A 144,179-nucleotide genomic window follows, 5' to 3' on the forward strand; every position below is an offset into this window, starting at 1 on the left:
TTAATTATCTACTTTTGAACACATGTAGTCAAAGAGGGGACAAATTCATTAGTACTACAAACAAGGTGAGATAAACTAGGAGTAGCAAAATATTTTCAAACTTTAGAGGCAATGGGCTTTATTTTTGGTCATTCTTTGTTTGTAAGTCATTGTTAAGTTCTAGTAATGATAGGTAAAGTTCTAGTTTGTAAGTCATGTTTTTTTGGTATTTCTCAATCAATTATAAGGCAACAGATAAGCTTCAATATGCCTCTAGACTAATAACTAATTTCCAACTTTGGCATTCAACTCCTAGTTCATGGGGATACCACCACCCACTTCCTTCGAAGCTTTGTGTACCACCAAAACATTGATTGACTCTTTTTCTGAGGAACTCCAAGCTATTCAAGACATAATTTTCACATCACCATGATTTGGGAAACATGTTCCAATATTTTATCTTGTGCCTCCAAATGGTCAGGGTAGATGATCATCATTGAATCAGCTCTGGCAACTATAGTCAAATCTTTAATAGAGACCTCCTTTTCTTGCTTCAATGTTTTTATCCTTGAAAAGAAATTTGATACCACTTCCTTTAAGATTTTCCCTTCTTGACTTATAGCCTCCATAATCTTGGCATCAATGCACCTGATGTCACTAACTAGGATTTTTTTTAAACATTCCATCTCTTTTTGCAACTATGTACACTCTTCTAGGCCTTTCTCAATTACAATGTTCCTCCCCTCTAGATTGGCTCTGCCTATAAATAGAAAATCCACATTAACACTCACTCCTGTTCTTTCAGCTACAATTTTATCCACTCCATATTCTTTGACTACAAAAATATCAATGATATACTCATCCCACATCACTTTCTCCAAATCCCATGCATTCATCTCTAATTCTAAAGTGATCATCATATTTTTTGCTCTTGCATTAGTGTTGGTAAAGTGAGAGAAACAACTGACTCCTTGGACATTCACTGCACCTAACCATTCCTCACAGGCTTAAGAAATTGACCTATCTCTCTTGACTTGTTCAATGAAGCTCTGATTGGGTGGAGAGGTAACATCTATAACACATATCACATTAAGTAATGCTCTAGTATCTAGACTCTATAGTACATGAATATACTTTGTCATCATACAAAAAGACTGTTTAAGTTCTTGTTTGTTCGTTTGGTCTTTCCAGATGCATCATAAAATCCTTATGTTACCAATAGTCCATGTTTTCATGTCTACCACTCTAGATGTTGGGTTGAGGACAATCTTCTCCACTATATAGTCTTGTGGCATCAGATCATCCAAATTCTTATCAATTGTTGGCCTCATAACATCAGCTACCCAATACCCTATTTCTTCATCAACATCCAACACAATTTCAATCTTGGGCCTCATACATATAGGAGTCTTTTCCAAGAACTTTCTTACCATGTCCTCCACTAGAAGGGTCTTAGGGACTATACTCCTCTTTCTTCTTACTGACGCGTCAAACTAGTTAGGAACAAGAGAATTACCCTTAAAGGGGAGGATTTTAAAAAATAAGTGATGTACTAATAGCCATTAAACTCAAAGTATTGAATCCTTCTACAACTTGCTTACTTTCCCAATCCATATCACCACTTGAACTCTAGACCACAAATTCTTCTCTTAAGTCTACCTCAATTGGTTATGTATGAGTTTTTTTTGTCAAGCTTTGTTGTCTTTTTCTTTTTCTGCTACGCAAGTGAGTCCATTTAATTGAGGGAGGGAATTGAACTAAACTTTGAACACTAGTTTTTGATTTTGTTCTCTACTTCTGAACATCTATAGTGGGAGAGGGGATAATTTCATTAGTACTACAAACAAGGTGAGGAAAAATGGAACTAGCAAAAGCTTTCTAAATTTTAGAGGCAAGGGGCTTTATTTTCGGTCATCCTTTGTTTGTAAGCCATTGTTCAGTTTTAGTAATAATAGGTAAATTTATGGTTTGCAAGTCATCTTCTTTTGGTATTTCTCAATCAATCATAGGCAACAAATAGGCTTCAATCTTCCCAACATATACCGAGTCAACCACTTCCTCATATTCTTCTTTGACAACTCCAAAAATATTTAGTTGGAGGTTAAAATCTTTGATCTATTTCAGTGTAAGCCTTAACCACAACCATTTCCTGACTTCACATTCATCTTCACAATCTGCCAAAAAAATCTCTAGTTGTGGAACATGGGAGAAGAACAAATGGATTTTGAAGTATTTCAAAGCAAAATCCTAGTTGTCAAAATTGGAACATGGAATGTAGAATGAGAGATTCATGGTTTTGATTTCAACATTTAGGTTAAGGGCATCTTGCACCAGTAATGTCCAACCTTAGAGGGAAAGGTATAACTAGATCCTTTCAGGCCTTACAAGTTTTCTCCACTTCTGCCAATTGTCTACATACTTCAATTAAGATATAGTGATCTAAACAATACTAGGACAGCCTCAAAGGTTTTCCTTCATACCCTCCTATTCTCAAATATGTGAACTTTGGAAACTAGATAAAGAAACTACCAAAGATGGTAACCAACTGGGTTACTTCATCAAACAACCTCCTATTTTATTTACCTTGGAGCTCAAAAACCAATTTGGCAAGGAAAGTATCTTGAACCCTTTTGAAACCTTCTGGGTTTCTACTCTTTTGCAACAGGGGGTAGTACTGATAGATGGACATGCTTTGATGCCATGCATGATGAGGCAAACCCTACCATTCTCTACCACAGTCCAAATTGTAAAATAGGTAGGATGACATATAAAAGTTAGAAGTTCTAGACACTTGGGAAACCTCCTCCTACAACCTCACTTCTATGATATCATCCCAATCAATGAATTTTTCCTTTCCCAACATGGCATTGATGAAAAAGTACATCCAATTTTCCTAATGAAAGAAATTTTGATTTCCTTTTACTCTTTTCAACAAGGTTATAATATCCTTGATCTCTAGAATCATGTGTTTCCTGATGAGAGGATGAGGAAGACAAGAACCACCCCTTTTTGATTTTAGCAACCAACTCTTAGAAATTGTATTATTGAACTCATTGGCATTTGTAGAAAATTGAATATAAAGTGCACTAATGTTCCAATCTTCATACACCTCACGTAGAGGAATCTTCAACATGCCCATTACAACAACCCTATTTACATACACTAGGACTTCTTTATTGTAGGTTCAGATATATTTCTCAGTGGCGTCATATTAATCTTGGCCTACTAGTACAAGTTTTGGGCAATGGATGACTTCAAGAAATCTAGAGGCTTGCAACAACCTACTTTCAGAGACCTTTTCAGAAATAGACCCAGGTTTTGAATTCAAAAATATGGCTATTAGTTTTTTAATGTCTTCATTTGCAAGAAATGTATCCTCAATATCAGACAAGAAATTAATTATGGCTGAAGATTTCTCTGTTTTGGGTAACTTGGGATGGAAAGCAACCATGGACAATTGGGGTTGTGATAGGCCACAAACAAAGTATGAAAGGAAAGAAAATACATATACAAGAACTTAACTATAAGGAAAACAAATTTAGGATTGGCCAAGATGGTTGCATGAAAAATCCCTAATGGTAAAGGTGTCTAACGCTATCTCCTTGTATCTCTAAACAAAAAAAAGTTCTTACCTTAAACAACAATGGTAGAAAGAAAGTGAAAAGGAAAATCCTTTTAAGGAATTCAACCTGGAGAGGGAGATACGTGCAGATAGGTGAGGGAATGAGCAAAGTGATAGGGTACTTTCCATCATTGAATTCTTCCTTCAGTTTCACAAATACCAAAATATGTCTTTCCATCATTACCATCAGTCATTACAAAATACATGTCTTTTCCATGGATTTTGAGAAAAAGAAATCATTTTTCATACTGCTACTTGCCTAGGAACATGTCTTCATTGAGGAAATATTTTAGAACCATGAACCATGAACCTTTAACTACTAATAAAAATTCAACATTCAAGTTCGTCAGTCATCACATATTGGAACTAATGTTCACAAGTTGACAAGACTTGAAGATTACAGATTGAACTAATGAAATTGAACATGAGTTTTCAATGTTCAAGTTCACTAATGAGTAGAGGGATCTAAAAAGAATAAAACCTCACCAAGCTTAAGTTGACCTTACACCATGAACTAGTAAACTCATAAAATTTGAACTTTAAATTGACTAGTTCAAAGTTCAAGTTTGGCCTACAATTCAAAATTTGAAAAAGGGTAAGTCTTAAAATGAAAGAACTTCTTGAGAGGAATGGTAAAGACATTGAACTCTTGAACTCCCAAACCATTCGGTTCAAGTTCAAGTCTTATTTCAAAAATGAAGGTTTTGTTAAGTATGTGAAAATGGATATTGATATGGACCATGTATGGGTAACATGAGTATTAGACCATGGTGGTGGTGGACGATATTGATGTCAAAAGGCAAATGAGGTGAGATAAGGACTAGTTAGTATGAGGTGGGGACTTTTTTGCTTTCATAAAGTGCACTATATGTCAATGAGCTTTATTTTGATATGGAAAATAGAATGCAATGCATCATGGCATAAAGGGCCAGAGCCTTTGCATAAACAAGCATGATGCAGACAAAGAACGACCTTATCCCTCATGAGGCATATGTAGACTCCCCAGAATCTCAAAGGTACATTAAATAGACAAAAAAGAAAAATATCACCATCAATAATCCTGACCACTCTCATAGATCAATTTATATCATCGAGTGACATAGGAACATAATCGAAGAAAAACAAAGAAACAATAAATCGCTCACTAAATAGCATGAGACAACAAGTATTCTCATCCATTATTATGTGCTTTTAGTGTCTTTTTGGTTTTTAGAGAGTGTTTGTAGATTGATTATGTGGTAAGTTTGATTGTTGATTTGGTTGATAGGATTATAGTGATAGGTTGAATTGATTGTTGGTTCACATTGTTCAGATGATGGTTCATGGTGTGATTGTCATTGAAGTGTAGTGCTTTGAGCTTTTGTTTGCAAATGTGCAAGTGTTTAAGCAAAGGGATGATTATCAAAATGATTACTTACAAGGTTTATTGCAAATTTTTGGTAGGTTTTGTGATTTTTTAGGGTTTTTGAGGATATTTTATATTTTTGTGTTGCTAACTTTTAAGGAATTTTTGGAGGACTTTTTAGGATTTTTATCGATTTGTTCAAGAAATTATATAATTTTTATTGATTTGTTCTGGACATTATATGATTTTTATGGATTTTTTAGGACATTATATGAATTTTATGGATTTTTCATGGCATTATATGATTTTTAGGTATTTTCTTAAGATCATATTTGAATTTTTAGGATTTTTTAAGGATCATAAAGGCTTCACAAATGTGACTTCAATCCAAAATGTGATAAGTCCAATGGATAACATGTACTAGGGACATGCCCCAGTTCAATTTTGAAATCTCGCACTATGTAGGTAATATACCCCTAGACAAGACACAAACTATGTACAAAGGTCAAAGACAAAGTATGTATAGACTGGTGACACTTAGGTAAGATAACAAGAGATATTAACCAATTCACATGCCATGATCAAGGACTATGGATGTCTTGTAGTAATTAGATCAGGGAATGACAAGGGAGGGAAAAAATCAAATGGAATCCAGATAGATGGAGGAGCAACGATTGATTATTTTATGACTTTTTGCCATTTTTTTGATATTTTTTAGGACCTTTTGTCATTTTTAAAATATATTTTTCATAAATTTTAGAAAAAAATCATGAATGTTGCTGACAAATGCTAAAAATGAATCTATTTTCAGTTTTGCTAGCTGATAACCTTTGGACCCACAAGTGACTATAACTACGTAGGATTTGTTCCAAGTTTGTAGCTAAACTCAAACCACTGGAATGGCCTTAGGATACACCATTGTATACCGAATGCAAGACATTGTCTACCTCTTTTGAATCAAGGCATTTGAGAATAGTTAGATCAAAGAGTCCTTCATTTAGGATATCATTGATTATGACGTGCTCAAAGGGTTGCTGGATAGAGGTTTAATTTTTGGTGTTGGATAATTCAGGTTGTAGGATTTGGGCATAAATAGTTGGAGACAAGGAAGAATTGGGAGGATTGAGACCAATAGCTTCCCACATGAAAGTTGATCATGAGATATTAAGTATAGAAAGAAAAATACTTTGTGATATGTTGAAAACTAGAACACTTATATTCATGGGATCAACTTGTTCATTTTGTATCCTTGGAACCTGCTTTGCATTTTCTTTTTCACAGTCTAATGGCACCTTTCGGTTTTCACCAAGAGACCTATTTTGTCATTTTTCCTATTTTTTCTTTGCTTTAGATTTTGCAACTATAAGTTGGAGTTAACTCCCCAAAATATGCCAATGTGTTCAATTTAGGAGAAATTTCTTCTTTATGGTCATTAACCATAATGCCTTCATAGAGTTCAAAGGATTTTACAAGAGCATCATCATTATTGAATTTATCAAAGATTAGTGGTCTACATTGGTCTCAATCCAAGATAACTTGAGGGGATGTCATCATCAATGTCGAATGGGTTCTCATCAAAGGTATATATATGTGGGTATCAGATTTAGTAGTATCATTTGGGTCATGTTTCGAAGTTGGAGGACTTGGATCCCAAAATGTTTTGATCCAAGGTGTAGAGTTGCTTTTGAGTGACAAGTGGAGTTATAGTAAGATGTTTATTCTTCACAAGTAGGCTATTAGGGTTGAAAAAGATATGGTCAAGTGCATAAGGACTATCAAGATCATCAATTTTAGGTTGGGTATCCTCAAATGCCTTTTCATCATTCAAAACATTTGCATTCTAATATGAGGGTAGATTAGTACTAGGAGGACCTACTCGCACTGGCCTAAATCTGAGCCCCAAACTAGGAGGTCATCTTTTAAAGTGATAGGTTCAATTACTCCTTATTTATTAGATCCAAGACCACTACATCCATCATAGCCTTGTTTTTGCATGATAGCAAACCTAGGTCCATACTTGTTAGGAGATATCGAGGTGGGTTCTTGTTCTTCTTTATCTTTTTCAATACAGACAAATGTATTCTCATAGACATATTCTTCATACAAGTTGCCTTCATTAATGAAATTGATAGAAGTGGAATTTTTTGTAGTGATCTCAAGGTTTTATGGTTGCTGTACTTGTAGTTTACCATAAGATTTGGGAGAAAGTGCTAACTTTCCAATGTGAAATGCTTGAGACATAGTGTATTCTCTATAACCTTTTTCTTTAATCCTCATCTTTTCCTTGGTCTTACTAAGGACTATATCAGGGTCCACATATTTAGTGGAAATTGTAGGTTGTGCTTCATCATTTGTTGGGACATGGTGTGCGGTAGCATCTCTTAGATTAGCACAAAAATAGAAAGGATTCAGATTACTATAGATGGTGATGAAAGGTCGCTATGATACCGCTTAATAAAGGGTGCTCCCCTTAATACCTTAAACAAATAACATGAACAAAGAAGTAACAATAATTTATGAGAAAAAAATATGGGCTTTTTATTATAGCCACAAATATAGAATTACAAAATTCAAAATTATAATATGCTAACCCACATGGGCACCTTCATTATAGTAATCTGCAAGACAAAGCTGTGAACTATCACCCAAAGTTGTCCTAGACAATGTTTGAGTATTTCTTAAATAGGCAATTTTATGCCATCTAAGAAGGTTCTAGACTCTCAAAATTAATAACTAGAGCTGAAAAACCCTAAAAATACATATATAGTCAGCCAAATACATTTTTGATATTTATTTTGGATGTTTTAGTCAACCCAACTTTAGAATGCCATAACTCTTGAACCATTGCTTTGATTGGCTATTATAACCACTTTTTAGAAACCTCATCTTCTAATCTATAGGCTTGGATTTGTGCAAGCACTTGTCCATCAAGTTTTTGGGCCTCATCTAGGAACGTTTAAACCTTCAACAGTGAGCCTAAAGTTTTTATACCAAAATTGCATGCCAAAAATCCACAATAAATCCACGAGTACTCATGATATAGCACTGAGCCTCAATTGGTAGGTTGATATATCCAAGATGAACATCCACCTCTGAAATTAGGACATTTTGAGCTCGTATGACTGAATTACTAAGTAGCAAGCCTCCATAGACAATAACTTTGCATTAAGACAATCCTTATTCAAATATTTTTAGTTGATGCAAGATTTCTCTTACACCTAGGATGCTCCTACATTAGATGGTAACCTATGAATTTTTATAGGAGAACTTTAGACACTAGTGGTATGTAGAAGACACTTCTTTCATGGCATGACGTCCTAGCTAGTATCATGGTGTAGTTCATTTTGATATCTAGGACTTGAAATAGTGTGTTCTCAATGACAAGACCTTCTCTGACAAGTAATACAATGACACCTTTGGAGAAATGTTCACCATCATTATAGGCATGTACTATGATTATATTGGAAGGATCCACATATTCTTTGAAGTAACCAAGACCATTGACAAATTTTAGGGTACAAATGTTCAATCCTACTCCATCATCTATCAAGACACATGTGACCTTAATGTTATGGATAAAGACCTGAAGATGAAGGGGATCATTATGATTAGGGTTATCTCTAGGAATTTCTTGAGGTGAAAAAATGACATTTTGTGATTTGGAAAAGTTCCCAACGATGGTGCGAAATTAGGAAACATTGATGTTATCAAGTACTACTAACTCTTTTACGTCTTGGTCAAGGATCTTTTGATGTTGGGGGATGAGCATAGAAAATATAGGATGGATATTTATGCAAGAGTCTTGCCAATCTAGTAAAAAAGGTTGTAATCAAAAGAGGTTGTATGTTTTGTGGGAGAAATAGGTCTACATGGGGTTGTAGGTCTAGTAAGGGCTCTAGGTAAGGTTTTCTTGGTGTGACACGTAGTGACAATGCAACGAGGGTCATCTTTCTTCAAGGTAAATGTAGATATGCATAAATTAGACTTAGTAAAGAAATTGATGGTGTAGTCATGCCCAAAGTGAGTGTAATTAGCTTGTAAGTTAAATTTGAACTGGAGGCTCTTCCTGTATCATGGTTTCCCAAAGGATCCTTGAAAATAGTATGATGAAAATTAGAGGACAATAGTGAAGGGTCTATGGTAATCACTCCTCCATCAATTGAATCATAGATTTTATGTTTAAGTTGGAAAAATGAAGTGGTCTTGTGTCCCTTAGTACGATGGTAGCCATAGAACTTGTTGTCATCCTACCTAGAGGGTTTTCTTGTTGATTCATGTTGATTGTTTGGAAATCAACAATTCCATCATTTGTGACATTCTTATTCTTGGAGAAGAACTTTTCCTCATCATTGGACAAGTTTTTATTAGTATTATCTTTGTTTTTCCTTAGGATGCCTTTGTATATGAGGGCATCTTCAATGCTAGCTCCCTTCTTCATTAATTTGGTGATAGTGCTCAGACTCTTGATCTTAAATTCATACTTTATATCAGGGACTATGTTCTCAATGCATAGGTTCACTTGTTTCACTTTGGGAATATTCAATGAGAATTGACTAACAAGATTTCTCCAATGTAAGAAGAATTTCAAGAATGGTTTTCATATCTTTTCCTTTATGGAGCACAAATCAGATAACGTCACCTTATTTGTTATGTTAAAGGCAAAATGGGATATAAATTTGTCTTCTAGCTCCAACCAAGATTTTTTATTGCTCGATAATTTAGAGTACCATTCAAGTGTTGGTCCATCAAGAGAATGAGGGAAAAATCTAATAAGATAGGTTGGTTCATCACTGAGCTCAGTACAAGAGGTACAAAATTCTCTGATATAGTCTAGTGCATTGCCTTTTCCTTGATATTTATCAAATCTTGGTGCCTCTAAATGTCTTGGAAATGGAGGCATATACACAGTCTTATCAAAGGGATTAGGATGTAAATCCATTTCTACGTATAAAACTTTCTTCTTCGGACTTCTAATGCCTCAACCTATTTAGCCAATTGTTTTAATTGGTGTAGCAAATTCTCATTAGGGTTTTGACCATTAGTTCTTTCTTTGAGTCTTTTGTGTCTTTGACTAGATCTTTTTCGATGGCGAGAAATATGTCTACTCAGTTCATACATATACGTATCTAAAGACTCGAGTGATGTATCACTAGGAGGTGGGCATATATTGGTACCTTGAAGGTGGAAAGGTCCTTGTTGTAGTTGTGTCATTGATTGTGATTGTTGTGCCATTGGTTGTGGTTTTTTTGAGGTACCTCTATTGTTTGAATGTATGGCCATGTATGAGACTATTTTTGTATTTGTTGAGCTTGTTGTGGCACATGATGTTGTTGCAAAAATTTATGTTGGTAGGCAATTTTTTGTTTATATTCCAACTATTGTCTTAACTTCTCTTGTTGCTTCATAAAGATTGCTTGTCATTTTTTGGAATTTTTGTTGATACATTGGATGTAGCTCAAGTGGATTTAGACTAGGTTGTATGTTAGGACTGTTGGGTCCTTGTACCACTTGATGTTTTGGACGTTAGTATGTTGTATGTACCTTAAGTGGATTTTGATTTGTGTGTTAGGAATGTTGGGTCCTTGTACCACTTCATATTGTTGTTGTTGTTGTTTTGGATGTTGACTATGTCCCTTAGAAGGGAGCATTGATTTAGGAACCTTGATTTGATATTCTTGATGGTTTGATGCTTCACCTTGGGACATCATGTTTATTTGGAAATGGGCCACATTACTTTGTGGGATTGGTGAGATGTCAAGGAGACTCTTTCTTTTTGGTTCGATAGGTGCACTTGCAACAATGGTTGATGTTTAGCATGGTGTACTCATATGGGGCTCTATAGTAGTTGATGTTGTAGTAGTTGGTAGAGTTAAGAGAAAGGGTGCATTTTTTTCAATTTTCTTCCAAAGGAGGTATGTTTGGCATACCTATGGTGCAAGTACCCTTAGGCATTTCTTATTGTTGCATCATTTGATTAAGATCAATCCTTAATGTCCTTATGGGGTACTTTAAAAGAGTCTTATTTCCATTATTTGACAGAGGTTAATCATATAGGGGGTTGATATTAATCTTAATGCTTGATTCTTGGTGAGGTCTCTTGGGTGTTACCTTTGTAGTTAAATATTCCAAAGGTTATTTCCCCTTATCAAAGTCTAAGTTGATCATAGGTTGTATGTTTTCAAATGTAGGGTTGTCTTTACTCTTAGATTTAGGTCCTTCCAAGTTAGAGTTAAACTTCACTATTTCTTGGGCTACCAAGAGTTTTAAGTTCTTTTGAAAGGTTTTATCTTGACATGCTCTAGTCATTGCTTAATCGTGGATATTGTAGTCTATGTCAAGATCATCACTTAAATACAAGGTACCTTGCTATATGTTTGAAGGATTAAAGTTACTTGTGTTTGGTTTGCTAAATTCAAATGAATGGGTATGTTCATATTTGGGTGTCATATGCACACGTTCCACATCCAAGTGGTATAGGTATGAATATAGGTTTGAAATCAGGACTCCATTGAAATATTACATGTGCAGGGGATGTGTTAAGAGGGAATTTCATGTTGGATATGTTGTTGAGGGTTTGTTGTCTTGTGTCTTGAGGGTCACTATTTGGAGGATACATGCTTGGAAAATCCATCGGTAATGGTTCTGAAACTTTAGTTTGATTTGTATCAAAAGATTCTTGAGTTTTCTTTGTTTTCTTTTATCTTGGATGAGGTTTCCATTATGCGTATACTTGAGAAAACAATGGTTGGTATAGGTCTTTTGGTCTTTTAGCTGATTGTTTCCTTGTGAGAGCTAGCATGATATCTAAGTATGTAGATACAATGAGGGATTTTGGGATGGACTTTTTGTCTCCCAAGTGTCAATACAAACTTCCTTTTAACTCACAACTCGATTAGAACTAGATATTCACTAGAACTCGATTTATAAAGAAATCTTTAGATAATGAAGTGTATTAATCTTTAGTAACATAGTTGCAGAAAGATAAAGCAATAAAAAAAAATATATAAACACATGAGACACCAAGATTTAATGTGGAAACCCAATTTGGGAAAACCATCAATGTAACTAGTTACAATTTTTCACTCTTTTGAAGTGAGCCCTATTATAAGCCAATCCTATTAAAGGTTACAAAATACACTATTAGATGTGACCTTGTTAAAGGATTTAAATCACCTTGTTAGGAGTGGCCTTGTTAGAGGTCTTGAGACACTTCAATCTAGAAATGCCACCTGGTTAGAGGATTTACAAAGTGATTGTTAAGTCAACTATGTTAAAAGATTTCTTCATTGCTATAATTGTTAGAAAGTAATAATGATTAACCTGATTGATGAAGAAATTGAGTTGTAGATTCAAATCACTATTATGGCTTATCCTTTGGATCCTCCCTTATCAGAATATTCTTTGCAACTCCTTGGATACTCTGCTCTAAATTATATATCCTTCTTTATTTGCATATTATCCTCTTCTCCACTTTCTCATTATTCAATCCACATCTTGACCTTCATATATATGAAACCCAATGTCAAGTTGGCTTGAATACCCTTTCAGAAAAACAAATAACATCCACTAAGTTAGCTTGTATGAACCAACTAATAGATAAAACTAATCTGTAGTAGGTTGGCTAAAACTGGCTCACTCAGTTACCACTGAGTTCCTTAGTAATTTACGTGACTCAGTTTACACTGAACTCCTATGGTAACTGGCCTGACTCAATTTACACTGAACTTTACTTATTCTAAACTTATGCTTGACTACTACTAGAGTCTTTTGAACTTGGTTCCAACTAGCAAAACTTGGTTAGAGTATAACATTTATGTAACATCAATGATAATATACAATTGAATAATTCTTATCAACACCTTCATCCATTAACATAAGGATATACTCTAAGAATCATACTTTGTTCTAATTTTTGACTAAGTTCAAAGGGGTTTTAGGTTCAAAATGAGGTCTATAAGGGCATCGAAATGAGGGATATGCAAGGTGGGTATACAAAATGCAAGGATCCTAAGGTACAAAATTAGGCTTAGGACATAATCACAATGAGAACCTATGCGAGCATGTAGGGGAAAGTTTAGGGTCTAAAAGTGCAATCTAGAGGTCAAAATGTAATGTTCTATCAACCAAGTACACTTAGAGAACACTCAGTGTTCCCTAACAGTGCAAACTATGCCTATGGTGCAATTAGGGCCCAAAAGGGCATAGTTGGTAGTTTAGGGGCACAATTGGTAAAGAGGGATGAAAAGTTGGGGTTCTAAGGCTTAATGGCTTTCAGACTGTTATGTTGGAAAGTAGGTTCACTAAGGATGATGTTATAACTAGAATAGTGATCCAAAATGAGGGATAGGACATGGGAAATGAAGAATAGTGTATGCAAAATAAGGATTAGGACTTGCAAGAATACAAGTTGGGGCATGCAAGATGAAGACTAAGGATAGAAGGGTGAAAACTAGGAGATGTAAGATAAGGACTAAGGGGTTCAATATGAAGCCTAAATAATTCTCTATGAGGATTAAGGAATGCAAAATTAGGGCTAAAAGATGCAAGTATGAGGATCAAAAGATGGAAAGTGAAAGGGTGTGCTATGAAAAGATGAACTCTATATCATACCAAAGACTCCTAATGTCACAATTTTCCATGTTTACAATGTTCTCAAGATTTTGACAAAAGGTTATCAATGTTTTAACAATGTGGATGTTTTAAAGTGTCAAAGTTTAAAATATGTTTGGTGTGAGTTTGTAAATTTTCAATTATCTTGATTCATTTTATACACACACAATACACAATACACAAGAATAGTTGTTGTTAAACTCAAAAGACACATCATAACCTAGGCTCTAAGATTGTACCCATTGAATGCCCACTTCAACTGAAGTTTGTTCACCCATGCTTATCTAGAGTAGATAACCTAGGATCTTGGCACCATAGGCTCCTCCTTACAATGCACTCACTTCTTGAGGCTTCCAAGACCTACTTCCCAAGGGTCATCACTTCCCAAGGGATTGTTGCCTCAATTAAGGACCGCAAGATTGTGGGATGTCTTCACAAGCATGGGTGACCCCTTGAGCCAGTGGATAGAAAGGATTTTGGCCAATAAGAAAAGGTGTTTAATTTGGACATTCTGTTCAAAAAGTGGATGACAAAATTTGTCAAAAGGTCTCCTAGCTCTAAAAATTGAGGTTTGATGCACCACAAGGGTACTAGAGGAGAGCTATCACCCAAAAAAGTCATTGATAGGGCATTAACCATATTGAGTCTATAGAGATTGGAGTGTAGACTTGGTGTTATCCCATTACCTCTTCAAGGTCAACCCATGGGACTCATCAAGTGGTAAGTCTTGGTTCCAAGGTGTTGGTTAAATTTTTTTCCCTCTTGCCAACTTGACTTTACCTTGACTCTAGATGCCCAAAATGTGAGGAAACAAAAGGATGTTACCAACAAATCGGTCAGTGTATGTGTTATATCACTACCCTTTGAATGGTAAGGTACAACTCCCTTACATGCAATATATGCAATGAATTTTGTTTTTAATAGATCATTTGGATATGGGGTATGCTCTTAACCTAAGAGCAAAAATGCATAAACCAAGATGTTCATAACTACAAACACTCCAGGCAAAAATAGGTTTGGGCAACTTATAACACCCAATGGAATGAATATCACAAGCCACCTTGAAGTTCTTCTAACATCTACTTCTACTTCTAAGTGTAGATTTACCATCTAAATGCAAAAGAGGAATGAAGAGATAAGCACATGAGGGCAAATGGAATTGCTTTCACTATCAGCCTTGAATCAAAAGGAATCCAACCAATAACTAATAGAATCATATACATTTATCTTTCATTTCCCAATGAAACTATCTAACATGATATGAAATGAACAAGAAAGGAAGCATAATCATATATGAGGAAAGTAAATGGAATCACTTTCACTACAAACATCAAAATGAAATGGAATCCACCTGATTCTCACAGATTCACATACAATTCTCCTTCAATTCTTTATGCAGAACTAATCTAAGAATGGGGAAAAAAAACCTGACCAGTAAACCAAAAGTAAATGGAACTACAGACTCATTCACCATCAAGTTTTTTGACCCTTGTACTATCAAGTGAGGTTACATTTATAGTCTATTTTTATCCTTTCTAAATTCTGGTAGAGAAACAATCATATAATAAAGAGTAAAATATGAAAATATCCAATTTATATCACGATATGAGCATGTGCTATCTCTTCTATTGATGATTCTAAATCAGAGATATTCTTGAAAACAATCCATGACTATTCGGCTTCTTGTAATCTTTAGAAAACCAAATGATAACACTATTTTCTTCATCTTTTGTTATTTTGCGCCAAATACATATATTTCATATTACAACGGTCACTACATTTTCAAATGCTGGTCGTCAATCTAAAATTAACATTCATGATTTAAATGTTATAACTTCCTTTATATTTTCTACCATGGGTCCACCAAGTACATGTGTCAAAAAATCACTTTCCCCCATTGTCTAAACCTCATAGATCTTGCAAAATTAGGAAAGCATCATTTGTAGATCTTGTAAGATTCGATGGCTCGCAGAAAAGACTATGTTATTTAGTTTATGATGTGGATCCACATTCCAATTGTATACCTCATGTATTTTGTTGAATAATAGGTGGCAATACTTTATTGAATAGAGAATTTGACATGGACCTATTTTCTTTGTGGCACTTTGTTGAATGTAATGGGCCCTCAGGACACATTGTTGAAGTGTCACTTTCCTACATTGTTTATTTCTTGAGTACTTCCAAAATGCGAGAAAACACTGTGTGATGATCTTTGAAGATTTGATGGCTTGGAACATGCACGACCTTATGTTAAAGAAAGGAGGCCCAAATTATGTGTAAGACTTTGACTTTGCAACTGACCAATGAAATACATTATTTTTCTCATTTGACTTGTCAATTCGGTGATGTGGATGATTAGACATGTTATGATTTGTCAAATTGATTCCCACGTAGGTCCTCACCAGTTTTTCATTTTTAAGTATTCATTTTGCATTGAATTCAATTGATCTTCTTGTAGTTCATTCTTACAATTTATATAGTCTTAAAGCTTAGTCTTCAATGCTCCTCCACTTGATCACAGAATTAGGGTTTCTCAGAGATTTGTAGGAATGCTTTTGTGAAGAAATTTTTTTCAACATGAAACTTTTCCTCAACATCATTAGCAACAATAAAATATGAATTAGTAGAATGTCTAGACCTTCTTCTCATTAAGGAAACACATAACAAACCCTCAAAAACCCTAATCACTTAGCTTTGGACTAATGCATTGCTCATATGATTCTCACACTAGTTAACTCAAAGGATTGATGAGAAGAAAGACCATCCTATAGGAAATCTTGACTCAAACTCATTACTTTGACACTTCACTTGACTCAAAACCTTAAGGAAAAAGATACGAACTAAAACTTGGGCAACAACTGGCTCTGTCTGGGGATTTAAGCATGTTAATGTTTGAAAGAATCCAAGCAATCTCTAGTTCCACATAAGGTTGAAAACTTGGAAAAAAAATAATGGGCTAAACTAAGAAAGCAGCAAGGAACCACCTAAGGAAAACAAGCAACTAAACTAAGCAAAATGCATGAAAAGGGAAACCTACCTAGCTATCTACTATACATGGGTTACCTGTTTTCAATTTTGCATTTGATACAACTTCAGATCATGCCCATTATAAGTGCATGGTAGGGTTTCCCTTGTGGGACATGCCAACTTGAAGGAATTATTTTGATTTGCTTGTGTAATTTGAAAAGGTCCTTTCCACAAAGATTGAAACTTGGAATGCATGCCTCTTGGCTCATGTCTCTTATCCCATAACAGCACCAAATCACCTTCCATAAAATTTCTAGGCCTTTCTCTTTTATCAAATGATTTTCTATCCTTCCTTGATGTTCAATAATCTTATCAACCATCTCTTCTCTCTCTTCTTGCAGTTTGGTAAAATACAAGATTCTTTTTTCTAACCCATCTTGGAAGACATAATCTTCAATTGCAGTTTTCAATTTACAAGCAACTAGTTCTAATGGTAGTGGAAAATTAGCTTCTACTCCATGCACCAATTCAAAAGGTGAGATCTTGATAGCCCTTTTAGGTATGGTCCTATTAGCCCATAAAGCATCATGAATTTTCTTATGCCAACATTTTGGATCGTCTGAGACCAATTTTTTCAAAATATTAATTAAATTTTTATTATTAGACTTAGTCTATCCATTTCCTTGAGGGAAATAATTAGAGGAATGTCCAAATTCAATACCATTATCATAACAAAACTCAATGATCTATGAAGAGGAAAAATAAGATACATTATCCATTACTAACTTCATAGGAACTCCAAACCTTACTAGAATATGTTCTTTGATAAACTCACATAGTACTTGTGAGGAAGTTTTCTTCATTGGCTTTGCCTCTACCCATTTGCTGAAATAATCTATGGTAGTGAGTATGAATTTCCTTCACTAGAGGGAGGATTAATTGGGCCTATAAAGTCTAAACCCTATTGATGGAAAGGAGCTTCAATTACTACTAGCCTAAGAGGCAAGGCAGCCAGCTAAGGTTTATCATTAAACATCTTGCATTTTTCACAATTAGCAACCCACTTATATGCATCTTGAAACATACTAGGCCAATAATAACACTGTCTCAAAATTTTTAATGCAGTGATAGTGCTAGAAAAATTTCCTCCACATGCCTCATCATGAAAATATCTTAACAACTTTACCTATTTTTCCTTATCCACACATCTTTAAAGTGTTCCATCAATTGCTCTGTTATACAAGACATCATCATGAATTACATATTTCAAGGCTTTAGTTTTTAGATTTCTCCTTTGCTTAGTAGTCAATTCATCAGGGCATTCACCATATGTTAGAAAATAAGCAATGTTTGACAACCAGGGATCTTGAAGACTTACCATAAGAGCTTTTGGCATATCTTCTTCTTTGAATTGTTGATCTTCTACTAAAGCTTTATAGAGTTCATTTCCTCTTACAAGTTTGGTTGGTTTTATTTCTATATTGTATTCTTAAACTTTGGCTATCATATTCCTCTATTATTATAACCAACACCTTCTTGTGTCAAAATACTTTTTACTGCAGGATCTAGCACATATATTACTGAATGAGAATGCAATACATAAAACCTAAAATTATTAAGGGCTCTCACCACTGCATATGCCTATTTTTCCATTTGAGAATATCTCAGTTCTTGATTTTTTACTGGTATACTCATGAAAGCTATTAGTGCTTGTATTTTCTCTATGTTCTCTTGCATCAATATAGCTGACATATTATGTTCTAAAGCATAATAGTAGATGATGAACTCTTTGTTGTAATTAGTATGAACAAGAACAGGGGTTTTGGCAATGGCATTCTTGATATCTTCAAAGGCTTTTTTCCCAAAATCACTCCATTTGAAAGTTTTATTTCCTTTCATTATATCAACTATATTTTAACTATCTTAGAAAAATCAGAAACAAATCTTCTCAAGAAATTTACCTGGCCAAAGAAGGATTTCACTCCAGTTTTACTCAATGGTAGACTTAATTGCTAAATAGCTTTAACCCTATTTGGATCAATCTTCACTCCTTCTTGAGATACAATATGACCAAGCAACTTGCCTCCTATAACAAAAAATATTGATTTCTTTGGGTTCAGAGAGATACCATGCTCTTTACATCTTTGTAACACCTTTTCTAGATCCTTGATGTGATCTTTTCTCTTCTTGGAAAATACTATCAAATCATCAAGATATATGAAAATAATTTTGTCTTTCAAACCTTCAAAAGCCAAATTCATGCCACATTGAAAAGTTGCTCATGCGTTGATTAAGTCAAAAGGCATTCTATTGTATGAAAACATACCCCATGGTGTAGTGAATATAGTCTTGAACTAATCTGCTTCATTTACCTAAATTTGATTGTATCCTAAAAATCCATCCAACATGAACATCATCTCTGATCCTGCAATAGTCTATAAAAGATGATCCATATTAGGGAGAGAAAAATTATCTTTGAGTGAGGCTTGATTTAGTTTTCTAAAATCTACACAAATTCTTATTTCTCCATTCTTTTTCCTTGTTGGTACAATATTAACCACCCAAGTTGAATGATGAATAAGGTATATAATCCTGGCCTACAACATTTTGTCGATTTCCTTGAAGATTGATCCATCAACTATAGGATTATAGTTCCTTTGTTTTTGTTTGAATGGTGTTGCTTCTAGTTTAAGAGGGATTTCATGTTTGAACTTCCCACCCATGAAATTATTTAGGTCTTCATAAAACCAAGCAAATACATCTTGAAATTCAATGAGCAATTTCTTGATTTCTACTCTTTCTTCTGGTGTGCAACACTTGCCTATGTTTATCATCTTGGGGTTTAATTTTATCCCTATGTTGATTCCATCATATTCACCACAAGTCTTTCCCTTCTTATTTCTTTCTTTATATATGCATCATGCCTATCAAAGAGTTTCTCTAAAGAGATTAAATGAGGTGGAATCTTATTACCTTTCAACTGAATCACATCAGATCCTATCTTCTTTTCATCTCTCGCCATTGAATCGTCACCTTTTGAACTAATGCTTCCTTCAAAATAAAAGCATTCAAAAGGATATTCCCCTTCAATGAATTTTAATATGTGCTTATCATCTTTAAACACCTACCATGAATCTTCATTATTAGGGACATTAGGCCAGAATAATACTTCTACTTGAAAGTTTGTTCTTTGAAATCAGGGTGTGGTAAGAGCAATGATGTAGAGACTGCTAAAAAGTCAGCTCTAGAATTAAATTCTCTAAGTACTGATGTAATTGAGAAAGCATCAAAACCCTCAATTTCATCCCATGCCTTATTACGATAGCTTCTCAATCTTGAATTCTTCACTGCATATTGATTTATGACTTGTCTTACTATCAACTATGTATCTCCTTGTGCTTTAAGCATCTTGACTCCCTTTTGTTTTGCTTCTATTATACCAACAGGTTGAGATTCATATTTTGTAGTATTACTAGTGTTTTAAAAATCTATCTTATAAGAAAAACAAGTCATTTCTCCATCAGGTGATATCAACACCACACCTGCACTTGAACCAACATTTGCACAGCTACCATCAAATTCTAGGGTCCAGAATTGATCACCTTTATTTGGTTTTGATTCTTCTAAAATCTCAAGGGTACTAGAGAAAAACATATAATTTCCAAACTACATTTCATGATACAAGATTTGAGATTTAGGATCATCTGATTTCAAAATAGTGAATTTTGATTTCTCTTCTAGTTCTAGCTTCACCTTTTTGTCTCCAACTTGTATAGTGGCACTAGACCAATCTAATTTTATTTCTCACCCCATGTCTTTGAAAAAACTTCTACTCAAGAGCATTCCATAGCTTGCAGGGATGTCTACTACTAGAATGGTAAGTGTCAATCTCTTAAAGGGGTAAGCAGTAAGGGCAACTTGAGCATCTTTAATTTGTCCTAGCAATGGCACTTGTTTAGCATCCATTGAGTAGTATCTACCAAAGGTTTTAGTCAATGGAAGACCTAAAGCTTTAGCTATAGAAGTAGGCATTACATTGTCAGAGGCTCCTAAATCTATGATGCAATTACTCAATCTATTTCTGTTGATGAACACATAAATATAAAAAGGATCTGGTTTCTAATTTGGGCAGGTAGCTAAAATAGTAGATTCCTCTTCTTGAAACAGTCTAGGAATTTCAAAATCTTCCTTATCAAAGGAGGTTCCATTAGTCATATCTTTATTATGATTTCCAACATTAACATTAATATTAGCATGATTTGCATCTTTACTATTGCAATGCTCAACTAGTCTTTTCAATTGATCAAGATTACATTTCAAATAATCTAAGGGAGATATCTGAATTCTTATTTCTTTAGAAATATTGCACTATGTCAAAGGAATTAGCAAACTTACTTTTATACTCCTTTTGTTAAGATGAAGTTACTATGCCACTATCTTTATGAACTTTATTTGATGGTGCATTATTCTTAATAGGAACTAAATTGTTGTTCTGATTTCTATTCTTCTGACCTTTGGTCATTACTCTTAACTAAGGTCCTTCTAGAGTAGAAAAAAATCTCCTTCTATTTCTGAATCTGACTCATACTCCAAGAAATAATTTTTAGAGTCACCACAAGGAGCATGACCATCCACACTTTCAAGATATTCAATTGTTTGTTCTTTGTTATCCACCATCTATCTATATTTGATCATATTAGTGCATGTACCTCCATCATGATCTGATCTTAGGTGAAAAACACACATATTTTGTCTTTTTGGAGCAGGTTCAATTGCTAATATCTATTGAATAGGTGTTATTTGAAAAGCTTTACCTCCATTTTTATTTTTGTAACCTTCCTGATGAGTTTGATAAGCAGGTCTATTGATTTGTTTCTTCAATGAAATGAGCTCGTTAGATAATTTTTGAAGCATGGCTTCTGTAGTAGTGGAAATACTAGTTTTATTGCTCATAGTTCCAGGTTGAAACTCTCTTTTCCACTTACTAGAGGCTATCATGTAATCCTCCATCTCCACAACTAGTGTTTGAGCAGCTTGAAAGTTGGCTACATTTTCTCTTCTAATCCGGTATCCTAGATTAGGTGGCATGGAGTTAATGTAGAGAGTTTTCTTATTATCATTAGTAGGTGCACTTACAGTAGGAATTCTTTTGAGAAGTTTATTGAATTTTGCATTGAAGTCTCTCATAGAAACTAAGGTTTCTTTATTTATTTGTGCCAATTGCAGTAACAAGCTTTATGCATCTTCTATGCTTTTGTATCTTTCCTCAAACCTTTGTTTCATGGTGTTCCAATTTATGATGCATCCTATAGGCAAGTCTTGGAACCAATCAGCAACATTCTCCACCAATGTATCCACAAACATCTTGACTACCACATTCTCATGTTGAGGATCTACTACACCACAAGCCTTATGGAAAGCACTCAAGTGCTATTCTGAAAAAGTAGAGCCATCTCCATTGAATCTGGGAAAATTTTTCCTTGATGCTCTTGGAAAATCATTATTAGCCCCAAGGGCAAGAGGACCAATAACATTTCCCCATGGTTGTTCCATAACTGTTAGTACAATATCATAATTTTCTTGAAAGGTAACAGAAAGCGAAAGTGTTGTAGCAATCAACAAGAAAGAATTAAAAGTAGGAGGAGTAGAAATTCTCACAACTGAAGGAGCATAAGATTAACTTTTCTATATTCTATTAGGAGGAACAACTACAGATAAGAGAGTATCTTGAAGTTGTTTGGTTACAGATTCCCTTGCACATGTTCTTCCTCTTTTGCAAAGGTCTTCTAGGATAGGAAAGTTAGCCTTCTTGAGGTCTTCATTTATTGGGTAAATCTTTCCTTTCTCCTTGGCATTCTAAATGTATTTGGGATCTAGAATGTATCAAATTTTTAGATAAATGGTGTTTTTCAAATTTATCTTACTAGTCTTCAACTTTGAATTTGCTCCACTTCTTCAGTAGGTTGAGGCTATAAACTGATATCAAGTCCTTATGGAAAACACCTGAGTACCACAAATTTTTTCTTGCAACTCAAATATATATTTTGAGTGTAACTGGTTATGAGGGGAAATTATTTAGAATTTTCATTTGAATTCTTCCCAGTAGAGTTGCCAAAAAGTATTGGTTAACAGTTTTTCTCTCTTGCCAACTTGGCTTTACCTTGACTCTAGATGCCCAAAATGTGAGGAAACAAAAGGATGTTACCAACAAATGGGTTAGTGTATGTGTTATATCACTACCCTCTGAATGGTAAGGTATAGCTCCCTTACATGCAATATATGAAATGAATTGCATTTTTAATAGATCATTAGGATATGGGGTATGCTCTTGACTTGAGAGCAGAAAAGGATAAACTAGGATGTTCATAACTACAAACATCATAGGAAAAAATACATTTGGGAAACTTATAACACCCAGTGGAATGAATATCACAAGTTACCTTCAAGTTCCTCTAACATCTACTTCTACTTCTAAGTGCAGATTTACCATCTAAATGCAAAAGAGGAATGAAGAGATAAGAACATGAGGGAAAATAGAATTGCTTTCGCTATTAGCCTTGAATGAAAAGGAATCCAACCAATAACTAATAGAATCATATACATGTATCTTTCATTTCCCAAAGAAACTATTTAACATGATATGAAATGAACAAGAGAGGAAGCAGAATCATATATGAGGAAAGTAAATGGAATCACTTTCATTACAAACATCAAAATGAAATTGAATCCACCTAATTATCACAGGTTCACATACAATTATGCTTCAATTCTTTATGTAGAATTAATCTAAGAACGGGCAACAAAACATGACCAGTAAACAGAAAGTAAATGGAATTATAGACTCATTCACCATCAAGTTTGTTGACCCTTGTACTATCAAATGAGGTTACATTTATAGTCTATTGTTATCCTTTCTAAATTCTAGAAGAGCAACAGTCATATAATAAATAATAAAATATGAAAATATCTAATTTATATCATGATATGACCACGTGCTATCTCTTCTATTGATGATTGTGAATCAGAGATATTCTTGAAAACACTCCATGATTGTTCAGCTTCTTGCAATCTTCAGAAAACCCTATGATAACACTATTTTCTTCATCTTTCATTGTTTCATGCCAAATACATATATTTTATATTATAATGGTCACTATGTTTTCAAATTATGGTCGTTGATCTCAAATTAATGATCGTGATTTAAACATTGTGGCTTCCTTTATATTTTCTACCATGGGTCCACCAAGTACATGCATCGAACAATCACTTTTCTATATTGTCTAAACCTTTTACATCTTGCAAAAGTGGGAAAGCATCATTCAATTATCTTGTAAGATCTAACAGCTTGTGGAAAAGACTATGTTATTTAGTTTGCAACGTGGATCCACATTCCAACTGTATACCTCGTGTACTTCATTGAATGATAGGTGGTAGTACTTTACTGACCAGAGAATCTGACATGGACCTTTTTACATTGTGGCACTTCATTGAATGTAATGGGTCCCTTAGGACACGTATTGAAGTGTCACTTCCCCACATTTTTAATTTCTTGAGCACTTCCAAAATGCGAGAAAGCACTATACATTGATCTTTGAAGATCTTATGGCTTGGAACATGCATGATCTTATGTTAAAGAAAGGAGGCCCAACTTATGTGTAAGACTATAACTTTTCAACTAACCAATGAAATACATTATTTTGCTCACTTGACTTGTCAATTTGGTGATGTGGATGATTAGACATGTTTTGATTCATCGAATTGATTTCCACTCAGGTCTTTGCCATTTCTGCATTTTTAAGTATTTATTCTGCATCAAATTCAACTGATCTTCTTGTAGTTCATTCACACAATCTTTATATTGTCTTCAAGCTTGGTCTTCGATGCTCCTCCACTTGATCACAAAATTACAGTTTCTTAGAGATTCGTAGGAATACTTTCATCAATAAATGATTTTCACATGAATCTTTGCCTCAACATCTTAGGAATTAGAAAATATGAATTAGCAAAATGTCCAAATCTTCTTCTCATTAAGGAAATGCATAACAAACCCTCAAAAACCCTAATCACCTAGCTTTGGACTAATGCATCACTCATATGATTCTTGCACTAGTTAACTCAAAGGAATGATGAGAAGCAAGATCATCCTATAGGAAATCTAGACTTAGACTCATTACTTTGACACTTGACTTGACTCAAACCTTAAGGCAAAAGATACAAACTTAAACTTGGGCAACACAAGGCAGGCCTCTCTAAAAGAAATTGCATAGATTTCTCTTACACCCAAGATCCACAAATGACGAGGGGAGTGGATACCTCCATGCAACTCTTTGGGTTCTAAACAATGTAAAGACACCAATCAAAAAATAAATGTCATTTTAAAGCACTAAACCAAGTGTTGTATAATCTAAATAAAACCACACACATAGTTTTGACAAATACATAGGTCTTTGTCAACATCCTTCACCAAACACATTAGTAGTTTTCAATTGATTAATCTTTGACCAATGAATGCCACACACTACAAATAATTCATCAATAACACCAAAACCTCTATTCTAAATTCTACAATCAAAATGAAACCCTAACTGCAGATTATGACTCAAACTTGACCTTTCTATGAACCAACTACACCAAGAAGGTCCAAAAACCACTTAGAAGACTCTTAAGTGCACCCAGATAGTGCCAAGTGTTCCTATGGTGTAGTTGGGGCCTAGAAGGGAATAGTTGGTATTTTAGGGGTGCAGTTGGGAACCTAAGAACCAGCCATGGTGACAGAGAGTCAAAATGGCACCTATACTAAGTAGAATTCAATCCAAGGTTACCAAGTGTGCTTTGGCAATACCAAGTGAGCCCATGGTACACTTGGGGCCTAGAGGGGTGCATTTGGTAGTTTAGAGGCACAAATGGTCATATTAGAGAAGAAGATAGAGATAGTTCTAGGTCATAAGAACTAAAATAGCTTCCTAGGGCATCCAAGTGCATTGTGGTAGTACCAAGTGCACACCTCAGACAAAGAGCTAGAAAAATGCATAAAAATGGATAAAATATTGTTACTATACCTCCTAATTAGAAGAGGTGTGATCACAATAAACAAACAAGTGTCAAACTCCTTCAAAAAAGCTCCCTCCTTGCACCTATAATCACAAACAAAAAAAACCCAAGTTAGTAAGCATGTTTCACGTCGAGTTCACCAAACTATAAAATAGGTGTAAAAGAAAAGCATACTATGACCAACAACAAAATCAAATACATATACTAATGTATTCTAATCTACCATGAAAATCATTGAAAATATGGATATTGAAAACAACAAAACCCCCTTTTCAATTGTAATTCTCATGTCCTTTCTTCTCCATTATTGATATAGCTCCAATTTCCTATAGTGCACACACAATTGATATAAAAAAAGGCTAATGAAAAAGTGATGTGATGAATGTTATTGAGAATAATAGAAGCATGATTTGGGTGACAGGTTCTTAAGAGAATGTGGCTGTTAAGGTGAAAATGAGTTCAAGATGGCTCAATTTATAGCCAAAATGAAAGAGGTTAGACATGAATGAAGATATGGACATTTTCCAATTTGAGTTTGCAACTTGGCACAATATTCCTTGGAATATCTATGAAAAATATGATGTAATATGCCACATATAGGATTCTATGACACATACAAGTCAACACGGCTAAAAATGGAAGAGAATCTATGATGAGCTTATGACACATCAAAGCCACTTGTAGACAATAATCTATGAAAATGTGGCTTATTATAGTCATGCATAAGGAATAATATATGCCAAATAGTCATTATCCAAGTGTAAAAAGATGATCTATTGCGCATTATGGCCATGTGTCAAGACTAGGTGGAATATTTTAATTAAAAATTCATTATTTCACACAAATGGAAATTAATAAATTAGAAATCAAAATGTGAAAATAGGACTTAGGAAATTGAGAATTTGCATAGTTTTTAAAGATGGACCAATTTATTAATTAATATTAATTAATTGAGAACATTAGTTAGTAAGAATAATTAGTAAAGAAGGATGAAATAAATGATTTGAAATGACTAAGGAATGGATTATGGATTAACTAATTCTATATGAAAAAATCATAAATGATTGGCCAATTTGATGAAATAGATACAAGATTATCCTTCCTATCAAGTGCAATGATTTTGCAGATCGACTGGGATGGTAGTGGCTAAATCAAAGCCATGATCAAATTGATTAGGTGATTAGGATTGATAACATGTCAAGGACATATGACATGGATTAAGGACATGTGACATTTAATAGACATTGTAAATGCCACGAGATCGAAGTTGATTGATAATATTTGTCATAATAACATCAACGAACATCATCAATATTATTAAATTGATTGGATAATGACATGATTTGAGTCTAAGGGACTAAAAAATATTGATAATCAGATACTAAAGATGATAGATCAACCTAGAACCGAGGGACATGGTGACACTAAGATCAGATTAGATAGGTTTGATAGATTGGCAAGGCATTGAGGGACATGAAAATGCCTAGGGTTGAATAAATGGTGATTGATTAGAGATATTTGACATGTTTTAGATTGATTAGGATTGATATGGGACAGTTTTGGGTTGTTTACAAATGATTTTAGGTTAATTAGAAAGGATTGTTGATGATATTGAAATGGTTTAGGTTTGATTGGATGAGATTCTAATGATGTTGAAATGAGTTAGAGTTAGTTATGAAAAGTTCAGATAAAATAGGAACCAATTTTGAAATGATCTGCAATTTATTTAAAAGGGGGTGTGAAAGATGAAGGATATTGTCAAAATATGCTTGAATGATAATCAAGTTGTCCAAAAGATCAAAATTAGTAAAATGAGAAAATGGGATGTGTTGGTATAAAAATGTGATTAAATAGTAGATGCAAACTATTTTTGAGTGTCTACAATATGTTCATAGATTTACTAAGATTGTTACTAATATAAAGAGGTCTGGAGGACTAATATTAGAAGATGATGTATGCTATAAAATTTGAGATCTTCAACTCATGCCTAGATACTAAGGTGATTGCATTAGAAGAAGTTATCCATCTTTTAAAATATTTAAGTAGAGATACTTTGATTGAAAAATTGAAAGCATTTGAATTTTTTCAGTATCCTTTTATCATTATCAACTCTACAAAACTCTACAAAATTTTTGAGTTGATAATGATAAAAGGATACCAAAAAATGTGCAACTAACTAGAGGAGATATTGCTAGAGATTAAGAAAAACTTCAGGAAGAAGAAAGGAAGATTGATGAACTTATTTTATAGGTTGCAAAGAGAGAACCTAAAAGTAATAAAGATTTTGTTTATTGTAATTGAAAATATTTTGGTCACATTTCTTTCATATATCCTAAGAGAGAACCAAAAGGTAAGCCTAGGAAGCCTTAAAAGTCAAAGATTCCAAAAGATTGTGTGTATATAAGTGATGATGAGATTGAATTTTCTGATTTTAACAATTGTTATGATGGAGTTGTTAGAGTTGTTAATAATGCTCCATTTTCTATTAAGGGAAAGGGGTCTATTACAATTGATGGTAAAACTAACACTAAGGATGTACACTTTGTTCATGGATTGAGACATATCTTATTGAGTATTGGATAGCTTGTTGATATGGGCTATCATATGCAATTCACCGAGAAGGCATGCATAATCAAGGACAAAAATGGAAAACTAAATGGTATAGGTACAAGAACCAAAGGTAATATTTTTTAGTTGAATCCTACTAAGATAAGTTACTTGGTTGTGGAAATTGATGACAGTTGGCTATGACATAGAAGATTTTGTCGCATAAGCTTTGATAATATTGGAAAGTGAGTAATACTAATGCTATAAGAGATATACCAAATATTGTGAAATCCTCTAACATGATGTGCAAGGAATGTGGGATGGATAAATAGAAGAAGAGGTTATTTCCTAGCAAGATATTTACTACTTTAGAGAAGCTGGAGATAGCTCATACAAATATGTGTAGTCCTAAAAAGGCTAGAACATTCTATGGTGAAAGGTACTTCGTTGTTCTTAATGATGATTTTAAAAGAATAACATGGGTTGTATTTTATAAAGAAAAATAGAATCTTTTGACAAGTTTAATATATTCAAGTTAAAATTTGAAAATGCATATGGTATGAGAATCAAATGTTTAATGTTTTATGGAGGAGGAGAATTTACATCAAATTAGTTTAACACCTTTTGTGAAGTAAATGGAATTAGAAGAAATTTTTTAGCTCCTTAAACTCCACAACATAATGTAATATCAAAAATAATAAATGAAACAATGAGTGAAGCATCTAGAGTGATGATGCTAGAAGGAAATGTAGCACATGGTTATTGGAGAAAAGAAATTACCATTGTAGTATACACTATGAATAGAGTTTGAATTAGGAAATAAACAAGTAAGACACCTTATGAGTTAACACACATATTTAGTAACATAGAACCACTCTAGGTGAAGATAAAAATGTGATGGGGAGGACACCCACAAAATCTTCACTACTCTAGTAATAAAGTTGTGTCTATTAAGGCTATGGTGATTTGATCACTTCTGATGATCTACCATGTTAAGGGTCTACCCTATTAAAGGCTCCAAGAACTGTTAGGTTCTACCTTGTTTAAAGGGTTTTTACTTCATAATGAAGTGATTACTCTATTAGGAGATTTACATAAGCATGATAAAGCTACTCTATTAAAAGATTTAAACCATAAAACACCTATTAAAATGTTTAGTACTTGATCTTTTGGTTAGCACTTTAATGCTTGATAATAAATATAATCTATGCAATATAATATCACCTAACTATGATAGATCTCCTCTGTCTCTACTCACAACTCTTCACTACACTACTCAATTTCTACACTCTAGTTCAACTCCTAAACCTAATCTCCACACACATGCACCCATACACTCATTCATTATAATTTAGGTCCTAGACCCTCCTTATATAGATGATTGGGTAAACCTTCTAGATCCAAATCAATGATCTAGAATCAATCCTTTCTTTTCTTAGTCCTTTCATTTTTAAGATTGGTAGATTCCCTTGCCTAGGGATTAATGATCTCCCTTTTAATGCATAAGCACCACCTTAATTACCTCGATCTTCAAAACACATTTCTAACGCAACAAAAATAGTTATCATAAGATTTTGTGTCATTCCAAACAATATGTGAAACTATATTACTTGACACTTACATCACACTGATACTTGGCATAAACTATTTCTTCCCGCTATCCCTTGGCCTTAATTGTTCTTGGCATGAACTAAATATCTTGACCTCTATATCACTCAATGTTCACTGATATCTCAAACTAACTCATTATTCACTATTATATCTGATAAGCTCAATGATTACTGGAGTACTCGATGACCATTAGTGACTTGGAATATGTACAAGTCTTCATTCCTTAGCTTAGCTTATATAAGATGACTTGGTTGCAGTGTTGATTGAATAATCCTGCTTTGTGAATTACTAAATATTTGACACCAATAGATAGTATGGCTTATGGATCATAGTTTGATCCTAGGAGTGATGAAGTAATGCAGGAGCATCCTGGGTTGACACATTTTATCCTACTCATATGTTTTCATTCTACCAATTGCTTCCAAGTTGTAGTCATTGCCAAGTTGTAGTCATTTTCAAGTGGTAGTAATTATTTAGTATTGATCGAGTTGACATTTTTCCAAGTCATGTTAACATGATGTTTATCATGTTATCCCATTTATTTTGTCAATATTGATTGAGTTGTTTAGTGTTGGCCAAGCTATTTAGTCTTGGTTGAGCTATCTAGTGTTGACTGAGCTATCTAGTGTTGGTCAAGTTATTAAGTATTGGTTGAGTCTTGCTTCATGTGCTAAGTGAGCATGTTATTTCTTATGCTTGATTCCTTCTTTGACCAAGTTTTTCTATGATTGGTTCTTAGTTTGAGCCAATTGATGTATTTAATTTTGATCATGAATTTAAGATTTGGATCTTGTCTTGGGATGAGTGCCAGTAATTATTTAGTATTGACCAAGTTGAGGCTTTCTCAAGTCATGTTAACATGATTACTTTTGTGTTACCCATTCATTCTATCAGTATTGATCCAGTTTTTCAGTGTTGACCAAGCTATTCAGTCTTGGCCAAGCTATCTAGTGTTGATTGAGCTATCCAATTTTGGTCAAGTTATTTAGTGTTAGCCAAGTGATCCTTCATGTGTCGAGTGAGCCTTTTATTTTCTTATGCTTGGTTCCTTCTTTGACCAAGTTTTTCTCTGATTGGTTCTTAGTTTGAGTGAACTGATGTATTTAATTTTGATCAGAAATTTAAGGTTCAAATCTTATCTTGGGATGAGTGTAAACCATTTTGATTTCAACCTTTATATTATGTAATGATCTAGAATCTTTTATAAGTCATTTTAGAAAGTATAAGTAGAGGTATTGGGTTTAGTTTAAGGGGACTTAAAGAGTAGAGTGAATATGTTTCTAGAATTACAAATTTGAAGTTGGATTGTAGATCTTGAAGTTATATTTTGTATTTGGTTGTAATCCAGAAGGCCTTATAGATGGGAATGTATACTAATAACTTGATGAAAAAATAAAATTCTTTTTCTCTCTCTCTCTCTCTCCTTAGTTTTGTTCTCTGTGAGTTTCATTTTGGTCTGTTTACTCAGCAAGGTGGTTGAATAGTTAAGTGTGGCTTTGGCCCTACCTATTCAATTTACTCCTTGCACTAGGTGGTATTAGAGCTTGAGGTTCATCCTTGTGGATATTAGATCATGTAGAACCCTAAGTTGAATTTGGTTGTAGGGTTCCAAATCTATAGATTTTACCTATAACTTATAGAGGGTTACGATCTTGCAGGACCCTATTTGTAAAGATGGTTCAAGGTAGAGGAAATATTGACACTACTATTATGGACATGTTGAGACAAATCATAGCTAGATTAGATGTTGTGGAGACAACCCAAAGGAGAGGAGAAAATCTTGATGATGTGAGTGATGATGAAGCAATAGCACCAAACCCTAATCCAAAACCTGAAGAAGATCAAGATGAGGAAAGATTGTTGAGAGTCTTGGCTAGGGCACATTCAAAGACTATTGTAGAAGTTATTCCTTATGATGGAAAATTGGACACCAATGTTGTATTGGTATTAAATCTCTGATATGGAGAAGTTATCTAAGTTTGAAAACTCTCCTGATAATAAAAAGGTAAAAATTGCATTCACTAGATTGAAGAGGTTGAACAGGTATTGAATCAAAGAGTTGGTAAGCACAAGAAGAAAATATTATTGTGAGTACTTGGTGAAGTGAAAGAAAAAACCATTTGAAGGTGGTAAATGGATTTCTCAATCTGAGTTGGATTCAGCTTAGGTTGTAACACTTGCATGATTCTACCCTGGTTGTCTGATGTAGGAGCATCTTAGGTTGACATGCTATTCTTCTCATCTGTGTTCATTATGTGAGTTGTTGTCAAGTTGCAGTCATTGTCGAGTGCCAGTGATTATTTAGTATTGACTGAGTTACAGTTTTCCCAAGTCATGTTAACATGATGGTTGTCATGTTATTCCATTCATTCTATCAGTATTGATCAAGTTGTTCAATATTGGCCAAGCTATTTAGTGTTGGTCGAGTTATCGAGTGTTGACCAAGCTATCCATTGTTGTCCAAGTTATTTAGTGTTGGTTGAGTGTTCCTTCATGTGTCAAGTGAGCATGTTATTTTTTGATGCTCGGTTCCTTCTTTAACTAAATTATTCTTTGATTGGTTCTTAGTTTGAGCCTACTGATGTATTTAATTTTGATCATGAATTTAAGGTTCAGATCTTGTCTTGGAATGAGTGTAGATTGTTTTGAGGTTGGTCTTTCTATTGTGTAATGATCTAGAATATTTTTAAAGCCATTTGGAAAGTATAAAAAGAGATATTGGGTTTAGTTTAAGGGAACTTAGAGAGTAGAGGGAAAATATTTTTGGAATTGCAAATTTGAGGTTGGATTGTAGATCCTAAAGTTATATTTTGTATCTAGCCATAACCTAGAAGGCCTTACAATTGGGCATGTATGTTTATAACTTGATGACTCAATAAAAATTGTTTTGTTCTCTCTTCTTGGTGATGTTCTCTATGTTTTTACTTCTGTTGTGTTTACTTAGCAAGGTAGTTGAATAGTTTGATGTGCCTTTGGCCCTACCTATTCAATTTACTTCTTGCACCATGAAGGTATATTTCTTGGTTATTATACAAAGAATAGATGTTATAATCATAGACAAAAGAAGATTGTTGAAAGTGTAAGTTTAAGAGTTTTTGAAAGGTTTTAGGTGCAAGAAAGAATACTTGATTATGATTCAAATGACAATCAAGCTAGTACAAGACAAATACCTACAATTAACCAGAGTATAAAACAAGAACAATCCTTTGAATTTTATATATATATATATATATATATATATATATATATATATATATATATATATATATATATATAAGATGAACCTAGAGAAGAACAAAAAGAACCAAAATATGTTGCTAGGAATCATCATAAAGATCAGATCATTGGCATCACAAACAAAGGAGTAATGACAAGAAACAAGGTAAGAGAAAAAAAATTGTTTTCTTTCATAAGTTGAACCTAAAACTTGTAATGCCCTGCCTAGAGATCCTTGAAACAAGGATAAAAATACACTAACATATTTGTTTTTTAAATAACACTCAAGAAGAAAAAGTTTGCAATAGAAGACTAAGCACCAAACCATAAAAGATTCCCAAGCATTTTTCACTCACAAATGCATTAATTTCCACCTACATGAATTAATGATACAAATTTCATTCCTTTAATCACACTAACATAATAATCAAGGTCCATTTTAAATCCAAATTACAAATTTCCTATGTTGTTAATCAATACAAGTTCATTTACCATTAGGAATGATAAAACGATGATCCTTTTCAATGTTCAAGCCCTCTGTATCCCATAGGTGAACTACTAAGGTTTAGGGAGAAGCAACTCCCAAAAGGGTATCCAAAGCACCTAACTACATCCAAAGAGAAATTCAAAAGGTTCTTTCTAAATGGGGTAAGTTTCAAGACAAGTGTCATAGGATATTTTGTCCTAAGCCAAGTGATACATTTTCCTACTAGAGGTGATACTTCACTAGCATTGTATGATTGACCATAGAAACACCATGCAATAATTTACCAATATTGTACAATTGACCACATAACTATCAAATAATAAACCTTAGCATCATATACAATGAATCACATCATCGCATGACATGTTGACCTATTATCACCTAGTTTGCAACACAAGTCTAAAATGCTAACTTAAAAGGTAAAAGGGTATAAAACCTCCACATCTGTGAGTATTGGATCCATGAAAGTAGAGGAGTGAACACTTGAATTACTTATATGGATCAAAAAATCTACTTATACTAATCAAAGAAGTACATTTCTACTCTAAGACATGATATAAAACATCACAATAAGGCAATAGGAACCAATACATCACGTGCATTAGGAACACATAATTCCTAAGTAATCCATAAGAATAAAACAATATAATCAAGAAAATCTAATATTTTATTCTAACACATCTGTAATCCATAGTAATGGTAATAAGACATCCAGATAATGTAAGAAAGAGAGTACAAATACTCATCTAATACATATGCAATATCACAATGAGGGAACATCACCATAAGATACATCATCTAAACATGATATCAAAGCATAAAATAAATAACATAAATCACAAGGAAACATACATGAGAAGGCTAATGAATCCAAGTGAATGTCAAGCTCTAGCCTCAAAACTAGAAGAAGAACATCTATGTACACCGATCCCTAGTAGTGATATAGGTAGCTACAACTCCCAACCACATGGTACCCATAGTTCCACAGTAGTAGTACTGATAAAGAAAGTGACCCAATCACAATCACATAAGACAATCACCCATGGATAACACACACATCAATCAAAGTAAGATACCAACATCTATATGCTCATGAAGACAATGTAGTACATTAGTTCATTTTTCAAACACACTACATGATAACTATAGGACTCTAGTAGAGTTTCATTACTTTCCTTGAGTAGCACAAGTACTTTGCGCCTTTGTTCCAACTCCCTCAAGAGGCTAGAATCAAAGTGTATTTTTGTTCCAACTCCCTTAGGAGGTTAGATATGGTATCTTAATTCGAACTCCCTCTGGAGGCTAGATACACACCTTCATTTCAACTCCCTCAAGATGCCAAATGTTCAATAATATTAGCTTTCATTAAGTTTTAGTGTGTCATTTTTAAAATTTGGTTATCACTTGTTAAACCTCTTCACATTACCTTTTTGGTCACTTCCAAGTTGGGGTACACTAGAGCAGCCACTCCACATGTCTACCCTACATACCCATTATCATCATACAATGAGTTCTTGTAGTCAATGTGAGTTCCCAACCCAACCCCCAATTAAATAATCACTCTACAAGCCTATATGTAGAAGTTTGGGTTTCACAAAATCCTACCATATTCCCACGCACATACTCGTGTGTTGGCACAACCAATTTTACAAAAATAATAAATAGAACCAATATAAGGGTTGGATATGAGAAATGCAAAAAATTAAAAAAATATAATAATTAACTCAACTAGCCTATGTCTTGGAGTACAAATTTGACAAGAATCCCAATAATGCAATAAATTATCAAATATAACTTACTCACTCAATCGGCCTAAATATAGGATTATGGATTCGACATGAATACCAATTTTCATGAAATTAAAGCATGACATGAATGGAAACATTGAATACAATCCATTTCCACAATCTAAAAAATGTCACCAAAATCCCAACAAAATATAGGTGACATTCAAAATGAGGCAAGGGGTAGAGTGCCCATAAATTTTAAAGTTCTCAAAAATCAATAAAACTAAAAACCAATCTCGAGAATATGATCATGAGACCAAGGATCTAATAAAATTCACAAAACAACCTCAAAACTAGGAACTAACAAATCCAACAAGAATCACAAGTCCACCGGAACCAAAATGAAAACATGACTTTTAGCTCAAGAACTAAAATACCCTAGAATGTTTTATATTCATTTTGATTTTGTGATCCTAATAGTTGTAGAAAGAGCTAATAAATCAAATTCTTAACCAATCCACACACAACAACAAGTGAAAATTGGATGGCACACAAAATGAGGCAATGCCACAAGCACCCAAAATTAAAACATCTTGTAATTCGATGAAATTGAGAGCCCATTGAGAAAACATGCCTGAAATAAGGAAAATCAAATAAAATTTGACTTCAAAAATTACACACAAAAACTGATAACATAACAGTTCCAAAACTTGCATTTCTGATTTCTTACAATGATGAAATGCTCATCCCTAACATTTAGTAATAAAAAATGATGAATCTAATGTAATCTATACATGCAAGGTACAAAGGTAACTACAATGTTTTATAAGTTTCACATTGAAATTTATAATGACCTTTAGCATTGTTGTCAAAGGGGGCAAGTAAACTAGAAAGGGGGAGAAGTGTAACTAAAGGAGAGAATATATTGTAAGGGAGAATATGTTGAATAGAGAGAATAACCAAATGGAGAGAATATATTGAATGGGATAAGTATACAGATGAACCTAAAATAAGAGATCATGATCAAAGAGGGAGTACTATTGAAGTTTTGTTGTTGTTGTAGATACAGACCGGGTATCAGTTTGGAAAACTAGAATTACAAAGTTGTGTTGTTAACAATACATAAATTTGATTATCTTATGTAATGTTATGTAATGTAAAATCTTATGTTATATGTTGCCATCAATGCCAAAGGGGGAGATTGGTTGCCCCAATTGATATTGTAATTGATAGAGGAAGATTGTTAGGTGATGATGTTATGAATGTATGTAAAAGAGTCATATCAATTGTTATTTGTCATTGATGTCAAAGTCTTAATTGGCTAGAAATTATGCTAACTTGTGAAAGTACCATATCATTTGATTGATGAAGAGGATTTGAATAAAGTATGATGAAGTCAAAGTTAATATGTAAGGTATTAAATGAGTACTTAAATGAGTTGGACAATTATTATGTTATATTGATTTGATTGTTTTATAATCATGTTTTATTGAGAAGTATTGAAGATCACAATCTTAACCAAGTCACAAGGTTAATGAAGGGAGATTGTATTCATCGAGTGACTATAGTATTTCCTAAGAGATTGCAAAGAAGGAAGAATATAGTGTTGCCCAAGAAATTCAGTATTAACTGAGTCATATGTTGCTTGAGTAAATGAAATATTTACTGAATGATAGCTAGACATGAACAAGATTGAGAAATTAGAATATGAGGCCGACTTTTGGTAGAAATATGGAAATTTTGAGAAGGTCTTATGTGAGAGTCAAAGTTTGTTGCAAGATCAATGATGGAGAAAAATCAAGAAGGATTTGATGAAGGTAATTAAAGAAGGATAAGGTTGGACATAAACTTCTATGTAAAGTTATATTTTATGTGTCTGAATTCATTGTATGAAGGAATTTAGTTGTAAACCTAAGATTGATGATTTTGATAAAGAAGCAAAAGATGGAAGGATCAGGAAGCATTGATAAAAAATTTTGAGGAGAAAATGATAGTTTAGGTTATTGAGCTTATTTTGAAAAGTTGTGGAGTTGACTTCATCTTGCTAGCTAAAAGGTGATTATGCTGGAGTGTTAAAAGTTGTTGTGAAGAGAGAAGTTGTTGAAGGAGAAGAAATAAGTGTTGAGCCAAGTGAACTAGGTAGAGTAGAGAGAAGACAAGAAGAAGAAGGGTTTGTGAAAAAATCAACCAAGTGAGTAAAAGATAGAGAAGGAGAAAGAATAGAGATATGAACAAGCAAAGGCAGTTGTTATTCTTAACAGATCACTTTATATTGTTATTATTTAACCATTGTAGCATAAAATCTAAGAAGTGCTGAGTAGAACTAACAAGTTTATAAAATCCTATATGGTAACATCAATTAGTGGTGTTTGTAAGTCCTATAATTAGGAAACTTATTTTTAGTCCTAGACATGGAGTGATAAGGTTCAAATGATATTTTGGTGAAATCCTTTAACAAGACCACTTCAACAAAGTATATGTAACCTGTAACAAGATAGTCTCCTCATATATATCACTTCATAAGAGTGATTTTTTGGGTAATGTTGAGTTGTCATTTTGCACGATGCTTAATGATAGGAATTCTTTCGAACTCCTCTCTCTGGGATCAACTCCAAGGTTCCAGGTGATCTTGCGACCTACTAAAATCCTCTCAATTGAAGATGAATGCATTTTTTCACAAGGGGGCCTTTGCTAATTTGAACCAATTTCGAATAAGATGTTTGATCTGTTGTTTTGAAAAGTAACTACAAACTAGATAAATTTTTTGTATTTTCTATTTTTATGATGAATGTAATTTATCAATGCAGTTATATGAATTCCTATTCTAACCAAGTGTTAGCAAAGCAAATAAAAAAGATAAGGTAACAAGAGATTAAAGAAAATAACTTGAAAGGGAAATTCCTAATGGACAAAAACCATGGTAACAACACGTTTATGAGTTAAATCATCAAAAAGATTGGATAGGAAACCAATGAAAATAGGAACAGCGCTTCCTCAATTCCATTGATGCAATCATCAATGGGAACTTAGTAATAATTGAAATATTTTTCACTTCTCATCGAATTGCAAGGCCACAAAAGGTGCGCTCATGTGAGACAAGAAGCTATGCAAGAAAAATGGGTGATCTTTTCTCCAACTTGGTATATCAATGAAATTTGTTAACATGAGGCAAACACTAGAGCTAAAAGGTCATACAATCAAATAAACACAACAAAAACATTGGCTCCATTATTATTCATGAATATTCATTCACAAAAATAACACATTCTGGCAAGAATAACTATACTCAGAATGAGAGCACCAATAGAATATATTATTGCATCAAAATAATGGCATGGAGTACATATTACATCCATGTATTTATAAGAACACATCTCCTCTTTTTGTGTTGAAAGTGAGAGTTCTTAAAATGAAAATACATGCTAAAAACTAATTTAAAAAATCTAATTATGTATAAACTAACTCTCTAAATGGTGCTAAGTAGGTCTCCACCCTTGTTTATATCAATTAATGTGTGCATGAGCTTTTACATGACTTAAAATAATAAAAGAAGGAGATAATAAGAAGAAAGTTTCAAGAGGATCTGAGAATCACTAAAAGCTCTAAAAATGGAAGCTTGACCTTCTTTGGGTGTTTCTAGGAGTTGAACTTCTATCAGAATGTTTTCAGTCCATGGAAAGCTATAAATTAGGAATTAGAAGTTAACTATTAGTGCATTGCTACTTCATCAAAATTATCGACACACCTCTATCAATAGCACACCTATGCACCTTGCACAACTTTAGGGAATTTGTGCAAAGTGCTCAATTCACCAAAAAATCAAAATTCTATGTTTTGAAAATGGTTTCTAGGTTTTTCTCAAAAAAGGTTTGGGAGCACTCTTGTGTACTTATTTTGCCCTTTTTGATGATTTATACCCTCTTTATAGCCCAAATTATCATAGATTTGAACTCCTTTTGCTTCTTCTATCTGAACTCCAAAAGTACATGTGTTGAATCTTATCATTAATAGTTTCATAAGATGAGGAACTTGTTCTGGTTCATGTGTCCAACCTTTGTATCTTTGATCTTCAGTGTAAATTCATGAATCAAAGCTTGTGTGTGACTCCTTTGAAAGTGAAGGTTACCAAATTAGGTGAGATCTCTATTGTTGCTAATAATGAAGATGTTATGATAATCTGTGCACTTGCATGTTATGTGCCACACCTTCGTGTTATGCACACGTGTGCACCTTCATGTTATGCACATCTTCATGCACTATGAAGTCTATTCCTTGATTTTCTTCTTCTCTCTATCTACTCGATCCTTCCTAATTAGAGACCAAGTGATCTAGATTATCCAAAATGATCAAATGTGTGAAACTTTTTCATATCTTTTTTAGCAAGCTTTTCTAGGCCTTTTTAATTGACTTTTTCAAAGGTCTTCTACTCAAAATTTCAAGTTAAAACTTTCACCAATCCTTAAAACTTGGAATTCAAAGGCTCACTATTTTAGGGACTGAAATTAGATTTTTACTTTTTCTTTCCAACAGTTTAAATGGATTTGAATTTTGAGCTCTAGGTCAGAAATTATGACCCTGACAAGTTATCCAATACCATGCACATGCAATATCATGAATATTTTTTGTGCTATGGATAATGAGGATGTCAATTTATCCACACAAAGAAGCAAACATTAGTTATCTTATGTTGAAAAACCTAAAGAGGACTCCACAAGACTTAGACTGACAAAAGATTAGGGCAACAAGAATCAAAATAGACAAGACAACAGATTTTTTCCCTCAAAAGCTAGTTTTGTGCACTAGTACACCTAGTGCACCTTCGAAGGTGTGCTAGTACACTAATTTGCCTTGGAAATAGCAAAGTGTGAAGCTATATAGTAGTACATGTACACACCTTGACAAGGTGCTCATGGTGCACATGTGTGCAACTGTACACATGCACATTAGTGCATTGTGAGGAGGGGTCTTATATAGGTGCCTGAGGAGGCTAAAGTGCACACCTCCATAGGTGTGCACCCCAAAGGGTGTGCATATGCATATGTGTGCATCCCTAGAGTGGGGGAGAAGTGCACATGTACACATTTGGTGCACCTACGCATGTGTTCAAGTGTGCATGTGTGTACTTTAAGCACATTTAATTCTTAAACTTGATCTTTTTATCTACATCTGACTGCCTAAACCTTCTTGATTAGAGACCAGGGTTTGACCTAGACCTATGGGAGGATCCAAAATGATTAAGGCTTTGAAATAGATGCCTCATAGAGAAATTTGAAACTAGGGGGTCTCCATTTTGTGACTCAAAATGGGGCATGCGTTGTGAGGCCACAACAAGTTTCCTATCCTAGGTGGTTTTTTCCTGAACAGGGTTTCCACATTAAATATTGATGACAAAATTGTGTGAATTTTATTTGTGTTGCAAGTTATTTTACAACTTTTTATAGTTTAACTACAACTCGGTAATAACTAAGTTATCACTAGGAAATAACTAGAAATTTACTAACATGTAATGCAAGGAATAGTTTGATAGCAATTTGAAAAGAAGTTGATGTATGAATTAAGTTTTATATTGGATATGTCTACCAAGTGATTGAATTTATTAAAGTTAATGTTGTTGATGTTTATGTTTACTTTATGGTAATGAAAAGTTTGAAGGGACTATGAGACAATTGGACATAATTGATTCACCCCCCACCCCCCCTCTTAGTTATCTAATAGGAGGTAATAGTTGTGATGGTTTCATAGGAAAAATCATTTGTGGTATTGTAGATGTAGTTAGGGTTAAGGATTGTATGCTCAAGGCATGCATTTGTGTTTGTGTCAAACCACATGGGGCTAGAAAAATGGAGTAGATATGCCTTTTTTTGATGCAAATAGATTGGTGATAGTGTTGGATAGGGTTTCAAGTGGCTCATTAGTGAGTATGGTCTAGGGAATCCATTTTGTATACCATGGTGTTTATTGTGGAACATGTTAGGATTGTTGGAATTCTTTAGAATAACTGAGAGGGGGGTGAATCAGTTATCCAAGGTCTAGATGTATAAATAAAACTTTTCACAACTTACTGAACCCATATCCATAAAAATTTATTATGCATGCATCTATTAGATCATACAACACTTAAACTTTGTAGGGTACTGTCCTAGGTCAAAACAACTTTTGAGAAATGTAAACATGAAACATAATAGATTCAATAAAATATTTGATACATAGATTTTACATGGAAACCCAATTTGGGAAAAACCACTAGTAACATGCTACTAATTCTCATTCTTCTGAAGTGATGCCCTATAAAAGGCCAACCCTGTTAAAGGTTACAATACACACTATTAAATGTGGCCTAGTTAGAGGATTTCAATCACCCTGTTAGGAGTGAGCCTTGTTAGAGGACTTTAGACCATTCACTAGGAATGTCACCTAGTTAAAGGATTTATAAATGAATGTTAGGTGAACCTTAATCGAACGGATTTACCCTAGACTGGTAAAATGATTAGAAAGTAATAGTAAGGCTTGATCTAGTAACAAATTACAACTCACTTGCAAATTACAGATCTTTTTTTTAGTCCTCCATTCTACTTGGCTTTCACACATTACAATTTTGATAGCTTATTCACCCTTCAAGCATTCATAATCTTAAGCCTTCTTGCTTTGCTTATCAATAGCAGTCTCTTTTGTTCAACCACTAAATAAAGCAATACCCTAGACTCCTTGTCTTCTTTAGGTTCTCGTACATGACAACCTTTGCTTCTAACCAGCTCTCTCTATAAATAAAGATTTTAGATCTTTTTCCATTCAACCTCAATCGTCTATTTTAGGGTTAGGTAGGATTAGGTAAGATATAATGAATCTAACCAATTTTCCATTTGGTTCTTCTATAAATTTCTTCTTCAATCCTCTTTGAATTTTCCACAAAATAGTTTACCTTGAATTTTGTGCCACCAACTCATCATAGTTATCTTCCACATGCTTCACATAATTCAAGAAAACAAAATAGTCAGCTTAGATTTGTCAAATCTATGATTTAACATGAATACTAGTACTCAACATCAATATGTTGTCACTCGACTTTGATACTGTTCTTTCACTTAGCTTCCACTAGTTCACTCAGTGAACACTAAAGTTTACTGATGCTTAGCATACACCAAATCTTTAGTTTACTAGGCTCCAACTAATTTTCTGCTAGGCTTGCACTAACTTTTCTTAGTACCTACTATCCACTTGGTCAAGCTCGGCATATACAATTCTTCTTACTTGTTCTTCTAGACTTAATTAGTGTATCCAACCTTTACAGGCTTAAGTAGATAATCAATACACTATATCATCACTATCTTAACTAATCTTTGTACTCCTTTTTCACACCATAACTCAACCTTTCCTCTAGGTTATCTTTTTATCTCATTTGATCAAATCATCTTCATCAATCAAACAAATGATAGTACTCAAATAAATTAAGTAGTTGTCTACCAGCAAGTAGTGGGTTTGACATTAGTGACAAAACAATTATTGAAACACGTCCTTATACTTGTATCAATCTTTTCTCAACAATCTTCCTCTTTGGCATTGATGGAAAACCAATACCAACAATAATACCAAAAAGAAAATAATTCCTTATATTGAAATCTCTTCATCTATCAGTAGCGTTCATCTTCTATATAGGCTACAAAATTCTGTTATGATCAATAGACAAACAACTCTTCCTTATGATTCCCTCAGTACTTTCTCCCTCTTACTAGATAGATGTGTACTTGTATTCATTTCTCTTTCTTTAATAAAAATTAGGTAAACTATCTCCATCTAAGTAGATATTTCATATTTCATTTTTTTATCTCTCTTTCAATTTCTCATTATTATTTCTCCCTCTTTGACAAAAATGCTAAAGAATTGTCATCTCAACATGTAGATGTTAGCAATTTTAGTTTCTCCCTCTATCACCTTTCTTGAGAGTGATCTTTTATTTTAGCTCTTTGATTACTTTAGGCAACTTGTAAAGTAAGATCCATTGCATCAATGTGTAAGATACAACATTTAGCTCTAGTTGATGCAAGGCAATATTCATGCTTCTCAAGCAGCTTTGGATAGGGGTATCACCCCTAGTTTACCTCTTAGATCCTCATGAGCATCCTTAGGTAATTCTTTGGTGAAGATATCAGCTATCTTCTCTTTTTTATCAGGGTCATAGGCTAATAGCTTTTCAACTAGATCCTTTTGTTTTTCCTCTAATTCCCCTAGTTTGAGGGTCAATGTCAACTCATTTTGTTTGACCTTGTATAAGAAACTTTAAAATTCTATAGATTTGATGAACTCATCATCTTCAATAATTTTTTTAGCTTGGATGACTCTATCATCCAACCTAGCAACTATCAATTGCAAGTTAGTCAAAGAATTCTCTACTACACTGCTCTATCTTGTAGGTAATTCTGCCTCATGTCATAAAAATATTGTCTTTTTCTTAGTATTAACTATATAGTCCTCTCCTTCACTTTTTCAAACATCTAGATAACCTTTTTCCTTTTATGTCCATTTTCCACACATGTAGAAGTTTCAGGCTCATCGTTTGTTACTTCCATGACAACATTTGGTTTTGGTGAATCAAGTTTTACTCTCCCCTCTTCACCCTCAGGCTCTTGTGGCATTTGTGACATGATGTGAACATAATTCTAAAGCATCTTCTCAAGTCTTTGGGGATATGGTGTTTCTAAGCAAAAACCCTTGAAGTCTAGATTTTTTCTCTTCAACTCCCTCTCCACCCTTAGTATATCTTCATATTTTCTCAATCTTTCATCAACTTCCCCTTTAGCTACAATGTTTTTAGATAAATATTCATGTGGAAACTCTTTATTATTTAGTAATGTATAGTTTCTAATCTCCTTCAGAGTTAGCCTTGAAAAACCCTTAGGACCATAAATTCTATAAGAGGTAGTGGATAAATTATAGTGTCTTAGATACTCATGAATATGGTCAAGAGACCCCTTTCCAATTAAAAAATCCCCTATGATGGCTTTTATTGTGCTCTATTTTTTTCTTATGTTGGTTTTAGGTTTCTTTCTTATTTTGTCCCCTTGTTTCAATTTTTTTCCTTTTTAGTTTTCAATTCTTTTTTAACCTTTTTTTATTTTATCTATATTTATATTTTTTGTGGGTACACCTTTTTATTTATATTATTTTTTTATTTTCTTTGCATTGCTTTGTGTGCTTCCCCCTTCTATTTCTTGAGAAAGGTCTAGTCTGCATATCTTACCATCCTGCACTTTCTCATCCTGATGATGGATCATGTAGTGTAATCTGAAATGTTGATGATAAATAAACACACAATCAAATCCAGAAAACTTTTTATTTTACAAATGGATTGTGGAAATTTTTTATTGTTAATAATAAGGTTCCTTTATGCAAGTTAGGGCCTAGGTACTCCCTATCCATCAAAATTAATTGCTACACAAATTGAATTATGGCTAGCCATGGAGGGATAAAATTTGGAAATATATAGGGAGGTTGGGGACAGGCATAAACTCTCATGACTGAAAATTCTTGGAATAAAAACACATGACCTCAATTATGATCCAGATTTATGTTTTTTGGCAAAAGGGTTGGCCTCATCAACCTTTTCAAAAATTCAGGGGCTCTAATCAACTAGTGATATAACATTCTCATTAGTATAGAACTAGAATTATTAAAGAAAGACAAGAAATCAAAGCACTGGTAATATTTGTCCCATACTCATGTTCGTCAATGTACTATCAAATATCCATTCTCATTTGATGTCTAGTCAATAAAATTTGGACTGAGATATCCAACATTATTGTACAATATCATATGCATTAACAATGAATAATGGTGGAAATTGAAGTTCCCCAATTCTCCTCTTTGTGTTGCTTCAATTTTTTCTTGCATCTTCTCAATAATATACCCTACATAATCATAGTCCATGTTATGAAAGGGGTATCGCACATCCAGGGCCATAATGTAGATCAGCCCATACACCACCTCAAAACCATCACTTCCCAGTGACTTATGCATACCATAGACTATTTTCTGGAAGTAGTTTTTGAATTTTTCTATAGGGAGTATCTTATTCACCTTCTCCAAAATATCTCCCTTTGATTTGAGGTTAAAAGGAATATGTTGGATCATCACCTTTCTAGTGTAGAAATTTTTAATCTTTTTGAATTTCTTCTGGAACTCTTCAATGTGAATTGACACACTCATTTGGCCCTCAAGCCCAAAAGTTTCAATAAATGAAGAAACTTTTGGTGTGCATATAATACTTATGTCATTTCTATGGAAAGATTTAGTAATAGGATTGTATGACTTTATTAGGTAATTTACCAAGTCTATGTTTACATATACCTCTGGAAATATAAGCTTCACAAGATTCCTCGTCCATGGCTTTGAAGATGGTGCTTTCTCAAATCTTTTGTTGTAGAAAAACATGAATAATTTATATCCATTGGTACCAAGGAAAATTTTGTCTCTTTAGAATGCATATGGATCTCTAAAATCATGGTCATTTGTTGAGATAACATTTGATGACTCAAAGAAAAATTTCATCCATTCCTTGGCATACTTGTTAGGTTTTCTCTACCTTGTCTTACCCACCTTTAACGTTGAAGTTTTAGGAACTTTCATATTCTTAGATTGAACTTCTTCTACCTCCATTTTAGACATCTTCTCTTCAATAAAGTCTTAGACTCTACAACTTTTCCTATAGTGCACTTAGCAATCTAGTATCTCTGCAAATTCAAGAGCTCAATAAACCTTCTTTTCTTAGCCATGGATAGCTGCTTTTTTTTTAGAGAATATTTTTATACGTAAAAATGCTTCATCAACCTCATTTATTTCATTAATTTTCAACATGCACAAGGCTTTCAAATCTAAAATCTAAATGTCACTTCTAAAAATGTCAACTTAAATGTCTAGTTAAGCACCTTTTACCTCATCTTTTCAAAAATTTGATTGGCTAAACCCTTCATCCTTTTCAACTTAGAGAAATCATATATGTTTTATGTCAAATTATGGTTTTTGATATTATGCCCTATTGAAATTTTGACCTTTTGTAACCCCATGTGTATGAAAAAATCAACCCTTCAATCTTATGCTCAATAGTTTATCGAAGCATCAGAGATCTCATCTACCATGCTTTCCTCTAAGTCGCAAACTTACATTGGTTGTTTATACTAATTTTGCATAGCATCAAAAACTTTGTTTACACACCTTATGATCTTATGATTAGCCCCTCCTATAGCATTGGAAGCCTTCCTTATATACCTTACAACCTTACACTTTAGAGTTTATCATAAGATGGGAGACCAAAATTGTTCATCTCCATTTTAACCATGATCATATGCTAACAGTCAACCAATTAACTTGTCTTAACTTTGGAAACTTCAATATTGTCCTTTAACTTAACCTCTCGATTATACACTTAGTACTTACTGTAGCATTAGAGGTCTTTGCACTTCATTCAACAATCTTACAATTTTTCTTTAATTGTAACTACGAAGAACTTAAAAGTCACATGCCCAATTTCTTTATGCCTACACACCAAACCCTTACATCATCAAATCGTATACATCTTTATAACTTGAAAATTATGGCTTATGATCTTATGCCTTCACCTTTAGTGTATTGTAGGAACATACTAACTATCACTCATGATGTAGCTTACACCTCTATGCTCTATCTTTAGACCATAATATTGAAAGTACTCGTGAACCTTTAGAAAATAGACCCACAGTTATATGTTTTCAACACAAGTGTAAGGTCAGGAAGCTTGACGAATGATTTTTACACCTTTACACTCAAATTTTAAGATGTAACATTGAGAGACTTTGAAATTTAACCTACAACTCCATGCTCAACCCTAGACCATAAGATCAAAATTAGGTTAGAAATATTTTGAATTAAGCTTGCAATTTTACTGCTTATCAAAAGGATTTAGGGAAATATAAAGGTTGACTATAGGATAGATTTTTTCTTGGCAAAGCATAAGATATATGATTGGAATATATTCATGGCCTTAGGGCTTAAATAAAATTTGGAAAAATCACAAGGTATGGACTTAACAACTTATGGTTTTCTTTTTTGAAAAAAGACAATAACATACATGAAAACCCTACTTGTAGAACACTTTTTACTTAATTTCAAAAAAATTGCATAGTGAAAATATAGGCTACCATTGGCTCTATCTATGGATAATGGATAGCTTTCATCCATGTAAGAATTCAATATTTCTGGGAGAGCAAACCACATACTTGATGAACTGACAACTTTTTTAGAGAGAAACACCCAACGAAATAGGGAAAACAAAAAATATATACAAGGATTTACAAGGTTTATAAATTTATAGAGATCTAAACTACTATTGATGGGGGAAAAAGTACCTTCAACATAAGTAATTTTTTAGGAATTATCCATGAACTGGAAATTCCATAATATCACTTGACAATTCTTTGATAAAATAAGAATCATCTCCCCATTTCTCATGAACCAGAAATGGGCCTAGCCAAATAGGTTCAAACTTCCCATGTTTACCCTTATCTTCCATTCTGGCATTCCATAGTAATACTAAATCTTTTAATTCAAATTTTCTTGCAAGTGCCCTTTTGTCATACAAGTGTTTTATCTGTAATTGCAATTTTGTGTTTCTAGTAGAGGCCTCTCTCCTAGTTTCATCTAATTGCAAAATATCATCTAGCCTAACTTGCATTTCATCTATTAATTTATCACCATATTTCTCAACAAACTTATACATTCCACTTAAGTTGTTTTGGGGTAACCTGGCTTGTATCCTATAAACTAAGTCAAAAGGTGCACAACCTATTGCCTTCTTGACTGTAACCCTATCAGCCCACAATGCTAAGGGAAAATTTGAATCCCAAGCCCTTTTTTTTTCATTTAATATCATCTTTATGATCTTTAATAGGATTTTATTGCTATATTTTCCCTATCCATTCCCTTTGGGATGATAAGGAGATGATGTAGATCTGGTAATACCATAATTCTCACAAAAAGCTCTGTATTCCTCACATCTAAAACACATAGAATTATCTATAACAATCTTATCAGGACACCCAAACCTAATAATAATATTATTTAGAATAAAATTCATCACCACCTTACTTGTTGACCCCTTAGTCAGAATTGCTTCAACCCATTTTGTAAAATAATCAGTTGCTTCTAGGATCCATGAATGTCCCCCACTTGATTTGTTTGCAATTTCTCCCATGAAGTCAATTCCCCATTTCTAGAATGGTCCTTGCACCTCTATTGGTCTTAATGGAAGGTTGCCATAAAATTTCAACTTACCAATGAATCTCTGATAGGCATCGCACTTCCTTACAAGTTCTTGTGCATCCTTAAACAATGTAGGCCACCAAAATCCAACTCTGATTACCTTATGAGTTGTCATTTTAGCTATATCATGGCCTCCACACACTTCGTTGTGTATTTCATCCAGGATTTTTGATGAATGTTTCTCATCAACACATTTCAACAATACAATTTCTATGTTTCTTTGCCATAACTCCCCTTTGATAATCACATATTTTATGGCTTGTAACTTCAATGCCCTCTTCTAGTTATTACTCATTTCTGGTGGACTTTTCATGTATTGCAAGTAATAGATTACATCTTTGTACCATTCACAAGCATTGATATCACACAAGTAACTTTTGCAATCACCATCAAGTTAGTTTATTTGATTTGCTTCCAAATTAGTCTTTGCCATTAATTTTGAAAGTCCTTGTCCCCTTATGAGCTTAGTAATTTGGATGTCTATATTGAACTCTTGGATCCTATTGATCCATCTGCATCTTCTTCCTGAAACTTCTTGTTGAGAGAATATATCTTTCACTACAACACTAGGATCAAAAGCAATCGCAGTAGCTCCCATAAGATAACACCTAAATGCCTTTACATCTTTGACTAACGCATAGGCCTATTTCTCATTAATTTCATATCTTAACTCTACAACCTAAAGATATTTGCTAAAGAATGTAATTGGTTTCTCAAATCCCTCTTTATTTTTTTTGTAACAATATTGATGCAATAGTATGAAATGCAACAAAATAAAATATATGCATTGGCTTGGAATAATTAGGAGCTTTTAAAATGGGGGTATCTTTAATAGCTTATTTTATTTTCTAGAAAGCATTAGTTGGCTCACTATCTCACTTAACCTCAGATCCCTTCTTAAGCATTTCAGAAATGGGCCTAGTTACTTCTGCAAAGTTTGTAATGAACATTCTAAGAAAAATTATTTTCCCAGAGAAGGATTGAATACCTTTTACATTCTTAGGCTTTTGAATCTTTTCAATGGCTTCCACCCTCTCAGGGTCTATTCTTACTCCTTCTTTTCCAACTAGATTCCCTAAAATTTTACCCTTAGTAACTCCAAAAGCACAATTTCTTGGGTTTAACAAAATACCAGTAAATACCTTCTTAAGATACATGCAATTATCTTCTTTCTTCTTAGAATAGGCAACTAGGTCATCCTGATATACTAGTAAAAACTTATCTATGATGTCTGCAAAGGTCACATTCATAGCTCTTTGAAAAGTAGCACCAGCATGGTTCAAGCCAAATGGAATCCTATTGTAAACATATGTCCCCCAAGGTGTTGTAAAAGTAGTTTTGTACTATTTTGATTCTTTTACAACCGCTTGGTTATATCCTAAGATATCATCCAGTATTGACATTAACTCTCATCCAATGACTCTCTACAACATGGCCTCCGTATTTGGAAAACCATAATCATCTTTCAATGAAGAAATATTCAAATTTCTAAAATCAACACACAGTCTTATGTATACATTCTTCTTTCTAACAAGAACCAAGTTAAACACCCAAGAATAATGTTTTATTGGCTTAATAATTCCAACATCTCTTAATTTCATCAGTTCTTGCATTTTTGGTGCCAAAGTTGGATTAATAGGCCTCTATTTTTGTCTGAAAGGATTAGCTCCTTATTTCAATGGAACTTCATGTTGGAACAAATCTTCTTTATAAGATTTTACATCATCATAAGACCAAGAAAACATATGCCTATACTTTCTCAACAAATCAATCAAAGTCTTTCTTATTTCATGACACAATGTCTTACCAATATGTACTTCTTAGATGTATCCTTAGTTCCAAGATTTACCTCTTCCAAATCTTTTGCATCTTTATCCTTAGTGTTCAGCCTAAATCTATCCTGACTATCAAAAATGGTTTCTAATACAACCAGCCCCTTTGAGATTTTGTTTATTTTGAGCCAAACAACTACCTTGCCAAAATAGTATCCTTACCTTCCATTGTCTCAACTGATGTTGCACAATCAATCTTCTGACCAAAGAATTGATCTTCAAAATTCAAAAATCTTATAATCTCTATCATTTTCAAAAACTTTCTAATTCTAGATATTATTAGGTATAGATGGTCTAGTATGTACTTCTACCTTTGATATGCTAGAAAATGTGACATCATCAAGCTTTATAGCAATATTTTCTAATAGATCGGTCATCTTGTTATTGCTTCTTTCCATCCAAGCTATACCAAATTCATCAAAACCCTCTAACATGTCCCATACAACATTCCTATATTACTTCAACCTTTTATTCTTAGAGATATACACTTATTTCACTTGGGAAACTATCAACTCAGAATCACCAATCACATATAAACACTTAATTCCATGCTTATAGACTAATCTCAAACCTAGTAGCAAGGCCTCATATTTTTCAATATTATTGGTACATGGAAAGCTCAAAGTAAAAGAAAACTTACGAGTAATTCCCTCAGGAGAAATTAGGAGAATACCTACACTAGATCCATCCTTCCAATATGATCCATCAAAGTACATAGTCCATAAACCTTCCTTCTTAGATTTTGAACCAGCTTCTACTACAATAGATGGTTTGACAAATTATTTTTCTAAAACCAAGACTCCTTCCCTGAATGAGTTAATGTTAGTGTCCACAAAGCATGTCATCTCATCATCAAAATGATGCCCAATCATATACATACTCTTTGGTTCTCTATTGATTTTGACTAGTTTATCATCAATTTGAAATGTTGTATGAGATAAATCAAATTGTAGGCTCCCACCCATTGATGTACTCCACTTTCTTGATAATAACATACCATACTAGGGTAGGATGTGAACAACTAGGACATGCATTGTCAATTCTTTATCAAGATAATAAGATAATCTATAAGGTACTGCACTTATTGTCCCTATAATAGTAACTTCCCTTTGATCCATTTCACATCATCTACCTTGGGTGGTATCTACTTTTATCCCCAATTCTTTCATAACTTCAAAAGGCATTACTGTATTAGATGCACTTGAGTCTATTATACAATTTTTCAATGTTTTCCCATTTACTATAAGTCTCAAAAATAATGGGTCAATATTTCCTAAACATTGATTCACTAAATCATCCAAATACATGGGTGGGATTTGAGACATAACTCCCTCCATTCCTACCTTTTCCCTTTTTCCATCAAAGTTCTCACTTGAAATACATTTAAGATCAATGTTTTCTTTAACATTCTCAACCCATGCTATTGCTTTATCCTTATGTTATGGGATTCTTAATAATTCTGAGAGTGGGACTTTTACTGTAATCTGTGATAGCATAAAAAACATATCAACAGGAGGGGTGGGACAAGTATCTATTTGCATACTATTTGTCTCTTTGTGTTTATCAGAGATAACAATAGCACCATAATTTTTCTACTCTTTATTTTATGTAGCATTAGATAACTCCTCTCCTTCTTACTTTCCATCTTTATTTTGAGCCTTGGGAATATTGAAGCATCTACTTTCTTGGGTTACCATTTTTTTCTCAAATTCTTGATCTTAATGTCATATCCATCCTTAGGTTTTCTTATTTTAGGCTCCTTAGGATCTATTTTCTTGACAAAAATACTAGCTTCTTTACCCCCTTCATTCTTGGATATCATACCTCTTGTTTGCACTTGTGCAACCATGTTAGTAGTGATCTCATCAATCTCCTCTTTAGTAGGCCTTCTCAATACTACTTCATCCTTTGAGGAAGTCATATTGCAAGTCACATCATTTATTTCATCTTTATCTATGAAGACCTACTAATGTATAGCATCATGAATTTGTCTTCCAATATTTACATCATTATCAGCATCATCACAATCAAATATATCATCATAATAGGATTCGGCCATGTTACAACCTATGTCATCATTATTATCTTCTTGATCAGCTTGTTCATCATTTTAATTCTAAGAACTAGAAAAAGAAATAGCAACAACACAATGTTCTGATGAGTGTGGTAGTTGGCATACTATACACCATTAAGAATCATCTTCCATATTGACCAGATCTCTTTGCAAAGGACCAAGGGTGACTTTCTCATTTGTATTTTTTGGACGAGGAAGAATAGGTCTACCATCCTTCCATTGGGTATTGTAGGGATAATTCTGTAGCCTACGTTGCCTATCATAGTTTCCATGGAACTGGGATTTATCTGTAGGAAGGGCTTTTTCATTTCTATTTGTGGGGATTTTGAGATCTTTAATGTCATTAAGGACTTGATCCATCTTTTATACCTTTTTTTCTTATTTCCCAGAGGTTTGTGATCTTCTTTCTATTTTCCCCTACTTTTAAACAATCTAGGGTCCTCCCTCTTATTTCCCAACTTACCAGAGATCTTCATGTTATTTTCAATATGTATTGCAATCCTAAAGACATCTATAAGAGCTCTCAGATATTTATCTATTAACAAGCATCCCATCTTACCTTATCATCAAGTCTCATAACTTAAAACAATTTTTACATCCCCTTTTGAAATCTAGCATTGAATTCAGGGACTGGTTCATTTTGGAGCTTCTTTTTATTGTTGAGCTCATTCAAAATAAAACTAGCATTTGGTTTATTACCATATTGTTCCTTAAAACAATGTTTCATCTCTCTCCATGAGGATATAGATCCCTCAGGAAATATCTTCAACCACTCCCTTGCATCTTCAATTAGTGATTGCACAAATAACTTCATAACCACATCTTCATGCTCAACTTCATAATCATTTAGAAAATCTAGAAAACATCTCAGATGATCCTTACAAGTAATAACATTATTTCTAGATAAATTTGCCATTTTTTTTCTCAATTCTTATACAATAGTATTTGGATATCCAGGCATCCCATTAAAACATAGCTACCTATATTCTTCTAATTGGAGTGGCCTCCTTTGTGATCCTACCCCAGCTTGACCACTAGAGCTAGATGTGTTATTTGTACTAGTATTTGCAATCATCTTAACATCAACATCCACTTTCTGAGAAGATGAAGGGGGGACATTAAATGTAATAGTCTTATTAGTACTAGTATTTGGAATGGAGCTAGAAGACATACCTATTTTAGGATTTATTTATGTTTGAACATTAGAGATGTTATTGATAAAATGGATTCTCCTTTTGAAATCTATGATATCAGCCTCATTCTCCACTCTTTCCAACTCCTTTGCCAAATTTGCCCTCTCTTTTCTTTTCTTTGCCAATTCTATATCAAAAGATGACATAGTTTCTTGAACTAGTATTACTCTCATTGGTTCTCTTATTATAATACTAGTCACCTTCTACTTGCCTTTTTCCTTATCAGTTACATAGGATTCTTTATTCTTGTCTTCATGAGGCTCAACTGTTATAGGTTTGTAACTTTGCACCTGTCTAAAAATAGGACCTTCCTTTTCAAATTCTTGGTTTTTCAATAAATATTCTCATTCCTTTCTCAAGTTAGAAACATCATCTAACATTGTGGGTTGCCAAGGAGTAGCAAATCTCTTGCTCTTTTATTTTAGAGGAGCAATGCTTTTGAGTTTATTCTTTCTTTCCTCTATCGCTTTCCTTCTTTCTTCTTCCCTTTCTTTCTAAAGATGTCTTTCTATTGCCAATTTCTCAACAAATTTCATTCTCAACATGCTCATATCATTTGGATTTGGTCTAATCTCCTCAAAACTAGAAGTCATGTATTTATCTACAAGGTGTACATGTGTTGACTCCTTATGGGAATGATTTGAAAGGATAGGGTCTTGATGGGTATGGAACAAATTATTATTTCTCCTTTGTTCCACATTCACTGGGTCTTGGTATATTACCTCTTGACCTATGACTTTTGGGGTGTCATAAAAATTATCATCAGAGAGCTCACTAATAGACTTAGAACTTTTGGAGGAAGACTCCTTTTCACTGACAGAATGATGAGACTGTTTACTAATAGTAACGTGTTCCTAAGGGTTTGATTATCTAAGTGGTTCACTCTTCTTTTCTGACCAACTCTTCTTTCCTTTAGGAGGAAATTGTCCTTGGAGATCTACTTTAGGATTCTTCCTAACATATTCTTGAGTATTCTTTCTCTTATCTATTTCTTCAAACTAAACTTTGACACTAGTTTTTTAACCTTTGATTCGCCACCCACTATATATGGGAATATAATTTTGAAAGAACCAAAATCTCAAAATATTTAGTCACCTTCACCTAATGCATAGGGCTGACTTCACTAAACAATACTCATAAAAGAAATATTTGGACATATAACATTTTTGTCTCACCAATAGGAACTCACAAACACTATGATAAATTATAAATTATCCAATAGTACTCCCCAAAAGAGTTATCATTTTGATGGAGTTCTAATTTAACAATACTAGAAGACAAAAAATAATATGATACCTATGGCTTAGCTACTTCCCATGACTGGCACATGCTATTTGGATATGGACCAATTAACAAAGCAATAATTCCTTCTACACTTTAGGCTTTGCTAACCAAGGTGGGTTAACCTAGGGATCTCAACCATTCCTAAACATTATCACACTACAAATCCCTTATAGTAGATTTGGTCTCTAAGAATTCTTGAAATTTGCAATTGACAATAAGCTTACAACAACTAACTAAAACCTATTAAACTTTTCCAATAAGTGATGACCAACATTGAACCTCATCTCCATAAACATCATAAATTGTATTTAAAATAAAATGAATGATTTAATGCAAATTATGACTATATTTCTTGATTCTCAAATCTTGACCAATGCCTTAATTCATTGTTACAATAGACTCACACCAATGAATTAGATCTATTTAATTAACTTGCAATTGAATGTATCAGTTGTTAAACCCTAAACTCCATACTTACACTATCCCTTCCACACATAAATGAACCTATCACTTCACAAAAGCATTTAATTAACTCCTTGAATTAAAAGCAACAATGAAGCAATATACAATTCATAGAAATTGCATTCAAATGAAAAGAACTTTGTTCATTTATTCTCAAAGTCATAGACACAAAAAATGGAGATAGAATTTAAAATGCACAGATATCCTGTAACTGCTCTTTATATTAATCTTCTTGAGAATGATACATATCTCTAATATAAGACTCTAAATTTAAAAAAGAACTAAAACCATTATTTCACTTAATTTCTTAAATTCTAAGAGCACAAACTAGAACATCATAAAACTAAGCATGAACCATGGAACGACTTGAAATGATATTATCATCAAAATGACTCAAAATTTGGACCCTCACTCTACATCTTGGAAATCCTTTCATAGAATAAGGATTGCAACAAGATTTATATGGGAGGGACACATGTCAACATATGAATCTTCAAGTAATTATAGAGAAAGAAAAATATTCTCCTTACATCAAAATGTTGGCAATATGGTTACATTATTGGAAATATAGAAGGAGTAATTGAGAGGGGAGGGGTGAATTAGTTACCACTACAATATATCCCAGATCCCTTAGGTGTCAAATAAAACTAATTGAAACTATTATTTAGTATACACACAAAAATGTTGTAACTCGATAAATGCAGAGTGATTTACTTTTAGTTGATCTTAAACATTCACAGTGATTAATTTGCAAGCATAAGAGAAAAAACATGAACACATGAGACACAAGGATTTAACGTGGAAACCCAATATGGTAAAAACCACCAATGTAACTAGTTACTATTTTCACTCTTCTAAAGTGAGCCCTATTAGGATCCAACCCGTTTAAAGGTTACAAAACACACTATTAGGTGTGACCTTATTAGAGGATTTAATCACCCTGTAAGTAGTGGCCTTGCAAGAGGTCTTAAAATAATTTAATGGAATTGTCACCTTGTTAGAGGATTTATAACTGGATATTAAACCAAATCTGTTAAGAGATTTAGATCACTACTACAATGGTAAGAAAGTAACAATGAAATGACCTGATTGTGATGCAACTGAATTGTTGATTATAGATCTCTATTCTGCTTCATACTTGATCCTTCTTGATCAAAGAATACTTTTTTGCTCCACAAGGATACTTTCTTATCCTTCAGGTTCACTCAAATTCTTTCCTTCTTAATTCAATCAACTCATTTACACACACTAAGATCTCAACTTGACATTTTATTTATATCCTCCATATTTCCAAGTTGGCTCAATTAAAAATTACAATAACCAATAATCATCACCATAGTCGGCTAGAAACAATACTTAAAATAATTAAGCTTCTTATGTCAAAACAAAAAAATCCTTCATTGGCCGATCCTGCTCAGTAAATACTAATTCTGAGACAATTTCCTGTGTTAACCAATAGAAGCTTGGTTAACACTGCGAACATGCAAAAATCCTTTGGCAATTGAGTGAACACGATGAACACTGACTCTGTCCAACTTCCTTCGCTAACCATGAGAACTCAGTTAACACTTATTCCTACTAGAATTCCTTCAATGCTTGAGTGAGCTTGGTAGATACTATCTTCATAGAGTAATCTTCAGGAACGCTCGGTAGACAAAGAAATTTGTCTAGTTGACCAAGTGAGCTCGGTAAGAACTGACTGAAAATTGATATGACATTTGTGTAACATCAAAGGAAATGCATAATTAGACAATTGTAGCCAACATAGATAGATGTGTTAATGGTTGTCATTTATGGCAACATATATTCAACATTTCATTTATGCATTTAGAGATAGAAAATTATCTAAGTATTAGATAGTTCGCAGTAGCACAGAGAGAAGATTGGTGTGTATGGGCAACTCGTTGAGAGTTAGATCTTGCATAGTTATGGATAGCTCTATGATAGTGTCATGATGATGTATGCCAATGCATAGATGTGTATAGATAGTACAATGTGAGTTATGATTAAAATACCAGTGCAGGTATTTAACAGTGCAGAACAGAGCATAGCAAAGAATTGGATTGTACAGCATTAGAAATTATTTTGGTTACAAAATAATTACTAAGTTATGGATCTTTGACTATGTGGATATTATTCCATAAGCTATTTTTATATTTTTTCAAGCATGTAAACACATGAAAGTCGACTAAGCAGAGTTTTGTAAATATGCAAGGTATAAGTAAAGATCTTATCTAGCATAGATAAGTGTGCTATCTATGATAGACAAGAAAGTGTTATGTGATGTGAGCTATTGTACAAGGAACTTGAAATATTTGTGAGCCTTATGTGATGCAAGATTTGATGTTTGATAAGAGCAAGTATGAGTTATAGCAGTAAGCAAGTATTGTATGTATATCTATCTTGTGGAGAAATAAATTGTGTAATTATATGTTAGGGTAGTGGGCTCTTCTTACATACATTGTATTTGTTCCACAAACTCCTAACAAGGTTAATGCTTCTAATAAGGCCTACTCCTCTAACAAGGACTTGGGACACTATATGTACTTCATAGACTCCTAATAGGGTCAATATCCTTAACAGGATCCTATTGTTCAGTGAATCATCTAGTGGGTATCATCCCCACCGGGGTTTTCCCTTAGTGAAGGTTTCCCTAGTTAACAAACAATGGTGTTATAAGTTCTCTTTGTGCATGCTTATATTTACTATTCAGCATTGTTGGTTTACTTTCATATTCAAGTTATAAAGTAATTAAAAATATTCAATTGTAGGTTTAAAAGTTTGTAGAATACTAATTTGCTCCCCCCCCCCCTCTCAGTATTATCTATTTCTAACAATTGGTATCAGAGCACAATTACTTTGAAGAGGCTTAACAGCTTAAGTAAGATCCCAGTGAATATGGAATAGTTGAAGAAAAACCTAGAAGAAGCTCTTTAGCAGATTGACCTCCTTACTAAAGAAAGAGATCACTTGAATGATAGATATGAAGATGAAAAAGTATACATTGATAAACTGAAAGACAAGATTGATGATCTAGAATCTAGCAACGAATCATTTGTGCAGATTAGTGACAATGATGAAGTAGGACATCTTTAGAAAGAAAATGAGATCTTGAAACATGAACTAAAAATTGTTCAACTTAAGTTGAGTCTTAAGAAAAATAGTAGCAAGAATAAACTAGAACTAAAAATTGAGAATGTAGATCTTAGATCCCAGTTAAGTCAAGTTACATTTGAACTAGATACTATCAAGATTAAACATGTTGAGTTAGAAAAGTACAACATTATTGTGAAAGGAGAATTGATACAAGCTAAGCAATAGTTAGAGAACTTTACTCCAATAGTTAGAAGATAGATTAACAGATATTTCACCAGAGACCTTCTTATGACAAGACATGACTTGGATATCTGATTGGAGTAAAAATCAACAAAGAAAGTTGAAAGCATAAGAGAACTAGATCTAGTTATTGAATCCCCTAAGGAATCTAATTTGAGTAAGGTAGAATCAAGCACATCTACTAAAGTATCAAAGGAAGTTGACTTGATTTATTTTTCAGCTAAACCTAATGAGCTTAAGACAACAAAGCAAGTTGATAAACCTAAGCAAGATGAACCACCCAAGGAAGTAAGATGTGAGTTCAAAGGTGGATGCTTCATATGTAATGAGGTTGGACACATGAAAAGAGATTACACAGGTAATTATTTTAAACCCATTACTAATTTCTATTGTTATAATTGTCATGGTTATGGACATAAGGCAGTAGAATGTAAGAAACCTAAGTTTAATGGTAATAATGCAAATAGTAGAATGTCTAGGAATACTAACACTATGGGTAATGAAAGAGAAAGATCACAAAAGAAATCTAATGATGGAGAAACATCTAATGGAGAGAAGAACCATTTCATGTGTTACAAGTGTAACAAACCTAGACACATTGCAAGGAATTGTAGAGCACCTAAGAATCAAAATGGAACTAATCAGAGAAGAAATGCACATGTATGTCAGTTATGTTATAACTTCAGACACACAATGAGATATTACGGAATGGATAGAAGGAACTTTATTAGGAATTTGAATAAGAGAAGGAACAACACCATAAATGATAGAAGGAATGATAATAGTAGTGACAACAACCAGAAGGAAGTAATTAAGGAACATGTTGATGAATTCAAGGAAGCATTTGTGATAGCTAAAGATTCAAAAAGTTTTTATACATTTTTGGAAGAATAGTTCTTTGATGCATCTAAAGGGAAGTTAAAGTCATAGATTGTTCATGACTCATCCTACCTAAATTAAGTATTTTTAGTAGAGGTGGTACATCAGTTGGCCAGAACTGATTTTAGAGAGAGAGTTTTAAGTTGCAAGTCTTGATATGATCATAGTGAGCAAGAATTGAGAAATCAAGCTTACTAGTAAATAGAGATAGTATTTGAATATGTGGTAGATACACAATTAATGCATAGTGTGATTTGAAATGATTTAAGGATCACAAGAAAGATTATATGTACCATTTATTCATGCAAAGTATCTAGAGAGAATTGAAGAGTGATTTGACAAAAAATTTAAGTGCAAAGTGAAGATTGTGAACCGAAAAGTTGTAGAATCCTTAAATCATGTTTTTAAGGTATTTTACACAGTTTGAATCCAATATTTTAGTGTTTACAATTTCAATGGATAGTTAGAATGTGTATGATGTGAGTGATAGACCATGATATGAGTTTAAGAAACACGTGTTTATTTCATTATTGGATGATCCTTTGGGCACATTTTCATAGGTTTCAGAAAATGTGTTACATGTTGAGGATATAAGAAGTTATATTCACTACAAAATAGAGAGTATAGGCAATGATAAAATTCATCTAGACCTTGGAACCATGTGCAACAATGACTTATCCTTGAAGTCTGAGTATGCGCACCTAGAGGATTTGAATTTGGTAAGGTATATGTTTTATATGGAGTTTGACAATCATGATTAGACCAGAATCATTTTGAGTAGGGTACATGATGATATGTTGTGGCTAGGTGATGCATAAATTGTTATTAACAATGACCTAATTCACAAGGTCACAGGATTGAGTAGTGAAGGCTACAATCCTATTAATGAGAAGAATGTCAAAAAGATGGTTGAGACAAACCTAAAAACAAGTTTTGATGAAAGAAACATGAAGGTTGGCTCCATTCAAGACAAATGAGTAAGATTAATAAGCAAGATATTAGGGTACAAGTTAAACAATGGATCAAGGGTTAACTTGGTACCAGCTAGATTTCTACATGCAACTTATGTAATGGCTATGCAAGGAAGAAAAGTTAATTTGTGTGAGATTATCAAATTGCAAATATTGGATAACAATGCAACGATTAAGAAAACTAAGAACGTGGTCTTTAGATTTGAGTCCTTGTTGACTCATATGTTCTTCTATGCTACAAGGAAGTTTCTTGGATTGATAAATTGGGATAGCAGTGAGTGCGCAATGAAGATGGTGACTCAATGCTATAGATCTAAGCTAGAAAATGTCAGAGATGATGACATTGATAGGATGATGGGGAGTTTCTAGTCAGAAATGAAACTGAGGTATAGAATACCTCCCTCTATGGTAGAGAAGTACAAAGAATAATTATGTTTCATGGTGGAAATAGACTACACCTGCATGGAAGTGGTGATACCAAGAGTCAAGTTCATAGAGGCTATGGGTTATGAGACGAGTGTAGAACTCATATAAAGGTATGGATGAATTATACTTGAATCTAAGAAGCACACAGAATTCCCTAGATGGGGTACTTATGAAGAAAAGATTAGAATAGTACTTTCATAACTCTACAGCAAGGAAAGAAAGAAAAAGGTAGAGAAAGAGATAGATTCCATTCTCAAGGAATCTGGCATGACTCAAAAGGAGTTTGATGAGATTAAAGGTATTGCACTAGAGATTAAAGCTAGAGGATAGACTAAATTATTGGTAGTAACTCCCATTGTTGTTGTAGGACCTTTAGAAGGTGTAACAGTAGCACAACCTTGTGTGCAGGCCCCTATTGCACCTTATGCAGTAGTTACACAAGTGCAACCAAATAGAACAAGGAATGAACATCCTAGGAGGTGGACAAAGGTGGAAGCACCTATTGCACAGAGAAAATATGAGAGATTGGTTAAGGTAAAGAAACAACCTTCATCATCAGCTAAGAAAAGGGTCAAGCAGACCACCAATAGACCAAGGAAAGGGAGAAAGACAATGCAAGTAGGAAGTTCAGAGAGTTTTGAGGATGAAGCTAGAGATAAACTTGTTGAACAAGATGTGTAGGAAGCCATAAAAATAGCTGGAAAAAGAGCTTGGAAACCCAAGGTAGAGAATTTGAACATGCATAAATGATGATAATTTTGTATAGTTAAATAAGTATTATAGTATGTATATCAATATGGATAGAAGGTAGTTACAGAATGCTATTATAAGGAATATGATTTTGAGGAATAGGAAATTTGAGAACATACAAAATAAGATACCTAAAGACCTATACAATAGGTTAATCAATATAAATAAGAGAGTATTAGAAGAGGATCTAAGTATGAGGATCACTACAATAAATAAACTTTGTGATGTTGACTCTAAGGAGGACTCAGACAAAATTTTGAAGGGTACTGAGCCCTTGCTGAGGAACTTTAGAAGAGCAATTCTTTTGATGGGAGGCAACTATGAGGATGTAATAAAAGAAACGAAGGAGGCAATTGTAAAGTATATGACTATAATGCCTAAGGTGAGTGTGTAATCTAAGATTGATAGCCCATTATATGTTCAAGTACATACACCTTCTAGGGAAGAGGAAGAAGTAGAGGAGACACAGCAAGCACCTTCACCACCTCACATTGTGGTTGTTATGGGTATTGAATACATGCAAGAGGATAGTATGCACATAACTATAGACACAAAGGAGAATCCCTTTGCAAGATATGGAGAAAATATTGTTGGCAGTATCATTGCATACACTAGCTCAGATGAGGAAGAAAAGAAAAAGAAAGAGGAAGAGGAAAAGAAAAAGAAAGAAGAGGAAGAAAAGAAGATAGTTGAGAAGGAAGAAAGGAAAGAAGTTGAAAGGATAGCTAAAGAAAAGAAGGTTGAGGAAGAAAAGAAGAGTATAGAACTAAAAGCAGTTCCACTCATTCCTACAACAACTCCAATATAAACAATAGCAGCACCAACAGTAATAACAGTACCATCTGATGATGATCATCATCATCATAAAAGTTTGATAAGTACCTTAAGCAAGTTTTTTGAGAAGAAAAAATATGTAAAGTCTTTGGAGAAGACTCTAGCTAAAGTTTTGGATAGAATGCAGAAGGTAGTTACTATAGCTATAATAAATATAGACTTGTAGTCATAGGCTAAAGAGTCGGTGAAGACCTTTGATAAGGAATTCTCAACTTTAGCAATAGTAGCTTTAGTACAAGCACAGGCAAAGCATGATGCATCACTGTTTGATATAATATGCACCAATGTTAGAAGTGGTCTAAAAAACCTTAGATATGTGCATAAAAGAATTGAGAATGAGCTTAGATGAAGGAAAAAAGTTGTATGGAAAATGTGCAATGTCATATAGTTAACTATCAAATTTTGATAATAAGATCAAAGGCCACATGAGTGAGCTTCATACACTCACTAAAATATTACAACAACCAGAGGCCTGAATTGAAGATTTCAAAATTGAGATGGAGAAGATTCACAATGCTATCAAAAATATTGAGTTTGACAAGGAAAAGATATTAAGGAGATTATTTGTTCTCAGAGAATACTTATCACTCAAATTTATCATTTTACAAAGGCATTTGGAGGAGTGTCCTGTAGCTAAGACATCCTATGAAAATTTTTCCTATATTGAATTTAGCGTAGTTGAAGTGGCATCATATGCACTTTGTGCACTCATCAATATATCTCATACAGTAAAAGTGAACTGGAAGAAGGACTTTGACAAACTGAAATATGATTTTGCAAATTGCATTTCCAAAGTGACCAGCTAATCAATAGAAGGTACCAAAGTTTTACAAATACAGTTTTTGACACCTTTGCCATTGATTTCAAAGGGGGAGTATTGTGTAGAAGGAAAATTGTATAGTCGTATGTATTATATGTAAGGGGGAGTACACTTATGTACCTATGTATCAATGTAAAGGAGTGATAAGGAATGTAATGATCCATCAAAACATGAATAAAATTGTTATGTTTTGAAGGCATATGTGTGTAGTTACTTTTATTTATTTTTTGACTTTGTATGGCATTTTGAGATTTAGCCAATTTTCCCAAATGTTGTCATCAATGCCAAAGGGGGCGATTGTTGGCAATATGGTCAAATAGATGTGTTAATGGTTGTCATCTATGGTAACATATATTCAGCATTTCATTTATGTATTTAGAGATAGAAAATTGTCTAAGTATTGGATAGTTTGTAGTAGCACAGAGAGAAGATATGATGTGTATGGACAACTCATTGAGAGTTAGATCTTATGCAATTACAGACAGCTCTATGACAGTGTCATGATGACGTATGCTAGTGCATAGATGTGTACAAATAGTACGGTGTGGGTTATGATTAAAATACTAGTGTGGGTATTTAACAGTGTAGAATAGAGCATAGCAAAGAATTGGATTGTACGGCCTTAGGAATTATTTTGGTTACCAAATAATTACTAAGTTATGATGAGTTGACTATGTGGATATTATTCCATAAGCTATTTTATATTTTGTCAAGGATGTAAACACATGAAGGCTGACTGAGTAGAGTTTTGTAAATATGCAAGGTATAAGTAAAGATCTTATCTTGCACAGATAAGTGTGTTATCTATGATAGACAAGCAAGAGTTATTGATGTAAACTATTGTACAAAAGGCTTGAAAGATTTTTGAGCCTTATGTGATGTGATATCTGATGTTTGATCAGAGCAAGTATGAGTTATAATAGTAAGCAAGTATTGTTTGTATACCTATCTCATGAAGAAATAAATTGTAGAATTTCATGTTAGGGCAGTGGGCTCTTCTTGCAGACATTGTATTTGTTCCACCAACTCCTAATAGGGTTGAAGAAACTCCTAACAAGTTTGATGCTTCTAGCAAGGCCTAGTCCTCTAACAAGGACTCAAGACACTATATGTACTTCATAGACTCCTAACAGGGTCAATATCCTTAATAGGATCCTATTGTTTAGTGAATCATCTAGTGAGTATCATCCCTATTGATGTTTTCCCTTGGCCAGGGTTTCCCTAGTTAACAAACAATGGTGTTATGAGCTCTCTTTGTACATGGTTATATTTACTATTCAACATTGTTAGTTTACTTTCATATGAAAGTTATAAAGTAACTAACAATATTTAGTTGTGGGTAAAAGTTTGTAGAATACTAATTCACCCCTCCCCCCCACCCCACTCTCAGTATTATCTATTTCTAACACAAAATTCTCTACACTTTTAACCAAGAAAGAAAAGGAACAGTTTAAAATCTAACAACTGGCATGAAATGTTCAGATACAATCTTCATCTATTCTAGAGGTGTATCCACAACATAATGCAAAGGTAAGATAACCTGATATGATCTTTTTCCTCCCTCTATTTGTCTCTTTTGCATTCACTAGTTGTCATCTAACTACTTCCTGTGGGCAAGGCTTTAATCTCTCCAAATGCTTCTCACATGTAGATCTCTCTTTCTATGGGTCATTCAATGCCTCTAACTATTTCTAAATTATTAACTAATTTGTTTCATCTGGCATCTGTGATGGCTTTTGATTTAGTTACAAACTGATTAATATCAATTTCCACCTTAAAAAGAGAATCAATTAACTCATTAAAAGCCACCTCATCAACATCTCCATCAAAAATAGTTGTTACCCTTTCCAATGTCATAATTTGACCACTCCTACCAATCCTTTAACTTAATTATTTTTACTTTAATTTAAATAATTTGCAATTTTCTAGTAAAAAACAAATTCAACTCTTTCACAACTTCTAGCTCTTCTTTCACTATGAATATTTTTTTTGGAAAATCTGGCTTCTTATCCATTAAGAAATTAATCTCTCAAAGAATTGTACATTTGGTCCCCATTGGTTAAAGATTGGTGATAGCCATGTTAATACTTCTTGACAAATGTATTCCGCATTTTTTTAATGAAATGAAAATACTATGTGCCTACTAAGAAATTCTTCTTAAGACACTTATCCAATGATTCACCATAACTTTCAACACAGTTACCTTTAATTGATTTTTTTGTTGAGGAGTTTTAATTTCCATTGTGGCAACTTGAGGCTCATGACCTGCTTGCATTTCTTCTAAAATTTGAATTTTTTCTTCTTTAGTGGCATTTTCTAGCTCTTCGATTCTCATTTCAGCTTTATTCTCCTCCATAGCTCTAAGTTTATCCCTTAATGATGCAACTTCTCTTTCCAATTCTTGATTTCTTGCCTCTAGCTCTTTAATTCTCTGCTCATATACAATTCTTTTTCTGAGCCCTTCCTCATAGAGCTTTCTTGCATCAATGTAATCTCTAAAAGTTTGATCCAATCTTGTCTCAATCTGATCATCTTTGGCTTCTTTCGTTAATGCAAAGTGTTTAAGAGAATTTGAAATCTCTTCACATGTGGTATTGTCCAATGTCCACATTATTGCAATCCCTTGCACTGTATTTTGCATGTCCTTTAACTTTGAATTCTTTACTTTTAATGTTATGCTCCATACAACCAAGGTTTTTTTAATCTATGTTGAATCTAGTTCGCTTTTGCAACCCCTCAACACTAAATGCTTCATAAGATATTGCTTTGTCTTGACTCCTGATCTAATCTAGTACAAATGCCTTTTCTAGATCCCAACGAGGTACTAGAAGCATACCACTTCTTTTAACAAGGTCTCTAGCCTCAATAGGGGACATTTGTTCACTCTCAGGGTCATAGGCTAATAGCTTTTCAACCAACTCCTTTTATTTTTCTTTTGATTCCCTACTTTGAGAGTCAATGTCAATTCATTTTATTTAACCTTGTATAAGAAACTTTTAAATTCTACAAATTTGATGAACTCATCATCTTCAATAAATTTTTTAGCTTGGGTAATTCTATCATCAAACCTAGCAGTTGTCAATTGCATCAGTCAAAGAATTCTCTACTGCTACCAATCTATCTTGTAGGTAATTATGCCTTATGTTAGCAAAATATTAGCTTTTCCCAGTATTAATTGTATAGTCCTCTCTTTCACTTTGTCAACCATCTAGATAACCCTTTTCCTTTTGTGTGCCTTTTCCACCCATGTAGAAATCCTAGGCTCATCATATGTTCTAGTGAATTAGGGTTTACTCTCATATCTTCACCTTTAGGATCTTGTGGCATTTGTGAAATGATGTGGACACAATTCTTTAGTAACTTCTCAAGTCTCTAGGGATATAGTGTTTCTAAGAAAAAACCCTTGAAGTCTTGGTATGTGTTGTCACAAAAGGTTGCACCCTTGTCCAAAGTTTTACCTAAGGACAGCCTCATGAAACATGGAAATAACCTCCAAGATGTGAGACTTGAACTATGAGGTTGAGTCTCTAGAGAAGGTTGGTTTCCTCTACTATTAGGATGCACTTAAACTAATTTGAAGAGAAAAGGGGGGAAGGAATACATGAAAGTAACTACCTAATCTATTCTAAAGAGGTGATGCACCAAAATAGGGTGTGTAGAACAATCTCTACCCATACATGCACAGTGTTATTATTATGACAGTCCAAAGATATATAGATTCAAACTTTTCTTTAATCTGTAAATTGCACAAAGATTAGAAAACCATATGAGTGACACAAGGAAAAAGGTTTCATTTCTTATCATTCACGTGCCAAAGAGATACAAAGAATGCAAATTAAAAATATTCACAATATGTCAAAGAGAGGCAAACAAACTTATATAGTACAATGACAGTTGAAAGAGATAAGGTGGAAAATCATATAACTCAAAGGTAAAAGGGAATTTATAGTAGCATACCAAGGCAATACTAGAGAAAATAGATAAGATCCAACCCTAAGAAAGAGTACAACATTTGCCTTTATAGTGCAAGCATAACTTAGATAACTTCTATCACAAGACAAAATTCAACCACTACAATCAAATCTACAGAGAATAATCACTACAAGACTAGAAGATCTAATCACAGCACAAATCCATACATGAGAAAATCACTTCTTCACCAAAAAAAAATATGAGAGGTTAGGAACAGTAGTTATTTAATCTTTGATTGAATGAATGGATCCATAGACGATAGTGGAGTATCTCTTTGCACTTATCAAGCCTAGGGATCAATGAAAGTGGTTGTAGGAGATTGAAAAGATCAGATTAATCATTCAAGGAACTACTTATGTTGCCACTAACTTCGAACTTGGTCATGACCCTTGGTCAACTGAGGTTTAACCATTAAGTCTTGCTACATGGACCAAAAATTTCTCACCATTATGCCACCCTATCAGCAGTCTAATCCGCATGCCTTCTATTCAATCACTCATGATCACAACCTCACCATCACCTTCCATTAATAACTATTATTGCTTGCAAAACCACAATCCATTGATCATTGCTTCTTCGCAACCTATACTTGGCATTCTTTACTAACCACCATGACCTTGTGAAAGTTGATGTTAGACCATATCCGCATCATCACCTTCTTAGGCCGATGTTACTGTTTGACCCTTGTGACCAAGTGAAATAAAGAAAATCGCTACTTCACAACTCAAACCTTAACCATTTCTTGACTCACAAAGAACATGCGTTGGTAATAGATCTAGATGATCCAATGGTGCAAGATATGTCTTGAAACACTAAAGATCTACCTTTTTTTCACTATCACAACTAAACCATAGCATGTCAATATGACCATGTGATCAAGAAAAATCAAAATAAAGCACACCTTTGCCATCTTGACCTTAGTCAACACTTAACTGACCACGATCATGAAATCTCATAATTGCAACTTAAAATATCTTAAGGCATAATATGAAATAAGAATATGGCCAATACTAAATCATTTCATAAGAAACCCTAGGTGATCGTTGGGTGAATTATCATTTAAATTTGATTTTCTAGAGGGAGGGTATTTTAATTAACAATAAGTTCTCTTTAGCTCCCTCTCCACCCATAGTATATCTTCATATTTTATTGCTCTTTTATCATCTTCCCCTTAAGATACATTTTTGTTAATTTAATCTTCATGTGGCAACTCTTTATCATTTGGCAATGTATAATTTCTAATCTCTTTTAGAGTACACCTAAAAAAACCCTCAGGATCATAAATTCTATAAGGGGTAGTGGATAAATAATAATTTCTTAGTTACTCATGAATCTAGTCAAGAGACTCCTTTCCAATTGAAAAATCCCCTATCCATATACATCTACACAAGAAGTTTCCTTTATGCAATTTAGGGCCTAGGTACTCCCTTTGCATCAAAATTATTTTCCACACAAATTCAATTATGGCTAGCCTAGGAGGGATAAATTTTGGCAATATATGGGGAAGCGGGGGATAGGTACAAACTCTCAAGACTGAAAATTCTTGTAATAAAAACACATCACCCCAATTATGATCAAGTTTTATGTTATCTAGAAAAAGGGATGGCCTCATCAACCTTTTCAAAACTTCAGAGGCTCTAATCAACTAGCAATCTATCATTCTCATTATTATAGAACTGAAATTATTAAAGAAAGACAAGGAATTAGAGTAATTGTAATATATGTCCCATACCCATGTCCATCGATGTACTAGAAAATCTCCATTCTCATCTGATGTCTAGTCAATAAAATCTAGACTAAGATATCCAACATTATTGTACAATATCAGATGCATTAATACTGAATAATGTTAGAACTTGAAGTTCCTAAATTCTCCTCTCTTTGTTGCTTCAATCTATTCTTGCATCTTCTCGGTAATATACGCTACATAATCAAATTCCATGTTATGAAAGGGGTCTTGCACATCCACATCCATAATGTAGATTGACCCATACACTACCATAGAACCATCACTTCCCAATGTTGTATGCATACAATAAGCTATTTTCTAGAAGTAGTTTTTGAGTTTTTCCATAGGGAGTATCTTATCCACCTTCTTCAGAATATCTCCCTTTGATTTGAGGTTAAAAGGAATATGGTGGATCATCACCCTTCTAGTGTAGAAATTTTTATTTTTTTCAAATTTCTTTTGGAATTCTTCAATGTTAATTGGCACACTCATTGGCCCTCAAGCCTAAAAGCTTCAATAAATGAAGAACACTTGCGTGTACATAGAATACTTATTTCATGTCTATGGAAAGATTTAGTAATACAATTGTATGACTTTATTATGGCTTTTACCAAGTCTACGTCCACATATACCTCTAGAAATATAAGGTTCACAAGATTCTATTGGCATTATGTTATATTTTTCATTAGTGACTACACTTATTCAACTCTGAATGGTTACTAAGCTCATCACTCAGTCTATAGTTTATACTAAGCATTTAGTGGTTGCCAAGTAAGTTCATCAGTTAAGCAGTTCATACTAAGCATTCCTGAAGCTATTAAGTAAAAGAAAATAGTGCAAAATCCAGTAGTTATCACCGAGTAGGTAGTGGTCATCAAGCTTTACAGTGTCTATCGAGTCATTAGTTTGTGTGATGAAAAGCCAGTGTCTACCGAGTGATGGATGTGTAGTGTTTATTGAGTAAAGTCAAGGTAAACAAAGGATTCAGTATCTACCAAGTGACACTTTATCTATCAAGTCTCCAAAGGTTACCGAGTTCAAAGCTATGTTGTGTGATTAGTATGGATTGAGCCTCTACTTCTACCAAGTGCATGACAATGCCGAGTAATGTAGTGGATGCTGAGTATCAGAAGTTCACCGAGTTAGCTTATAGAACTTGAGTTTCTACTATTTGGCTGACTCAGTAATATTTTGTTTGCTTGTATTTTAGTTGACCTTGTATTGGTAAATATTGGAATGGTATATATATGTGATGTATTGTATCATTTGTAATTTATGTATGAAGTAATATATGGATGTGTGGATATGTAATGTTTTGAGAAGAGTGAATGTGAATCAGTAGCAAAGCAGTGTATTCAGCAAGGTCTACAAGGAGCAGTAAAGTTATATCAATCACAAGAGGTGATATGTACTTCAAGGATCTAATCAAAAATCAAGTTATAAGTTAGATCTATTGTTTCATCCTAGCAAGTGAATTAGTTTTCTAAATCCTTTAACAGGGTAGACTTAACAGTCTTTCTTCAAATCTCTTAATAGAGTGCATACTTCATTGTATGTTTGTAAAACCTCTAACAAGGTGGATCTAGCAGTCCAAATTGCTCTTAACAAGGAAAATCATTAGAAGTGGTCAATGTAAGCCTTAATAGGCCAACTTTATACTGCAGTAGTGAAGTTTTGTGGTTATCATCCCCAACCCAGTTTTACTTTCTATTTGGAAGGTTTCTAGGTCACCAAAATTCTATGTTCATGTGTCATGAATGTTTACCTTTCAATTTCTTATGTATGCAGCAAAGTTGATCAATTAATGGTGAATGATTTACATTGTTAAGTTCTAAATTAATTTAAAGTTTTTAAGATTACTGATTCAACCCTCCCCTCTCAGTAACCTAGCTAGTCTTGATTATTTCCAAAAATTGGTATCAGAGCTTTATGGTTCTCAGGATAAAGTTTGACAACTCGAGCAAAGATCAAGGACAATGGAGATATTCAGACTTGACAAAGCCATTGACAATGAGAAGCTAGATCTGGAGATGGCCATAGCCCAACTCAAAGAAGCAAAAGGGCATCTTTCTCAATCTCTAAAAAGAAGGAAGGAACTTGCAAAACAAATGAATGACCACCAATATGTTGAAGAAAATATTGAATACTTTTTCCCTTCAAGCAGTTCAGATGAAGCAAATGAGGCAATCAAAGAACTCCTAGAAAAGAATGGCTCTCTACAATAAGAGGTAAGAAAATTGAAAAGAGAACAAGAAATTCAGTCAATAAGAATGTGTGAAATCTTGGAACAAAGGAATAAGAAAAATGAATACTTGGAGACAAGGAATAATGAAAATCAAAGTCAATCCCTTCAGCAAGAAAGTCTTATCAATCAACTCTCCAATGCAAATGAGGAAATCATGAGTCTAAAATTTGAAAATGAAAGCTTAAGGAATGAATTAATCACTGAAAGACAAATCAATTAAAGATTGAAGACTAATCTAAATTTTGAAAAGCAACTCAATGCAAGGATAATGAAATCCCAAGCAAACATGGATCAATTGAATCAACAAAGTAAGTAGAATCTCTATAAGCAAAAAGTTAAAGCAGGACTTGGATAGAAAGAAGAAGGTGAATCTTCCAAACAAGGTGCCCAAAAGAATCAAAGACCTAATTGCAATCACTGTGGTAAGTTAGGTCATACATCAAACAAATGTTGGAGCAATGGAAAGGAAAAATTCAATGGAAAATGTTAGAATTGCAGTCAACATGGTCATAAAGCTAATGAATGCAAGGAGAAACCATACGTAAATGTCACAAATGCAAGAAACAAGGTCACAAGGCATCTGAATGTAGATCTTAACCATTCAATCTAGCTGAACAACTTGTAAAGGCAATATTTGGTTGGGACTACAATACTTGGTGTAGATGTCATTATTGTGGAGAATATGGACACATTGGCATAAACTGTGCAAGGCATCACTTGAGGAAGAAGGATACTACCATTAGATGTTATACATGCATTGAACTTGGTCATATATCTAATAATTGCATGAACATAGGACAGGTTGAAGATGAAAAGAAAGCTAAAGCTAATAATATCAAGAAGCAGATGAGATAGCAGTGGATTCCCAAATCTAATGAACAAACCAGTTCAAGTGATGGCCATGTCACTCAAGAAGTGGGTGACTCCACCATTTCCAATTAGATTTTTAAAAGAGGAACTGGAATTGTATCTTCAAATCATATCTCGAGCAGTTCCAATGAAAGGAAGCAAAAGATCCAATTCAGTATTTTAGATATAGAGGGATCACATGATTAGCATTTACTGAGCAAGGTTGGTAATTGACTCAACCAAGCTAGGTCAGGAGTAATAAAAAATTTGTTCGATCACTAAGTCACAAGCTTCTATCGAGCATAGTGAGTGGATGACAGTCTATCACACATTATGTCATTATGGTACCAAGCATTAATGGAGAATTTTCATCAAAAAGGGTAGAATTTGACTTCATTTTTCACCACGACTTCAAAATATATATGCAGAGCAATTTCCAGGTGCATCCAAGCAATCTCGAGCAAATTTACAGCGAAGATTTGTTCAAAAAAAAATTTTAGCGATGGCATCCAAAAGAAGCACCAGCAAAAGGGAAAAAAGAGGTTCTGAGATGTTGGTAAAAGGTGTGGAATGGAAAGCGCCAAATTTCAAGTTGGTTCTAGCAATTGTAGAGTTACTAAACTCGAATGGAGCTCAATCACAAATTCCTCCAAAGATACTCCTAATTAATGATATTCGCACTCATTTTAAGTGTTTTTTTCAAGAGATTGGAACCCTAGAGATGGATAGTACCCTAGAGAAATGTGTGTTGATGGTTCTCTAAAACCCAAGCATAAGCATTTAGAGGTCAAAGGGTTAACTCATATCCCACATATGCCAAGGAATTTTTAAATTAAGTGGATTAGGCATATTCTCAGTCATGTGCACAATGGTCAGTTATGGTTAGAACAGCCAATATTGATCATGAAGAAAATAATACATAAGATCATGGGTCTCCCTATGTTGAACAAGGCCAAAACTGCCAAAACTACCAAAACCCTAGGTCAAGAAGAGATTCAGAAGAAAACCCTAGTCGAGTGGGACAATAGAGGTTTGAAGATTAGCATAGTATCTGATGTTGAATTAAGATTTGGTATTCACATCATTGCTCACAAGATTTATAGCTCTAGTCATTTGAATAGTGTGTTGTGTGAGGAAGTTGATTTGGCATTCAAGGTTGTAAAGAAAAATTTGGAATTTGATCTGTCAAAGTTATTGTTGAAGTAGCTGAACAAAAACATGGACAGTATCAAGACATCATAGAACAACCCTATAAATTTGGTTCTTTGTTAACATGTTTTTTCTTTTATGTTCAAAAGTTTTTCCCATCAAAAGGTTCAGTAGTATGGAGAAAAGATACTCCAATTTTATATCAGATTAATGATTTCATTGCAAAAATGGGTGAAAACTTTGATAGTATTATGGATAATTACTTTGAATTTTCAAGGAGAAGATGAACAACAGGTTCAGGATTCCTCCCAAGTTAGTAGAAGATTATAAAGATGATGTATGTTTTATGGTTGATTGTGATAGAGTGTATATCCAGGCAGTCAAACCTAGAATTGCATGGGTGAAACCTCTTCCATATGAGGTCAACATTGATGAAACAAAAGATATTATTGAAGCCTTGGTGAATGAGCTAATAGATCCAAAGCTACCTATCTTTGGAACATATGATGAGGTAGAGGCTAGAATTATATATAGCTCCAGTCATTTGAATAGTGTGACGTGTGAGGCAGATGATTTGGCATTCAAGGTTGTAAAGAAAAATCTGGAATTTGATTTGTCAGAGTTATTGTTAAAGCAGCTGAACAAAAACATGGACAATATTAGGACATCAAAGAACAACCCCTATAAATTTGGTTCTTCATTAACATGTCTTTTCTTTTATGTTCAAAAGTTTTTCCCATCAAAAGGCTCAGTAGCATGGAGGAAAGATACTCCAATTTTGTATCAGATTAATGATTTCATTGCAGAAATGGGTGAAAACTTTGATAGTACTATGGATAATTACTTTGAAGTTTTCAAGGAGAAGATGAACAATAGGTTAAGGATTCCTCCCAAGCTAGTTGAAGATTATAAAGATGATGTATGTTTTATGGTTGATTGTGATAGAGTGTATATCTAGGCAGTTAGACCTAGAATTGCATGGGTGAAACCTCTTCCATATGAGGTCAACATTGATGAAACAAAAGATATTATTGAAGCCCTATTAAATGAGCTAGTAGATCCAAAGCTACCTATCTTTCAAACATATGATGAGGCAAAGGCTAGAATTGAGCTTGAAATCAAGCTACCCTAGGCTATAAGCAAAGGCAAGAGGAAGGTAGCCAAGTTGAAAATTGCAAGTGCCCCTCTCATGCTTACTGAGGGAAAAGGAGAGGATGAAGAAGAAGAAGACCTGGAATCTAAGAAGGAGGCAGAGCATTGAAAAAGAAGGGCAAGGTAATTATTACCAAGCCCTCCACAGTTGTATTTACAAGGAGATCAAAGAAGAAAGGTGGCAATGAAGTTGTGTTCAGAAAGCCCCCACTCACCTTTCAAGAAAGGTTGAAATAGATGGAAGAAGGTGCAGGCATTACCAAATTCAAGGCATTAAATTTTGAGACAAGGATAGATGTTGAGAAGATGCAAATTGAGGAACTAGTGCTCAATAAGATACAATAATGGAAATATTCCCCTAATCAGATTGCCCCTCAAATTTTAAATGAATTGTTGGCAAGATTACAGCCAAGGTGGGAATCAGTTGTATAGACAGCAAAAGACATATATGAGCAATCCTTGAGAAAGTTACTACCTAATCTTACAGATGTAGAAGCTAAGGCAGCAATGAAAAACAATGAAGTTAAAATGATGATTAGATCCCATACATATTTAATTTTGATCAAAGACATTAAGCATGTTGTTAGAGATGCTACAAACATGTGGAAAAACATCTATCATCTACACAAGCCCAGTGAAGATCTAGTAGAAATCAAGGATGATGATGATGACAATGACAATGATGAAGAAGATAACACTCCATGTGTCACTTTTAATGTTGAGGACTATTAGGCATTAAAGAATGATGATGAAGAGAAAGAGGAAGAAGTTGAAGAGGAAGACAAGGAAGGAGATGAAGAGAATGATCCAATGAGAATAGTAGCACAAGTTATAGCCTCCCTTCCTCACTCTCCACCAAAGATTGCTTCATCATTAGGATTAGAGACAGCTTCACAAATGTGACTACAGCTACAACGGACACATCATTTGTTCAGTCACTATTTGCTACCTCTCAGCTCCGGGTATCAATAATGGAAGTGTCTACCACTTCATCTATTGAGTTGTAGCCCTCCTCTTCATTAGCTCCCAAGTCAACAACATTAGCAGTATGTGAAGCATCTAGTTCTACAATTTTGTTAACTTCTTCAGCAGCATGTACAATAAGTTCATCATCATGTTCTACAATTTTGTCTACTACAACTTTTTTAGTACCAAATTTTGTTCTAGTAAGTTTTTCTATTGTAAGTACTCTAGTTTGTGCTCCACCTATTGTTACTTCAATTTTGGATAGCACATTAGTTTTGGATTCTTTTAGCATACCAAAAAGTATCTCTTTGGTTGGTCCTATTCAAGTTTTTACTACAAATCTAGATATCTCTACAATTGTCTCTATTTCTAAATCCAAGGCAGTAATGTCAGAAGTAGAACCAAGGACACCTCTAAAACTTCTACTTACTGGTAAGGAAATTGATGATGATATTGATTTGGACAAAGAGATTGTAATTCCCAAGTTGGATCTGGACACTGCTACAGTTGAAGAAATGAGACTGGTTAGTCAGCTTTTGGAATAGAAGGCAAGCTAGAAATAGTTAAGAGCTGAAAGAGATAGAGAGTTTAGAATAATTGAAAATGCAAAGAACATAATAACAAAGGCTATAGGTGTTGATGTGGATTCATCTCAACACATTTTGCTACAATTAGAAGAAGTCGTCAATAAGTTCAATGAGGATACTTCTAGTCAAGAGAAGCTAATAGAAAAGGCAGAGAAAAAGTTTGACAATAAAGTGCTTGAGCACATTGCTCAACACATTGCTATTAACCAGGTAGAGCTATCTTCAATTTTGAGTAATCTTGAACATTCTTTCACCAATGTAACATCTCTTTTTGGAAAGCTTTGTGATGTTACTGAGTATACCAAGGAGATAAAAGAAAAATTGAATAAGATTGATATAGATATGAAGGTCAGTGCTCAAAGGTTGCAACTTGACTCTAGTTCAAGCTCAACACATCACATCAAGGTGAGATTTTTTTCAGATATGTAGGTAGAATTACTAAGAGAAGAAGCCAGGATTAGATCCACATTGATAGATATACAAAACATGATCCTTCCAATCATGGACACAATGCAAAAACATATTGCATATTCAAAAACATTGGTCTAGGATAATAATTTCTCAATTGCCAACCATATGATTGAACTTTCAAAAAAAGTTCAAGTGGCACTCTCCGCCTGCAAAATTTTTCAAGACAACTGGGATAAGACTTTAGCTCTTATTCTCAAGGTACATTCTAATTTTCTCTCACATTTTGATGTCTCTATTCAAATATATTTCATAACTCTTTGGCATTATTGTCAAAAAGGGGGAGTAAGAGATATGTGGAGACAAAGGGAGAGGGAATAGTTTGATATATGTACAGAATAATCATGAAGAAATTCTATGTATATATTATGTCTTATGTATGGGGGAGATATGTGCAAATGTATATATAGTAGCTTTACAAAGATAAATTTTGAAAAATCAAAAATCAGCATGTAAGTGTACATAAGTCTTGGCTTATAAGTGTTTTCGTCACTAATTCCAAAGGGGGAGATTTTTGGCATTATGTTATATTTATCATTACTGACAACACTTATTCAACTCTGAATGGTTATTGAGCTCATCACTTAGTCTACAGTTTATACTGAGCATTCAGTGGTTGCCAAGTAAGTTCATTAGTTAAGCAGTTCATACCAAGCATTCTTAAAGCTATCGAGTGAAAGCAGACAGTGCACAGTCTAGCAGTTATCACCGAGCATTTAGTGGTCACTAAGCTTCATAGTGTCTACCAAGTTATCAGTTTGTGCAATGAGAAGCCAATGTCTATTTAGTGATGGATGTGTAGTGTTTATCGAGTGAAGGCAAGGTAAACAAAGGATTCAGTATCTACTGAGTGACACTATATCTACTGAGTCTCAAATGGTTACCAAGTTCAAAGCTACATTGTATGATTAGTATGGACTGAGCCTCTACTTCTACTAAGTGCATGATGATGTTGAGTAATGTAGTGGATGTCAAGTATCAGAAGTTCACCAAGTCAGCTTACAGAACCCGAGTTTCTACTATTTGGCCAACTCAGTAATATTTTGTTTGCTTGTGTTTTAGCCGACCTTGTATTTGTAAATATTGGAATGGTATATATATGTAATGTATTGTATCATTTGAAATGTATGTATGAAGTAATATATGGATGTGTGGATATGTAATGTTTTGAGAAGAGTGAATGTGAATCAGCAGAAGAGCAGTGTATTCAGCAAGGTCTACAAGGAGCAGTAAAGTTATATCAATCACAAGAGGTGATCTATACTTCAAGGATCTAATCAGCAATCAAGTTGTAAATGAGATATACTATTTCATCCTAGTAGGTTAATCAGTTTTCTAAATCCTTTAACAGGGTATACTTAATAGTCTTTCTTCAAATCTCTTAACAAAGTGCATACTTCATTGTATGTTTGTAAAACCTCTAACAAGGTGGATCTAGCAATCCAAATTGCTCTTAATAGGGAAGATCATCAAAAGTGGTCAATGTAAGCCTTAACAGGCCAACTTTATACTGTAGTAGTGAAGTTTTGTGGGTATCATCCCCACCCCAGTTTTACTTTCTATTTCGAAGGTTTCTAGGTCACCAAAATTCTGTGTTAATGTGTCATGAATGTTTATCTTTCAATTTCTTATGCATGCAGTAAAGTAGATCAATTAATGGTGAATGATTTACATTATTAAGTGCTGAATTAATTTAAATTTTTTAAGGTTATTGATTCTCCCCTCCCCTCCCAGTAACCTAGCTAGTCTTTATTATTTCCAAAAGATTCCTCACCCATGGGTTTGAAGCCGGTACTTTCTCAAATCTATTATTGCAAAAAAAAATGAATAATTTATATCCATTGGTATTAGGGAAAATTGCATCTCTGTAGAATTCATATGGGTGTCTAAAATCATGGTCATTTGCTAAGATAGCATTTGATGACTCAGGGAACCATTTCATCCATTCCTTGCCATACTAGATAGGTTTTCTCTGCCTTGTCTTACTCGCTTTGGACGTCAAAGTTTTAGGAAATTTTGTATTCTTATATTGAACTTCTTCTACCTCCATTTCAAACATCTTCTCTACAATAAATTCTCGAGCTCTACATTTTTTCCTTTAGTGAACTTAGCAATCTAGTATCTCTGCAAATTCAAGAGCTCAATAAACCTTCTTTTCTCGGCAAAGGGTAGCTTTTTATTTTGTTAGAGAATGTTTTTATGCATATACATGCTTCATCAACCTTATTTATTTCATTAATTGTCTACATGCACGATGATTTCAAATCTGCAACTTAAATGTCCAATTAAGCAACTTTTACCTCATATTTTCAAATTTTTGATTGGCTAAACCCTTTGTCCTTTTCCAACTCAAAGAAAACACGTATGCTTTACGTTAAATTAGGGTTTTTAATCTTACACCTTAATGAAATTTTGACCTTTCATAACCCCATGTTTATGAACAACTCAACCTTGTAATTTTAAGCTCAATAGTTTATCAAAGCATCAGAGATCTCATCTTCCATGTTTTCCTCTAAGCCATGAACTTACGCTGGTTGTTTATAATACTTTTTCATAGCATCAAAAACTCCTTTTACACACCTTACAATCTTACAATCAGCCTCTCCCATAACATCAGAAGCCTTCCTTATATACCTTATGGTCTTACACTTTAGAGTTTATTGTAAGATGGGAGACCCAAACTATTCATCTCCATTTTAACCACAATCATACATTTAATCAACCAATCATCTTGGCATAGCTCCAAAAACTTCAATCTTGCCCTTTAACTTAACCTCCCAATCATATTCTTAGTACTTACCATAGCATCGAAGGTCTTTTCACTTTATTCAATGATCTTGTGATTTTTCTTCAATCATAAGTGCAGAGAACTTAAAAGTCACATGCCTAATTCTTTACACCTACATGCCAAACCCTTATATTGTAAGATCATATACATCTTTATAACTTGAAAATTATGGCTTACAATCTTATGCCTTCACCTTTAGCATATTTTTGGAATAGATTAATTACCCTTCATGATGTGGATTATGCCTCTATACTCTACCTCTATCCTGTAAGATCAGAATTACTCATGAACCTTTAGAAAATAGACCTATGGTGATATGCTTTCAACATAAGCATAAGGTTGGGAAGCTTGAGGAATGACTCTTACACCTTTATGCTCACCCTTTAAGACGTAACATTAGGAGAATTTAAAACTCAACCTATGACTCTACGCTTAACCCTAGACTATAAGATCAGAAATAGGTTAGAAATATTTTGAATTAAGCTTGGAATTTTCCTACTTATCAAAAGGTCTAAGGTAATATAAAGGTCAACGATAGGATAGAATTTTTCTTGTCAAAGCATAAGATATATGATTGGAATCCATTCATGGCCTTAGGGCTTAAATAAAATTTGGAAAAATCACAAGGCACAAACTTAGCAACTTAGGGTTTTCTTTTTTGAAACAAGACAATAACATACATGAGAACCCTAATTGCAGAACATTTTTTTACTTAATTTCAAAGAAATTGCATAGTGAAAATATAGGCTACTAGGTTTGATCAGAAATTAATAGTGAAGAATAGATTTTTTTCTTAGGATGGGTGACATAATGGATTGTTTGAGTGGAGCAAAATATTTCATGAAGATTGATTTGAAAAGTGGGTATCATCATATTAAAAATAGAAAAGGAGATGAATGGAAAAATTTTGTTAGGACTATTGAAGGTTTGTATGAGTGGTTGGTTATGTCTTTTGGTTTAACTAATGCACCCAATATTTTCATGAGGCTGATGAATGAGTTTTTGAAGAAATTAATAGGTAAGTTTATGATTGTATATCTTGATGACATTTTGGTATTTGGTAGGACTGAGGAAGAACACCTTGATCATATTAGACAAGTTTGATAGAGATTGAAGGGAGAAAAGTTGTTGGTTAATTTGAAGAAATGTTCATTCATGAAGGAAGATATTTTGTATCTTCATTCTGTAATTTTTACTGATGGTTTGAAGATAGATCCTAAAAAGGTAAAGGTTATCCTTGATTGGCCTACTCATGAGAATTTTGGAGGAGTTAGATTATTTCATGGATTGGCAAGTTTCTATATGAAGTTCATCATAAATTTTAATTCAATATGCAATGCCATGACAAAGGGTATGAGAGGATATTAAAATTATTTCAAATGGACACATGGAGCACATAAAAGTTTTGAAACATTGAAACAAAAGGTGGTAGAATTACCTACATTTGATTTTCCTGATTTCCTTAAGGTTTTTCAAGTTGATTATGATGTTGGTGGAAGTGTCATTTGAGCTATTTTGGGTCGAGAAGGAAGAACTACAACATTCTATAGTAATAATTTGAATGATTCTAAGAAAACATATTTAGTTTATGATCAGGAATTCTATGCTATTGTTCAAGCCTTGAAGAAATGGAGACACTATTTGATGCCTAAATATTTTGTGTTGTACACTGACTCTAAAGCTTTGTAGTGTTTGGGAAGTCATATTAAATTGAATGATAGATACATGAAGTGGGTGGATTATTTGTAAAACTTTCCCTTTGTGTCAAAACATAAGAGTGGACAGTCTAACAAATTTTTTGATGGTTTGATTAGAAGAAGAAACTTGTTGACAAAAATGAGAGTTGAGATACATGGTTTGATGATTTGAAACATTTGTATGAAATTGGTCCTAGTTTTACAGAATCTTGGAAGGCTTCGAAGAACCAAATATGAGTAAACAAGATTTCATTTAGGAAGATATGTTATTTAAATGAATTCACTTGTGCATACCTAGGGGATCTATGAGAGATAACATCATGAAGGAGGAACATAGTGGTGGAGTTGTTGGACATTTTGGAATTAACAAAATAGTGAAGATGATCTCTGATAGATATTACTGGCCTCAAATAACCAAACAAAAGGAACTAATTAAATTTGGGTTTTTATTTACCATTTCCTATAGCAAAGAAACATTGGAAAGATATTGGTATGGACTTTGTGCTTGGCTTACCTAGGAGTTAGAGAAGCAATGATTCTATTTTGGCGGTAGTTTATAGATTTTATAAAATGGCTCCGTTCATATCTTGTAAGAAGACATCTAATGCAATACATGTGGCCGAATTATTCTTTAAGGAAGAGGTGAGATTACATGGGTTGCCTAAAACTATTATTTTAGACAAGGATACTAAGTTTATTGGTTATTTTGGAGGACACTTTGAAAGAAACTAGATACTAAGCTTAAATTTAATTCTACATTCCATCCACAAAAAGATGAACAAACTAAAGTTGTGAATAGGAGTTTGGGTAATTTGTTTAGATGTTTGGTTGGAGATAAGCATGCTAATTGGGATTTGATTTTAGCACAAGAAGAGTTTTCATTCAACAATTATGTGAATAGAAGTACCAAGAAAACACCTTTTGAGATAGTACATGGATTACATCCTAAAGGAACTACTGAATTGAGGGATTTGAGTACTGAGATGAAAAAAAGTGTTGAAGTAGAGGAATTTGTGGATTTCATGAAGAATGTACATGAGAAAGTGAAGAGAATCTCGAGACTAGTAATCAAGAGTATAAACAAAGGGTAGATAAAGGAAGAGCACATTAATCTTTTGAGGTTGGTGATGAGGTTATGGTTCACTTGAAGAAGAATGAATTCCCAATTGGTACCTATAGTAAGTTGAAAATGAAGAAGTTTGTTCCTTGTAAGATTTTGAAGAAGTTTAACAATGGAAATGCTTTTGAAGTTGAATTACCAGAAGATATGGATATTTCACCAATATTCAATATTGCAAACATCTTTCAGTATTTTGAATCAAATAAGGAATTAAAAGATAACCTAGATCATCCCAAGAGGAAGAATAACATCATTGAGAATATTTTTGAGAGAAGAGTAAGTAAGAGCACTAGAGGAAAAGACTACAAGGAGTACCTTGTTAAGGAGAAAGATAAACCAGTTAAAGATAGTTCATGGATAACACAAGATGACTTGGATCTTTATGATTCAGGTTAGAGCATCAGGGTTTCTTGGTGTGGACATCAAATCTTTACTTTCCCCAAGCGTTTGATAAAGGAGCATCTTGGGTCAATGAGAAATCTTGCATCAACCAAAAATATTGCTTTATTTTTTCTATAATGGTGTGTTGTTCATGGAGTAGTCATTGATGCTCGTGATTTCAAGTTATGTGTGATTGAAATCCTATTATGGACCCATTGGTGATATTTATGCTAAGTGTGTGAAGTCTAATGATCATTGTGCTTGGAGTTACATGCCTCTTTGTCTACTCACTTTTCATTGTACGTTTCATGTAGTGCATTGTAGGTTTTCTTTCAATGCATTTTCCTATGATGACTTTGCATCTTGTGTGGTTAAAGGACATCTCTTGTATCACATGTGGACCTATCCCTAAGAGCATAGATTATATTTTGATCATTTGATAGTTCTTTTGTTTTCTCCTCCAAGGCGGGACCTATTTGTAATTACACGCTTGATAGGCCAACTTGTGATGTTGTTGGCTATATAAACTTGGATTAGCTTTAGAGAAAGATAGCAAGAGGTATTGGGTAGGAATAGAATGGTAGTAAAAGGAAAATGGAAGATGAAGAAGGCAAGCTTTTAGCTCTATGATTGTAAATCTCCTTTGTACTAGCCACAGCCCAAAAAGCCTCACACTCAGGCATGTTGGATGCTTTGAAAGTATATTTTATCATGTGATTTGTCTAATCAATCAATAAATCCCTTGGTTATTGTTGTTGAATATGTGTTTGCTTCCATTTGTGCTCTTGGTGAGGTGTTAAGAGATTGGACTTGGTTCCTTTCCCCTAAAATCCTTGCATCAGGTATAGGGGTGGTGACTTGAGTGGATCCTATAGTTGGGTCCATAACCTATTGGATCACTACTTGGTATATTCTTCTTGGGATGTACAAAATATCTGTGGGATATGTAGGACCAATGGATGGTAGAAATCCCCTAGGATAAATGAGCTAATGTTTTCTGTTTCTAAGTGTGTCAGGACAGTGTCACGATTTTGGGTGATGATGACATTGAAAAGTTGGGAATTCCCAAGATGATTCATGAATGTTTTTGTAACACTCATAATTCATCTTGTGTCCATGTCTGTGTCTTCTGCTAGTTGGGGTAGGTCAAACATGACCATTAAAATTTTTGGATTAGGGTATGAACCAGATTGTAATGCCTACCCCTAGTTTACTTTTCACGTTGGATTGTTGGAGTCTTTTAGGGCAGATTTATGTTTATATTTTATGATTAGCAGTACTTGGTTATCGAATTTGATTGAAGGTTATTTTAGACTCAGTTTATATATGTGATGAGATAGTTATTTCATGTGTTCATGATTATTTCGATGATGATATATGTATGTTCATATAGTGATTTTAGTTATTTCATGATGATGGTTAGATAGATGATTTATATGCAGTTTTTATGGTTACTTACCCCATACTTACATGTATATGGTGTACTTGTATGTTTTACTTTATGTTTGACGTTTCTAATGTGGTTGAGGGAGGGAGTCCTAGTCATCTCCTAGTCAGGATCTACATGATGCACCACTTCTTGCCATTGCATGTTTAGTTTAGATTTATATATATGCACATGCTCAAATTTTATGTAGATTGCAGGTACCAGACATCGACTTCCCTAAACTGTAAGGATGAGTGTGCCCTATCACAGTATCTCAATGGTAAAAGAGGAGAGATAGTTCTTGAGTCCAAATCCTAACCTTAAGTCAATTGTCCTAGAAAGTAGGACAATTATATGAGTTATTTACCCTTCTAAATTTGTCAAGTGATGTGAATTTGTGATTTTGACCCTTGAGTTTGATTTAGTATTTTGTAGTTTATAATGGGTTTTCGTATTTAGTTTGGTGGATTTGTTGTGATTTTTAGTTATAATTAAATCAAATGAAAAGATAATTTAATGATATAATTTAAAGAAAAATCAATATTTAATTGTATTTAAATAATTGAGAAATTAATTAATAAAAGAATTAAATTTAAGAGATTTAATTAAAGTTATAATTTTGGTGTAATTACATTTATTTAATTTAATAATAATTTATTTAGGAGTTTCATTTTTATAATTAACTCTAAATATTATTATTAGTTAAATTAATAAATATTTTATTAAAGACATCTTGTGATTTAATAAAAGAGAGAGCAAATTAATTTAATAAAGTTTATTTTAATTAAAATGCAAAAATTTGTACATGAAATTAAAATATAATAAAATATTAAAGAAAAAAGTTTGATTGCAAAATCGAAACCCTAAAGGGAGAAAGTTCTTTATTAAGTAATTAGAGCTCATTTCTCCACACATAGATTTGGAGAAGCCAATTTTTGAGAAGAGGGTTTTCAAAAGAAAGGAAATTTGCTTGCGAACTCCGTACATCCATTTGTTTAGCATCATATCTAGGTAGGATCTTGTAGGTTTTGCGCAGTAGTTTCTTTCTTTGGAATCTATGTCTTCTCCATGTTTGAATGGATCTATATTTAGATTTGATTGGGTTGAAACCCTTGTTTGTGAATTTATTGTTCTTCATTTCAAAAAACATCTATTGAATTGAAGGTTTGAAACCCTTGTTTGGTAAATTTTAGAGAATTTGTAATTGGATTGATTAAAATTGGGATGGAGGTTTAGAACCAAAACCCATATTTATGAAATTGCTTTTTGTAAAGGGGCATTTAAATTGTTTTATTCTTATATATATATATATATATATATATATATATATATATATATATATATATATATATATATATATATATATATATATATATATATATATATATATATATATATATATATATATATATATATATATATATATATATATATATATATATATATATATATATATATATATATATATATATATATATATATATAATGTGGGAGGTGGGCCACCACCCCCACCTCCCCCTCCATTCCTTTAATGTCCGTGGCTCCCCTTTTAGAGACTGTGTGCAGCAATCCTATTGTTGCATTAGCAGGGTTGCACACGACAGCAAGCCTATGGGCTTTACATTTATAAGAGCTTAAGTGTTGTTATTAAAAGTTTTTTTATTTTTTATTAATTTTTTTAAAATATGTAAATTTTAATATAGTTTTTTTTTCTATATATTAAATATAAATAATTATTAAATATTTTGTTATAATATTATTATTATTAATTAGTATTTATCAATAGAATAGTAATTGTTTTATTAATGATTTAACATAAATTATTAATAAATAAACAATTATTATCGTTAATAATTTAATTTATTATTGTTGTATTTTAATAATATTTAAATTGAAGATTTTTAATTATTAAAATATTTTTGGAAAGTAAATTTGATAATTGTAATTGGAAAAATGATTATTTTAATAAAATCAGGTTTTACTTGATGGTTCAATTTTATAAAAAAATTATTACTAGGGGAATTTTATTACATCTTTTGATAATTCAAAAACCTTAGTAATTTTGATACTTTGGTAATGAAAACTGAAACCTTGGTTGTATATCAAATCTTTGTGTTTTAAAAACCAAATGAGCTATGAAAATAATTGTTAAATTCTGATGAGATGTATGTTGTATTTCATGTTTGGGGTTCCAGTTTTGACTTAGTACATTGACCAGTTAGGATGTTTACTAGAGGCTTGGGAAGTTATGTTCTATGATGATGTTATGTATAAGATATTTTCTACCGGACCATTGTGATGTAGTCATGTATTTTGTATGATGAGTTTTGATTAGTGTTTGTTAGTGCTTTCTAGTTGCTTGTATAGAACTAAGGTGATTATGGTGATTTTCCTAGTGTAACCTTTGAGTTTTAATCAGTTGTCTTTTAATGCTTTCAAATTGCTTGTATAGGACTGAGGTGATTATAGTGATTGGATTTTAAGTGCTTTCCAAATGCTTGTAAAGGAATGAAGTGGATATTGTGTTTTATCTATAGGTGCTTTCTAGTTGCTTGTAAAGGATTGAGATGAAAATTGTGATTCTATGAGTTGTACTTTTTATGAGCCTAGGGTAGGTAATCTATGTGTACATTGGGAACTGGCTTGAAATGGAAGCTAGAGCCCTAAAGAGGCTTTCGAAGTAACCCATTTAAGTTGTTTTAATAAGTGATAACATTTCATTAAATGTGAGTAAAATAAATTAATAAGAGTCATTTTTTCCTCACTCATGCCTTAAGTGCTAGTACAGGCTAAGATGGGAGTAGAGAGGATGCTTGGTTGCGACCTTGCTTCATTAGTATGCCTTGTCTATATGAAAGGATACTGGTGCCACATAGAGACACTAGGGGAGTGGAGTCTAAAGAGGCTACCAGGGTAACCTTAGAGTTGGATCTACAATGACACTAGCCCACTTGCATAGTAGATTTCCTATGTTTCTTTGTTGCCTATGGGTTTAGATATTACTTGTGCCTTGGTACCTTTGAGATAGATTTCTATTAGGTTTTCCTTGACCTAGATGTTGGTTATGACTTATAGATTGATATCCATTTGGGACTTGAGACTATCTCCTCAACATGGTGGGAGTCAACCATTTAGGTTCCATGAGGTCGGGTGTTAGTTCTTTTTACTTATACCATTGAGATCTGACAGTTGGATGTACTTGTGCAGTTGTTCCTTTCTTTCTAATCTTGTATTTCTATTGGATAGTATTATTCTCTTGTATTGTACTTGACTTATCATAGATTTTATGAAATGATGTATTATATTGATACTGTATATTACTTGATTTTTTCATACCTTATGACTTGTATAGTAGATGATTATGTAATTTGGTTATGCCAAGTGGCATCCTTTGTAATTGTATATTATTTATTGGATTCGTACTTGTGATTATTCCATGATGTGGATTTTAATTATGCGGTATATTTAATATTAATAAAATTTTACATGTGATTCAACATCATGGAGCCCTTATGAGATGTAATCTATTTTGGGTGGTTGTATGTATGTGATCTATTGCTTCCACTATGTTATCTACTTCTGTTATTATCTTTTATTTAAAATTGTTTGACAAACTTAGTGAAAACTTTAGGTTAAATTCTTTTGGGTTCCCTAGCGGGGCATTACATCTGGTATTAGAACCAGAGTTTCTACATTGGGAGCTCTGGGTATATTGGAATGCCGCTAGTTGACAACTAGTTGAATTGAGACAAAACTTAAACTATTATAAATATCTATTGAAACTTGAACACTTTGAACTTTAGACTCAATTTCTTGAAACACAAAAAAATTTAAAAAAAACTTGAATAACTCTTGAGTTATACTTTAGACATATTTTCTTATGATCTTACTTTAAGGTGGTATGCCTTTGTTGCCTTTTTTAGCATTTTTGTTGTTCTTGCTTAGGTATTGTAAGAGGATGGTGCCTGAGAATAGATCTACTATTACGGGTTGCAGTGCAAGCAGAGGTAGAGGTCATGGGAGAGGTAGACATGATAGTCCTCTTCCGACTCCTAGAGAGAGTCCTATTCAAGAGGAAAATAGAGAGGAGAGCCATAGAGAAGAGCATGTTGACTCAAGGGAGACTAATTTGAGATAGATGATGAGGATGATCTTAGAGCGCCCACCTCTTCCAAGGGGTGTTGGTCAAGAGGGATCACATCATGTTTGGAATGAGGAGAGATGAAGATCTAGGAGTCCTTGGAGAGACCTCCATGGTGATAGACAGAGATCGGTTAAGGCCACTCAGATGAAGGACCTATAGAGGTCCAAGATCAAACCCTTCACTGGGGTTGGTATAGGGTACATGGCAGAGCACTGGTTAATTGCTTTAGATCGGTGTTTTGTGATGCAATCCTTTGACTCTAATGTCAAAGTGAGGTTTTCCATCACCCACCTAGAGCTCTTTGGGGCTACATGCTGGAACATTGAAGAGAAGAAACTAGGTGTGAACATGAATACTATTACATGGGAGTTATTCCTTGAGAACTTCCATGAGCACTTCATACCAAAGGAATGGCACTAGCAAAGGGAAGACGAGTTCTATAGTCTGAGGTAGTATACTATGATCATGGCAGAGTATGAGCAAAAATTCTATGAGCCAATGCCTTATGTAGGAACTAGTGATAGTTCACCACTGATGGTTCAACACTTCATTCGGGGTCTAAATAACTGTTTCATTGGGGGTGTAAAGGTTTTCCAACCTAAAACCCTCAAGGATGCAATACATCAGGATATCCTTGTAGAGAAAAACATCACCCTAGGACATGGTGGTTTTGTAGGAGCACCTATAGCATCAAGGTCCAAAAGAAATGAAGGAACGGGTAGTAGTAGGAAGTCTCCTTCTTTTGGAGGCAATTGACAATAGCAATAAGGAGAATCTTATTCTCTAGCATGGAGTGGTGGCGATGGTTCACACTCTATGGATTCTTCGTACTCTCAATGCAATAAGTACAACCAATATGACAAGCCATCACATAGTACTTATTCTTTTGCTAGTGAGGGTAGTTTTTAGTAGTTTAGCACACCTAGAGTGTAGAGGAGTTTTGACAAAGAATTTTTTTCATGCAGAATACATTGACACAAGTCATCCCATTGTCATCAATGGAAATCACTATTCTCAGATCAAATACCTACAACTTTAGAACCCATGGTTAGAGATATGGGTAGATTACAGAGGGTATTTTCAATGGAGTCTTAGCCTCCTATAGGGGGAAAGGGTCTAGTGGGACCCACACAGTGAATGCTTTAGTTTTATCTTTCTTATAGGCTTCCAGAAGTAAGCCTAAGTCTAGGGGGTCAATGTAATGCCTACCCCTAGTTTACTTTTCATGTTGGATTGCTAGATTCTATTAGGCCAATTTTATGTTTATGTTTTATGATTAGTAGTACTTAGTTACCAGATTTGATTGAAGGTACTTAGTTTATATATGTGATGAGATACTTAGTTATTTCATGTGTTCATGATTATTTTGATGATGATATATGAATTTTCATATAGTGATTTCAATTATTTCATAATGATAGTTAGATGGATGATTTATATGTGGTTTCTATGGTTACTTACCACATACTTGCATGTGTATGGTGTACTTGTACATTTTAATTTATGTTTGACATTTTTGATGTGGTTGAGAGAGGGAGTCATAATCACCTACTAGTCAGGATCGACTTGATGCACCACTTCTCACTATTATTTATTTAGTTTAGATTTATATGTGTATGTACATGCTCAGATTTTATGAAGATTGTAGGTACTAGGCAATAACTTCCCTAAATTGCTAGGATGAGTGTGACTTATCACAGTATCACAATGGTAGAAGAGGGGAGATAGTTCTTGAGTCCAAATCCTAACCCTGAGCTAATTGTCCTAGAAAGTAAGACAAGTATCTGAGTTATTTACCTTTCTGAATTTGTCAAGTGACGTGAATTCATAATTTTGACCCTTGAGTTTGATTTAGTATTTTGTACTTTATAATGGGTTTTTGTATTTAGTTTTGTGGGTCTGTTGTGATTTTCAGTTATAATTAAATCAAATTAAAAGATTATTTAATAAATTAATTTAATGAAAATTTTATTTTAAAAATCAATATTTAATTATATTTAATTAATTGAGATATTAATTGAATTAAAGACTTAAATTTAAGAGATTTAATTAATGTTCTAATTTTGGCGTAATTATATTTATTTAATTTAATAATAATTTTTTAGGATTTTCATTTTTATGATAAACTCTAAATATTATTATTAGTTAAATTAATAAATATTTTATGAAAGACGTCTTGTGATTTATTAAAAGAGAGAGCAAATTAATTTAATAAAGTTTATTTTAGTTAAAATGCAAAAGTTTGCATTTTATTAATGCGTGTACATTGAAAAATGGCAGGCAGAGCGAAAAATCCAAAACATGCAAATTTTGTGAATTCACATAATGCAGGCAGGTGATTACCCAAAAGGTCTTTGAAAAGCAAAAAATTAGGGCTTGCCAGAATGAATCAACCACCATGGTACAATGTGAACAGCCCTTTTATACAAAAAAGAAGATTTGAAACAAGAAATGGAGGGCAACTCAGGGAACAATCATCAAATTTTTTCGCTCCTTTGGCAGGCTTAAACATGGGGCTACCAAGGGGTCTGCAAATCAATGCCCTGATTAGCTTCCTTCAAGCCAGCCGATGGTTTCTCACAGTAAGCCTGAATTAGGTATCCATACCTTAGAAAGCTTAGATAGGAAAATTTTTATTTTCAATGCTACCAAATATGCAATCCAAAATTTGAACCCCTTTTTTCTAAGGCAAAGGGGTTTTGATTTTCATCCACCTGTTGTAACCCCTTCGCATCAGCCAGCTTCAGCCAAGTTGCAGTTGCCTCCTATTTATATTCTACCACATCGTAGAGAGCACCCCACAGGCCAAGTGAACCAAACCCCCCCTAAGAATCTTCTACTCCACTCTGAAGATTGTGAAGAAAATTTTTTGATTATCAATAATCAAGAGAGTGAAGAATGTTGGCAAGATTGCCAAGATTTCGGTCTTTTTGCCTATTGGAATGGTCCCAAAGCAAAACTTCAACATTTGATTGAATGGTTAAATGATCTTTGTGGCCACCAAGTAAGTATCTCACTATACTTTGATAGATTAATTTTTATGCTTTGCAAGAATGGAGAAATTTAAAAAGAATTTTTGAAGATTTTTGGCTGTTTGTTTAAGGGACATGCAATTAGTTTCTTTGATTGGATACCCAACTGTAGAGAGGATAACTTAGATCTAATAACTCCTACATGGTTTGAGCTCAAGTCTTTTCCACTAGAACTTAATCTCATAGGAGTCATTAGAAGAATTGGTAGAGTAGTAGGTGAATTAATTGGATTGGATGCTACTTTTGAGAGTTGTAACAATTTAAAACTTCTTATTAAATAGAAGGCTAATAATTCAAACCCTAAACATGTAAATTTAATTACAAAAAGATCTACATATAATCTAAATTTTCAAAGGTACGAGGGTAGAATTTTGGAAATCATTAGGCTAGATGATGATAGAAGTTCTTCATTTAGATTTCTCCCAAAAACCTCCAACTTAGAATACTATCTAGCTAAGGTTGGAGTAAGACAACAGTGCTTGGAATAGGTCAAGTAGAAGTCAGGAAAACCTGGGTCATCCAACACAACAGACGACTCTGAAAATCTAAGGGTAATTGATAGAGAGGATAAGCATGGCAAACAAAATCATAAGGCAGGAATACATGATAAGGTAGATCAGCAGGTCAAGGGTTCCACTCTAGCTATAAACAAACAAGGGAGTCCAAAGAAGGATATAGATAACCTAGAAGATAGAAATGAGACCAAGGATCTCCCCTTGGATCAGATAGATCAAAAGGATTTCTCAAATTCTATAAAAGTGTATCCTATAGGATCAAATAGATAGAGACTACAGAGCATTATAGTGGATGAAAGGAAGCTTAAGAAAAAAGAAAGGAAATTGAAGAAGAAAAGGGCAATCAAAGGCACTATCAACAAAGAAGAAATTCAGGTAGAAGGTAACATAAAGGATTATAAGGAGCTAGCAGTCTCTCCAAGGACTTTAGAGGATAAGGAACAAGATCTATTATTTGATGTTAGAGCAGAGCATGGCAGAGAACTAAGAGAACAATCTTTGGTAAGTCAAAGGACAGAACCTTCTCAAGTAAAGGACTCTACTAGAACAGTACCTTTCAAAAGGTTGACCAAATTCAGGCAAACCCCATCTCCAAAGAAGGATCATTCAGACAAACTCAAAGCTTTATCAGGGGAAACTTACGAAGACATTCCTATTCAAGATTTTCAAAAGTTTCTGAATCAGAAAGAGGACAAGAGAAAAGAAATAGAAAGAGATCGGCTAAAAAAGGAGTATGATTATATAGAACAATTGTCAAAAGAACTAAGTAGAGTGTTCAATTCTGATAATGAAGATAAGGACAACATGGCACAAAAAGAGGAGCTTTTAAAGAAAGTTTTATAGCTAGGAAGAGAAAATTATACATTTATAGATCTTAAAAGGGATTTGCAAGTATTTGACCATGAGGAAAAAATGGTTAGTCACTCAGAGATGGAATACATATATGAAGAGCTTGAAGATATAGATACAGTATTTCAAAAAGATCTATCAGAACAATTACTACTAGAACTTAATTCAGAGGCAATCATAGAAAAGAAAGAAGGTTCAAAAAAGGAAATAGTCAAGTGTGCACAAGAAAATATGGAGTAGCTAGGTATCTTAAAGTACCTGGAAGGAAATAGATTTCCTAACTATGGTAAGACAGCAGCAAAGAGAGGCAGGAAATCACTCAAGGAGCTCAGAGAAGCAAATGGTAAAGCCCGGGAATAGCAAAATTAGTCATCCATTTAATAAAGGGAAGGGGAAGAGCCTTCCCACTAAGCCATGAAGATCATAACATGGAATGTTAGGGGATTAAATGCCCCTAACAAAAAAAGAATTTTAAAACAAAACCTAAAAAAAATTGAATCTAACATTATCCTAGTACAAGAAACTAAACTAAATAAAATAGAAGGTATTAATTTAGGTAAAAAAATTAGTTTTTGGAGCAGTAGCATGCATGAGTCTATAGGAGCATCAAGGGGATTAGGGTTTAAATGGAACCATAGAAAAAATTCTTTAGAGATCTTAATGTCTAAAAATAACTAGATTTGTGGAATGGTAAGTAGTGTTAAATTTAATATTAAGCTTATTCTATTTAATATTTATGGTCTAGTTAGTACAGTAGAAAAAAAATAGTTTGGACAGAGATTAGTTCCTATATGGAAAAATTTTAAAATATCCCAATTATTCTAGGATGAGATTTTAATACTATTTTATATCTGAAAGAAAAAACTAGGGGAATTGCATGAATCTCTCAGCCCATGAAGGACTTCTAAGAATGGTGCTTAGATCATAATCTAACTAATATCCCTTGCTATAATGGTATTTTCACTTGGAACAATAAGAGGAAGGATTTTGCATATATTGCAGAGAAACTAGATAGGTTCTTCATCAAAGGAGATCTAGATATCAACAATCTGAACATCTAGACTGAGATACTGCATTTTGTAGGTTCTGATCATTTTCCTATCAGACTGGAATTGATCGAACCTCAAAAACCCATCAGAAGTGTGTTTAAATATGAAAAAATGTGGTTTTTGGATGCAAATTTTGTTAGAAAACATCAAAGTATGGTGGTCTCAAGATGACTTTGAGGGTTCAAAAATGTTCGTTTTTGTATCCAAAATAAAGATGCTTAAAGAATACATACTTAGATGGAACAAAGATCATTTTAAGAACATTTTTAAAGAAAAATTAGAAATTGAAGATAAATTAAAGGAATTAAATACATAAGTAATGAAATATGGTATGAATAATGAGAGTTATGAATTAGAAAAAGAATTGTTAGCAAAACAAGAAGACATTCTAACTAAGGAAGAAGTCTTCTAGAAACAAAAGTCCAAAGAAAGGTGGCTGGAAGAAGGAGATCAAAATATAAAGTATTTTCATAACTCAACTATATATAATAGAAAAAAGAATACAATAACTAGGATCATAGGTAAGGGAGGTCAATTAACTGATAACCCATCCGAAATTGCTAAAACTCTCGTTAATCATTTTCAACAACTCTTAAACAACATGGAGGGATCAAATAGAGTAGAGCAAGATAAAATGTTGAAAGTAATCCCCAAATTGATATCCCCAGAAGATATTAGAAGAAGTAAGAAGTGTGGTATTTAGCTTGAATCCAGAGAAGTCTCCAGGACCAGATGGATTTCTGGTTTTCTTTTACCAAAAATGTTGGGAAATTCTTAGAAGTGATCTTTGGGAGGCATTAGAAGTGTCAAGGAAGGGTGCATCCCTTTTGTCAAAAATTAATCACTCATTTATCACCCTAATACCCAAAAAATTAGAGCCTGAAAATAGTAGTGATTTTAGGCTGATTGCGCTTTGCAACACTATCTATAAAATCTATTCCAAAATCTTAGTGAATAGACTAAAACTTATCCTACCTAAAATTATATTAGAAGAGAAAACATGCTTTGTATTGGGCAGATCCATTTTGGATGGCATTATAATTATATAATAAGTAATACATTTAGCTATTAAGAATAAGGAAGCTTGTATGTTTATGAAGTTGGACATACAGAAAGCTTATGACATGGTTGACTGGCAGTTTCTTTGCAAAACTTTAGAAGCCTTTGGTTTCTCCTATTAATGGATCAATCTCATTTTTAAGTGTATCTCCACCACAAGGATCTCGATCCTTGTAAATGGGTTGCTTGAAGGCTATTTTGAAGCCTCAAGGGGAATAAGACAAGGGGATCCTTTATCCCCTTTCCTTTTTATTATTATGGCAGAGGCTTTTGGTAGAGCTATTAAAAAAGCTTATATGAATAAATACATCAAAGGGGTAATGCTAACTAAGAACATGCTTAATATCACCCATCAACAATATGCAGATGATACAATCCTTCTAGGAGAAAGTTCACATAAGGAGGCAACTAATTACAAATTGATCATAGATAGTTACATGAAAGCGTCAGGACAAAAAGTTAATGAAGCTAAATCAAAAAAAAAATTTCTTAATATGGAGGGAAAAATGGAGAATCAAATTTGTCAAATAATGGAATACAAAAAAGGCCTCTTTCCATGTAAGTATCTTGGCATAGATTTGGAAAGAAGCTCAAAATCAGGGAAGGTATGGCACAATACCTTGGGAAAAATGGAAGCAAGGATTGACAATTGGAAAGAAAAATGACTAACAAAAGTAGGCAAGAGTGTTAAGATAAGATCGGTCTTATCAACTATTTTGACCTATCCCCTCTCTTGTCTTCCTCTTTCAAAACATCTATTCCATAAGTTTGAAGCTAAACTGAGAGATTTTTTATGGAAAGATGGTGAAGACTCCAAAAAATTGGCACTTATTAAATGGGATAAAGTATGTAAACTGAAGGAGCTTGGAGGTTTAGGTATCAAGAACCTTTTATGGAAAATGAAGCTCTAGGAGCTAAATTGGTCTAGCATCTTTATTCTGATAAAGATTAGAAATGGGCTAAGATTCTGTACAATAAGTATCTTAATGCAGATGATCCAAGTTCAATTTTCACAATGAAGTCTCTCCCAAAAGGTTTAGAAAGTTGGAATTTCATGAGCAAGAATCGACACTTAATTAGCAAATTTCTAACCTGGGATGTCAAAAATGGTGAAGAAGCTCTTTTCTAGGAAGACTCATGGGATGGACATCCTCTGATAGATAGGGGTCTTAGCTCAGTTAGTCTTAAACAAAAATTAATTAAACTTTGGGGAAGAAGAGTTAAATATTACAAATCTAGGTCCATCATTGATAGCAACTCCATTGGGAGTTGGAAATCAGTGGATGGATTAGATCTAAATCCCAAGGAGGTTCGAGCATATAAAGAGATCATCTCAACTAAGGCAATCAAACAAGTTGAAAGGAAGGATATTTTAATTTGGGTAGCATCTAATGACAGAAATTACAATGTTAAGAATGGGTATAAGGCCCTTATTAATTCCAAAAGGTGGGAGGAAGTGGAGATTCCTACTCAGTTGTGTTGGGACTTAGCTTGCTTACCTAAAGCAAGCTTTTTCTTATGGCTTGCATTCCATAATAGGATTTTGATGGTAGATAGACTTAAGAGAATTGGCTTGGTAGGCCCATCTAGATGTTATCTCTACAAAAGCAACTATAAAGATGTCAATCATCTACTCTACAATTGCTCCTATTCTCATAGATGTTGGGAATGACTCTTTCACAATTTAGGTTGGTCTGTTGCACTCCCTGAAAATTATAAAGATTTTCTCAAGGGTTGGCCAACTAATATTTGTAAGGGCATATATAGTAAGCTCTAGAACATCATTCTATCCATCCTCGTGTGGGAAATTTGGAAAGAAAGAAAGAGGAGGATCTTTCACAATAAAGAGATGAAGGAAAAAGAATTGACTCTTAAGATAGAAGCTAGTATGGTCGAGAATATGAATTCCTACCTTAGGAAATTTAGAATGTTAGAAGGCTCCTTTTCCATTTGGGATAGTACTATTAAGAAGCAATGGCACAAATTGATTAATCCTTTGTTGGTATACTCTAAGGCGAATAAGGAGGCTAGGAAAAATTGTAAGTGGTCCCCCCCGCTGAACGGTTGGACCAAGCCCAATTTCAATGGTGCTTCTAGAGGCAATCCAAGGGTGGATGGTATAGGATGAATTTTTAATAATGATTTAGGCAATTGGATAGCTGAAGTAGCTAAACCCATCAATCCAACCTCAAATAACTTAGCAAAATTCTCAGCCTTGGGAGAAGGTTTAAATACTGGCCTTCAGCTAGGCATCACTAAGTTAATTATTGAGGGTGATTCTCAGATTGTTTTCAATGCTATAAGGAAGAGATCAACTCCAAATTGGATTCTTAACTCAAGACTACAAGAAGTCATCTTCTTGCTTGATAGATTTGAAGAGATTAGGATTTTCCATATCTATAGAGAAGGTAATGTAAAGGCAGATTTATTAGCTAACATAGGGGTTGACGGTAAGCAGTTAGTCATGTCTAGATTAGAGGCTCTTTCTAATTAGGTAATTCTTCATCTCTTAATTTCATTACCAAAGGAGAGTGCTAAATTAATTCCTTATGTCTTACTAGTAATGTTTACTTCGATAAGAACTGAGGTCACCTTTTAATAAGGTGTCGAAGGTCCATTTTAATTATATGTTTAAGCACAGCATAAGGAATTTCATGCCTTAAGTTTCTTTCACAAATTATCTACTAAACCCATGAACAAGGATAGAGCACTCATTAGCTAGAGTGGTGTATTGCCTTAGTACATGACAATTCATTTTCATTATTAGGTGGTGATTTCCTTTATTTTGGCTTCAAGTAAATTCGAGAGACTTCGCTTTAGGATTTGGGTTTCTATTTCTTTGAATTGTCTACAGCAGGAAGGGTTTGCAACAAGAACATGGACACTAACATTTGCGTATTTCATACATCCAAAGTGAGAACAATGGCTTTTATGGGGAATGTGAATCCAAAACACTGGAACAACATACTTAGACCGGTTGATGGCATGACAAGAATTTTTGTCAGCCAAGCGATAGGAGGAGTGTTCAAGTATGACCATTCTTAGAGGATGAATAGTGATGTCATTGGTACTTTTATAGGCTACATAGTGAGGATTGGATTCAGAAAGTGGGCTATGATTTGTCTATGTATGAACATATTTCAATCCACTTGGTGTAAAGGCATAGAGGAGGCAATAATGGGTGTCGATGAAAACTTGTGTCTTTCGCTCCCTGAAATGTATATGGAGCACTCTCCAGGGATCCTAATCATAGCCAATATCCCGAGGCATCCTACTTTAGTAATCAAAGATAGAGTAGCTTTTGAATTAGCATGGCCCAAAATGGAACCATGTTTTCATTTTTTAATGGGGTGGATGAAGATAGTACCGGTGATAGGGCATGGGTGGCTGGTAAATTACCTTAAAATTCACAAGGCATACATCTACCTGGGGGTTTCATTTGAAGACCTCGACAGAGTAAACTTTTGCCCTTCAAACATTGAGAAGACTAGTAGGGAGAAGTCCTCATTCATGTTCCCTCCATTTTTTAAGGCAAAAAATCCAAATGATGTGGTCAAAGTTATCATGATATATTGGAAAAAGTAACGAAGGCTCCTCCAAGGTTGGCCTTTTTATTGCTTTCATCATGGTTGTTCAATGCAGCTTAGATGGTTTGAGGGGCCTTTTGTTCTGTATATATCTTAATAGGTATAGCCCCTGTAGTTTAATTTTAGGCTTATATTTGTAGCACTTTAGCATTTATGGTATATATTAGTATTACTCTCAACTGTAATTATAGCCCTCCCGGTAGTATCTTTTTGTAAATAGATAGGATGGATAGGGCTCAAAAATTTTGATTATGTACTCTGTATAACTCTCGATATATACAATAATCATGTTAATCTGCTCTGCTTACAATGTGAAAATGTCAAACCCTCAAAACCCTATGAAAAATCTAGGGCAGAAACATCTGCAAAGAAATAAGAAGAGGATCTGAGGAACTTAAGCACCTATGGAAAGGATGCCAGAGCACTCCTCTAGCTATAGAGCTAAGGCAATTTTATAAGGATCCTCTGGATATACATGATGATAGATTTATAGTAAAGACTGCCAATAGATTTGTGGTATTTGAAAAATTTATAGGAAACACCCCCAGTCAGTAATGGAATGGAGGGCATAGCATCCATCATAATGGAAATATATGCATGGAAACCAGTTTAGAATTCACTCCTGAAGGTTCTTCTAGAATCTCTTCTCAACTCCCTATCTTCACTATCGAACATTTAGATAATCAATTACGAATCTTTAACCTAACAAAATATGTTCATCCCAAGCTTCATAAGCCATCCTCCATCCCATTAATTCAATAACTACTGGTAACGCCCCCACCAGGCATATCTTTATCTTATTCAGATTCACCCTCTTCCTATATCCATCCACACTGTCGTAAAGCACATAATTCTTCTCCATCGAACCCTAAGATATTTGATAGTTTGACTCTACTTAAGATTTCGAACAAGCCTGTCAGGATTTCAAACAAAGTAGTTGAAGATAGCTAGAATGAATGTCTTAAGGGAGGAGTTTTCGCAATCTAGAATGGCCCCCTGAGAGATTTCCCTCTTTTATCCGACTGGTTGGAGGAAAACTACGAGGACCAAGTAAGTATTTTCCACTATTCTGATAGAATTTTGTTTTTAAAATGTGAATAAGAATCTATCAAAAAAGCATTTATTTAAGTCTCTGAATGTTTTTTTAAGGGTCACTATGTCAAGTTCATAGAATGGTTGCATGACTTTCATGTAGAAAAGGTAGAATGCATGATTCCCTCATGGTTCACTATGCCTTCACTCCCTATGAAATTGTGTCAACTAGATATTATTAACACCATAAGATCTATTGTTGGTGAATTCAGAGGAATTGATGTATCCTTTTATTGATGTAATAGTGTTAAATTACTTATTAAAACCAATTTTAATTATCCTTCTAAATTCCAAAATAAAATTATCACTAATAAAGCATCATATGATATTAACTTCCATATCTATAAAGGGAAAATTGTTGATATCTTAAAATTTGATGACCTTCACAAAATTAGACCCAAGATCCTTCCTCTCACTTTTGATTTCAGAAGTAAATTTCCTTGGATGAGAATAATGAAGAACAAGAGGATCAGGGATCACAGAGGGTAGAGTACCCCAACTAAGAATCAGGAAAATCATGTTCAGGAAGAGCCACTTAGTATTGAAGATATAATTAATAAAGGGCTAGAAGAATGTTTATTTGATGAAGGAAGGCATAAATTAGTAATAGAAACTGACACCAAAGGTAAAACAAAGTTAGATGTGAGTGGCATGTCCCACAAAAAACATAGGAGAAAAAAGGAAAAGGAAGTAGACAAGGTCAATAAGGACACAAGCAGAAATGGATATGGTGGTACTATACAGTAGCAACAAATAAATAGAGACAATGTAATCAAAGGTTCAGAGATGCTTTCCACACTAATACTAAATTATACAAATAAAGGTGCAGAGCAGGAGAATAGATCAAGAAATGTTCAAACTGAACTTAACATGGAAAGTAAAGAGAAGGTCAATGAGGAAATGGAGAACCATTTACTAATTAATTCTAAAATAGACACCACTAAGGGTCCTCTAGCATAGGTGAATTAGAATGAGACAACAAGTTATGCCAAGGGAGCTCTAACAGCTGCCCCCTCTAGCACAACTCAAAAAGGAAATATGAACCAAAACAAGGAGATATTAAGTAAGAGATCAGTAGAGACATCTTATGAGAAGGACTCAGAAAGCTCAGTATATCCAACAAGTGAAGATATACATTCAGAAGAGATTTGTGCCCCTCAACAAGCAAGACATCAGAGAATAATCAAGTAAGACAATTAGAGGAGTTCAAAAACCTCATGTTGTTCACTTCATGCAGGGCAAGTAGCAAAAAAGAACAACAAAAGGACCCTAGCTCTCTGCAACAAAATCTACCTTCGATGAAAGACAATATGGTGGAGTCCCCTATCAAACTTAATAAGTTTTGGCAAACTCCAGCTGCTACTAGCAGTTCACCTTTTACTCCTAGTAGTAGGACCTAGCACATAGACAAAGACTGTGCACAGACAGCTAATTTACCAATTAAAGAGCTTCAAGAATTTTTGAACAAGGAAAGCTTCACAGGTCCTTCAAATGTTGAAATAGATATGGTGGAGACAGAAAGAGTAAATTTTGAATAGCTTACTGATGATTTAGTCCAAGTATTTTGTCTTGAAAATGTTGAGAAGGCTTCGGTAACTTGGAAGGAGGAACTTGTTTAGAGGATCCTCCAATTAGGAGGGGAAAATTATTCATGTGAAGATCTTAGAAGAGACATATTAAACATTCAAATGGAAGACATGGAATTAGCTTTCATCAAACAATCTGAGCTTGCTAAACAGATTATTTCAGAAGTTGACTTAGAGAATCAGGAACAGTTTCTATCAAGAAAGATTGACATAGTTCAAACAACAGAAGTCAATATAGAGCAGCTAGGTATCTACATGTATCAAGAAGGGCCTAAGTCCCCATGTTGTGGCAAGACAAAAGGCAAAAGAGGTAGGAAGTCTTTAAAGGAACTTAGAGAATCAGAGGGTCTTGGCAAGGATCAGTAGAAGATAGATCAAATTTTCTACAATGGGAAGGGGAAGTGCCTTCTTGATCAGGTATGAAGCTCAACACTTGGAATGCTAGGGGCCTCAATGCCCCTAGCAAAAAGAGGTTATTAAAACATAACCTCAAATATTTTAATTCAGATGTTATTCTAATCCAAGAATCTGAATTAAATTCATTAGAGATAGATAAATTTAGTAGGATGTTAGGAGTATGGTGCTTTGCATTTCAGGAATCTTTAGGGGCATTAGGGGGTTTGGGCATCCTTTGGGATCCAAGGAAGGTTAATATTATAATTCTCAATAGTTCAAACAATTGGATAAGTGGTAAAGTTCAAAGTCTAAAATCAAATCTTAACTTCACAGTCATAAATGTGTATGGTCCAGTTAACAATACTGATAAAAAATTGGTCTAGAATGAAATTGGTCAATTCTTGGATAGTCAAAAAAATGAATTCTTTATATTAGGAGGTGACTTTAATACTATTTTAGATATTAATGAAAAGGTAGGAAGCACTCAGGTGCAATCAAAAGCATCTAGAGACTTTAAAGAATGGTGTGCTTTGCATAATTTAATTGATACTCCTATCAATAATGGCATCTATACGTGGAACAATAGGAGAAATGACTTTGCTTACATCGTAGAAAAACTTAACAGATTTATGATAAAAGGTGAGCTGGACATCAACAATTTAAATCTTCAATCTTCAATTTTACCTATAGCTGGATCTGATCACTTCCCTGTCATATTCAAATTCATTGAGCCCCTCAAACTAGCTAGAAACCCATTTAAGTGTGAGAAAATGTGGTTCCTAGACCCAAAATTTCTTAATAACATCAAACTTTGGTGGACACAAGATAGTTGTGAAGGGTCTAAAATGTTTGTCTTCATTAATAAATTAAAGATACTTAAGGAACATATCGTTAGGTGGAATAGAGAACACTTTAACAACATCTTCAAAGAAAAGTTTCACATAGAAAATGAACTTAAGGAACTAAACTCAGTAGTTATCAGCAAGGGTATGGATAACAGGAGCTATAATCTTGAAAAGGAACTGCTAGCTAAGCAAGAAACTATACTCTCCAAAGAAGAAATATTTTGTAGACAGAAATCCAGAGAGAGATGGCTAGTAGAAGGTGATCATAACATGAATTTTTTTCACAACTTGACCCTATACAACAGAGCTAAGAGAAAAATCACGCACATAAAAATTCAGCAAGGAATTTTAACTAAAAAACTAGGAGAAATAGTAGACACCTTTGTTAAATACTTCTAGGATATATTGAATAACCACAAAGGCTCAAATTATACTGCACAATCCAGTCTTCTGAAATTTATCCCTAAAGTTGTTACTCAAGAAGATAAAAAAAACCTAATCAAATCCATCACTTTAGAAGAAGTTAAGAAAGTGGTCTTTGATATGAATCTGGATAAATCTCTGGGACCAGATGGATTCTAGGCTTTCTTCTTCCAAAAGTGTTGGGATACTATAGGTATTGACCTTTGGAAAGCTATCGAAGCCTCTAGAAATGGAGGTTCTCTTTTGCCAAAATAAATCACTCCTTTATCACGTTGATTCTAAAGAAGTCTGATCCTGAATCACCAAGAGATTATAGATTGATAGCTTTGTGCAATACAGTTTATAAAATATTCTCCAAAGTTTTAGCAAACAAGTTAAAAGAGATCCTCCCCAAGATCATCTCTAAGGAACAAACTGGCTTCATGCCAGGAAGATCCATTCTTGATGCATCATTACCATTCAAGAGACTATTCACTCTGCTTGTCTTAATAAGGAAGCATGTATGCTCATGAAACTGGATATCCAAAAAGCATATGATATGGTTGATTGGAGGTTTCTATGCAAGATGCTAGAAGCTTTTGGATTCTCTCATCAATGGATTAATCTAATTTTCAAAATTATCTCAACTCCTAAAATCTTTGTTCTCATCAATGGTACACTAGAAGGATTTTTTGATATATCGAGGGGCATCCAGCAGGGGGACCCTTTATCCCCTTCTCTTTTCATCATCATGGTAGAAGCCTTTGGGAGAGCCGTGATGGATGCATATAATAATTAGAGAATTTCAAACATTGTTGTCACTAAAAATATGCCTAATATAACCCACCATCAGTTTGTTGATGACACTATTCTTCTTGGGAAGAGCACGGTCTCAGAAGCTCACTCTCTCAAAAACATTATAAATACATATATCGAAGCCTTAGGATAGAAGGTTAATGATCTTAAGTCTAAAATTTTCTTCATAAACACTAAGCCAAAAATAGAACAGCAAATTTGTAGGATTATGGGTTTTAAGAAAGGATCATTTCCTTGCAAATATCTGGGTATAGCTCTAGAGAAAGGTTTAAAATCAGGAAAGGTTTGGGACAACACCCTAGAAAAATTGGACTCTAAGTTATGTTCTTGGAAGGATAGATAGCTCACAAAGGTTGGGAAATTCACTAAGATCCATGTGGTTCTCTTAGCCATTCCGACTTACCCTCTCTCGTGCCTTCCTCTTTCTAAGTAGATTCTTAAAAAATTTGAATCCAAAATGAAAAATTTTCTTTGGAACGATCGGGACAATGACAATAAATTGGCTCTCATCAAGTGGGAGAGCATTTATAAACCTAAGGCTTTAGGAGGTTTAGGGATTAAAAATTTACTATGGAAAAATGAAGCCCTAGGGGCAAAGCTCAGTTGGCGACTATACCACGAAAGTAATCATAAATGGGCTAAGATTCTCTATAATAAATACCTAATTGTGGATGACCAGCTTTCTATCTTCAAAATTATATCTCCTCCTAAAGGTTCAGAATGTTGGAACTTTATGATTAAATGTCACAATTTAATTAGTAAATTCCTAACATGGGATGTTGAGTCTGGTGATGAGGCCCTATTCTAGGAAGAGTCTTGGGAAGGTAAACCTCCACTTTCTTCCTACAAGGTTCCTCTGACTCTCAAAAATAGATTAACTGATCTGTGGGGCAACAAAGTTAGGGATTATAAAACTTTGACAGACTCAAAAGGTTCTCCAGTATGGAAATGGAAATCTCTCTGAGGTTTAGGTTTTGATGATGATTTAATTAATTATTTCAAGAAGATTTTGGAAGATAGGGAACTTAAGCAGTCTAACAAAAGAGACACTTTAATTTGGGCCACATCTAATGATGGGAAATATAACGTCAAAAGTGGTTATAAAGCTATTCTAGAAGCTAATAGACCATAATTAGTGGATATCCCATTAAAGCTCTACTAGGATTCCTCCTGCCTTCCGAAAGCTAGATTCTTTTTATGGCTTGCTATACAAAATAGGATTCTATAAATGGATAGATTAAACATTCTTAGCATCCAAGGCCCCTCTAGATACATTCTTTGTCAACAAAATACTAAAAACATGGATCACCTTTTGTATCTCTGCCCTTACTCCCAAAGTTGTTGGGAGTGGCTTAGGCAAATGTTGGGATGGTCTTCCCCCTTCCCAAAATCTTTGACTGATTTGCTTATGGGATGGCCCTTAAACATTATCAAAGGTATTTATAGTAAACTTTGGAATATTTCCCCTTTTATCCTGATCTGGGAAATTTGGAATGAAAGGAACTGCCATATCTTTCACAATTTGAAACTCAAACCTGAAGATCTTATCTCCAAAAGAGAAGCTAGTATTGTAGAAATAACTAACTCATATTTAAGGAAGTCATGACTAGAGGAAGGCTCATTCTCTAATTGGGATGGTTTCATGAAGAAACTCTGGCCTAACTTGATCAATCCACCTTTATACTATTCAAAGGTCAATAGAGAGGCTAGGCAGAATTGTAAATGGGAACCACCTCCTAGTGGTTGGGTTAAACTAAATTTTGATGGAGTAGCTCGGGGTAATCCGGGTATAGACGGTATTGGATGCATTATTCACAATGAGGATAAGCTTTGGATTGCCAAAAAAGCAATGTTGATTCTCCCTACCTCTAACAATCTAGCAGAACTTGAGGCCCTCTGTCAAGGGATCAAGTTATGTCTTAAGCTTAACCTTCCTGAAGTCATTATCGAAGGCAACTCTCAAATTATTGTAAATGCTATTAGAAAAAGGTCAACTCCTAATTGGGTCATTAACTCTCAATTAGAAGTGGTCCTCTTCCTAATAGATAAGCTAGATGATTATAGGATCAGCCATATTTATAGAGAAGGCAATCAACTCGCAGATCAATTAGCGAATTTGGGAGCAGATGGAGTTAATTCTTTATTATTAAATAATGGTTACTCTCTCTCTCCTTGAATTTCCAATTTTCCTTGATTTTAATCCTTATTAATTTTTATTAATTTAATTAGTAATCTCCATGTTGATTATTTCTTTTGTGTCATTTCACGCGCACCTTGCTTGGTCTTTCATATATCATCCCTAAATCTTTTGTTCCCTAATAAGGCTCTCTTTTGGCTTATCATATAAGCATCATTTATACAATTTGAATGGTTACGGTACCTTTCTCATCATTTATGCATCAGCCTCATATGTTCGATCGCCCAAAGTTTCGTGTAATCATGCCTTCCATTATGGTATATCACAAGCCCTAGTACTTCACATTCAATTATTATATGTTGCCCTGTTTTTGCGATTTGGAGTCTATAGTTTATATGTTCAATTCCAAAAGTTTCTTTGTGTTATTTTTGGGCATTATCATTTGGGTCTTACATTTCATTGACATCGCTGAGTATGGAGTCCAATGTTGCCCTTTTCCATGCCTCCAAGAATTGAACTATGGCCTTCTATGGGGCAGTGAAACCAGAAAGGTGGAACCAAATTTTATATCCGGTGGATGATATGTCTCATTTTGCGATTAACAAAGCTCTTTTGAGGGAGTATTTGACTACCAATATACATGGAGAACAAATAGTGATATTATCAAGTCATTTATTGGCTGCCTGGTAAGAGCCAAAGTGCAAGCGGATGACATTGTAATGCTTTGTGATGACTTTTTGTCCCTACCTGGAGGAAGGGATTAGAACAAGTGGTATATAGTATAGACAACAAATTTTGGATTCCCTTTCCTGAAAAATACATGAATCTTCCTTTGGGCCACCCAGATTTAGTCACCACTCCCCATCGTCAATCTCTAGTCATTCGAGAGAACATAGCATTCTATCGTGAATGGCCTATAATGGAGGCTAGCTTGCATTTTCTTCTTTGTTGGCGAGGAATCATAGCTAAAGATAATGTGGTATGGCTCACCAATTATCTTGGCCTCTTCAATTCCTACACTCAACTAGGGGTGACATTTGATAACCTAGATGATTTGGATTTCTGCACCCCAAATGCAAAAAAGACAAGTAGAGGGAAATTTGACTTTGAATTCCCTCCCAATTATCAAATGGAGTGATACTGTGATATCATGGATGTAATCATGGTCTACTAGAAGGAAGGCAGAGGTTCGGCTTGAATTTGATAGTCTCTTCAGGTCAAATTTAGTATCTTAGGGTTTCATGGTTTAGACATATATAGCAGTTTTGTTAGTATGCTTAATGATCCTTTGGTTTAGACTCTCGGCTTGATATATATGTATAATTTATGTAAAGCTCTATTATAAATCTCCAAGACTTATCCTTTTGATAATGTGAACAATTCAAAATATACTTATAATATATGGCAATCGACTATGATCTATTCAATTTATGGTTTCTACTAGATAAAGCTTTATTTTGAGGGTTTGTTTTACCCTAATGTTCCTAATTAGGGTTGCTTGCTGTAGATAGTTCCTCTCGGGATGTGACCAGGTTTGGCTTTTAAGTATTTTTGGTTTTTTTTATTTCTTTGTATGGGATGTTATTTTGATTTGATCTGTAGTATTCGCTCTTATATGGCTGTTGCATATGATCAATGTATGTGATTTCCTTAAATATGTTGAAACCCTTAGACTTTAAGAAATATAGAAATTAAATTTTATGAATACTCTATTTATTTATCGATAGGTTAATTTATTCCTGTTTGAGGATTTGGTTGTTAGCTTGGGGTTGGTTAAGGATCGATAATACCAATGGGGAGGATTTTACAATCTCCTGGAGGGTAGTTTAGTTTTTTTCTCTCAAGTATTATCTCAGCTTAATCAAATTCATTTATGGCTTTCCATCTTAGGAAACTTTCTGGTTTTTTCAATAATGACTCAGAAGGTATCATTAAGGATTGGAAATGATTGGAATGGATCTACTTAGTCAGATTGGTTATTTCTTAAGCTTGAAGGCTATTAATTATGGTTAATCTTGTCGATCTGAGATATTTTCTTATTTCCTATTCTATTCAATGTTTGTTAGTTTTTTCATATTGGTTTCATTTGATTCAGATGCACAGTGCTTCGTATTATGTTAGGCCAACTTAGCTTTCTAATATCTCTATATTTTTCTTTGTATCTACAAGATATTGATGCTTGGTGTGCCTTTCTAATTAGGATTGTATATGATCGGCATGGATTTGCTAATTTTTATGATTTGTGGTTTTGGTTTGGCTCCATGGTGTGGGCCTCTTATCTCAATCCCATCTGTGAGCCTTTCCTCTGTGTTTATGTTATTGCAAAGTGTCAATTAATCTTTTCCCTATTAATTACTTTAATTGCATATTGGTTTCAGTGGTATTATTAACTAAGTAACATAGATTACTTTTAGTTAACATCTTCCATTGATCCTCTAAGGTAATTTCAAATCTACATTACTCTATTCTAATTACATCTAGATTTGTTAATATAAATTTGATATTATCTAGTTGTGTTAATAGAAACTTGATATTATCTAGATTGATATTATCTAGATTGAAATTCTTATTAGTTAGTAATTAGTAAGTAGGGCTAATTCCTTTTAATTTTCCTATCATTCATTATATGAGTATGGTGTATATAATAGTAGTTTTGTTCTTATCCTTTTCTTCTTAGAGTTCTCTTGGTTTTCCTTCATCTCTAAGAAATTTTCATGGCCCCAGTTAATTATTCACATGTAAACTATTCAAGGATGGCATTGATCATTCTGATCCCTTAGATGGATTATCTTCTTTTTGTTTCTAGGTTATCTAACCTTTTTAAATGATTGGCTAGTTGGTAGTCTCTTCTATATGATAGATTCTTCTCACGAAAGGCTAAATTATAGAATGTTGGTCTGATATCATATGGTAGTAGTTTCAGATAATCAAATGAAGATGTAATAATCAGGGGTATGCTCCTTTATCGATTTTATTTAAGTGTATATAATGTAGGTCATCAATTCATTAGGGTATGCCCCTTTTAAAATTGTAATAATATAGGACATTTGTCCTAGGCAAGACTAGAGGTTTTCTTCTCTGTTCTTTCCTACCACTGCCCATTTGAACGAAGTAAGCTATTGTAACTTATCATTTTAATTAATAAAAATTATCATGGCCTTGGCCGTTTACTAATCAAAAAAAAAAAAAAAAAAACTCTCAATATACTATATGCTCAATTCTTTGCAAAACAAGTATGCGGATTTAAACCTAATATAAAACTGGTTAAATTATGATGTTTTTTATGGGCTCACTCTAGTTCACTTTTTTATGAACTAACAATGAGATGCAAATGATTGGTTTGTTTCTATTTTAGTAATTAGATAAGTAGGCTTTGAATCTTTATGGCTTATGGATAATGTGGATGGAGTTTGTCTTTGGTCCCTGATAGTCCATGGAGATTTAAAACTTTTAATGTTCTTTTATCAGTAGATTAGCCCTTCGTTCATAAGTTAAAATATCTGCTTATTATGGTAATGAAGATTAATTTGGCTTCTCTGTTTAGATGGTGTTTCAAGAATGATATTTTAAGGGGTGGTTTCAATGTGATGGACAGAATGAGTTTTATTGTTTATAGCTTTGGTCTATATCTACTTGTCACTATGGATTTTAATGTTGCTTATTTTATCCCTTTGGTTTCAAGGTGGCATGTGTCCTCATTACCATGGAATAGTTGTTTTGTTTTAATTTGCATAGAGGATATCATAGGGTTTTAGTCTAGAAATTCCTTTTTTAGTAGTTTTATTATTGGTACTAATTTGGGATTATTATCTCTATAATATAAGAAGTATGTTCCTTTTATGCATAAATTATTAACTTAGGACCTTTTGGGGTGATGATCCCTATGCTAACAATTAGTTATCTCCTTATAACGTTGAGATCTCTAATGTTTTTGATTGATAAGTATAGTAGACGAAGTATGAGTTAAGAATGAAAGGCTTGGACAGCTCAAAGGTGGATTTGAGCAGGCATAAAAAAGATCTTTTATTCAATATTGATGTAATATAGAGGGGTATGCCCCTTTTAAAATGTAATAATATAGGACTAGTGTCCCAGGCAAGACTGGAGGTTTTCTTCTCCATTCTTTCCTACCAATACTTGTTTGAACGGAGGACATCTATTGTAATTTTATTTTATTTAATAAAATTTATCAAGGCCTTGGTTGTTTACTGATAATAAAAAAATGCAAAAGTTTGCACATGAAATTAAAATATAATAAAATATTAAAAAAAAGGTTTTGCGTGATTGCAAAATCAAAACCCTAAATGGAGAAAGCTCTTTATTAAGAAATTAAAGCTCATTTCTCCACACACAGATTTGGAGGAGCCAATTTTCAAGAAGAGGGTTTTTGAAAGAAAGGGAATTTGCTTGCAAGCTTCATGCATCTATTTTTCTAGCATCATATCCAAGTAGGATCTTATGGGTTTTACGCAATAGTTTATTTCTTTGAAATCTTTGTCTTCTCTATGTCTGAATGGATGTGTATTCAGAATTTGATTGGGTTGAAACCTTTGTTTGTGAATCTATTGTTCTTCGTTATGAAAAATATTTGTAAATGAATTGAAGGTTTGAAACCCTTGTTTGGTATATTTTAGAGAATTTGTAATTGGATTGATTAAAAATGAGATGGAAGTTTAGAAAAGAAACCCAAATTTGTTGATTAATTTCAATTGTTTACTCTGGGTTTCTATATCAAATCTATATGGGAGAATCATTTCAATATATATATATAATTATATATAATTATCATAGTAATTGGTAATTGTTGTGGTAATTATAAATATATATATAATATTATGAAATTACTTTTCGTACAAGGGTATTTAAATTGTATTGTTCTTATATGTATGTATGTATGTATGATAGTAATTGGTAATTGTTGTGGTAATTATAAATATAAATAAATAATATTATGAAATTATTTTTTGTATGGGGGTATTTAAATTGTATTGTTCTTTTATATATATATATATATATATATATATATATATATATATATATATATATATATATATATATATATATATATATATATATATATATATATATATATATATATATATATATATATATATATATATATATATATATATATATATATATAACGTGGGAGGCGAGCCACCACCCCCACCTCCCCCTCCTTTCCTTTAATGTCGGTGGCTCATTTTTTAGGGACTACATGTGGCAATCATGTTGTATCAATAGTGTTGCACACGACAATAAGCCTATGGGATTTACATTAACAAGAGGGTAAGTGTTGTTATTAAAAGATTTTTTAATTTTTATTAATGTTTTAAAATGTGTAAATTTTAATATAGTTTTGTTATATATATATATATATATATAATATTAATGATTATTAAATATTTTAAATATTATTATTAATAATAATTAGTATTTTGTTAATAGAATAGTAATTATTTTATTAATAGAATAGTAATTGTCTTATCAATGGTTTATCATAAATTATTAATTATTATCTTTAATAATTTAATTGATTATTGTTGTATTTTAGTAATATTTAAATTGAAGATTTTTAATTATTCAAATATTTTTGGAAAGTAAATTTGATAATTGTAATTGGAAAAATGTTTATTTTAATAAAATCAGGTTTTACTTGAAGGTTCAATTTTATTTAAAAATGATTTGTATTACTAGGGGAATTTTATTACTTCTTTTGATAATTCAAAAACCTTAGTAAGTTTGATTCTTTGGTAATGAAAACTGAAAGCCCGATTGTATATCGAATCCTTTGTGTTTTGAAAACCAAATGACCTATGAAAACAGTTGCTAAATTCTGATGAGATGTATGTTGTATTTGATGTTTGGATTTCAGGTTTTGACTTAGTATGTTGACCATTCGGGATGTTTACCAAAGGCTCGAGAAGTTATGTTCTATGGTGACGTTATGTATATGATCTTTTCTACTTGACTATTGTGATGTAGTTATGTGTTTGCTATGATGAGTTTTGATCAATGTTTGATAGTGCTTTCTAGTTGCTTGTATAGGACTGAGGTGATTGTTGTGCTTGTTTTTTAAGTGCTTTCTAGTTGCTTGTAAAGGACTGAGGTGGACATTTTGTTATATCTATAGGCGCTTTCTAGTTGCTTGTAAAGGACTGAGGTGGACATTGTGTTATATCTATAGGTGCTTTCTAGTTGCTTGTAAAGGACTGAGGTGAAAACTGTGATTCTATGAGTTATACTTTTATGAGCCTAGGGTAGGTAATCTATGTGTATGTTGGGAGGTAGCTTGCAATGGAGGTCAGAGCCCTAAAGAGGATGCCTGGGTAACCCATTGTAAGTTGTTTTAATAAGTGATAACATTTCATTAAATGAGAGTAAAATGAATTAATAAGAGTCATTATTTTTCCTCGCCCATGCCTTGAGTGCTAGTACATGCTAGCATTGGAGTAGAGAGGATGCTTGTTTGTGACTTTGCTTCATTAATATGCCTTGTTTGTTTGAAAGGATACTAGTGCCACATAGAGACACTAGGGGGCTAGAGTCCATAGTGGTTTCTAGGGTAACCTTAGAGTTGGATCATGTGATGACATTTTCCCACTTGCATTGTAGATTTCCTACGTGTCTTTGTTGCCTCTAGGTTTAGATGTTACTGGTGTCTTGGTAGCTTTGAGATAGATTGCTATCAAGTTTTCCTTGATCTAGATGTTGGTTATGACTTGTGGATTGATATCTGTTTGGGACTTGAGACTATCTCCTCAGCATGGTGGGAGTGGGTGTTTTAATTCCACGAGGTCAAGTGGTAGTTCTTTTTACTTATATCATTGAGATTTGACAGTTGAATGTTGTTGTTGGATGTACTTGTGCAGCTATTCCTTTCTTTCTAATCTTGTATTTCTATTGGATAGTATTAGTATGCTGTATTGTACTTGATTTATTAGAGATTTTATGAAATGATATATTTTATTGATGATGTATATTCTTTAAGCTTTTCATACCCTATGACTTGTCCACTGGATGATTATGCATTCTGGTTATGCCAAGTGGCATCCTTTGTAATTGTATATTATTTATTGGATTCATACTTGTGATTATTCCATGATGTGGATTTGGTTATGTTTTATATTTAATATTAATAAACTTTTACATGTGATTCAACATCATGGAACCCTTAAGAGATGTAATCTATTTTGGATGGTTGTACGTATGTGAGTTATTGCTTCTGCTATGTTACCTGTTGATGTTATTATCTTTATAAAAAAATGTTTGACAAACTTAGTGAAAACTTTAGGTTAATTTCTTTTGGGTTCCTTGGCGGGCCGTTACACATATCATTTCTCTTATTTAGATGTATTTGGATTAGCATGAAATGAGAATGTGTCTACATGTGAAATGGTGATGATAAATGTAGTTGCAATAATGGTGATTCAAAATGCAAAGTAATACATAAGACTTTCTAAGCTTTGGGTAATTTCCTAAAATTAGGACATGACAATTTCCTAAGATCTAAAGATGACTAATGAAAATGGGACAAGATGAATGATTATTGTGATGCTAGGATTATGTATCCAAGACCTAAGAATAATGTGTCTAAGAATCACTTGGTGTTACAAAAGATGTGAATGTGCCTAGTTAAGATCTAGATGGGGTAGATTGTCAACCTAGGATAGACTTGTGATCTTTGGAAGATACAGATAATAAAATATAACCCAACCTATAGAACAAGGTTATAAGGATTACAAGTGATGAGATTAGTTACCCTGGACACCATTTAGTCAAATGGAAATTTGTGAAAGAGGAGAGGATGGGTGAGAAAAATGTAAGGTGAATAACTCAAATAATGGTGACACCAAGTTTGGGATTGGGATCTCGATTGGGTTTGATCGGTTTAAGAGTTGGTTTTCTAAAACATGATCATTCTAACAATGATGAACTATATACTCCAAAAGGATGACATCTAAATAATGATCCTAAGGAGAGAGTCTAAAATGTGATTTCATGTTTTCAAGAGTGTGATAGAGAGAAGGTGGATCTAATCTTGAAACTAGTATGATGTGAGTAAAATGAAACTTTGGTTCACAACATGTCTAGCCTCCATGTTTCGCACCTTGATTTCCCACTCACACTAGTTTGCATTTGGGGATGCTTTCTTTTCTGCTAAGATAGTTTTCAATAGACTTTTATTTGAGTATAACTATTTCTTTGTGGATTTCTACTCTCTACGTGCAATGGAGGGTTTGATTTTAACTTTCTTGAACTTGGGCTTAGGTTGAGCTAACATGAGTTTCAATCACTGATAATCTTGACATGTTTTGGTTTATTTTCCAACTTCTCATATTTAGATAGTGACTACACTGAGTATGCTCTAACTTTGATTTGGAAACATGTGATGTTTTGGAGTCAAATGACCAAATAGTTCCTCAAAGGACAAAGTAACTTTGAGGGAGACAAAAAGTGGATCTCTTTTGACAAAAGGACCTTGTGACCAATTTTTGAGAATGGGTATGTTTTTAAGAAATATTTTTACAAATTCAAGTCACAATAAATACACTTCAAGAACATACCACCTTATGGTCATTTATTTGTAATATACTATTCATAGGTCTACAAGGAGGAGCCTAGTCTTGATGTTTCCTGATTCCCATGCATTTTGTCTCTCTCAATCTAAGAGATTATGTGATGCGGAGATGGAAAACAAAAGTTACATGAGATAGAATCTTCATGTCATGGAAAATAGAAGCCCCCTTTTGTGTGGCGTTGACAACTCTTGGAGATGAAGCCCAAGTAGCTTTATGTCTACAACCAAGGGAAACAAAAATGATGAGTATCTTTGAAGAAGCCTTATATTCTCTTGCACTATGAATAGCATACCAAGGTATTCTCTTGCACTATGAATAGCATACCAAGGTAAAAGGAGCACGACTACTAAGTTGGTTCATAAGAATAATTATGGAGTACTCCTAATTAGTTTGTATGTATGTGACTCACTTAAGAGCCTAATTGATCATGTTGAAATCAGAGATATATTGACCTACCTTGGACTACCATCAACATGCATCATCTGAGATTAAGGTGATGAGACAAGGGTTCACTCAACATCTTATTTATATACTAGTTAGGGAGTTACAAGTTTGAGGCCATCCTCTAATGGCAAAGTGTGTTCCCAATAGACAAGCCTCTCTAGAAGTGAACTAATTTCTTGACCCTTATAATCATCCAAGTTCCACAAAGGCAAGGAGAGAGGATACAAATACAATTAACCTTTTCCACCTCATGTATTTAATCAGATCTATAATGCAAGAGGAAAAATCTCAAGGCGGTGTTGAAAAATACAACAAGAAGTATTCATTCCAAATCAAAAGCTAACTAATCTAAGTGTTTTCTATCTTAGGACATCAAACACTTGTAATTAGCATGTATGTTCCTTTGAAAATAAAACCATGCATTATTTTAAGAAGAAAATGTGCTTTTGAAACAATGAATGGTGTTGAAAAATACAACAAGAAGTATTCATTCCAAATCAAAAGCTAATTAATCTAAGTGTTTTCTATCTAGGACATCAAACACTTGTAATTAGCATGTATGTTCCTTTGAAAATAAAACCATGCATTCTTTTGAGAAGAAAATGTGCTTTTGAAACAATGAACTTTTTACTCCTTTAGCATTCAAGATTGGTGAGTATGTTTTAGGCCCAAATCAAAATATTTTAATGCCTTATTTGTTTGAAACATAGGCTGTCAAGAGTAAATTTTGATAATTTAATAAAACCCAAAGTTGAAGAGTTTGAGTATTTGTTCGATTTTAATCTTTGTAAATTCTAAAGCCCAAATTGAAAACATAAGGTGTTTCAAGTGTGTACAAAGTAGATTTTAGACACCAAAATAAATGCGAGTTCTTTTTAACCTTAGGAAATCATAAATCACACAAATATGTCAGTGTTCCTACAAGCCTACACACTTGATGAAACTGTTAAAAGGTGAAAATAAGAAGCGATCCTATAGGTTCGTATACCTACCATTGTGATCCTACCGGGTCAAACCACAATCTTTCCTAGTAAACTTATGTTCTCGCAAGGAAAATTTATGTGAGAGATTTTTTGGCTTTGAAAACTACCTGAAGGTTTACAATTTTGTGGTCCCATAGAGGTTTTTGTGTTCAGGTCAGCTAGTGATCCTGCCTAATCAAACCATATTCCTAGTGACTATGTTTTTAGAGGATAGATTAAAATAAATTAAATTAATTAATGTAGTTAAGAACAATAGGTTGCAAGAATGAAATCATGTCATCCATACTCTTATTCTCATCTACAATGCTTGTGATCTCGCCTGCAGAAATTTTTGTTGTTGTGTAAAAGGTAACTATAGGAATGTTTCCACCCAAGCTTCTTCTTCAACCTTCTAACCTGCAAATAATGCAAAATATCTTGAAAAATACTCAAAAAACATAAAATTTTAGTAGTCTTTTACTTTTTAACAAAATAACATTTTTAGTAGTCTTTTAGTTTTTAACAAATAAAATGATAAGATGATAAAATAATGACCCTTATTATTAGTCTTATTGGACATACCAAAAGGTATGCTATGAAATTAGAGTGTAAGGAATATAAAGAAAGCTAACATTCACAAAATAAAACAATAACATGTATGAAAATAACTACAAATGAAAGAAAATATTTCAAACAGGATACAAACCTTGTTCTCCATGAAGCCTCCAATGTGTAGATGGTTTGTGCTAGATTGGGCATGTGCGCTCAATAGATGCTCAATGCTTCAAATGATGGAGTTTACTTCAAGGATGGATGATGGATTGGGATTCAAAAAATGGATGTAGTGAGTGATTTGGGCATTATAATGGTAGCTTGGTAGTTTCTAGGCTCTCAAAATAGCATTATAACTTTACAATGGATTTTGGATGATTTGTTAAGAGGAGATGGTTCAATGTATAGGCAAAGGGAGGATGGAATGGACAATCAAAATGCAAACTTGGGAATTACTTAAGAGTGGCCAATATGCAAGGAGAGGGAATCATGTGAATTGTTCTTTCTAAAATGAATAGCCTTGTGACAAGTGTCACAATGAGAGAGATTGCGGGGGGAGATTAGACTTTTGGAGGGAATGTGACCATTTTGGGGGATGTAAAGAGGACAAAGGTGTAAGAGATGGATGAAGTATGTAATAGGGATGTAAGAACATTTAAGGTTGGCATTCAATGCATTTGGTTAGGGAGTAGAGGATTTGACATGACGGTTGACTTGGTTGGGTTAGGATTTCTTAATGCTCATACTTAAAGTTGCGCAAATGATTAGAAGTTGATTAAGCTTAGATTAGAAGGTGATTAGGATGTAAGGGGAAATGTTATGATAATTCAAGTGTGTCACTTAATGAACTATGTTTTATTAGTAAATTAAGTGGACTTAGTGTGGGTGGATGGGTTGTGTTGAGGGTTAGGATAGGGTTAAGGTTGATTAAAGGGATTTATTTAATCAAGAGGGTTTGAGAAGATTATATTAAATATTTTTTGTGTAATTATTTAATTTAATAGAGGGAGGAATTTAATTAGTAATCAGAGTAAATTTTATTTTATTTTTATTTCTTTTTATCGGTAAGAGGTTAAAGCCAAGGTTATTATTATTTGTTGCAATTAATTATTTCAATTATTAGTTAATCTTGAGTATATTCAAACCCAAGACCTCCCAATTAAGAGGCTTACAATTCACCATTTTGTTGTAGGCTCTTGCCTATTAGTAATCAGACTATTGGTTGTCATGTTACTTTATTAATTGAACTACAGTCAATTAATTGGATTAAATAACTAGTGGATGGCATAAAATAATAAAATATATAATATTTAATTAAGAATACCTTAGGAGAGCTAAATTTTATTAAAAATTTGTATAATAAGATTCAGGTGTATACATAGTAAAAAAAGATGAAGAACAAAGATATAATGGATTCCATGAATTGAGGATAAAATACGAAATAGAAATATTAATCCAATATATTCCCCAAGTGAGATATTTTATAGACATGAACTTTCAAGAAAACATAAGGTTGTAACTTGGGATGTAAATCTCTTGAAAATGAGAAGATCATTGTGTAAAATAATTAATTCATACAAGAAAGGACGTCATACTATAAAAGATGCAAGTCTATAAGGGATTTTGAATACATTTAAAGGGAATATAAAGAGAGGAAGGACATGTTATGCTCAATAAGTGATTTTTATTTATAATAAATGTGTTTTCAAGAAAGCCTAAGGTTGTAACTCAAGATGTAAATCTTCTGAAAAAAATAACATACTTATGTAATATAACAAATGTATGCAATAAATAATGTCATCTTATAAAAGAAATAAATCCACAAAGGGGAAAAAATGGAACCCTTTGAGATAAAAATGGAGTGAAGTAAGACCCTTCCCTCCAAGAGAGGAGACAAGAAAAATGACTATGATGTTTCTCACAAAGTATGATTACACTTAAAATTACATCACCATAAATGATATGAGCCTATAAAGGATAAGCATGAAAATGCCACATAGTGAGGAGCGCCATAATAGGGATATAGATATTATGTAGCATTATCATGAAAAGGATTTCATTTATTGTTGTAAGTCATTTGAATAATATGACAATGAATGAATTCTTAAATTTTACCCTACAAATCATAACAATCATTAGTATTATTTCCAAGAATTTGATGATACATACATATGGAAGAATTGCCTTGTTTATATTTAATGATTTTAACTTATTTTTTGAAGGAAGAGTAATTAAGTTGGCCATAAGAAGATCAAACAAAATAGTCTCTTTTTGTGAGGAGAAATTGGGAGAAGAATGTATAGATTAATTGTGCAAATGGGAAGGTTGGAGACCTAGAGTTTCTTTTGAAAAATAATTTTCATCAAGAAGTTTTGATATATCATTAAGTACGAGTATCTCTTGGTGGGAGTGAAATCTAAAGAAGACCAATCAATATCCATACATTTGTCAGATGGAGTTGTTTGATTTACACATTCAAAGGTCTTGTCCTTGCTACAAAATATTGGTATGAAGTCTAAGGTTCCCCATTCATTTTACATTTTTTTTTGAAAAAATGATAGTCCACCTATTTGCTTTGGAGGAATAATTGAAGAAGGAAATGGAAATTGAATAAAGTCAATTTGATTAGGATCATTGTGCTCTTGGGTTGGATTTGTTGCAAGGTCATCAAGGGTATTATCCTCTTAAGGATTATTGTTATATATGTATGGTATTTCATGATAATTGGGTTGTATAGAACCTTTTACTATAATCACTAGTTTTTATTTAGATGGGGGAAATTTTGTTCCAAATCATTGAGAATATTGTCTTGATAAAGTTCTTGATTATTCATGGGTTTATCATGACATGGGAGATAATTAAAGAAATTAGTAATGATATTATCTTCTTCTTGCAAGGTGTCCTCATGAGTAAGTCAATCTCTACAATAGGAACTAGGAAGTTCTATTAATACTTCATCTTTATAAGAGATGTCAAATGAATGTAAGGTGATATCAAGAAAGATATTTATAATGTCCTCTTTCTCCGAAATGTCTTCATTAGGGAGAGAAGAAGGATCACTATAAAATGTGTCATCTCTAGAGGGAATAAAATACGTTCCAACAATTACATCATCTTATTTTACCAAGGTTTCTTCATAAGAAAGAGATTAATCAATTCCATTATCCAAGGTATCATCCCAAATAGGAGAACCATCAAGAGTATGGACATCTTTATAAATAAAGTACACTTTAGGAGAGAAATAATCATGACTTGCTAAAGCCTTATATCTAAAGGGATATGAAGGAAAGTAAGGTTAAGTATCCTTATCTTGCAACAAAATATCATCATGAAGGAGACACATTTTAGGAGAAGGGTCGTCATCTTCTTTCAAGATCCCACCTTGAGAGAGAGAGATTCTTTGAAGAAATGGTAGCAGACTCTTCTCATGCTAAATTGTTCTCATGGGTAGGATTTCTTTTTAGAGAGTGAAAAACATAGAAATTGATGAAAGGGAGCACTAAATTGTCATCATGGGTATGAAATAGAACATCTTGAAGAAAATTTAAGATTGAACAAGAAAAAAGAAGATAATGAGTCCATTTAAAATTAAATGCAATAGCTATGGAAGAAATATTTTTTGTGTTTTTTCGTTGTTTAGACAAAATGCAATGCAATGAAATCTAAGAATGAACTATTTCTATAAAATAAGATGCAAATTAGATCAACACAACACATATTTAATCAGTACTTTAAATTTTTTTAATTTAGGATGAGTTAACTTTTCTAGGCCGATAGCCCACACAATTTTGTTATGAATATTCAGCACTAGTGGGAACTTTTTTTTTCTATTTATCTTTCCCTATAATATGATTATTAGATTAAGGAGTATAATGCAATTGAATAGTTACAATGGTTGTAATTTTTTCTACTTATGCTCATGTAGGTTCCAAAGTAAGGAGAAACTTATTACAGTAATAGATAAGATGGAAAAAAATGGAAGGGATGCAAGGATAAACAACTATTTCAAGAGAACTTTGCAATAATATGATAATGGTTATGGGGTATATCACTAATTTGAAACAATTCCTATTCAAGTTTACTATAGTTCTTTTGAGCATTCAGCCTCCCTTAGGAAGACAGAGAGCTAGAGAGATTTTGAGACATTGAAGAAGAAGAAGATGATGAGATAGAGGGAGTGTCACAACTAAAAATAACATAAGTGATGGCACTTTTATGTGTCAATTAGGATGGTAAAATAATCATAGAGCTTGAAAATGATCCATCAATAACATGATGAAGAATAAATGCATTGACTCTTTCATGTAATACAACATATTTTGCTTGACATTGGTGATCTAGACAAGTGTGTCAAATGTCATGAACTCGACAACTAGCCTTAGCACTACCCAAACAATTTAATATATACCTTGTTTGGGAGGAAAGACGAGACTAATAACATTCAAAATTAAAATATATGGAATAAAAAATAATGTGTTTAATGAAGGATGCAACAATTGATTTGACATTATATTTTATCATCAATATATTATGAATAGTTGTGGTGCAACATTGTTAGTGTTCTTTCTTATTCATTTGAATAAAATAATTTTGTTTAATTTATATGTTTCTTTAATAGTTATGGTTCTATTTTATATATGTAAATATTAATGTTCATATCACACACTTTGTTTGTAAATCTATAAAATTACAAACTCTAATCCTTTTTTTGAATGTTTGACTTTTTTCCTTCATGTACTTACAGCACCACTTAATCTTGAACTAACAACTTCAATTACATTGAAACTACTCTTGTTGCTTGAAAAGTTCATAAAATTATCAAATGCCCAAAAAGAACTTCACTTCAATACTTAACACATTTCTAAGTTATGCAAACTCCATGACGCTCTTTTCTCTGCCCTTATCCCTCATTTATAGATGTGAAAAAAGTGAGAAAATATGTGTGTCTATCTATAATTGTATGCATAAATTCAATTTTTAAAACATGACAAAAAAATGTAATCAGTTAGTGATAGTTTGATCTTGTTTAATTTTTTATGTTATCTTAATTCAATCTTGAATACCACAATGTGAAAAACTATTGAAACTTTACGATAACTTCAAGAAGTCAATACAATGGAGATATATATGCATACTTTTTAATGACGATGGATATTATAATTCATTTTATTCCCAAATTGTGATTTTTTTCAATCATCAATTAATAGATCTTAGTCATCATTACTATCATTAATTCTACGCATCTTTCAAAAGGGTCCACATTCCACAATTTATCATGAAATGTTATCAAGTAAGAAATCATCTTCCATGACACTTTATGGAATTTCTAGTGTTAGAGAAGTAACCTTTTTGAGTGCTTACAAAGTGAGATTCATTAATTAACATATACTTTCACAATTTCTATGCCCAAGAATATTATAATTCATTGTATCCTTGATTGTGGCTTCTCTTAATTGTTAATTAACAAAAAAGGCTCCACATTTTTTTTGATGAGTTGTTAACCATGCCTCTTTAATAATAACACGTGTTGAACAAAGCATTGGAATGTAATTGGATAGGTTTTGTGTACAAATAAAAATTCTTCTTCCCCTCAAAAAATGATTTCCTTTGTGATTTCTCACCTATATCAGTTCTCCCTTGACGAACCTCATTTATAACCATCAATGTTGATTGTACATGCCCACCATCATTTTTGTATGATTTGTATAGCCAAGGGTTCAATGTGTGCTTTGAGAAATGTTTAATCACCTAATCGTACTTTTATACTCACATTTCACTTATGTAAAGACTTCAAGATATATATGCAATTAAATTGCAACATCTATATTGTTAGTCCTTGCCTTGTATAAGGCAGGGAACTATTGTTTTCTTTTGACCCCTCTCAATTTCTTTTTTACCTAAACATGCATCATATCTTTCTAAAGTTTTTGACTATATATTTTTTAATGCATTTATCAAAATAATAATAATAAATTCTTATTGGCTCATAACTATTTTCCTGGGGTTCAATTATATTTTTCGCTTACAAAAATCAAACAAAAAATAATCATGCATTAATTACACTGACTCTTTACATCAGAAAATTTAATGTAATAAGGATGCAGTCATCATCAATGTCCAATTTGCTAGGGTTTACAGGGTTTTTAAAAAATTCAAAAAATATAAAAAAAGCAAAAGCATTCAAAGATAAACATGTATTAAATGCGTGTTTGTATTATAGTCGGTGCTATATCAACAGGGACATGTTGTCAATCCATCAAGCGATTTTCTAGCTAATACAATCGACGTTATTATTGTGTATTCTGACACATCACAAATATAGTTACAAGCGCAAGCCATAGACACTTTGTTTTATGCATCGTTGGGACTAAGATTCCATAATTTATATTTTTGATACTTGTGATCTTTCCGTCAACATCCCTATCGTTGTCTTTCATTTTTCAAGTGACACAAGTCCATCTTCGCTAGCACAAAATCATTAGTGGCCAGTTGGAACCCGAAGGGACTATGAATTGTGAGGCAATTGATTGTGCAAACTTTTTTCATTTCATCCCCAATTTTACATCTATTTGTGTGCTCATAATTTGAAAATGCTTTGGAAAAAGTCTTTTGATTTTAGGTTTTACTTAGGGAAAGGATCGAGTAATTTTCTATTGAGTTGATTTTAGATTTGTATAATTAATTTTTTTATACTTCAGCATAGATTGGCTTCTTAATTAAAGTATATTTGTTGATTAATTTATTAATTAAATTATATTTGTTAGTTAATTTATTATAAAAAAACTAGAGAGTGATTAGAAATTAAAATTTATTTCAATATTACGCATCTTGCTCAATAAATAATTCAGTAAATCTTAATTTGCTTCCTAATAGATACTAAAAAGTAAATATTTCATACTAGGATTCTATTTAACCATTTTAATATTTGCTTAGAATAATATAAATTAGCTTGTTAATTTTTTTTATGATAGTTATTTGTATTTAATAGAAAACTTTTCACAATCAAATAATGAGAATTATCCTAAACATGATAAATCAATTTTTTTAATTAAATATTAGATATACAATTCTCATTAAAATTAATTAATTAATTCTTCTTCATAAATCTAATATTTATGATTCAAATAATTTTAGTTATTCATTAAAAAAATTCATAATCAAATAATTAGAGCTATCAAACATGTTTACTTATATTTAAAAATTAATTAATATTAGATACACATTTTTTTTAAAGCTTTTTTTTAAATAAATAAATTTCAATTATGCACTAACAAAATATATTTCAAACATATATCTAAATTTTCATGGTCTTTTCTAATTAAAGTTTGGGAATAAAAATAACATTAATTATCTTAACTTTAAAATATCAAATTTAATATAATTATTAAAATAGTATATTTGATACAATTTTAAAATTCAAAACTGACTTATAAAATAAGATTATCTAATTTAATTTAAAAATTTAAAATTTAATTTAAACTAATTAAGTTGGGAAATAAAAATAACAATAATTATCTTAATTTTAAAATATCAAATTTAATATGATTTTTTAAAATAGTATATTTAATGCAATTTTAAAATTAAAAATTGACCTATTAAATAAGATTATCTAACTTCAATTAAAAATCTAAAATTTAATTTAAGTTTTTTTTTGTGAGTAGTATATTTGCAATTTTCTATATAATTAAAAAAATTATTCAATAAAAAAAATGAAAAGAGAGGGAAAAATTAAAGAAATGAACATTTATTTTTGCATAGATACATATTTTATTAGAATTTCAGTAAACTGAAAAAAAATTATAATGTAAAAAGGGGACTTCAAATATTGTAATAAAAAAAAACATCAAGTAATTATACATCTCGTTTGCAAAAATTATATTCTCAGAAGAAATAAATGTGTAAAGCTATTGGTAACTTTTATTCAAGTTATATTGAGCCCCAAATCAAAATAGTCAAAGTGAAGAAATCAACTTTAATCAAAATAATACCCAAACATATCTTTTTATTATTTTTAAATTGCAGAAGGCAGGGACTCATGCTCTCTTAGAGCTCTTGTTTCTCATTATCAAATGTATTTAACAATCACTTGAAATCTTCTATAAATAGAAAGCAAAGATGGAAAGAATTAATTATTCAACATAGTGTTTCTAGTTCTCTCACCGTCTTCATACAACTAAACTAGTGGTTTAAGCACAATCATGGCATGTATTTTTTTGGTATGTAATTATAAATGTTAGGAGAAATAAATATCCCTAGCAAATATGATGGATGCAATTGGAAAGAGTGACAAGGATTGCTCAATAGGTAAGAATTCCAATGAATGCACCTACAAAATTGGGTATATAATTGGCCTTTCCAAGAATGATTCATCATTGTTACAAGGAACGAGGAGGGATTGAATCTCATTTTCCTTTGGTCTTCTCCTTCTTTAGCATGTTTCTCCCTATAGTAAATTTGGAATTGGGGTGCTTTGCACTTTTGCATTGTATTATAGTTTCCCATCTTTCTTCTTTCTTAGGTTAAGAATGATACAATTATACTATTGACATTATTGTTAATTGTGGTGTCAGGAATTGTATATATTAGTGGATAATGATATTGAATGCACATAAACCTAGGATAAATGATTATTAAAAGAATAATGAGGGGAGTACTCATGTAAGGGAATTTTGAATGAATGCCCCAACAATATTAGGTCCTGTGATTATCTCTAGACAACATGCTTAAAGCAGTATCATCCACTTCCTCTTCATTGCACTGAACTCTATTATAGATTCTACCAGACAAGGCAATGTTGTAATAAATTGTTAGTTTGTGGTGACTGATCAAGGAAGTACTGTATACTATCCACAATTCCTCAGTGGGGTTCAGAGCTATTTTATCAACAATTTTTGGGCTAATGTGTTCTAATTATAACCCTAAAGTGATAAAAAAAACTTGTATAAAATAACTTAGGGTTAGGAATTTCATAAGGTGTGATGCGATATTAGCTTCTTGTAGTGGTATTGTGTTGTAAGGGATTAAATATTGTAATTAGGTTATAATCACTAGATAATAAAAATAGTGGACTCATTGTTTGGTGGACGTAGCCTAGGGATTAGGTGAACCATGTTAAATCTTCATGTCTTGTGTTCTCTTCTATGTGAATTATTATTTTTTGTTATTGAATATATTTGCATGTAATTGTTATTTATGTCTCTTTATATCCTAACAAGTGGTATCAAAGTCTAGTTATTTCAAATATCCTCTACAAGAAAGTCTCGTGATTGAGTGGGAGTGGTGGCAAATGAGAGTAAGATGAAGGTTGAGAAGTTTAATGAGCAAAAAAATTAGTTATGGAAAATGAAAATGGAGAAATATCTTGATTAGAAGAATTTATGGCAGCCATTGGAAGGAGAAACCAAGAAACTGACCACTGTGACAGATGAGGACTAAAATATTTTGGAAATAAAGGCACTTGGAAGTATTCATTTATACCTGGCATAATCTATGGTATTTGATATTACAAAAGTGAAGAAAATAGAAGAATTGATGCAAACCCTAGTAGGATTGTATGAAAAGCCCTCTACTTCAAACAATGTATTTGTCATGAAGCATTTATTTAATATGAAGATGACAGAAAGTGGATCTATTGAAGATCATTTAAATGAGTTTAATATGGTTACTAGTCAGTTATCTTTTGTAAGTGTTAATTTTGATGAAGAAATTAGGGCTCTCTTGATTTTGTGTTATTTGCCTGAAAGCTGGAATGGCTTGGTAATGGTCATGAGTAATTTTGTTTCTAGATCTAATACCTTAAAATTTGATGATGTGATTGGTGTGATTCTGAGTGAGGAAACTTAGAGGAAAATCTTAGGTGGATCTATACATGAGGAAGTATTTTGAACACACAAAGTAGAGGTAGAATGACTAAGAGAGGAGACAATTCTAGAAATTGTGAGAAATCAAGAAGAAAATCAAAGGGGAAGAGGTCTCAATCAAGAGGACCAAGAGATTCTTGGTACTATGGAAAACAAAGTTACAAGAAGAAAGATTATTGGACTCAAAAGAAAAATGAAGGAGACAAAAAAGATGGAAACAAGGAGGAAAATATGGTAAGTGATAAATCCAAAGAGGATGCTTTGCTTCTTTCCGTAGAAAGTATTGATGATTCATGGGTTTTAGATTCAGGGGCTTTATTTCATGCTACTCCCCATAGAGGTTATTTTCTTGATTATGTCTAAGGGAATTTTGGGCTTGTTTATTTGGGGGATAATGAACCTTGTCATGTTGTTGGAAAGGGAAAATTTAAGATTAAGTTGTAGAATGGGAATCATTGACTACTACAAGAGGTAAGACATGTTCCAGGACTGAGTAGGAATTTAATTTCAGCAGGGTAACTAGGTGATGAGGATTGCACAATTACTTTTCATGATAAAAATTGGAAGGTTTCAAAAGGTTCCCTTGTAGTAGAAAATGGTGTGAAATTAGTCACCTTATATATTTGTACAGGTCATGCTATTCCTTCTACTCTAATTGTTTAAGAGAAAAATGAATGTTCAAGAATAGTTTGTGTAGTTGAGTAGAAAGAACAAAAATAGATGTTGGAAATTCTAAAATAATACTATGGCACAAGAGACTTGGGAACATGAGTGAGAAATGTATGAAATCACTTCATTCAAAGAAAGTTTTACCAAGTCAAAAATGTGTGAATATGATTTTTGGGAAAGTTGGGTGTATGGAAAACAAAAGAGAGTGAGTTTTGTGAAGAGTGGGAAGGAAAAGAAGAATGAGAAATTAGAGCTTGTGCATATAGATGTATGGAGACCAACTCAGGTATCTTCCTTTAGTGGCTCTCATTATTATATTACATTTATTGATAACATAACTAAAAAATTATGGGCTTATCTCCTTAGACATTAATCTGATGTATTTATAACTCTTAAGAAATGGAAAGGCTTGGTTAAAAATGAGACTAGTAAAAGATTAAAATGTCTCAGATCTAATAATGGTTGTGAGTATTGGAGAAATAAATTTGAATATTATTGTTCCACTAATGGTATTCATAGGGAAAAAATTGTTCCAAGGACTCTACAAGAAAATATAGTGACTGAATGCATGAACAAGACAATAATGGAGTGTGCAAGGAGTATGAGGTTGCATGTTGGGCTACCATTAAACATGTGTGTAGAGGCTATTAATACTAATGTATATTTGATTAATAGAGGTCCATCTACTCCTTTAGGCTATGGTATTCTAGAGGAAGCATGGAATGGTAAGAAGGTAAGCTATTATTTTCTCAAAATCTTCGGTTGTGAATCATTTACACATATAGATTCTGAAAATAGAACCAAGCTAAAACCTAAATCTAAAAAATGTATATTTCTTGGATATGGCATTGGTGACTTTGGTTATAGGCTTTGAGATTTTGAAAATAATAAAATTGTAAGAAGCAGGGATGTCATATTCAATGAGAAAGTGTTGTACAAATATATATTGCAACAACATGAGAAAAAATAAAATCATTATGTAGTGTTGGATGATACTCAAAAGCATGATGTTCCAACAATTTCTCATGCTCCACAACAACCTATTGAGCTTTCATTTTTCATGATACTTAATGGTAGAAATCCTTTCAAATGTCTCTCTTGAAATTTGATCAATGACCAACTCCAAGGTTTCAGATAGTTATTTTTCAACCTATTGGGTAACTCAATTGAAGATAAATGTGTATGTTCACAAGGAGGCCTTTGCTGATACTAACCAATCTACACAACTCTGCTGAAAATGTAACCACAAAGGAAGATATATATTTTTTATATTTTTTGTTTTATGACGAATGCAATTTATCAGTGCAACTAAATGAATTCCTATTTTAACCAAGTGTTTGAAAAGAAAATAACAAAGATAGAGTAACAAGAGATTAAAGAAAATTACTAAAAGAGAAATTCCTAATGGAAATAAGCCAAAGTAACAACATGACTACAAATTAAATTATCAAAAGGATATTGGTAGGAACCCAATGAAATTAGGAACAATGCTTCCTCAACTCCATTGATGTAATCATCGATGGGAACTTCAATAATGATCGAAAGATATTTCACATTTCATCAAATTGTGAAGCCACGAAAAGTGCACTCACACGAGACAAAATGCTATGTGAGAACAAAACATGATCTTTTCTCCAATTCATCACAATAATGGAATTCGTTAATACAAGGCAAACACCAAAACTAAAAGATCGCACAATCATGCAATGTAATAAAACCATTGGCTCCATTATTATTCATGAAGATGCATTCACAAAAATAACACACTCTGACAAGAATAACTACACTCAAAATTGGAACACCAATAATATATATTATTGCATCAAAATAATGGCTTGGAGTAAATATTACATCCATGTATTTAAATAAAATCATCTCCTCCCTTCTTTTTAGGAGTGAGAGGTCTTTTAATGCAAACATATGCTAAAAACTAATAAAGCCAAGCTAATTATATTTAAACTAACTCTCTAAATGGTGCTACGTAGGTCTCCACCCTTGTTTATAATAATTAATGGGTGCATGAGCCTTTACATCACTTAAAAGAATAAAATAATGAGAAGATAAGAAGATAGAAGCAATGAGATTATCTAGGAGTCTCTGGGAGCTCTAAAAATGGAAGCTCAACCTTCTCTAGGTGTCTCTAAGAATTGAACTATCATCAAAATATGTTTCTGATGCATGGAATGCTCTAAAATAGCAATTGGTAGTTAATTTTTGATGCACTGCTTCTCTTAAAAATTGCCCACGCACTTGCACACCTTGGTGACAGGAACCAAAAATCCAAGAATCCTTCTAAGTGTCAAATTTGAATTTCCATGATCTGGGTTTTCTTCCCCTTTCTACCAAAATGATGTCTGGATGCTTGCTTTTTAACTTTTCTATTATTTTAGCTACTTTTCTAGCCTACAATAAATCCAATGAATTGTACTTATCTTTAACTATTTGCTGGTAGTTGCTTACTTCTATTCTTATATCTACAAAATCCTCAAGCTTGGTGTTTAGTTCCAACAATGTGTCTTCAATTTAAAATGCTTGTTGTACATCATCTTCTGACAAAGCATTTTCAAATGTATCACTAAATTTTTGAACCAGTGTTTTTACTAAGGAAAGCTTGATCTTCAACTCATCTTTAAAAATCTCAAGGCTAGCGGCATTATAGTACTTATCCACTTCCAAAAACTTCTCTTGAGCTTTATTCTTTATCTAATGGATTCCTTCATGTAGTCCTTCCATAACCTTATTCCCCAATGATATCTTTTATATCCAATAAGCTAGTTTATCTAGCTCTTTAGCAAAGTATGTCTCCATTAGCATCTAGTAAATTTGTCCCTTTATAGATCTGAGTGCTTGCAAGTTATTGGCCCAGGTATACACTTCATCCATTAGCCCAAAATCTTGATTTATGATGGAAGTCAATTTGTTGATGTTAGTCTAGATGTTGTGCAATAGGTTCAAATTGCCCTATATTATCTGCACTCCCCTGTCCTCAAAACTTTGACTCCATTGCTAACATGCATTAAAAAATGAATCCAATTGTGGTCATGCCTACTTCTTCCAAGTGCAACTCTAAATGTGATTTCAGGATTACATTGGGAATCGCATGGTCCACCTTGCTAAAGGATTTAAAAAGAATACAATGGAGTATGCACTTAGTAAAGAGATTTACAAAAGACTATTAAGTCTACCTTGTGAAAGGATTTAACTATTCCACCTGTTAGGATGAACTAGTGGCTGATCTCTGATCTGCAACTCTAATTTTTTGATTGAGATTCCTTTGGAGTGTAATAATCACCTTGTTGTGATAGATAAATCTTTGTTGCTCCTTAAACTACTTATAGCCTTCTTTCTTCATACTTCTTCTCTTATTATATTTTCATCATATTTTTTATATATCCTTTGGATGTGATACAATACATTACATATATACCAATCCAAATCATAATTCATCAAAGTCAGCTACAATACAAGTTTCACCAAAATACACAAAGTTGGCCCAAATGTAGGTACACGGGTTTTGAAGAAAAACTCAACAAGGTTTTGATACTTAGCAACCATTGTCAACACTCGACAGCATCATGCTCTCGACAGGTGTAGAAGCTCAGTTCATACTAATCACTTCCAAGTAGTATGAACTGGGTCAGCACTGGTGACTTGATGAACACTATGAAACTTGGCATATAAGTTGAATCACTTGGTTGACACTGCATGACTTGGTCAACACTAATACTATGAGCTCAGTATAAATTGAATCACTTGGTTGACACTTCTTGGTTAAGTCAACACTAGATTTGCATCACTAATGTTGTGAACTTAATAAGCACTGGAGACCATGGTGCATTGTGTAAGTCGGTAAATACTATGAATCTCAGTTTGCACTAATATTAATCAACTCAGTATATATTGCTTGATATGAACTTAATACTAATTCTAGAACTCGATAGCAATTATAGAACTTAGTAGAACCTGAATTACTTAGTTAACATTGTAAACTACAATTATAGCATTATCCTTTAGATGTAGAAGCTCAGTTAACATTACAGCATTATCCTATAGATGTATAAGTTTAGTTCATACTAATCACTTCCAAGTAATCTAAACTAGGTCAGCACTAGTGACTTGATGAACACTGTGAAACTTAGCACATAAACTGAATCACTTGGTTGACACTACATGACTCAATCAACACTAATACTATGAGCTTGGTATAAATTGAATCACTTAGTTAACACTTCTTGGTTTGGTCAACACTAGATTCACATCACTGATGTTGCAAACTCAGTAAACACAAGAGACCATGGTTAGCACTGTGCATGTCGGTAAATACTATGAATCTCGGTTTGCACTGATATTAATCAAATCAATATATATAGAAGCTCATGTGTAGAAGCTCAGTTAACATTATAGCATTATCCTATAGATGTAGAAGCTTAGTTCATACTAATCACTAGAGACCATGGTTTTCACTGTGCAAGTTGGTAAATACTATGAATCTTGGTTTGGCTAACCTAGTTTAGACTACTTGGAAGTGATTAGTATGAACTAAGCTTCTATATCACCAGTTTTGACCCAATGTTTAGGATTATTTGGGTCTATAGGTCTAAACACCTCATTGAGGTATCCTCTCAATAGCTCATTCTACTTTGGTAGCATTATCATCTTTGACTTATCTTGATCCATGTGTTTGAACACTTGGTTGAGGCCTTTAGTAATCAAGACCTTTGTTGTATCCATCGTGGGCTTTCCCAGTATGACCCCTTTCATCTAATGATATTTTGGAGTTAGTTCTTTGATGTCAACATGAGGATGATGAATGACAATATGTACTAGAAGGTCCTGATCTTGATTCTTCATAATAAAAACAAGCTTTCTAACATCAACCTTAGGTGGCTCAGACTTATGTATTACTTTAATCAGTTCAGTCATTCCCTCCTCTTCTATGAGTTCCATCTGCTTCTTTTGTCAAAACATGACCTCCTTCTTTAGCCATGATGGTGTTGTCCCAATTCGTGACATATATTTCATTGAAGAAGTTGGTTTTGAAGTAGGCTCCTTTCCCTTATCACTCCACTCCAAATTCGTATCGTATTGAGGGAGATCTTTGGAGAGAGTTTTTTGTGCTATGTTAGGCTAAGGATTTGGCCTCTGTGTATGGAAAAACTTGTGGTCTTTCTTTTGTTATTTGTCCTTCTTTAGACACTTCATTGGCCTGCAACTATTCATATTCTCTTTCCTCTATTTCTCAAATTTTCATTGTTGCTTCAATTGTCAAAGGAGGTGGAGATACTGACCCTTTATCTATTATGGTCATGTCTTGTGCTAGAGGTGGAGGAATTCTAAAAGGTCCTTGAGGTAGAGGAGGCAATTGGTTCCAATCCTCTCTTAATGGCTCATTCCTGGGAGTATCCCTTATTTTCTCTTCCACCATCTCGGTGCCTATGGGCATAAAATCAAAATATGAGAGGACAAAAATGCCGACTCCCTCACCTTCCATTTCCTCTATCCATTTTTGTTGTTCATCTTCAAAATTTTCAACCTAGATAGGCTCCCTAGGGATAGATAGAGGTGTATGAATTGAGCTTCATCTTCTCTCCTACTCTAGTATCATAGCCAAGTGAGTTCTTTTATTTAATGGGAAAAATTCAATTTGTTCATCTTCTTCCTCATCCTCCACTTTGGGAATGGTTTCTAGCATCTGTGGGGAGGGAGTGCTCTTCTTCTTCAATTTTCTCCTTTTTACTCCTACCACCGTCATTTTTGTTTGGGTTCTCCTAGGCAATGAGAGGGAGGCTTCTTCCTATAAGGCTCTATGGGGTGAGATCCCTTTCTCTTATGTTGGTTCTTATTGTTACTCTTGTTGTGCTTACTCTAGCTCTTGTTCAGTTTTTGGTTCCTAAGCAACTAATTTTGCATGAGCCTCAGCTACTTGCTTTCGTACCCTTAGGGTTTCCCTTTTCCTCTTACCCTTTCCTTTTTTAGTCTTAAAATACTCGATCTCCTACTTATGCTAATGTACCATTTCTGGCCTCACTAGTGATTTGCTAGGATTTATTGATATTGTGAGTTTGGTTCATTTTCCTTTCTTGGGTTTAACAGTAGCCTGAAGAGGTATGGCCTAGGGAACTAGATCCATCCAAAATTGTTTCCTGGTCTATTCCCCTATAAGTTCCACTACATGTCAACCTCAATGATCCATATCATCATTCTGCTCATGCCTTATTTCTACATTCATAATGTGTCCATCATAGATCTTATCCCTATTGTACAAGGGATCCATTATCTCAGGGACATCTTTGTCCGAGGCCTATAAAGGTACCTCCATGTTTAGCACCTTTTATGCCAAATGTAGACTCATCCTACAATAGTCCCTAATATAAACATCATAGTCATCTACTGCATTCATCAAGTGATCTTCAAGAGTTTCCTCATGTACAAACGTCTTCCTCACTAGATGTTGCACCATCCCAAATTATCAAAATATGGGCATGGATCCTAACAATCTTCCAGGGGATACCGATCCCATTCTGAATCGAAGGAAGAAATATCTTGCTTCTACTTCACTTCAAATGCTCCAATGGTGATTGACCATACTCATGTTTTCTTATGTTGTTTCCTCACTCTATCATATGTAGAAGTGAGTTGATGAGCTATCTCAAGCAGTGTGCACCTTTCTAAAGGGTATCTCAAGATCTTCTTAAGGCACATGAGAGTACCAACTACCTCGAGATAAGTAAATGTCTTGAACTAGATGTAGTAAGAACCTACCTCAGTTATCCTTGTTGTCACTTCTAGTTGCATCCTTTTAGCATAATTATCTTTGATAAATCTAATGATGGAAAATATGAAGCCATCATTTACCACCTTGTATTCCATACTTTGCAGTGGGAGCTTTTTCTTCACCGGATGTGGCTACACTACATAGGGCCAAGCATTTGCATCTTGCATGCTTCCCTTCCTATACAACCCTAAGTAGTCTGTGGTTCTTGCTACCAATAGATACACCATGTAAGAAGTCAGGTAAAAGTGTGGATCATTCTTGACTAAGATTAGTTGTGTTGAGTTTTCATTTTGCATGATGCTTAAGGGCACAAATCCTTTCGAACTCCTCCCTTGAAAAGCTAATCTAGGATCAATTCCAAGGTTCTGGATGATCTTGCAACCTACTAGAATCTACTCAATTGAAGATATATGTGTATGTTCATGAGGAAGCATTTTTTGGTTCCAACCAATTTCGGATAAGATTTTTGATCTATTGTTTTGAAAAGTAACCACAAAAGAGATATATTTTTGGCATTTTTTGTTTTATGATGAATGAAATTTATTGATGCAACTATATGAATTCCTATTTTTTAAAAAGTTTTAGCAAAGCAAATAACAAAGATAAGGTAATGAGAGATTAAAGCAAATAACTTGAAAGGGAAATTCCTAACAGACATAAACCACTATAATAATATGTCTGCGAGTTAAATTATTGAAAAGATCAGGTAGGAAACCAATAAAAATAAGAGCAGCACTTCTTCAATTTCACTGATGCAATCTTTGATGGAAACTCAATAATAACTGAAAGATGTTTCACTTCTCATCAAATCGCAAGGTCATAGAAAGTGTGCTCATGCAAGACAAGAATCTATGCAAGAACAATAGGTGATATTTTCTCCAACTCGGTACATCATTAGAATTTGTTAACACGAGGCAAATACTAAAACTAAAAGATCACACAATCAAATTAATGTAACAAAACCATTGGCTCCATTATTATTCATGAACATGCATTCACAAAAATAACACACTCTGGTAAGAATAACTACACTTAGAATGAAAGCACCAATAGCATATATTATTGCATCAAAATAATGGCCTAAAGTACATATTACATCCATGTATTTATAAGAAATCATCTCCTCTTTTGTATTGAGAGTGAGAGCTCTTAAAATGCAAACACAAGCTAAACACTAATTAAAAAAATCTAATTATATACAAATTGACTCTCTAAATGATGCTAAGTAGGCCTCCATCCTTGTTTATATCAATTAATAGATGCATGAGCATTTACATAACTTAAAGAAAAGAAAGAAGAAGTAGATAAGAAGAAGGAAGCTACAAGAGGATCTAAGATTCACTAGAAGCTCTAAAAATGGAAGCTTGGCCTTCTCTAGGCATTTCTAGGAGTTGAAGTGCCATCAGAATGCATTTCTGGTGCATGGAATGCTCTAAATCAAGAATTGGCAGTTAACTATCGGTGTACTGTTACTTCAAAAAAAAATGGCACACCTTTCTGAATAGTGCACCTTGCGCACCTTTGCACCTTTATGATGGGTTCCAAAAATCCAAAAAATTACCAAGTGTCACAATTGAATTTCTAGCATCTAGGTTTTTTCCTTCCTTGTCCCAAAGTGATGTCTAGATGTCTGTTGCTTCTTCAAAAAAATTGACGCACCTTTTTGAATAGTGCACCTTAGGCACCTTTGCACCTTTATGATGGGTTCCAAAAATCCAAAATTTTCCCAAGTGTCACAATTGAATTTCTAGCATCTACATTTTTTCCTTCCTTGTCCCAAAGTGATGTCTAGATGTTTATTCTTAAATTTTTCTATGATCTCTACCACTTGGGAAGCTTCTAGAAATTCCAAAGTTGCATATTTATCTTTAACTATTTGTTGGTAGTTACTAACCTCCATATGGGTTTCCACAAAATCCTCAAGTTTAGTGTCCAGTTCCAACAATACCTCTTCAATCTTAAATGCTTGCCTGATATCTTCATTAGATGAAGCATCCTTGAAATTTATTTAGAATTGTTGTACAATTGATTGCACTTATTTGAGCTTTATATTTTACTCATCTTCAAAAATCTCAAGGGCAGCAACATCGTAGTACTTCTCTACTTCCAAAGTATACTCTTAAGTCTGGTCTCTTAGCCTCTGAATATCCTCATGTAGTCCTCCCATGACCTTATTGTCCATAGTTATCTTCTCAATCCAATCCTCAAGCTTATCAAGCTCTTTCATTGTATACACCTCCATGAATGTACAATACCTTTGACCTTTTATTAATGTCAAAATTTGTAGGTCTTTTGCCCAGGTATGTACCTCATCCATTAACCCAAAATCCTGGTTCACTATGGACACTAGTTTATCCTCACTTGACTAAATGTAGTGCAACAAGTTAAATTTTCCCTGTATTATTTGTACACCCTTCACCTCAAAATTGTCACACCATTGTGGACATGCTCCCAAAAATGAATCCATCTGTACCGTCCGCTTTTCCTTTCTCTCTAGTATCGCAACAAGAATGATCTCTAGATGATCCAAGTCTATTGGGCCACTATTCCATGTTGATAGCCTCTCATAAGCTCATTTTGTCTCTGTGGCATCAGCAATTTAGACTCATTTGTGTCAATATGCTTAAACACCTCTTTTATGCCCATAGTAACCAATACTTTGGCAGTGTCTACCATGGGCCTTCCTAATAGGACCTCCTTGATTTGATAATCACTAGGAGTCAAATCCTCTATGTCAACATGTGGAGGAGACATGGCTATGTGTGCAAGCAATTCCTAATCTTGGTTCTTCATAATGAAGGCCAGTGGTTGTGCATCACCTATACATGGCTCAGGCTTCTTGATGGCTTTTACTAACTCATCCATTCCCTCCTCAATAATTACATTAAACTAATCTTATGTTGAACCATGACCTCCCTCTTCAACCAAGTAGGTGTAGTGCCCATTAGAGACATATATTTGACTAAAGAGGGTGTTTGCACTGAAAGTTCCTTTCCCTTATCAGTTCTCTCTAGAGTATTTTCTCATTGAGAGAGATTACTACTTTGAGTCTCTATTGCTACTTGGGATAAGGTCCCAGCCTCAATATAGTAAGGAGTTTATTGAGGTTCCTCATGTATTTTCCCCTCCTCTGATACTTCATTGACTTGCATTTGTTGGGGCTCTTATTCATTTGTTGCCTATTCTTTAGAGTCTATTATGGGAGGAAGCGGTGTTGTTGAGCCTTTTTCTAGGAGTGAAAAATCCTAAGATGGTGGTGGTGGTAGGCCCAAAGGTTCTTGAGGAATAGGTCGTAATTGGTTCTAGTCCTCTCCTAAGTATTGACTCGTAGGAGTATCCCTTATTTTCTCCCCCACCATCTCGGAGCCCTAAGCATAAAATTAAAATCTGAGAGGTCAAAAACATTTATCTCTTGACCCTACATGTCTACAATTCACTGTTGTTGCTCATCCTCTGAAGTAGTAACCTGAATAGGTTCTTTCAGAATGGATGATGGAGTTATGGTGGAGCATCTTCTTCTTTTCTCTTCCATGGCCTTTCTAACTCGAGGGGACATATTCAATTTGTTCCCCTTCTTCTTTTTCTTTGGCTTCTGGAATGGTCTCGGGCATCTGTGAGGGAGGAGTATTCTTTTTCTTTAATCTTAACCTACGTGACCCTACCATAGTAGACTCAACTTTGGCCTTCTTGGGAACTAGGGGGAGGCTTCTTCCTCTTGAACTTCCAGTGGCACCCTCTATTCTTCCTCCTCTTTCTTTGGTTGTTGTTCCTATCCTGGTGGAGGCACTTTCTCAGTCTCTTAGAATTGAGTTTCCTACTCATCTTGAGGCTTTGCTTATTAAGGACCTTGTTGTGGTTGTTGAGGTAGTTGGGCCTGAGCTATTTGTTTGCTACCCTTTGCCCCTCTCTTCCTTTTCCCTCCTCTATCCACTTCAAAATACTCAATTTCCCACTCATGTCGATGAACCATTTCTGGCCTCATAGGCGATTGATCTGGGAAAGTTGGTATTGTGATCTTCACATGTTTTCCTTTGATAGGTCATGTTTTGGCTTGTAGAGGAACAACCTATGGAACTAGATCAAGTTTGAAAGGCTTCTTGATTCATTCCCTCATTAGTTGGACTATATGGCAGGCTCTATTGTTGATGTCTATGTTCTCATCCCTACCAATCTCCACATTCATGATTGATCAGTCGTAGATTTTGTCTTGATTGTACAATAGATCCAAGACATCTTCTATGTCTTTCTTGATAGCCTTAAGTGAGATCTTCATTTTCAAGGTCTTTTTTACTAGATATAGAACCATTCTACAATAATCCTTTATTCAAATATCACAGTCATCTATTGCATTCATCCAGTGATCCTCCAATATATCTTCATGTACAAACTACTTCCCTGCCAAATGTTGCACCATCCCAATATTATCAAAGTATGGGTGAGGGGAGTTGTACTCTTCTAAGGGATATTGATCCCATTCATAATCAAAGTTCATGATGTGTAACACCCCACCAAGGGATCCAAAAGAATTAACCTAAAGTTTCACTAAGTTTGGTAGCATTTTTTTTTTTTGAAACATGAAAGATAAACCATTCACATCAAACACATAGTAGCAGAAGCAATAACATCATTCAACTGAAGATATACATAAACATACATAACAGGTTACATTCCTTAAGGATCCCTTAACATTGAATCACATTTAAATTAACTAATATTAATTCCATCTAATATCACATCCACATAAAATAATAATGAAAAGTCCATTGTTCTTAAACAATATACATTTGTTCCAAATGTCCCTTAGTAAATTAATTTTTAGAATGGTCAATCATCAACTATACATGTCAAAGGGTATGAAAAGCTTAAATGAATATACATATATGAAAATTAAGTACATCATCCATCGCAACAGATAACCATACACCATAAAACACAATTATCTAAGTGTGTGGTTCCTTCCAACCGTCAATAGCATCATTAGACCATCATGGGCCCTAGCCATCCCTCCACGCGTAACATCCCAAGTCACCGAAGAGATCATCGGTATTATCATAGTAGGAATATCACTCCTAAAACATACTACATCATATATAGAAAGGAATCTAACATGCTACAACATATACATAAGAAATCTAATCATGCAAAATAAAGCATAAGATGATTCTATAAGTAAATAACATCATTTATCATATGCTAATCATCAATATAAGGATATGTGTCCATCATAATGATCCAAGAACAAAATGAAGATAAATGCCAACAAAGAATGCTCCAGCCATGGTGTCTCAAATGGATCTCAAATGGTAAGAGTGAAAAAGAACTACCACCCGACTATGTGGAATCTAAATGGTCCACTCCCACTGCGCTGAGGAGATAATCTCAAGTCCCAAACAGGTTATCAAATCACGTAGCACAAGTACTCTCCAAGTCCAGGAATCCTAAAAGTATACTAACTCAAAGGTTCCAACATAAAGGGTCGACACCTATACCCAGAGGCACACAAGACACGTAGGAAACCTACAATGTAAGCGGGAAAGTGTCATCACACGGATCACGCTAGAGTTACCCTGGTAGTCTCTCAATAGACCCCAGCCCCCTAGTGATCCCTATGCGGCCACTAGTATCCTCTCATACTGACGAGGCATACTACGAAATGCAAGGTCACAACCAAGCATTCTCTCTACTCCCATCCTAGTCCATACTAGCACTCGAGGCATGGGCTAGAACAAACAATTATCTTATTAGGTTCATTTAAGTCAGTATTTAGTGTAACATTTTCACTTATTAAATAAATTACAATGAGTTACCCTGGCAGCCACTTAGGGCCTCGACCCCCATTGTAAGCCACTTCCTGACACTACATGTAGATAACCTACCCTAAGCTCATGAAATCACAAAATCACAGAATTACCTCAGTCCTATACAAGTGACTGGAAGGCATCATAAAGATAATCATAATAACATATCAGTTCTCTGCAAGCAACTAAAAAGCATCAAATGACAATTCATAGTGTCCATCGGTTCTCAACGAGCAACCAAAAAATCTCTCAAAATAATACTGATCAAAGACTTCCAAAATGGTCAAGTCATACATGTCACAACATGACATCATCAATATCAAACAAACACTTCAGTCCCATCAAGGTGACTAGAAAGTAATCCAAATACAATTGATCGATAACTCAAAAGTGGTTACATATATCACAACTTACACAAGAATATTGGAAGCAATATCAATCAGTAAACCACACACATCATAGAGCATGTCATCTCATAACCATGGTTGGGTTTAAAAAGATTGAGATCAAAAGACATCAGCATGACATCACAAATCATAACCCCCGAGCCTCTGGTAGACATCCTATAACTGGTCAACAATCTAGTCAACCCAAAACCTCCAAACAGATAGCATAGAGAAAACACAAAATGCAAGCACATGTTTTTCTTTCGTTAAAATCTCATAGTTGAATTAAGTGTGGGGTTTCTGTTTTTGTCTCAAATTTAGATATTAGGTGAAGGAACATTGCTCGTCTTCCTTATAATTAACCCATGTATTAGTTTCAATAGGTCAAAGATTTTTCCCCCCTTAACTCATTTAAATCAATTTTCTAAAGTGCCCAAAGGATAAACACATATTTAGACAATAACCCCCATCGTGTTCCAATAGGTACAAATTTCTCCTCATTATTATCTATCCTTCATCCTAGAACAAATTAAATCCAATTAAATTAAATTTATATTAATAATCTAAAATACTATAAGATAATTAATTATTAAAAGAAGAAAAACTATTAATAAAATTTCATTTATAATAAATATAATAATTATTAATTATTAATATTAAAATATATAATAATTAATATTTAAATATTATTAATATTTAATAATATTAATTTTTAATGACATTATAATAATATTAATAATCAATTTTATAACATACACATATATCATTAACATAAAAAAAAATTTAAAAGCATAACTAAAATACAACTTACCGTTGTCGCGGGTACGCAATACCCTGCTGTCGCAGGGCTTGCGGCGATAGTGGGTACAGAGCACCCCTGTCATCGCAGTACCTGCGACGGTAGGTACTCTGCCACTCGCGGAGTAAATGGGGCACGGGTTTCATCCCTCCCATATAAAATTTTAATTTTTTTTTTAATAAACATTTTTAGAATTTATATATATATAAAGATGTTTTTCCAATATAATTGTTTTCTTCAATATAAACATTTTCAACATCATTTTTAAATAAATAATTTTATTGATAGAGGTCTCAGTGTATAAATAAATATATCTACAAGTTTCCTCATAACAACTATATTTTTAAATACATACATATATCGAGATCAAGACCAATTCTGAGGTATGCATGCAACATATCCCCTTTTGAATTTATCTATTTATTCCTTCTAAGAAGATTCATCCGTAACATTTAAACCCTAGCCCAATAAATTCCTCAAATCTACACATGTGTGGTTTCTCATGCAAAAATTTTAATATCCATGACAAGAATGCATATAACTAGAACATTCAACACATGAAATCCTTAGAAAGCATTAAGAAAACACGAAAAAGAAAGAAAGTGGAAGAAGCAAAATAACATATGCAAAATCATGAGTGTCTACCTAGACACTGATGCTAATTCACTTTTCCTCAGAATCTGCAGAATAAGCCCCTTCCTTCTCCAACGTTTGTCGGCTCCCAAAAAACACTCCTAGAGCTACTAGGAGTGCCTAAATATAAGGACCTCTCAGGAAGCTCCTAGAATGTCTCTAGAAACAACCAGAAAATAAGATAAGCATTGAAAACTAAGCACAAGCCTTTTCCAACCTTCCAAATGAGTCACAAGGTTGTAGACACCATGTGCTTAATTTGTGCGCTAACTCCTATGTTGTAGACAGATGTGCATAAAAGAGGTGCGCATACTCCTAGGTAGACTTGTGACTTTTATTTTAAATCTTTTTTTATTATTATTATTTTATTTTTTTTATTTTTTTTTTTTAAATTTCTTTTTATATAATTCTTTTACTTAATTAGTTTTCCATTTAATTAATTAAAATCAAAATATCATAATATCATTTTATTTTTATTTTTTCCATAATAATTAAATCATTAATTAAATCTTTTAATTTAGACTTAATTAATAGAAAATTCATCAAAGGCCTCCAAAATAAAATATGAAAACCCATCATAGAACAATCCATACAAAATCAGTCTAAGGGGTTAAAATCATGAATTACGTCATCTGATGCATTCAGAAGGTAAAACATCTCAGATACTTGTCCTACCTTTCTAGGACAAATGGTTTAAGGGTTTAGGATTTGGACTTGAGAATTTATCTCCCCTCTCTTACCATTGAGATAGTGTGATAGGGTACGCTCATCCTGTCAATTTAGGGAAGTGGATACCCAGTACTTGCAACCTGCATAAAATCCATGCATGTACATACATAATATATATATGCTAAGCTCAACAGGCAATGGCAGGAAGTGGTGCATCATGTAGATCCCGATTAGTAGGTGACTACGACTCCCTTCCTTAACCACATTAGAAATGCCATACATAAAAAAACCAAACTCACACACCATACATATGCAGTATGGGGTAAGTATCCATAAGACAACACATAATAATCCATTTAGCTAAACGTCATCAATAACTGAGAATAATGTAATAATCATCATGCATACATGAAATGTAGAGTCTAAGTAATCTCATCATATATCAACTGAATCTGTAACACAATATCTGATAGTCTCAAAATAATGCTACTAATCATCAGACATAAAACTGGCCTAATAGAGTTCGGCAATGATAGCAACAATGTAACTAGAAAAATGTAAACTAGGGCAGGCACTACATCCACCCTCCCTAGGATTAGGCTTACTCCTAGAAGCCTACAAATAAGTTGGGATATAAATCCCATAATCTAGCTAAATCCTCCCATGTAGCTGAAGAGTCATTAGTAGGGTCCCATTAGACCCTTACCTACTCTATGGTTCGACCCCTAAGGGTCAACTCCCGCTGCTCTAGAATATGAACCGGCTCCAAAGCCAGGTACCCATCCTCTACCTACAATGCATTCCAATCAAGAACATGTACTACATCAGGGATGTACTACCTATGTACTAAAACATGGAACACATCATGAATGCGAGCTAGGCTAGGCTGTAAAGCAAGGCTATAAGCAACTGGGCCAATCCTCTCAAGAATCTCGAATGGTCCCACAAAGTGAGGTGCTAGCTTCAAACCCTTTCTGTATCAGATCGAACTCTTTTGCAGACACACTCTCAAGAATACCTTGTCTCCCACAACAAACTAATTATTTGTCCTATGAGCATCAGCACACTTTTTCTGCCTATCCTATGCCATAGTCAAGTGTTAGCGGATACGCACTACCTGTTGCTCCATATCACGAATAATCTCAAGACCCAATAGGATGCAATCCTCAAGACTATCCCAACTCAAAGGTGTACAAAAAAGGACGTCCATATAAAGCCTTGAATGGTGTCATGCCAATAGAACTGTGATACCTGTTGTTGTAAGAAAACTCCACTAAGTAAAGATAGTCCTCCCAATGTGTCTACCTATCCATCACATACATCCTTAACATATCTTCCAAAAACTAATTCACTCTCTCTGCCTAACCATCTATCTCTAGGTGATATGTCGAAATGAAATTCAACTATGCTCTAAGCTCATGCTGCAATGATGTCCATAATGTGGTTGTGAATACATGATCCCTATCTGAAATGATCTTTTGGGGAATACCATATAGTCTCATGATGTCACGCATGAAGATATTAGCCACAGAAGCTACAATGTAGGAAGACCTGATCGGTGAAAAATGTGCCACCTTAGTCAACCAATCAACGGTGACCATGATAGCATCATGACGATGAGAAGTCATAGGTAATCCTACAATGAAGTCCATAGAGATGATGTCCCATTTCCATGAAGGAATGAGATTTGGTTGCAAGAGTCCTGTCGGATGCTGGTGTTCTACCTTGACTCTCTGACACTCAAGACACCTAGCCATATAATCAGTAATGTCACACTTCATCCTAAACCAATAGAATAAATGTCGTAATTCAGCATGCATCTTCCTAACACCTGGGTGTGCTGAGTAAGGTGCACAATGGGCCTTTGCTAGAATCAAGGTGCGAAGCTCATCCAGTAGCGGCACATAAATCCTTCCTGAATGTCTTAAAAGACCATCTGACTCTAGGACATAGCCTGAAAACTTACCCTCCAAAGGTCCCCCTGAATCTATTTCTCTACACACCTCTTGGTACCAAGAATCTATAGGAGGTGCTTGAAGAATTTGACTCCTCAAATCAACACTAAGAGTCATAGATGATATCACATGTCTCTTACAACTCAAAGCATCTACCACCACATTCTCCTTTCCTTGAATGTACTTTACCTCGAAGTCATACTCACATAGAAATTCCATCCATTGCCTCGAGTGAGCATTCAAATTAGGCTGAGTGAAAATGTACTGAAGACTACGATGATCACTATGTAGTTCAAATTTGTGCCCCAACAAGAAATGTCCCCACCTTATCAAAGCATGAACTACCGCTACTAACTCAAGATCATGTGTAGGATAATTCAGCTCATGATCCTTGAGCTTGTGCGATTCGTATGCAATCACCCGCCCATTCTACATCAAAACCGCTCCAATCCCCTCAAGGGAAGCATCTATACACACCATGAAATCACCTTCTGGATGTGGTACTATTAAGATCGGTGCACTGGTCAAAAGCTCCTTGAGCTTCTGAAATGCCTCCTCGCATTTTTCTATCAATATAAACTTCTTTCCTTTCCTGTGAAGGGAAGTGATAAGATGCGCTATTTTGGAGAAGTTTTGGACGAATCTATGATAATAACTAGCTAGACCCATGAAACTATGAATCTCTAACACAGTAGTAGGTGTAGGCCAATCTACTATTGTCTGGATCTTTGTAGGGTCTATAGAAAT

Source organism: Cupressus sempervirens, chromosome 10 (genome assembly GCF_028749045.1).
Source record: "Cupressus sempervirens isolate cs-2001-9-10 chromosome 10, ASM2874904v1, whole genome shotgun sequence".
Taxonomy (NCBI): Eukaryota; Viridiplantae; Streptophyta; class Pinopsida; order Cupressales; family Cupressaceae; genus Cupressus; species Cupressus sempervirens.